Source organism: Neoarius graeffei, chromosome 10, assembly GCF_027579695.1.
Source record: "Neoarius graeffei isolate fNeoGra1 chromosome 10, fNeoGra1.pri, whole genome shotgun sequence".
NCBI classification, from domain to species: Eukaryota; Metazoa; Chordata; class Actinopteri; order Siluriformes; family Ariidae; genus Neoarius; species Neoarius graeffei.
The window spans coordinates 7,544,603-7,688,781 of NC_083578.1; the positions used below are offsets into that span (position 1 = coordinate 7,544,603).

The 144,179-nt window shown below is 41.7% G+C and overlaps 4 protein-coding genes across 7 annotated transcripts; 2 read left to right on the top strand and 2 right to left on the bottom strand.

The window, feature by feature from the left end:
- Positions 1 to 2,039: 2,039 nt before the first annotated feature.
- Positions 2,040 to 69,308, bottom strand: olfml2a (olfactomedin-like 2A). The gene is made up of 8 exons (XM_060931183.1): positions 69,071 to 69,308; positions 15,172 to 15,435; positions 13,836 to 13,943; positions 11,375 to 11,551; positions 9,967 to 10,237; positions 6,146 to 6,436; positions 5,290 to 5,481; positions 2,040 to 3,731 (listed from the first exon to the last, which is right to left on the bottom strand). The coding sequence occupies exons 1-8, from the start codon at positions 69,134 to 69,136 to the stop codon at positions 3,127 to 3,129; spliced, it is 1,974 nt and encodes a 657-aa protein (XP_060787166.1). The 5' UTR covers positions 69,137 to 69,308; the 3' UTR covers positions 2,040 to 3,126.
- Positions 69,309 to 75,270: 5,962 nt separating this feature from the next.
- pop5 (POP5 homolog, ribonuclease P/MRP subunit) lies at positions 75,271 to 85,563 on the top strand. 2 transcript variants are annotated; one of them, XM_060930662.1, is made up of 6 exons: positions 75,298 to 75,347; positions 76,378 to 76,521; positions 77,305 to 77,447; positions 79,393 to 79,542; positions 82,707 to 82,790; positions 84,990 to 85,563. In XM_060930662.1, exons 3-6 carry the CDS (start codon positions 77,387 to 77,389, stop codon positions 85,133 to 85,135), a joined length of 441 nt encoding a protein of 146 aa, XP_060786645.1. In that variant the 5' UTR covers positions 75,298 to 75,347; positions 76,378 to 76,521; positions 77,305 to 77,386; the 3' UTR covers positions 85,136 to 85,563. The 2 variants fall into 2 exon arrangements, with proteins under 2 accessions (XP_060786644.1, XP_060786645.1); XM_060930661.1 differs by lacking the exon at positions 76,378 to 76,521 and having other exon boundaries at positions 75,271 to 75,347.
- Positions 85,564 to 88,986: 3,423 nt separating this feature from the next.
- Positions 88,987 to 113,841, top strand: rnf10 (ring finger protein 10). The gene is made up of 18 exons (XM_060931184.1): positions 88,987 to 89,515; positions 98,613 to 98,803; positions 98,885 to 99,090; positions 100,710 to 100,800; positions 103,058 to 103,242; positions 103,458 to 103,594; positions 103,726 to 103,883; positions 106,349 to 106,483; positions 106,577 to 106,775; positions 106,893 to 107,026; positions 108,906 to 109,023; positions 109,123 to 109,224; positions 109,432 to 109,569; positions 109,723 to 109,814; positions 109,894 to 109,951; positions 110,034 to 110,198; positions 112,981 to 113,050; positions 113,418 to 113,841. Exons 1-18 carry the CDS (start codon positions 89,365 to 89,367, stop codon positions 113,425 to 113,427), a joined length of 2,340 nt encoding a protein of 779 aa, XP_060787167.1. The 5' UTR covers positions 88,987 to 89,364; the 3' UTR covers positions 113,428 to 113,841.
- A 7,847-nt stretch (positions 113,842 to 121,688) lies between these two features.
- On the bottom strand, positions 121,689 to 129,890 carry polr3d (polymerase (RNA) III (DNA directed) polypeptide D). Of its 3 annotated transcripts, none has more exons than XM_060931188.1 (9): positions 129,840 to 129,890; positions 126,708 to 126,855; positions 126,123 to 126,166; positions 124,580 to 124,734; positions 124,225 to 124,349; positions 123,675 to 123,858; positions 123,354 to 123,604; positions 123,013 to 123,168; positions 121,689 to 121,925 (listed from the first exon to the last, which is right to left on the bottom strand). In XM_060931188.1, the coding sequence occupies exons 2-9, from the start codon at positions 126,846 to 126,848 to the stop codon at positions 121,809 to 121,811; spliced, it is 1,173 nt and encodes a 390-aa protein (XP_060787171.1). In that variant the 5' UTR covers positions 126,849 to 126,855; positions 129,840 to 129,890; the 3' UTR covers positions 121,689 to 121,808. The 3 variants fall into 3 exon arrangements, with proteins under 3 accessions (XP_060787171.1, XP_060787169.1, XP_060787170.1); XM_060931186.1 differs by having other exon boundaries at positions 123,013 to 123,171; XM_060931187.1 differs by having other exon boundaries at positions 123,013 to 123,171; positions 129,772 to 129,860.
- Positions 129,891 to 144,179: the final 14,289 nt, after the last annotated feature.

Consider the following 144,179-nt stretch of genomic DNA (forward strand, 5'->3'; position numbering starts at 1 on the left):
ATATATATTAAGAGCCGTTTTGTCAACCCAGTCATTTTGTTTCCAGAGATACGAGACCAAATATTAAGAGCTGTTTTGTCAACCCAGTCATTTTGTTTCCAGAGATACGAGACTAAATATTAAGACCTGTTTTGTTAACACGGCCATTTTGTTTCCAGAGATATGAGAATAAATATTAATAGCCGTTTTGTCAATCCAGTCATTTTGTTTCCAGAGATACGAGACTAAATATTAAGAGCTGTTTTGTCAACATGGCCATTTTGTTTCCAGAGATATGAGAATAAATATTAAGAGCCGTTTTGTCAACACGGCCATTTTGTTTCCAGAGATATGAGACTAAATATTAAGAGCCATTTTGTCAACCCAGTCATTTTGTTTCCAGAGATACGAGACTAAATATTAAGAGCTGTTTTGTCAACATGGCCATTTTGTTTCCAGAGATACGAGACTAAATATTAAGAGCCGGTTTGTCAACATGGCCATTTTGTTTCCAGAGATATGAGACTAAATATTAAGAGCCATTTTGTCAACCCAGTCATTTTGTTTCCAGAGATATGAGACTAAATATTAAGAGCTGTATCATCAACACGGCCGTTTTGTTTCCAGAGATATGAGACTAAATATTAAGAGCTGTTTTGTCAACATGGCCATTTTGTTTCCAGAGATATGAGAATAAATATTAAGAGCCGTTTTGTCAACACGGCCATTTTGTTTCCAGAGATATGAGACTAAATATTAAGAGCCATTTTGTCAACCCAGTCATTTTGTTTCCAGAGATACGAGACTAAATATTAAGAGCCATTTTGTCAACCCAGTCATTTTGTTTCCAGAGATACGAGACTAAATATTAAGAGCTGTTTTGTCAACATGGCCATTTTGTTTCCAGAGATACGAGACTAAATATTAAGAGCCGGTTTGTCAACATGGCCATTTTGTTTCCAGAGATATGAGACTAAATATTAAGAGCCATTTTGTCAACCCAGTCATTTTGTTTCCAGAGATACGAGACTAAATATTGAGAGCCATTTTGTCAACCCGGTCATTTTGTTTCCAGAGATATGAGACTAAATATTAAGAGCTGTTTTGTCAACATGGCCATTTTGTTTCCAGAGATACGAGACTAAATATTAAGAGCCGGTTTGTCAACATGGCCATTTTGTTTCCAGAGATATGAGACTAAATATTAAGAGCCATTTTGTCAACCCAGTCATTTTGTTTCCAGAGATATGAGACTAAATATTAAGAGCTGTATTATCAACACGGCTGTTTTGTTTCCAGAGATATGAGACTAAATATTAAGAGCTGTTTTGTCAACATGGCCATTTTGTTTCCAGAGATATGAGACTAAATATTAAGAGCCATTTTGTCAACCCAGTCATTTTGTTTCCAGAGATACGAGACTAAATATTAAGAGCTGTATTATCAACACGGCCGTTTTGTTTCCAGAGATATGAGACTAAATATTAAGAGCCATTTTGTCAACCCAGTCATTTTGTTTCCAGAGATATGAGACTAAATATTAAGAGCCATTTTGTCAACCCAGTCATTTTGTTTCCAGAGATACGAGACTAAATATTAAGAGCCGTTTTCTCAACCCAGTCATTTTGTTTCCAGAGATACGAGACTAAATATTGAGAGCTGTTTTTTCAGTAAAATTGTTGCATTCTATCATTAAACTAATGTGAAATTTTGTTTACAATTCTGGTTAGTCACATCACTCAAAGCCAATCGGTGTCTTGTTCAAAAAGTGAAGCACAGCAAGCCACAAGCCAGACTTCCAGCTGTTGCAGTATAGATTTATCATCACTATCCATGGCCAAGACTTTATGAAGTGTGCTCTCGAATATATGAGACAAAATTCTGGGATAAACCTTCACCATGTCCAGCTGGCAGCTGGATAACGGGGTGGGAATTGGTCATGACTCGATTCGGAAACAAACAAAAAAACTTGATTCTTTAAACGTAATTGGTGCATTCCAAGCAAAAATAAATAAATAAATAAATAAATACACAGTAATAAAATTCAGAACCTAATCTGCATGATTTCAAACTGTCTTTATTTTTCACCACCATCAAAACAAAACAAAAAAAAACCCCTCTGACATCCAGATTCTAGAGGCACCATGGTAATGGAGTTGAAATTTATTTTAGTTATAGTGCAGAAAACATGGAACATTTCACTCTCCATGCGTGAGTCATACAAAACAGAAAATCTAATAGAAACTCATCCAGGAGTTTAACCAATGTTTATTGAGAGACATTTAAAAAAAAAAACACACACACACACACCCTTATGGATCTAACATACAGCTCTGTCGCTAACAGTTTCTGGAAATATTTACAGTGCAAAAGTAATTTATATTTTACAAAATTACTAGCTGAGTGTAAATGAGTCATTTACATACACTGATACACCCATTTTAATACAAGTACCATAAACATCTTACATTGTGTTTTATAAGTTTATTAAAATATTATTTATTCACATAATATTTTTTTTAAATGTTAACTTTCATAATGTTGTGTAGTATCATCATTTTTTATTAAAAAAAACATTACTCTGTAAGACTAATAATTCACAATCAGGTAGCTTGGATAAAAATGTACAATTCCTGATATAAAGTGTGTCAAAGTGTAAACCTAATTTGGGGAAAACATGTCTTTAAAAAAAAAATCATATAAAAAATCCTCTTTCTAAGAACGTAGACTTTCTAGTATGAGCTGGATCAAAATTCCAACATGGAATTGAGTTTAGCGGTGACACCAGCAAGGAATTTTTCCAATGATATAAAAGTCAAATTTCCAATGAGACGTGATCGAATATATTTTTTGTGAGTGTAAATGTATGAATTTTCTTGTGGGAAACATTTCTTTAAAATTTAAATGTCAAGCAGAATACATTTTTAATGTGTCAACCCTGAATTTTTTTAATTTTCCGAATTATTTTAAAACCATTTTGGCTGCACAAACTACATGAACAACGTTTCTTTATTTTAGCATTTCTTGAATGACAAAAAGAGTTCATTTCCCTTGTACAACTATTATAATATTCTTTATATTTTATTTATTTCCCTCTTAGAAAAGTCAGATTTCCTGAATTCAAGGCGGAACGGTTTTCCGAGCCTCTCACTGGCCCACGAAGTGAATGTTATAAGTCAGCTGGTGTCCGTTATCCCAGGCATAAAGCACCTTCTCTTTAGGATTGTAGTCCACCTGGGTGACGAAGGCGTACTCGTTGGTGAACGGGAGCCGCGGTGCCGCCTCGGTGTTGGTGTGCGTGTCGTAGGCGTACACCACCTCGCCGTCTCTCTGGTTGTACACGTCGATAGCGTACAGCACACCGCACACGATGAAGCAGTTTCCGTACCTATTGCGCTTCAGGCCCGTCCTCCACATCGTCTCCTTCTTGGTGGACAGGTCGCTCGGGTCCAACTTGCTGATGACGATCACCTCCTGCTGCGAGTAGTCGTAGTCCAGTGCCGGGTAGATCACCCAGAGTCCGCTCTCGTCCACGGCAAAGTCGATGTCCGAATGGCCGCGCCACTTCCATGGCGTCGTGTCCTCGTAGACGACGTCGTGGAGGAGCGTCCACGCTGCCACGTAGCGCATCCTCAGGTCATACTTGATGATGTTCTTGGTGAAGGCTCGGTTGTAGTAGAAGGCGCCGTTGTAGACCACGTGACCTGTTCCTATCCAGTTATAAGGGAGCTTGTAGAGGTTACTCCAGCGACCTGTGACCACAGACAGGAAGTTAGGAAAAACATCTGCTTTTGGACATGAGTGAGATTTTGGATGTGGTTTATAACTTTGGAGTGGTAAGGCTCGATTAAACATCTCATCTTATCTCATTATCTGCTTTATCCTGTTCTACAGGGTCGCTGGCAAGCTGGAGCCTATCCCAGCTGACTACGGGCGAAAGGCGGGGTACACCCTGGACAAGTCGCCAGGTCATCACAGGGCTGACACATAGACACAGACAACCATTCACACTCACATTCACACCTATGGTCAATTTAGAGTCACCAGTTAACCTAACCTGCATGTCTTTGGACTGTGGGGGAAACCGGAGCACCCGGAGGAAACCCACGCGGACATGGGGAGAACATGCAAACTCCACACAGAAAGGCCCTCGCCGGCCACGGGGCTCGAACCCGGACCTTCTTGCTGTGAGGCGACAGCGCTAACCACTACACCACCGTGCCGCCCGTTTCCAGAGATATGAGACTAAATATTAAGAGCTGTTTTGTCAACACAGCCATTTTGTTTCCAGAGATACGAGACTAAATATTAAGAGCCGTTTTGTCAACCCAGTCATTTTGTTTCCAGAGATATGAGACTAAATATTAAGAGCTGTATTGTCAACATGGCCATTTTGTTTCCAGAGATATGAGACTAAATATTAAGAGCTGTATTGTCAACATGGCCATTTTGTTTCCAGAGATATGAGAATAAATATTAAGAGCTGTATTGTCAACATGGCCATTTTGTTTCCAGAGATATGAGACTAAATATTAAGAGCCGTTTTGTCAACCCAGTCATTTTGTTTCCAGAGATACGAGACTAAATATTAAGAGCCGTTTTGTCAACCCAGTCATTTTGTTTCCAGAGATATGAGACTAAATATTAAGAGCTGTTTTGTCAACCCAGTCATTTTGTTTCCAGAGATACGAGACTAAACATTAAGAGCTGTATTGTCAACACAGCCGTTTTGTTTCCAGAGATATGAGAATAAATATTAAGAGCCATTTTGTTTCCATTTTGTTTCCAGAACCCGAACCTTCTTGCTGTGAGGCAACAGCGCTAACCACTACACCACCGTGCCGCCCTCGATTAAACATTCTGGAACAAACTGTTTATATACAATGCAATACATAAGTATTCACCCCCTCACAAACCCTTTCACATTTCATTACAACCTTGAACTGAAATGGATGTGAGTGGGATTATATGTCATGAATCAACACAAGAGCCCATAATATGGAATGGGGGTGGTGAAAGTGGTCGTGGAGGAGGTTGGCCAATGTATTTTGTACATTTTTACAAATTAAAAAAATAAAATGAATAGAAATAAGAGCAAAACCCTGAGAACACTATCACCGCTGTGAAGCATGGTTGCGGTAGCATGATGTTAAGCGTTACCCTTGGCCTCTTGGTTGCGTCCCCTAATTCCCCCTTTTTACCCACTGACTTTTAGTAACCGGCCTCCTCTAGTCGCCGTATTCTTTTCATTTTTAATAACGGATTTAATGTCTCTCTGAAGGATGATCAAAGTGTTGGAGTGGTTCTGACCTTGCTTAAAGTTATCCAGGTTGCGAAACTCCACCAGGTTGTTGCCATAGTAGTAGTTGGTGACGTAGATCTTGTTGTCCTTGGCGACAGGATCCTTCAGCCAGGCGCCTTCGTTACGCCCGTAGCTGTGGTGCTTCTCCGGCATCTCCACCGAGGCGATGGTGCCCTCACACTCCAGAGGTTTAATGTACACTGAACAGAGCAAGACACACATTTATAAACATGGAATTGTCGTCATTGTTTTTTTTTTTGACAGAACAGATGAATCTGCTTGAAATAAAGTGCTAGCTATGAAATTTTTTTATACATGAATGAACAGAGGCTCGTGATTGGCTGGTGTTTCTATCACCACCTGTTAGAGACAAACTGATAAAGTCGTTGTACTCAAACTCTGGATTTTTTAAAATATAAATACAATTTCTTGAAATGAAATTGTACATTATTAAACTAATTATCAAAACACACTTGTCTTGAGAAGAAGAATTTGATCAATTTGAACCAAATCTGTATCAGCATCTGTGTCTTCGGGACTATAAAACATTTCTTCTGCACTGTGAGAGGTTCTGAAAATTAAAAATTAAAACGACACACAGTATATAGTAAATTTTCACACGGAGCACCTTTAATTCATTCATTCATTTTCATTAAGTGTTTTTATCCTGGTCAGCATTGGGAATTCTATCCTAGGAACACCGGACACAAGGCAATGATACACCCTGGATGGAATGGAGGTCATCACACATACATTCACACACTCGTACAGGCCTGGGGCAATTTTAGAGAAGCCAATTCACCTACTGGCAGCTTTCTGAGACGTAGGAGGAAACTGGAGAACCCAGAGGAACCCTACATGTACCTGGCTTGTTAGAGCCAGATCTTGTGCTCTTCAGTGATGGTGTGACGGTGATGGTGAGATTCTCCGTCTCTGAGTCTGACTTGGTGGAACTCGTGGTGAGAAGCTCATCATCGCTGGTGGATGTTTGTGTTTGTGAGGCAACTGCTGTTGGAGCAACAGTTGTTTTTGTTGTTGTTGCTGTCCTTGTTGTTTTTGGCGACACGGGAGTGGTGCCCTCGATGGCCTCCAAGACGAGTTCGGAACCTCCCTTGTCCTCGATTTGGTGGATGGCGTGGGTTTTGGCTGTGTTTTCTTTCAGAGACAAAAGAAGGAGGGAGAAAAGGATTACGGCCGAGAGTTCAATGTTTCACCCCAAAGTATTGGAGATTCCACTTCAAAAGAGATATTTATTATTTATGAGATGTTGTGCTCGTAGTAACTTCCTGAGCTGTAACCGAGTCTATCCTCACAGTGTTTGCGTTTTCAAACAGAGTCTGTCTCATGTCACGCCACAAAAAACACTTCTCCATGAAGACAATGTCAGGGAGAGAGCCTAATCTGAGCCTACTCTTCCTGCACCGAGGGGGGGCTTCGTCTGGAACATTAACCACGAGCTCAGGGCTCAGGAGAGCCAGACATAAATACAGCAAACATTATTGCGCATTCAGTCAAAGAATCCAGTTACAACATAACTCCAACAGCGCAGGACAAATGAAGAAACCCCTTCAGGGAAGAAGAAAAGCGGCTCGAAAACATCTCATACTGAAGACCACAACATGCCTTAAAGCTTCATGAAACATTACGAGATGTTTGAAGTTCCTCAGGAAATGTAGAATATTCACGGTATGAGAACTTAATACAGTATCACTGTTTTTACGATACAACAATAATAACATCTATCTGCTTTCGAATGAGCTTAATTTCAATCTTGTGACCATAATCTGCACTCCAAAGCTGGAATAATTGATGACTTCACTAAATGTCAACATTCCATTGCTCGCAGTATAAAGTGGGTGGGGCTTCTTGTGGGTTGAATATAAGAGATACAGATCGTGTATCAGAATTAGGCAAATGAATGGAACAAAATCCCTTCCCAGTTCCTTGACTAAAGCGGCCATCTTTAATCTTTCAAGTTACATTTTTCGACTTGGTAATTTTATACGTGAGTAAAAGTTGTGAAAGATCTGTGTGGAAGCTTGTTCCTGCTTTGTGTGAGAAAATATTACACAGATTTATCTCGCAGGTAATAGAGTATTATCCAGTCGCAACTTTTTATTTTACAATTGTGTTTATAACAGGCACTAAGTCGCAATTGTGTAATATTAACTCACAGTCACAAGATAAAAAGTCACAGTTATCTTGCAATTGCAAGATTAAAAATTGAAATTATGAGAAAGTAGCTTGTGATTGACATAAAGTCGCACCTGTGTGATTATCTTGCAGTTACGAGGTAAAAAGTCACAACTGTGATAATGTCTCGCAATTTTGAGACAAAATTCACAATTGTGTGATACTATCTCACAAATCTGAGATAAAAAGTCAAAACTCTGATAATGTCTCACAATTTTGAGATAAAATGTTACAAATGTGTGATACTATCTCACAATTTTGAGATAAAGAGTCAAAACTGACAATGTTTCACAATTTTGAGATAAAATGCTGAAATTGTGTGATCTCGCAGTTTTGAGATAAAAAGTCACAACTGTGTGATACTAGCTTGCAATTCTGAGATAAAATGTTACAACTGTGTGATAATATCTCACAAATTTAAGATAAAATTCACAACTGTGATGCTATCTCACAACTTTGAAATAAAATGTTACAAATGTGTGATAGTATCTTGCAATTGAGATAAAGAGTCAAAACTCTGAAAATGTCTCTCAATTTTGAGATAAAATGTTGAAACTGTGATACTATCTTGCAGTTCTGAGATAAAATGTTACAACTGTGTGATACTATCTCATAATTTTGAGATAAAAAGTCACAATTGTGTGATACTATCTCGTGATTTTGAGATAAAAAGTCACAACTGTGTGATACTATCTCGCAATTCTGAGATAAAATGTTACAACTGTGTGATACTATCTCACAATTTTGAGATAAAAAGTCACAACTGTGATCCTATCTAGCAATTTTGAGATACAAAGTCACAACTGTGTGATACTGTCTCGCAATTCTGAGATAAAATGTTACAAATGTGTGATACTATCTTGCAATTGAGATAAAGAGTCAAAACTCTGAAAATGTCTCTCAATTTTGAGATAAAATGCTGAAACTGTGATACTATCTTGCAGTTCTGAGATAAAGTGTTACAACTGTGTGATACTATCTCATAATTTTGAGATAAAAAGTCACAATTGTGTGATACTATCTCGTGATTTTGAGATAAAAAGTCACAACTGTAATCCTATCCAGCAATTTTGAGATACAAAGTCACAACTGTGTGATACTATGTCGCAATTCTGAGATAAAATGTTACAACTGTGTGATACTATCTCACAATTTTGAGATAAAAAGTCACAATTGTGTGATACTATCTTGCAATTTTGATAAAAAATTCACAACTGTGATAACGTCTCACAATTTTGAGATAAAATGTTGAAACTGTGTGATACTGTCTCACAGTTTTGAGATAAAAAGTCACAACTGTGATCCTATCTAACAATTTTGAGATACAAAGTCACAACTGTGTGATACTGTCTCACAATTCTGAGATAAAATGTTACAACTGTGTGAAGCTATCTCACAATTTTGAGATAAAATTCACAACTGTGATAATGTCTCGCAATTTTGAGATAAAATGTTGACACTGTGTGATATTAACTCACACTTTCGAGATTAAAAAGTCACAATTGCGGGATAATTTTTTCTCCTCCTTTACTGCCATAGCAGTGCTGTATCTGTATCTAATCAGTCATCTGCATGAACATCGTGTTATAAAACAAACATAACAGTGGATTAAAACAATGGTGGAAGTTCGAACAGTTAAACACGAACAGGAGTGTAGTGGCAGGATTTAACTCTGTATGTGTTTCTCGAACATTCACTGATTTTCCAGAATGATAAATAACATTGTTTAGCTTTCTATTACAGATTCAGATGAAGTGTGCGTCTCTGTGGATATGACTCAACATGAGGCGGATACGCCGTTATACCCACAACATAAAGATAAAACGATCTGATTGGACAAGTCTGAAACGACAGTTCAGTTCAGTTCTGAGGAACTTCCTGTAAATTCTGCAGAAGCTCAGAGGTGGAGCTGAGACATGGGATTATTATAGAGCTGATTCGTATTAACTGAAGGCCCTGGGTTCATTTTACTTTCACTAGCCATGAAAGTTTGCCTCTTTTGCATTAAAGACAGATTCTGAGGAAACCTTTCTTCTGCCTCGGAGCCGTTCTGCTGGTCACAATTACCTCTAACTGCTTTTATAAGGAGAAAATACAAGAGCAGAGAGATTATAGATGACTTTATAGAGATCCAGGTTGCCTATAGCAAATTTCCGAGTATTGTAAAAATCTCGTGGAGGGCACGGCCCAGCGGGGGAGGGGGGTTGTGACTTCCTGGCAGTTCTGAATAACAAGTGTATAGCAAATGGCACCAGGAGGTGTTTTGATGCTGTTCAGCCAAAACAGTAAAACTGCCCCAAAGCTAACATCCTTTAAACGAAAACAAGCTGAGTGATGGGACTCATTTAGGTAATGTTCTGTAACAATGAAAGACTTGGCACTGGTTCTTTAAACAGCATGCGAAGTCATGAATTCATCACAGAATGACTGATTCATGTGGATAAGAGTGTGTACTCTATAAACCTCCATCGCACAGATACACACACACACACCTCTGTCTCCTTTGGCTGCGCTGTCCGTCCCTGACTCATCCGTCCTGGTGGCTTTGTAGTAGGTGATGCCCCTGATGACCCCCGGCTGGTGACCCGCCAGTTTGCTCTTGGGCGTCGGCTCTGGTTTCGCAGGTTTGGGCGTCTTGGGTGGCAGAGGCTCCTTTTTGGGTTTGGCGGGTTTCTCTTTGGGAGGCTTTGGAGGAGGTTTAACCACCGGCGACTTTTTACTGGGGGGTTTTACTGCCTCTTTGCCCTTCTTGCTGTCGGTGGCCTGCAACCATACGTGAGCCAGGAATCAGTCGCAGTACTTTCAATATCGAAAAAACAACCCCGTCTCTGAAATCACTCCCTACTCACTATATAGGGCACTATATAGTGAGGACGCCATTTTGTAGTGCTGTCCGAAACCTTAGTGAGGATTATTTACACCCTATATAGTGCACTCAAAGTATCCCACAATGCATCACGAAAAGTAGTGTACAACGATGGTCACTAACCAGAGCAATATATCCCATCATGCATTGTGGTCGCACTGAAAGAAATCAAATTACGTAAAAGCCTCAAATTTGATTTAATAAAAGGCAGCGGCAAAGAAGAAATAAAGTATTCAGCCTTGATTTAAAAGAAGTGAAAGATGCAGGTACTTTGTATTGATTAATGTGGGAAATGCACTCAGTATAATATGGATCTATCACAAAAATACTGTACATGCATGTGTTTATTATTTTGAAACCCACCAGCCGACTGATCTGACACGTCTTAATTGTGCGACAGTAATGACATAAATACCGGCACGACAGACTAGTGTTTGAAAGCGTTTTTTTTATTTTACCAATGAGCTCACTGTACTGTATAGTCCTCTATACAGTAATTCCCTATATAGGGAGTAGGGAGTAGTGAACGACTGAGCGATTTTGGACATAGGGAATGTTCATTTAAGATTAAAATACTGTGAAAAGAGAACATTTACAGGTACACATAAAATGTATATTCAAATATAATCCAAGCTTGTAGTTTGTCTCTTTGGGTGTGGCTTATTTTAGTTTTTTGTTTGTTTGTTTTAGGTCTCATGTGAAAAGCTACATACAGCTTTGAAAGCTGAATAACTACTCACTAATTGGTGTGAAAACTCGTTAATTGAGTTACATGTTATATGCTCCGCTTTGTTAGCAGATTAGCAAAACAAGCTAACTGTACTAGCTACATTCTGAAATAGTGGCTCCATATTGTGCGCATACGTACAAACTGAAAACGAACGACTACCTGCCTGTTGTTGGTTGTTAGTATGAACGTGTTACTATCAATAACTAATTAATAACAATTCATCAAAAAAACCCTCTTACCTAACCTTTAAACCAACATGATATTTGCTTGTATTTTGTGTGTATTTTGCGTTTGTTCGCATTACCTGCGCCTTGTTGTTGGTTGTGTCTTTCTTCAGCAGCTGCACTCCCAAGCTGGAGATTTCTTTCTTAATGCTCACCATGATGTCCGAGTAGTTCTCGTACTTCTTCAGCTGATTGGACAGATTCACGACGCTGTCTCGAACGAAGTCGTTCTCTCGGCTCAGGTTTGTTTTGATCGTCTGCGGTGAAAAACATCAGAATGTTGTCAGATTTCCGATTTCTATTTTGTCCAATATTTCATTTAAATTAATCCGTCAATCACACAATCTGTCCACACGTCCGTCCATCTTATTTTTGTCTCATTCATTAATCCAAGGGTTCGTTCATTCATTCATCAATAAATCTCTTCATTCATTCAATCTCTCCAGCATTAATTAATTCATTTATTCTTTTAGCCAATCAGAGCAAATCCATTTACAAATCTAAATTTAAAGTCACACCCCCAAAATCGATCTGTTCTATCTGTAGGGTTTTTATACCATGCTAAAACGGCATGAGAAAAAAGAACTAAGGCGTATTTTCAAGAAAAAAACTCGTAAACTTTACAAAAGCACCTCAGGGAGTAATATAAAATAATTGAAATTGGGTAACATATGTCTCCTTTAATTTCCATTCTTATATCTGTTCCTTCATTCGGCCATATAGTCATTAATTCATTAATTTACTTGTTTATATTCTGTTCATTGACATATTATTTAATCACTGGATTCATTCATTTATTCATTCAGTTTATCATTAATTCACTTTAAAGTCACTGATTCATTATTCCCTCTGTTTGTTCACTCGTTCATTAATATATATGTTTATTTATTCTGACAATCATTCCATAGTCTGTCTACGCATTTTAGTTCGCTCATTAACTGCTTCATTCATAATCCATTCATGCACAAATTTATTAAACAATGCACTGATTTAAATAGATAAACAGACAGATAGACAGAGATTCATCCATTCATTCATTACTCACTTATTCATTAATCCACTTTCAGTTTTATATGATTTTTATTTACTTATTTATTATTTGATTTGTTTATTCACTCATTAGTTACTTCATCCTTTCATTTCATCATTCACTCATTCATCAAGCCATTGATTCATTAATCCACCTGCTCAATTACTCATTCATTAGTCCATCTATTCTATTAGTCACTTATTCATTCAGCCACCTGTTCATTCATTCATTCATTCATTCATTCATTCATTCATCAAGCCATCACTTCATTAATCCAGCTGTTCATTTATTCATGCATCCATCTGTTTGTTCAGTCACTTATTCATGAATCCATCAATTCATTCAGCCTTTCATTCATTCAGTCATTCATTCAGTCATTAATTCATCAAGACATTAATTCCTTAACCCAGCTGTTCATTTATTCATTCATTAGTCTATCTGTTCTTGCAGTCACTTATTCATTCATCCACCAGTTCATTCAACCTTTTTATCATTCATTCAAGCATTAATTAATTCACTCATTCACTAAGCCGTCAGTTCATTAATCCACTTGTTTATTTATTCATCCAACTATTCTTTCAGTCACTTATTCATTAATCCACCAGTTCATTCAGCCATTCATTCATTTATTAATTCATTCATTAAGCCATCGATTCATTAATTCACCTGTTCATTTATTTGTTTATTAGTCCATCTGTTCTTTCAGTCACTCCTTCATTCATCCACCAGTTTATTCAGCCTTTTAATCATTCATTCAGCCATTCATTCATTCGTTCATTAAGCCATCAATTCATGAATCCACCTGTTCATTTATTCATTCATTAGTACATCTGTTCATTCAGTCACTTATTCATTCATCCACCAGTTTATTCAGCCTTTTAATCATTCATTCATTCACTCATTCATCAAGCCATTGATTCATTAATCCACCTGTTCATTTATTCATTTATTAGTCCATCTGTTCTTTGTCACTTATTCATTAATCTACCATTCCATTCAACCTTTCATTCATTAAGCCATCAATTCATTAATCCATCTGTTCATGCAGCATTTTACTCACTCATTCATTCATTCATTCATTCATTCATTCATTCATTCAGCTGTCAATTCATTAACCCAGCTGTTCATTTATTCATTCGTTAGTCCATCTGTTCTTTCAGTCACTTATTCATTCATCCACCATTTCATTCAGCCTTTCATTCATTCATTCATTCATTCACTAAGCCATCAATTCAATAATCCACCTGTTCATTTACTCATTCGTTAGTCTATTTGTTCTTTCAGTCACTTGTTCATTATTCCACCAGTTCATTCAACCTTTTAGTCATTCACTCATTCACTTATTCATCCATCCATCTGTTTAATCACTCCATCATTAATCATCAATTTATTTAGCAATCCATATTTTCATTCACTCATTAACCCAGCCATGCACTCATTCAGTCATTTTCATTAACGCATTCGTTCATCCATTCAAGATTTATTAGCATCATCATTACTGAGTGTCTCACCTCCTCCAGTGTGTTCATCTGAGCCACGACTTTATTCATGTATGCATGAACCTTCATCAGATCCATACTGTACAACGTCCCCTCCAGCAAGTCCACCATGGAATGCAGCTACACACACACACACACACACACGTTAAACATGTGTCTGGATGGAGAGGCTGTTATCAATGATCAGACTTCCTTTTTCAAATCCAGCCGTTATTCTGAAATCCTTCCAAACCCCATCCTGATTCTATCGGAGGCCTCAGCAGGATGCTGCGAAGGAAACATGAGGCGAAATGTCTGTAACTCGAACCTGATGCGTCTCTCTATGAACTCGACTTTTGTCAAAAACTCGGCCGCACGTTTCCTCTTTATTAGCGGCACACGCTGACTCCTGAGGGACAAGAAGTGAGACTCGGAGTGTATCAGTGCTGCTTAATGCATTTCAGACCCCTGTGTGTGTAGTTTAATTTTTGTCTCGTTAAAGTTGCCTTGCTTCAGCACTGCTGAGCCTTGGCACTTTGTGACGTTTGAACTTTATTAAGTTAAACATGGTTTAGTGAGTTATAATTCGAGATGTCTGACTGACAGCGGTACGGAAATCTTGAGTATCAGTCAACAGCTTTTACAGAAAAATCACTTTACACTGCAAATATAAATTATAAATTATCAATTATAAAGTATAATATGGGCGGCACGGTGGTGTAGTGGTTAGCGCTGTCGCCTCACAGCAAGAAGGTCCTGGGTTCGAGCCCCGTGGCCGGCGAGGGCCTTTCTGTGCGGAGTTTGCATGTTCTCTCCGTGTCCGCGTGGGTTTCCTCCGGGTGCTCCGGTTTCCCCCACAGTCCAAAGACATGCAGGTTAGGTTAACTGGTGACTCTAAATTGAGCGTAGGTGTGAATGTGAGTGTGAATGGTTGTCTGTGTCTATGTGTCAGCCCTGTGATGACCTGGCGACTTGTCCAGGGTGTACCCCGCCTTTCGCCCGTAGTCAGCTGGGATAGGCTCCAGCTCGCCTGCGACCCTGTAGAACAGGATAAAGCGGCTACAGGTAATGAGATGAGATGAGATGAGATGAGAAAAACTCTAGTCACTGTTGATGCAACAATTTATAACACAGTGTGTCGTGTTTATACAGATTGTGATTTTTTTTTTTCAATTTTTTTTCCAAATTATTTCTTGATAAGGACTTGTGTGTAAATGTCTGTACGTCATAATACGTTTTTTAAAATGAGCTCAGAATTTTTGCATTAGGCGCCAAAACATATTCAATTTGAGCTACAGAAACATTCATGTTCCCAAATGGTGGTCAAGCAAATCAGGTTATACCACAGAGACGTTTTGTGTGTGTGTACCTTGACCAATTCAGGTGCTTGCTTCCTCAGTTTCTCCGTCCTCCACTCATTTTCACAGGGGTTCAGAGACGAGGGTGGAGCCGTGCACGAGCATTTACAGTCCGATCCTGAGCTCACCGTCTCCACCGCGTAAAAATCGTCCACTTTCAGGGTCCCGTCCCGAAGCCTCGAGCACGCCTCGATGCTCAGCGGCCGCATCACACACTTGCAACGGCAGTCCGAGCCCTCCGACGTCATCCTCACCGGCTCCACGTCCCCGAAGACCTGTACACAGAGATATGGGGTTAGGAGACACGCGACTGTAAACTATTTACATTCTTGTTTGGTATTTAGTGAATCTTCGAAGATAATTGATTGACTGTAATCTGAAATATATATCACCGTTTCTCAATATTTACCCACAAGTTGAGGAATTTTGATATACACTACCGTTCAAAAGTTTGGGGTGACTTTGAAATGTCCTTATTTTTGAAAGAAAAGCACTGTTCTTTTCAATGAAGATCACTTTAAACTAATCAGAAATCCACTCTATACATTGCTAATGTGGTAAATGACTATTCTAGCTGCAAATGTCTGGTTTTTGGTGCAATATCTCCATAGGTGTATAGAGGCCCATTTCCAGCAACTCTCACTCCAGTGTTCTAATGGTACAATGTGTTTGCTCATTGCCTCAGAAGGCTAATGGATGATTAGAAAACCCTTGTACAATCATGTTAGCACAGCTGAAAACAGTTGAGCTCTTTAGAGAAGCTATAAAACTGACCTTCCTTTGAGCAGATTGAGTTTCTGGAGCATCACATTTGTGGGGTCGATTAAATGCTCAAAATGGCCAGAAAAATGTCTTGACTATATTTTCTATTCATTTTACAACTTATGGTGGGAAATAAAAGTGTGACTTTTCATGGAAAACACAAAATTGTCTGGGTGACCCCAAACTTTTGAACGGTACTGTACTACGACATGGCATGGTAAGAATCTCACTTCAAACATTGTTAATATTATAAAAATATGATATATATACACTCGTAATTGCACACGGATGTTTCCATAATGCTTTTTTTTTTCTCAAAGCAAACTTTTATCACTGTAGATGTTTTAAAACATTTCACAAACATTACTTCTTTGAACATTACTGACTAAACTTCTCAGATCTTAATACTTCGTTTACACGTAGCCGGGTATTTATGAAAACGGGTATCTTCTCCTCCCCGTACTAGAAAATAATTCCATTTACACAATGCTCAAAAACAGCCAGGGGAGGCTGTCAAAAACATCTCATCTCATCTCATCATCTCTAGCCACTTTATCCTGTTCAACAGGGTCGCAGGCAAGCTGGAGCCTATCTCAGCTGACTACGGGCGAAAGGCGGGGTACACCCTGGACAAGTCGCCAGGTCATCACAGGGCTGACACATAGACACAGACAACCATTCACACTCACATTCACACCTACGCTCAATTTAGAGTCACCAGTTAACCTAACCTGCATGTCTTTGGACTGTGGGGGAAACCGGAGCACCCGGAGGAAACCCACGCGGACACGGGGAGAACATGCAAACTCCGCACAGAAAGGCCCTCGCCGGCCACGGGGCTCAAACCCGGACCTTCTTGCTGTGAGGCGACAGCGCTAACCACTACACCACCGTGCCACCCTGTCAAAAACATGTCAAACAAATAGAAAGCCAACCAGAGATCTGAAAGCCAAGGAGGAGGGACCGTCAGATCACAATGCTAAAACTCCGTTTTCCCCATAACACGGAGAAAACTCCGTTTTCCACTATTTACACACAGGCATGAAAACGGAGTTTTCACAAATCTCCACTTTGCCCAGAGTTTTCGAAAGCAGGCGTTTTCAGTGACTGAAACCTCCGTTTACGTGTAAATGATGGATGCAACCGCATAAATAAATATCAGTTTTTATAGATACCCGGCTACGTGTAAACAGGGTCTAAATGTGAAAGCTAAAAAAAAACCTTCTGCCATTAAAAGTAAGTGCTTAACAATGTTATTAGGAAGTCTAAGAAGGTTACATTGTCACCATTTTACTTCTTCTTAGCGCTAACATTTTAAAAATAATTTTCCGGCAACGTTTTAAAAACATCTCCAGTTATTTCTAATTACTTGTATGTTGTTAGAACGTTGCTCACCATTTAAACGTAAAAAAATTAACACTACGGAAACATTCGTGAGTTACAGAAATGTTGTGTGAGCAACGTTTTAATAACAGTGTCAAGCAAACTGTTATTAGAGCAAGTGTTTTTAAAACATTGTAGGAATGTTATCTTTAGAACGCTACACCCTGACCTTCTAAGACCTTGGCGAATGTTCTAATACGAGTTCTCAGTTAAACTGGCCCATGAATTCCCATCACATGTTCTGACTTTTACTGTAAACTCTTTCCTTCTGAACCTAAAAATCCAATCAAAACTGCACTCTCACACTCTTTCAGCAAAAACTCCAAAACAAACAAGCGGTCTGATTATCTGTCATGTCATTCTTCCATGACATGACTTCGAGCTGTGAACGCTAAGGATTTCTGGAGATTGGAATCTTGGAGCAGGAGCGTGTAAAATTCTGCTGAAAACATGACTTTCATGTTCCTTCTTCTCAAGAAACACCACCACTGAGCTTTTCACTTCAGCCATGCCAAGAATCCTGCCTGCAAATCCATTCTTAATGAACCATGAATCCATTTGCTTAGGAGAAGAATGAGAGGGGCATCAGCAGCAGATGATGGAGAGCCGGTAAATATTCGCTCCCTCTCTCTTTCTCTCCATCTGTTAGACATTATATAATCTCCATGACCGCTAACTTGAGTTTTACAGTGGCATCAGCTTTGAACTTTTCCTCGCAGGAACTTGAGATGTCCATAAATTCACCGTCGTGATGAGACTTGATGGAATTCACATTTTCACCAGTGTACTGACTTGTACACGTCAGTACATCTCCCATGCAACCATGTACTTTAACGATGCTGTAAGGCCTTAATGGGACAGGGATGAAGGTTAATAAAATCACAGATGATCAGGAGATCGAAGTGCGTATACGGTACGATGAGGTCTGTATGATGAGATCTATATGCACTTCAAAGCCGCATGCTTTACCGTTACCATGAATGTACTGACGCCGCAGTCTAAAATAAACAGCCATAAAAGTTTACGTGTGAAGTTCCAAAAGAGCACTTTATTTTGAAATTTACCATGTTTTGTGGGTAGATGGACACAAGATCTCATCTCATTATCTGTAGCCGCTTTATCCTGTTCTACAGGGTCGCAGGCAAGCTGGAGCCTATCCCAGCTGACTACGGGCGAAAGGCGGGGTACACCCTGGACAAGTCGCCAGGTCATCACAGGGCTGACACATAGACACAGACAACCATTCACACTGACATTCACACCTACGCTCAATTTAGAGTCACCAGTTAACCTAACCTGCATGTCTTTGGACTGTGGGGGAAACCGGAGCACCCGGAGGAAACCCACGCGGACACGGGGAGAACATGCAAACTCCACACAGAAAGACCCTCGCCAGCCACGGGGCTCGAACCCGGACCTTCTTGCTGTGAGGTGACAGCGCTAACCACTACACCACCGTGCCGCCTTGGACACAAGATGATTTCATCTAATCACTTGTCTCATCAATAGTAGGAACCTGTCTTTCCAAAAGATACAGAGGCCACGCCTCCTTCACTGAGACTGATGGATACAGAGGCCATGCCTCCTTCATTAAGACTGACAGATGTAGAGGTCACGCCTACTTCACTGAGACTGACAGATAGAGAAGCCATGCTTCCTTCAATGAGGCTGACAGATACAGAGGCCACACCTTCTTTACTGAGAGTGATATATACAGAGGCCACACCTTCTTCACTGATACTGACAGATACAGAGGCCACGCCTCCTTTACTGAGACTGACAAGTACAGAGGCCACACCTTCGTCACTGATACTGACAGATACAGAGGCCACGCCTCCTTTACTGAGACTGACAAGTACAGAGGCTACACCTCCTTCACTGATACTGACAGATACGGAGGCCACGCCTCCTTTACTGAGACTGACAAGTACAGAGGCCACACCTTCTTCACTGATAGTCACAGAAGCCATGTCTCCTTCGTTATGATTGACAGATACAGAGGCCACACCTCCTTCACTGATAGTCACAGAGGCCAAGTCTCCTTTATTAGGGCTGACAGTCACAGAGGTCACACCTACTTTATTATGACTGACAGATTCAGTGACCATGCCCCCATTATTAGAATTGATACACAGACAGGCCACACCTGCTTCACTGAGACTGACAGATACAGAGGCCACACCTCCTTTATTATGAGTGACAGATACAGCGGCCATGCCTCCTTTATTGGAACTGATAGATACAGAGGTCACGCCTCCTTCACTGAGACAGACAGATAAAATGGCCATGTCTCCTTTATTAGAGCAGATAGATACAGAGGCCACACCTCCTTTATTAGAGCCGATAGATACAGAGGCCACACCTCCTTTATTAGAACTGATAGATACAGAGGCCATGCCTCCTTCACTGAGACTGACAGATACAGAGGCCACACCTCCTTCACTGATACTGACAGATAAAATGGCCAAGTCTCCTTTATTAGAGCAGATAGACACAGAGGCCATGCCCCCTTTATTAGAACTGACAGATACAGAGGCCACACCTGCTTCACTCAGTACGTTTACATGCACATAGAGAAAATCGAATTTCTGCCGTTGCTCGACTGAAATCGAAGCTCTAAATGGCATGTAAACACCTTAGCTCGGCTGAAATTGAACCGAACTTGATTTCTCGTAATCGAGCTACACGACCTAGATTATGCGATTTTTGCCGAGCTACTTAGTGCATGTAAACCCTATCGAGCTACGTAGTCCAGCTACTTACTTCAGCACTGCCCCTTCCGGAAGTGACGAGTGACGAGACCACAAGCGGGAAACACAACAGCCTCAGTCGGCATGACAATGAATCATGACAACGGCATGAATCTTTTCTTTTTGTGGCATTGTTTGCACTGTTAAAATTTAGCTCAATTACTGTATCACCAAATACATCTGTACAGCTGTTGCATAGCTGTGAATTGTGTACATAAACAAGTCATTGTATTTGTGTGTGTGTATATATATGTCCAACATCTGAAGAATGTCAATAAAAACAAAACAATTGAACTTTTTGTGTGTTTATTAAGACAGAAGTTAAATTGTAAGCAAAAAAAAAAAATTATTTTTTGTAAGCAAAAAATGGACTTTAGAAAAATATACAATTGTGCAAAATAAGTTGTCTTACAAAACAGTGGTCTGTGCAGGACAGTTTGTAGCCATACAGTCTGTTAGAGCAAGCCTAACAGCTTGAACACTGCCAGTGTTGCCAGATTGGGAGGTTTTAAGTGCATTTTGGCGGATTTGAACATGTTTTGGGCTGGAAAACGTCAGCAGTATCTGGCAACACTATAGCTCTTCTTCATGACGACAACCGGAAGTGTACCAACACGATGGGGTGTGTAGCGCCACCTGTGGCTCGGGTGCACAATGCACCTTACACAATAGCTCGATTTCACAGTTGCATGTAGGATTGGATTTCTCTGGCACCCCTGCTGGGACCCTTAGCTCGATTACCGACAGTAGCTCGATTTGGATGTGCATGTAAACGTACTGACTGAGACTGACAGATACAGAGGCCACGCCTCCTTTATTATGAGTGACAGATACAGCGGCCACGCCTCCTTTATTGGAACTGATAGATACAGAAGTCACGCCTCCTTCACTGAGACAGACAGATAAAATGGCCATGTCTCCTTTATTAGAGCAGACAGATACAGAGGCCACACCTCCTTTATTAGAACTGATAGATACAGAGGCCACACCTCCTTCACTGAGACTGACAGATACAGAGGCCACACCTCCTTCACTGATACTGACAGATAAAATGGCCAAGTCTCCTTTATTAGAGCAGACAGACACAGAGGCCACACCTCCTTTATTAGAACTGACAGATACAGAGGCCACACCTGCTTCATTGAGACTGACAGATACAGAGGCCACACCTCCTTTATTAGAACTGATAGATACAGAGGCCACACCTGCTTCACTGAGACTGACAGATAAAATAGCCATGTCTCCTTTATTAGAGCAGATAGATACAGAGGCCACACCTCCTTCACTGAGACTGACAGATACAGAGGCCACACCTCCTTCACTGATACTGACAGATAAAATGGCCAAGTCTCCTTTATTAGAGCAGACAGACACAGAGGCCACACCTCCTTTATTAGAACTGACAGATACAGAGGCCACACCTGCTTCATTGAGACTGACAGATACAGAGGCCACACCTCCTTTATTAGAACTGATAGATACAGAGGCCACACCTGCTTCACTGAGACAGACAGATAAAATAGCCATGTCTCCTTTATTAGAGCAGATAGATACAGAGGCCACACCTCCTTCACTGAGACTGACAGATACAGAGGCCACACCTCCTTCACTGATACTGACAGATAAAATGGCCAAGTCTCCTTTATTAGAGCAGACAGACACAGAGGCCACACCTCCTTTATTAGAACTGACAGATACAGAGGCCACACCTGCTTCATTGAGACTGACAGATACAGAGGCCACACCTCCTTTATTAGAACTCATAGATACAGAGGCCACACCTGCTTCACTGAGACAGACAGATAAAATAGCCATGTCTCCTTTATTAGAGCAGATAGATACAGAGGCCACACCTCCTTTATTAGAGCAGATAGATACAGAGGCCACACCTCCTTCACTGAGACTGACAGATACAGAGGCCACACCTCCTTCACTGATACTGACAGATAAAATGGCCAAGTCTCCTTTATTAGAGCAGACAGACACAGAGGCCACACCTCCTTTATTAGAACTGACAGATACAGAGGCCACACTTGCTTCATTGAGACTGACAGATACAGAGGCCACACCTCCTTTATTAGAACTGATAGATACAGAGGCCACACCTGCTTCACTGAGACTGACAGATAAAATAGCCATGTCTCCTTTATTAGAGCAGATAGATACAGAGGCCACACCTCTTTTATTAGAGCAGATAGATACAGAGGCCACACCTCCTTCACTGAGACTGACAGATACAGAGGCCACACCTCCTTCACTGATACTGACAGATAAAATGGCCAAGTCTCCTTTATTAGAGCAGACAGACACAGAGGCCACGCCTCCTTTATTAGAACTGACAGATACAGAGGCCACACCTGCTTCATTGAGACTGACAGATACAGAGGCCACACCTCCTTTATTAGAGTAGATAGATACAGAGGCCACACCTGCTTCACTGAGACTGACAGATAAAATAGCCATGTCTCCTTTATTAGAGCAGATAGATACAGAGGCCACACCTCCTTTATTAGAGCAGATAGATACAGAGGCCACACCTCCTTCACTGAGACTGACAGATACAGAGGCCACACCTCCTTCACTGATACTGACAGATAAAATGGCCAAGTCTCCTTTATTAGAGCAGACAGACACAGAGGCCACGCCCCCTTTATTAGAACTGACAGATACAGAGGCCACACCTGCTTCATTGAGACTGACAGATACAGAGGCCACACCTCCTTTATTAGAACTGATAGATACAGAGGCCACACCTGCTTCACTGAGACTGACAGATAAAATAGCCATGTCTCCTTTATTAGAGCAGACAGATACAGAGGCCACACCTCCTTTATTAGAACTGATAGATACAGAGGCCACACCTCCTTCACTGAGACTGACAGATACAGAGGCCACACCTCCTTCACTGATACTGACAGATAAAATGGCCAAGTCTCCTTTATTAGAGCAGACAGACACAGAGGCCACACCTCCTTTATTAGAACTGACAGATACAGAGGCCACACCTGCTTCATTGAGACTGACAGATAGAGGCCACACCTCCTTCACATGGACTAACGGGCACATAGGCCACACCTCCTTCACTCACCTTGAGATGGACAAAAGCCACGCATCCTTTAGTGAGTCTGACAGGCACAGAAGCCACGCCTCCCTCACTGGGTCTGATATGTAAAGAGGCCACACCTCCTTTACTGAGACTGACACACACAGGGACCACACCTCCTTATTTGAGCAGGACAGACACAGAATCCATGCCTCCTTCACTGAGACTGACAGACACATAGGCCACACCTCCTTCATTAGGACTGATGGGTACAGAGGACACGCCTCCTTTACTGAGACTGAGTGACACACTGCTTTTATTTTAACCTTGGAGACATGATGAGGCTTGAGCTAATTTATGGCTGTGTTTGGTTCCTCAGGCGTGATCTCTGATTAGTCGGTTCAGAGAGCTCACGGCTGTCATCTTTCCCCTGAGATTTAGAGATCACTGCAGAGACTCAAACTGAGCCACATGTGGAACTGCTTACAGCCTGAAATCCTTCACTGGAAGCTCCTGCTGCTGAACTGATGTGCTTCAAGGCATCTGTTGGTCTGATCTCATCTTTCATGTGCCACGTTGTTGTCCGTGTGTGTGTGTGTGTGTGTGTGTTTGTGTGTGAGCGATAATAATAATAATAATAATAATAATAATAATAATAACAATGCAGCGCAGCGATCGTTTGTTTGATGTTTGGGCTCTACAGTTTGCTTCTGTATCTCTGCACTGGCTGATGTAGCTAATAAGATGCTAAGTATCTGCATCCAGCTTTTCAGTGACCTCACACAGATGTGCTGACGTCCCACAGATGTGCTCTGTGGGACTCACTGTCATATACCAACATCTCTGGGTAGCTGAATGCAGGAAGGTTACTGTGGTGGCCATCTTGACCACTTTTCAATTCCCACTTTGTAATTCTTCATGTTAAACTCTGTTCTTGGGGAGATTTAATAAATAAACGTGATCTGTAAAGTTTTCCTTCGTGTATATTTCTCACATCTTTGTAGAAATTTTGTAAATAGTTAGTTTCTGGTGCCATTACTAGAACCTCTTTCAATACAAAATTAATTAAAATCTATTATTTTCTATTCCGATAAAACTATATTTATATTCTATTCTACTCTATTCTAACAGAAATGTACTCTATTCTGTTAAAACTCTATTCTATTAAAGATACTCTATTCTGGGGGAAACCCTATATTGTATTATATTCTATTATATTCAGTTCTGATTAAATTCTATTTTACTCTCTTCTAATGTATTCTGAAATATAAATCTAATCTCTATCTAAAACTATTCTGTTCTGCTGAAGCCCTATTCTATTCTTTAAAATTTCTATTCTATTGAACCCATATTCTATTCTACTCTACTCTAAAATATTTTTTCTATTGAGCCCAGTTTCTATTCCACTCTACTTTATTCTAATCTACTTTAAAAATGCTCTATTCTATTGAACCTCTATTCTATTCTTTAAAAATCCAATTAAATTGAACTCATATTCTACTCTATTCTAAGTACTCTAAAATATTCTATTCTACTGAACCCATATTCTATTCTATACACTTAAAATATTCTATTCTATTCTACTGAACCCATATTCTATTCTATATGCTCTAAAATATTCTACTCTATTCACTCTAAAATATTCTATTCTATTGAACTCATTTTCTATTCTACTCTATTCTAATCTACTCTAAAAATGCTCTATTTTATTGAACCTCTCTTCTGTTCTTTAAAAATTCAGTTCTATGAAACCTGTATTCTATTCTATTCTTCTCTGTTCTAATCACTCTAAAATATTCTATTCTACTGAACCCATATTCTATTCTATTCTTTAAAAATTCGATTCTACTAAACCCATATTCTATTCTATACATTCTAAAAGATTCTGTTCTATTCTACTCTGTTCTAATCTACTCTAAAAATGCTCTATTTTATTGAACCTCTATTCTATTCTTTAAAAATCCAGTTCGATTGAACCCATATTCTATTCTAATCTAATCTAAAAATACTCTATTTTATCAAACCTCTATTCTGCTCTTTACAAATTCAGTTCTATTGATCCCATATTCTATTCTAATCTACTCTAAAATATCCTATTGAACCTCTACTTACTCTCCTCTATTCTGTTCAATTCTGTTCAAACTTTACAGATCTAAACATCTGTTCTATCATCACAAAGCTCTATTATTTTCAATTCTAATCAATTCTATACTATTCTATTCTGTTCCATGCTGATAAATTCGAATCTTCTAATCTACTCTGATGAAAAAAATTATTTTGTTCTATTGACCCCCTATTCTATTCTATTCTATTCTATTCTAATATGATAAACTCTGTTATATTCTAATATCATTATTCTATTCTATTCTATTCTACTAAAAATGAAACTCTTCTATTCTGATACTTTATTATTTTCTATTTTAATAAACAGTATTCTATTCTACTCTACTGTAATAAAACCTGACTGTATTCTGTTATACTCTGATAAACTCTATTCTATTCTGTCATATTCTATTCTGATGCACCTCTATTCTGTTTTAAGTGTCTTCAAAAAATCTTCCTTCTTCTTGTGGCACATTTTGATATGCAACTGATCATGACGATTCCACCAATGTGTAAATTCATCCTATCAAGACTTTCTGAACAGCAGCGTGTCCATCATGCAGTCAGGACACAGATTACTGATTCAAACTGAGGCACAGATGGGAAAGCTCTCATTAGGTGGGATTTAAAAAACACCTCGGTGTTAATCACACGCTCAGATGACAACCTCGAGCTGTCAGCGTGTTGGAAAGCCAGTGGAACAGGAAGAGATTAACACACCGTTCGTGCCGCAGTGTGAAGCCGGTACGTGAGAAGGGCAGATACATGAACGAGTTTCAGTGTGTCAGTAATTCTCCCGCGCCAGCAAACCCATAATATTCTCTTTTCAGGCAGCACAAAAGGGCCATTATTGCTTTTTTTACATGATAATTAGGTGAAAGAGCTCTAACATTCACACATCAGAGCCCACTGACTTTCAACAATGAGTCCGTTTATGAACTCGGGTGAATTCAGAGAGCCATTTTGGTCATGTGCATGAATTCCTGATGACATTTCTGATAGACTGCATTACACTTTAAATAAAAGCAATCCAAAGAAGAAGGTCTGTGTTTTTTCTTTCTGAATAAACTGCGTCCACTTTAAGGCGTGTCTTCATGCATGAGATTTGATCAGCGCTGTTGAAGTCGTGTAATCTGATTACTCAGGAGTTGTTGTTCTATAACAGCAGCTCTGCAAATCACAGGTTTATGCAGGTTTATACAGAACTCAAAAAATGAATGCGCTCAAAAAATGTGTGTAATTGCTGATTTGGTAATGTTCTCTAATTTAACCTTTATGGAAGGAGTCTCCAGTGTTAGCACTTTATCACGTTCAGTCTTCAGACATCTTCAGGACGGAGGAGTTTGTGCTGTGCAGTTTGTAACGTTCTTTGACTTGTTAAGTTCAAGAGACGGAAAAAAGACAGACTGGTGAAAGAAAGACCGTTTGTAGCTGCTATAAGATAAGTGAGAACAGGAACTAACTTGTTTCAAGGACATGATATGTAACTATAAATGGATAAATGTATCATGTTACATTTCATTCTTTAAAGCTGCAGTTTTGGAAAAATTGTTGTGAGAGGTATAAGAGGAATAAAACACTTCAGGATGTGCTGTTATAAGAAAATAAACTACCAACTTCAGTACTTGGTAACAGTAATTGCACTTCATCACACTACTGAGTATTTAAATAATACTGGCTGGTGTTGAGTGGTCTATCAGATACATTCCATTCAGCTAGCATGATACTGAACGAGTGGAAGACGAGTTGTTGAGTGGAATATATCTGATATACCATGAAAAAAATCCAGCCATTATTATTATTATTATTATACATACACACTCTCTTCATATCAGCATTCTTGAAGGCCAACGCTAGCTTACCTGTGACTTGGTGCTGTTAGCGTGGCAGTCCAGTTGCCTTCTAGTCAGCGTAGCATTCAGCAACAGTGTTAGCGAAGGCCAACGCAAGCTTACCCGCAACTCGGTGCTGTTAGCGCGGCAGTCCAGTTGCCTTCTAGCCGGCATAGTGTTAGCACAGGCTAATGCTAACACAGACTAATGATGGTGCAGGCTAATACTAGTGTAGTCAAGCCAAATATTATTATTATTATTTTCCCTGTGTAATTTACTTACTTTTAAAATCAACATCGACAGCTACACACAACGGTACGACCGCAGCCAAAATTCTTTCAAAATCTTCTGCTTTTAATGAAGCAAACCTGGTGGCCATGTTTGTTTACTCACTAGCGTGGAAGTTTTATATCTCCGACGTGTCTCTTTTCCAGTTTTTTTATGTCCGTTGGTATGTTTTTCTCTTGTAAATATACGTGAAGAATATATAATAAAGTTCTGGTAGCCTTTCAGGTGTTCAGCACGTCTTCAGTTTCCAGTTTATTTATTTAGTGCTTAAATCTAGCACTGGATTCGTCTCGTCTTCTCTCTTACCCGGCCAACAAAGAAATGATTGTGCGCATGTGCAGTAGAAAAGTTTTATCATTGGATCTTTGCATGAGTTCCGACGTGTGACGTCGTGTTGTCTTGACAACGTGCAATATTGTAACAATATTGCATGCTTATTCTCCATTGGGGAGAGCGGCGTAATACATGGAGGATAACAATATGATAACAACACTGCATGCCATCAATAAACACACTAGAAGGGAATAGAACACGTTTTTATTCCATGGAAAAAGTGGCCTGTATGTATAATAATTAAATAATATTGGCTGACGTTGAGTGGTATATACTTGTCGTCGACTCGTTCAATATCATACTAGCTGAATAGAATATATCTGATATACCTAAAAAAAGCTAGCCAATATTATTATTATTATTATTATTATTATTATTATTATTATTATTATTATTATACATACACAGTCATTCCTCTTCCAAAATTCTCTCAAAATCTTCCATATTTAATGAAGCAAACCTGGCGGTCAAGTTTATTTACAAATTGTCACAGTCGCTCGCTAGCACAGAAGGCGTAAAACTGTGCTCCAATTAGTATGACGTGGATCAGTAAGGTCCACATGGACCCCGACCTGGCAATAGTGCTGGACAAGGAGGAGGAACAAGAAGGAGAAGAAGCTCGCTAATGCGGAAGTTTTACGTGTAATACATATCTTATGGTATTTTCAATTCACTGCGACACTTTACTGCAGGCACCACCGGCGAACAAAGAAATGCTTCTGCACATGCGCAGGAGAAAACTTTCTCACTGAACATTCACCTCAGCACCAACGTGTGGCATCATGTTGTACTGACAACCATGCAATATCGTAAACCATATTCAACGCTCATTCTCCATTGGGTAGAGTGGAGTAATACACGTAGGATAAGCGATATGCTAACAATATTGCATGCTATCAAACCAAATGAACGAAGCCCGCTAGAAGGGACTAAAACACATTTTTACTCCATCAATGCCCTGTATGTATAATAATATACTATAACACCGTGACACCAAGTGTGTTATTCCTCATTTTTCAGTGTTTTCATGAAATAGCGTAGATATGAATTTCTGACTTTAAGCTTTTGTTTGCAAGTCTTTCAACTTTCTCTTAACACCTCTTACGTCCTTTAAACGGACGACAGATGAAACTGAAATAAACAGCCACCGTGTGTCCAGTGACGGCTCACTTACATAATAAAAAAGACGTTTGTTTCCTGAATCTGTTCTGTCACCTGTCACTCACACCAGTACCAAAATAGCTTCAGAGCAGACCACACAAGGACGTGAGAAGACACCAAGAACTCACGCCATTTCCCAACAGGCAAACCAAATGGTAATAATTATAGGAGCAAAATGTAATGAGTTCAAATCTCGCCGCTGAGTAATGGAGCCAGACCCCGAACCTTTGGTTCACTTCTGGGAAAAGATCTTTCACTGAACATTTTCCATTCAACCCTTTCCCATCAAGATCTAACAGTTTTAATCCCTCTAAAAGTTTTAGTCACTGATCCAGAACCTATTCAGCAAATAGGGAATATATTTCTACACTGCAATCCTGCTATAATGAACTCTTTAACTACGGACTTTCACATGTAACAAACTAAGTTTGTGTCCCCTGCTTTTAATGATAATGAGTCAGAGTTTTCAAAGAAAAACATCACTGTGTCACGTCCATGCATGTTGGTGCTCGGAGCGCGCAGCACCATTAGGACTAATTACAGTACTGTACCATGCACCTGTTCCGGATTAGAGTGCAATCACAGCACATGCTTATAAGGAATCTCTAAACACACAGACTTGGCAAAGTATACACACTGTACTGAGTGTCTCACATTACCAAGCCTTTGTATCTGTGTATACCTTTCTGGTTTTGACTTTGTTTTGTGGACGCCGCCTTTCCTCTTTGCCGCCGTCATTCTGTTTGTGCCTCACGTGACCGTTGCCCGTTTCACAACCCTGCCTTTGTCTTACGTTTTTGAACTGTTTCAAAAATTAAATAAATGCTCTTCCTGCAATTACATCATGGCACACTGATCAATGTGCTTCTTTTCCCACCAGAGACAAACGATAAGTCATCAAGTCCGCAGTCGAGTTAACGATACATGTTAACGCCATAAAACAAAAGCTTAACAAGCCTCGATTAGGTGTCGATCACTAACAATTATCGAGAACAGTGAGCAAAGGATTGATAAAAGAACAAAATGACTGTTGATGCTGCTAAACTTAACACCTAGTTAAAGTGCACCGCCAGTGTTTTTATACCCCCCACCTAGCCCCGCCCTGCGCCACAAGATAAATTACATCATGGGTGATGTGCAACACATGACTGAACTGAATGATGAAGATTAAGAAAACTGAGCGAGTCAGTGTTTGGACATTGATAACGAACGATACACCAGTAACCACCGTCATTTCCATAACAGATGGAGAAATCAATCATCGCCTCCGTTCGTGATCCTTTAACTCAGTCACTGAGCTATGATAGTGACTCGAAAGGAGAATTTCGTGATCAGGAATTTTAATGATCCTAAAATTTTGCATATAAAGTGAGTGTTTGGTGTGACAAGTGGCTCCATTTCAGTGTTACAGTAGAACTTTTCGGTATAATGAACTATTTGGACACTCTAAAGGAGTTCGTTATAGTGGGATTACAGTGTATTGATTTATTTCTGATGTGATTCTGGTGCTACTTTGTCATTTGATGTTGTATTTTCATCTCATCTCATCTCATTATCTGTAGCTGCTTTATCCTGTTCTACAGGGTCGCAGGCAAGCTGGAGCCTATCCCAGCTGACTACGGGCGAAAGGCGGGGTACACCCTGGACAAGTTGCCAGGTCATCACAGGGCTGACACATAGGTGGGGTTTACATTAGACCGTATCAGCGGATCATCAGATTAACGTTTTTAAAACGATTAGTGTGCACACAGCAACGCCAATACACGATTCACGTGCACATAGCAACGCCAATACACGGATACGATCGGCTCCGCAGGCATCCTGCGCTCCAAATCACTCCGCCCTGAACAGCGAGTGCCCTCTGGAGGGTGCGCACTCCGGCCCTGCGCAGCTCACAGAGCGCGCGAGTATAGCGCACGAGCAGTGATTTGGGACTGAGCCGCTGTGTGTGTGATCTCAGTGCATGTCGGGCATGCGCGTCACTTACCACTTGCAAGTGGAAGGATGGCAAGCCTAAAGACAATCATAACTACACAATGGGCAGTATTTGTATCAGTATTTGCAGTATTTTCATACTTTTATACTCTTTAATGAAAGGTGATACAAGGCGGAAGTCTGCGCCGTTTTTCAGCAGCCGCGTCACATGACCAACGCCAGCGAATCAGGAAGGTGGATGTCACAGTGACGTTGTCCAATGACGACGCCAGCTAGAGCTCAGCACAGCATATCCGCGTATCCTCAATGTTTACACAGCACCGGACCAGACACGATTTGGATTGAATACGTGGACCCTGGCGGATTCCCGTTTCCCGGCGTTTCCAGGCGTTTTAATGTAAACGGACAGTGCATCCGCGAAGAAAACGAGACAGATACGGTCTAATGTAAACTTGGCCATAGACACAGACAACCATTCACACCTACGCTCAATTTAGAGTCACCAGTTAACCTAACCTGCATGTCTTTGGACTGTGGGGGAAACCGGAGCACCCGGAGGAAACCCACGCGGACACGGGGAGAACATGCAAACTCCACACAGAAAGGCCCTCGCCGGCCACGGGGCTCGAACCCGGACCTTCTTGCTGTGAGGCGACAGCGCTAACCACTACACCACCATGCCGCCTTGCTATGAGTGTATGCTACCAAAGCTTTTCAAGAATCTCAAGTATTAGGGACAGAGAATATTCAGGTTTCATAAATAATAGCGTACAAGATAACTGTATTGAAATAATAATAAAAGAAACGCAAGTATGATGTTGCTTTTAAAATAAAAAATCTCAAATTATGTAAGATAATGTAGGTACTAACATCCTACTAAACATATTGATAACCATTTTAAAGACATTATGTATTATTTGTGCTTTTTTTAGTCAAATCTAATCGATGATCCTCAGAGCCTCACTGATAGAACATTTGTGTGCGCAATTTTTTTTTCTTAAATGGTCATAAGCAAAAATTCACATCTAAATCAAGCAACGAGTTATAAAACGTGAAAACGTGAGTAATAATACCAACACACGTTTCCAACCTGATGTATGACCTTCTCCCAGTACCGCGCGTGGCAGTGTGGTGCAACAATCATTTATATGCAAATTAGTTAACAATGTGTAAACAATTCCAAGACACTGATTTGTAAATTACACACAACTGAGTTGCATGGTGAATAAAGACACAACGACTTTGCTGTTGAATTGAGAAAAGCTTCAAAGGCATTATCTCAGTAGATCAGGAGAAATGCCAAAGCAGGTGAAAGAATGTAACCGTTAATGGAGTTCAGATTCATGGTTTTAAGACCCACACACACGCACACGGATCATTAGCCCGGGAGTGTGAATTATCCCCAGACTAGTTTCACGAGGACTCGTTGATTTTGGTTGTACACCACTACATTCTTGCTCAAACTGTTTTATGTCTCTGTCTGTGCTCATATACAAGTGGATGCAGGGATCACAAAAAAGATACGACATCAGGATGCAATAAAATACAATAAAATGTCTATTCCAGTATTCGGGACAGTATTCATACAAAGCACACTAGTAGCTGCTGAAAAATGTTGTGTTTAGACCAAAAACATTTAAGAAAATAATAATAAAGAGACCGTCAGCTCACTCCGGCCTCGTCTAGTCCAGAATGAACGATCTAAAGTGGGCCACCTTGCACAATAAATGTTGCAAGCTTTGCAAGCTTTATATATATATATATATATATATATATATATATATATATATATATATATATATATATCAGTGGCGGCTGGTAGTGTTTCAAACAGGGGAGGCTGGTCGGTTACGATATTTCCAGATTTTAAAAGAAAAAACACATCAGTTTTGCCCATACTCTTGCCTCTGATCTGGCTGATTGTTGGCAGCGTCACAAACTGTGAAATAACAGGTTCTTTTGGCCCATTAGCCTACTGTCCAATATACATGATGGTGGTGTTGGGGGGGGGATATTTTAACATTTTATATTTTAAAATTGCGGCATGTTGTTTAAAAATTGACCTCGGCTGTGTTTTTGTTTAAAAATGTTTTCCAAATTGTAGCTGTGTTTAATTCATATCCAGAAAAACATATATTCCAATATAATATACTCAGCATAAACATTTTAAATAGATTCTATATTTTTGGTCCATCCATGACATATTACTAAAGTAGCCTATTTACTGTTGTTGATGTGGGTCACTTGCTGTTAGCCAATTCACTTTCTCGTACCAGGAGAGCTGAAAGGAACGAGTATTATTCCCGACCTTTTTCACCAAGTCAATTTGAGGCGTTGGTCTACCCTGCTCTTTAATTTTTTCCTCGAAAGGAAGACTGGCAAATGGCTTCACCAAAATTAAATCAGCAATGCTTGGCATCCGTGCGCAGCTTTCTTGCTAGCTGACTAGCCCCCTCAAGTTCAAGTTCAGTCACTCAAATAAACAAAATTTCTGGAACTAAGATAGCAAACTTGACAACACTATATTTACACTTTATTTACAATGAAAATATATACAAACTAAAAAAGCTGGTAGAAACCGTATGTAATGAATGAAATCGAAATGTAAGCTGATCTCTTACAATACACCACACCACTTGCGAATCCGCATGGGACTGAACTGATGTTGCCAGATACTGCTGACGTTATCCAGCCCAAAATATGTTCAAAACCCACCAAAATGCACTTAAAACCGCTCAATTGGGCGGGAAACCCCCCAATCTGGCAACACTGTACCGCTGCCTGTCTATAGTTGAAACGAGCTGTCAGTCAAAGAAAATATCCGGCCGCTTTCACCAATCACCAGTCTCCTCACGGAAACTGCCATGTCCCTCCCATGTGAGGCTCAGAGTCCGTGGGCGGGCATTTTCGCAGTATTTGTCCAATAATCGTCTTGCATTTTGAGATTGACAAGCACATAGCTCCCAATCCACTGAGGCTGGGCTGCATCGCATTGTCACGAGGGGGAAAAACTCACGCACACATGAGGCGAACTGGGGAAAGTTATAACGGAATGATTTCGCACTGTAGTTGGGTTGAGCACATATATTTCTATGATTCTGGATCTGAAATAGCAATGTTATAAGGTCGGCTATAACATAAGCCTAGCGCAATTCATCCTACACGATGTTCGTCATTTTTAGAGGAGGCTGAGCCTCCCTCGTTGTCTTAGAGCAATTGCTAGTGATATATATATAGAGCGGCACGGTGGTGTAGTGGTTAGCGCTGTCGCCTCACAGCAAGAAGGTCCAGGTTCGAGCCCAGCTGCCGGCAAGGGCCTTTCTGTGCGGAGTTTGCATGTTCTCCCCGTGTCCGCGTGGGTTTCCTCCGGGTGCTCCGGTTTCCCCCACAGTCCAAAGACATGCAGGTTAGGTTAACTGGTGACTCTAAATTGAGCGTAGGTGTGAATGTGAGTGTGAATGGTTGTCTGTGTCTATGTGTCAGCCCTGTGATGACCTGGCGACTTGTCCGGAGTGTACCCCGCCTTTCGCCCGTAGTCAGCTGGGATAGGCTCCAGCTTGCCTGTGACCCTGTAGAACAGGATAAAGCGGCTACAGATAATGATATATATATATATATATATACACAGTTGTTGTCAAAAGTTTACATACAGTGAAATGAATGTCATCTTGGATATGAACGTCATGGCAATATTTGGGCTTTCAGTAATTTCTTTCAACTGTTCTTTTTCTGTGCCAGAATGATTGTACAGCATACAGCTTTAATTTAAAAAAAAAAAACACTAGAATTTGGTGCACAAGTTTTAATTTTCTTTGGGATTTCTGAAATCAACACAGGGTCAAAAATTTCCATATGCTCATTTAGATCATTATTTCAGAGGTGCTGAAACTTCCAAAATGTCTCTTATCTTGCCAAGGCCGAGGTCTCTTAACTTCCTGTTAGTGATCATGATTGACTACAGCTGGTAGCTTCTCTGTGTCTTCATAAAAAGGGTTTGTTTACAGAACACAGTTAAAATGGGAAAGTCCAAGGAGCTCAGTGCGGATCTGAGAAAGATGATCGCAGATATCCACAACTCTGGAATGTCTCTTGGAGCCATTTCTAAACAACTGCAAATTCCAAGATCAGTTCAAACAATTGTATCCACGTTATTGTGACGTGTAGTCACTTTGCCAAGCCACTTTTCTTCAAAAAAAAAACCAAACTGTCACCCTCAGCTGAAAGGAAATTGGTTTGGATGGTCAGGAACAACCTGGGAACCACCATGGCACAGCCCTGCCATGAACTGGAAGCTGATGGATCACTGTCTACAGTTCAGATCACCATGGACTAAGAGGCTGCTATCCAAGAAATAACCCCCTGCTCCAAAACTGACACCTTCAAGCTTAACTAAAGTTTGAAGCTGACCACATGGACAAAGAAAAAGCCTTCTGGAGGAAAGCTGTATGGTCAGATGAGACAAAGTTGAGTTGTTTGGCCACAATGACCACCATGTACAGAGGGACACTGTACCAGCTGATGGTGGTGGTAGGATCGTCATGCTCTGGGGCTGTTTTGCTGCCAGTGGAACTTGCAAAGAGACATTTTACCCAAATATTAGGTGTGCTGTATATATATTTTTGACCCTGTATGTATAATTTTGACCCTATGTTGATTTCAGAAAACCCAAAGAAAATTAAAACTTATGCACCAAATTCTAGTGTTTTTTTTAATTAAAGATGTATACTGTACAATCATTCTGCCACAGAAAAAGAACAGTTCAAAGAAATGACTGAAAGCCCAAATATTGCCATGACATTCATATCCAAGATGACATTCATGTCACTGTATGTAAACTTCTAACCACAACTGTATATAAAGAAGCAATATTCACCCTAGGAATAACGATCTATTTGCCAGAAAGAGTCCAAAACAGCGAGGAATTGACTGCGATTTTTGTTGAACTGCTTATTAAGGCTTAATTAATCCATAACTTCATTAATAATTGTAATGAAGCAAATCTGGGTAGAAGTTCTATGCACCCTAGGTTCCCCTACCTTCATGCCAGAAAGAATCAAAACTGGTGAATAATTGAAGGAGAAAAAGCGATTTGTGTGGAAACTGCTTGTTAAGGTTTGATTGATTACTCCATATCTTCATTATTAATTGCAATTATGCAAATTTGGGTAGAAGCTATATGCACCCCAGGCAGACCTATGTTCCTGCCAAAAAGAATAAAAATCAGTGAAGAACTAAGAGAGAAGAAGCAATTTTTGTGAAATGCAGGCGACGCTGCACAGACGACGGATGACACACGATAGCATAAACTCATCACACGTTGGCTGGATGAGCTAATAATAATAAAGAATGGGACGGAAATAAGAGGTAACAGGATTATCTGATTCTGCATATTCATCTTTGAAATAAACAAAAAAAAACCAACAACCCCTGATTAAATTAATAATCGCCAAACATCAAACACACGCTCAACGATTGTTAAAAAGCAGAAAACAGGATATCGGGTTCTGTATCGTATGTTTACTGTGTATATATTTTCATATCGCTGCTTGTTGAGATAATTCATACACATCTCTGCATTTAGAAGCTGGTTTACACTGTATTGCTGTTTTCAGCCCCATTTTACTGTCGCAGATAAAAAGCGCAAAATTCTTTAGTCTTGATTCGAGATCGGGAGGTTTGGGACCCGTAACATGACGTGTCCAAATTAGTGCCATTGTGACCAAAGATGGCTGACAACCATGGTAGTTCTGGTAGTGTGAGAAATTTCTGGTGAATTTATTTAATTGGGAAGGTATTTTATTCATAAGGAAATAATAATAATTATAATAATAACTAGAATAAGAATAATAAGAGGAAGTTAAATTTCTATAGTGCCTTTCACAATCCCAAGGCCGCTTTAGAGAAGGGATGAAAAAAAGACTAAGCAGTAAGAAAGGAAGAGAAATGTTTGTGGAAGAGAGAAGTCTTCAGTTGAGATTTGACAGTAGAGAAAGAAGAGCAGAAACGGAGAGTTTGAGAAAGAGAATTCCAGAGTTTAGGGGCAATGGGACTAAGACTACGTTCAGACTGCACCCTGAAACGACCCATATCCGATTTTTTTGTCCATATGCGACCTGTATCCGATTTGTTATTGACAATCTGAACGACACAGATCCGATTTTTTCACATGCGACCCAGGCCGCTTGGATATGTGGTCCTAATTCCGATGCATATCCGTTATTTTCACATGCGACTGCAGTCTGACCGGACAGGTCGCATTCATGCGACCTACACGTCATCAACAAGAGACAAACGTCACTATTCTGCGTTGGCTAATCCCGCCTCTTTGGTGGAAAACAACAACATTTGTACAGTTTTCAGAATTTAAATAGACTTTTATAGAATTGATCAAGCTAATAGTGGATTTGGTAGGGACCTGGATGTTAAACCATCCTGTATTACAAGATTATAAGATTGTTCTGGAAATTTCCAGTAATTTGACACCTTCGGTCTCATTAGTCTGCTGCCCACATTAATCGGATTATTGTGTGAGTTCCGCCGCCGCCGCCACAAAAACCACATCGCCAGGTCTCACCTCATCTCCATGCTTTACTTGCAAACTGGAAGAGTGCGCTTTTTTTTTGTTTACGTATTACGTAGATGTGCTTATTACGTGTCAATTTGCGCATGCGAGACACTTTTGGGTCGTTTTCCGTTCATATTGGAGATCGCATACAAGTTTCATATAATTGGTAATGTGAACGGCCTAACAAAAAAATCGGATTTCACAACAAATCGGATATGGGTCGTTTCAGGTTGCAGTCTGAACGTAGTGTAAAAGACCTGCCCCCTGTGGTAGAAAGTCTGGCGCACAGGACAGCAAGTAGGTTGTTGCTAGAAGACCTTGGGGAAGCCATGACCTAATGGTTAGAGAAGCAGCTTTAGGACCAAAAGGTTGCCGGTTCGATTCCCTGGACCAACAGGAATGGCTGAAGTCCAACAGCCTTGCGCAAGACACCTAACCCCCAACTGCTCCGGGTATGTTGTATGTCGCTCTGGATATAAGAGCGTCTGCTAAATGTCTGTAATGTAAAACCTAAGCATGCTCGCTGGGATACCACCACCAAAAATTCGACGTGAAACCATCGAGAAATACAAGCAAGCAAAAGACCCAAGACACCCTCTCTATGGTCATCAGAAAGTGAAACAGCGAATAAGATCACGCAGAAGCTTTATGACAGTTGAGGGCCTGTGAATAAGATCACGCAGAAGCTGTATGATGGTTGAGGGCCTGGATAAAGAACAGGCAGTGGCTTACAGATTGGACAGGTGGGGACAGACTGACCACCACCCCACAACAAAGCCCTACCAAGTCCAAGTGAAATGCTACCTAGTGGGTCGGTCCTCAGGAGAAAGGAGTGGGTGACCTTAAATAGGGCACGAGCAGGAGTGGGGAAGACTGGAGATTCCGTCCACAGATGGGGTTTCTCCACAGATGCTGGGTGCCCTCAGACCATGCATCACATTCTCCATGATTGCCCCCAAGGACCTACATGTTCAGGAGAGGACCTTAAATCTTGCAACAGTGCTGCCATCGCATGGATTAGACATTGGTGTGACAAGATATGATGATGACCTAAGAATGGCGTACAGTAATCTAAACGAGAAGCAGAGTTTGTGCATCATTACGAGTCAGAAGGAGACGGACATGAGCAACGTTACAGAGGTGAAAGAATGCAAGTTTGGTAAACTGGTCAGTAATCAAACCCTCATTTAACATTTTTAATTCTGTTTTAAGAACAATTGAATATAGTATAAAAAGCAAAACGCTATCTTCAACAATCATAGTCTTCTGTAACACCCCTGTCGTTTATTTTCTTCATGAAGATAAATACTCTTGTTCTTGTACTTATTATGGTTAAAATCTCTGAGCTCTGCTACGACGCTCGTCCAAAATCCACCAACAGGAGGGCGGCATGGGAGAACCCCGAACTCACCGGACAGCTACAAACACGTCGCAGTGATGGTAGAACGTAAACGAAATGCACTAACGGACAGAAAAAATCCTTATTTTCGCTCAAACTCATTCGGAAGAATTTTTACATTTACGCAAGACAGTTTTCCGCCCTTCATCAGGCTGATTGATGATGTAAACAGAATGCAGTAATTTTCATTCAAGGACCTGATATGTTAGATTATAATCTGACATGGAGAACACGCACTGTCAAACAGCCTGTTATAAAATACGGCTTAAAATTAACTCTGAGTTTTACGTTATTTCCCACTAACCTCATGTCTGTTTGTATTTTGGACCTGTGTGCTGCTGAGGTTCTTCATGTTTTTGGTGATGAACGAGAACAAAGTGAAATGTATAAAATAAAACCAGGTTAAAACCTGCTCCAGCTCACACCGTCATCCTGTCATTTATGCAATTTATTTCAACGGGACTCACGCACCAGATTTAATGAACTGAATCAATCCAGGGCGTTCTTCAAACCATCGGGCTCTGATCACAGTTCGGCTCTTTGTCTATTCATCCGAAACACAGCATTCAAGTGTGTTTTGTTTCATTGCCAACAATTCCTCGCTACTGTTTATGATTTCAAACCGCAGTCTTATCATCTTCATTAAATTTTTGTTTATACTAATCTTTCCCTTGGCTCCTGATGTAGTTCCTGCAGCTCAAGTATAAACTCTGGTCTTCTCCAGAAGCTTTGAAAGACCAGGATCTGGAATGATCTTCAAGATCCATGACTTTAACAGTAAACAGAATTAGAGATAAAAACAAGTCATACTCTGAGAAAGTTGCTGGGGGTTAAAATTCACCCAGCATCCAGTGGATGACCATGGCAGGCCAAAATGGTGCTTTAAATTTTTTTTTTAAAAAGTCATGTTCGATAAGTATGCAGCACAAGAAAGCGTAAAATTAGCGATATTTGGCTAGAATGTGGATTCGGTCTGTAGGTTAAACAATTGTTAGCTGATCATGTATCCAGCTATTCACACAATGAGTGAAACAGTGCAAAGTTACAACTATTTAAAGTGGGGAAAAAAAGTATTTAGTCAGTCACCAATTGTGCAAGTTCTCCCACTTAAAAAGATGAGAGAGGCCTGTAATTTTCATCATAGGTATACCTCAACTATGAGAGACAGAATGGGGGGAAAGAATCCAGGAAATCACATTGTAGGATTTTTAATGAATTAATTGGTAAATTCCTCGGTAAAATAAGTATTTGGTCACCTACAAACAAGCAAGATTTCTGGCTCTCACAGACCTGTAACTTCTTCTTTAAGAGGCTCCTCTGTCCTCCACTCGTTACCTGTATTAATGGCACCTGTTTGAACTCGTTATCAGTATAAAAGACACCTGTCCACAACCTCAAACAGTCACACTCCAAACTCCACTATGGCCAAGACCAAAGAGCTGTCAAAGGACACCAGAAACAAAATTGTAAACCTGCACCAGGCTGGGAAGACTGAATCTGCAATAGGTAAGCAGCTTGGTGTGAAGAAATCAACTGTGGGAGCAATTATTAGAAAATGGAAGACATACAAGACCACTGATAATCTCCCTCGATCTGGGGCTCCACGCAAGATCTCACCCCGTGGGGTCAAAATGATTACAAGAACAGTGAGCAAAAATCCCAGAACCACATGGGGGAACCTAGTGAATGACCTGCAGAGAGCTGGGACCAAAGTAACAAAGGCTACCATCAGTAACACACTACGCCGCCAGGGACTCAAATCCTGCAGTGCCAGACGTGTCCCCCTGCTTAAGCCAGTACATGTCCAGGCCTATCTGAAGTTTGCTAGAGAGCATTTGGATGATCCAGAAGAGGATTGGGAGAATGTCATATGGTCAGATGAAACCAAAATAGAACTTTTTGGTAAAAACTCAACTTGTCATGTTTGGAGGAGAAAGAATGCTGAGTTGCATCCAAAGAACACCATACCTACTGTGAAGCATGGGGGTGGAAACATCATGCTTTGGGGCTGTTTTTCTGTAATGGGACCAGGACGACTGATCCGTGTAAAGGAAAGAAGGAATGGGGCCATGTATCTTGAGATTTTGAGTGAAAACCTCCTTCCATCAGCAAGGGCATTGAAGATGAAACATGGCTAGGTCTTTCAGCATGACAATGATCCCAAATACACCACCTGGGCAACGAAGGAGTGGCTTTGTAAGAAGCATTTCAAGGTCCTGGAGTGGCCTAGCCAGTCTCCAGATCTCAACCCCATAGAAAATCTTTGGAGGGAGTTGAAAGTCCGTGTTGCCCAGCGACAGCCCCAAAACATCACTGCTCTAGAGGAGATCTGCATGGAGGAATGGGCCAAAATACCAGCAACAGTGTGTGAAAACCTTGTGAAGACTTACAGAAAACGTTTGACCTCTGTCATTGCCAACAAAGGGTATATAACAAAGTATTGAGATGAATTTTTGTTATTGACCAAATACTTATTTTCCACCATAATTTTCAAATAAATTCTTTACAAATCAGACAATGTGATTTTCTGGATTTTTTTTCTCATTTTGTCTCTCATAGTTGAGGTATACCTATGATGAAAATTACAGGCCTTTCTCATCTTTTTAAGTGGGAGAACTTGCACAATTGGTGACACTAAATACTTTTTTGCCTCACTGTATGTTATTTTTGAGTGATAAACAGAAGTTACGGTGATCACAGTTTGATTGATATTTTATTGATATCTTTTTCTTGGATGTTAATATACTCATATATTTGGTATAATGCATTCCTCTGATATCTCAAACTCAACAGGTGTTTCTGGAAAAGATACCTGAGCATCTCTCATATGGCAAGGCAAGTTTATTTATATAGCGCATTTCATACACAGTGGCAGTTCAATGTGCTTTACAGAGGTAAAGGCAAAACAGTAAACAATAAAAAATAAAATTACATAAAATAAAGGGGGAAGAAGAGAGAAAAATAAAAATAATATGAGAATTAAGCAATAGTAGAAATAAAGTAATAAAATGAAGTAAAAGTTCAGTAAAAAACAGCAGAATAAAATGGAATAAAAGTTAAGTAAAGTTTAAAACATGTAAAGATGATGATATTTATCAGTTAGCAGAAAGCATCTGAGAACAGCTTGGTCTTTAGTCTAGATTTGAAGCTGCCAACAGCAGGAGCATTTTTAATGTCCTCTGGCAGTTGGTTCCATAGCTGCACTGCATAGTAGCTAAAAGCTGCTTCACCACACTTTGTTTTAACAACAGGTTTTACCAGTAAATTTTTCTGTTTTGATCTGGTAGATCTGATTGGGTTAGGCCGATGCAACATATCAGAGAGGTAATTTGGCCCTGTACCATTTTAGAGATTTGTATACCAGCAGCAATGCTTTAAAGTCAATTCTGTAGCTTACTGGAAGCCAGTGAAGGGACCTTAGAATTGGAGTAATGTGCTCTGTTCTTTTTGTTCGTGTGAGAACCCTAGCCGCTGCATTTTGAACCAGCTGAAGTCGTTTGATGGTCTTTTTTGGCAGGCCTGTGAAAAGGCCATTGCAGTAATCAACCCTACTAGAGATGAAGGCATGGATAAGTTTTTCCAGATCATTTTTTGACATAAGTCCTCTTAGTTTGGAAATGTTTTTTAGGTGATAAAATGCTGATTTAGTGATTGCTTTCATATGTCAAAGTTTAGCTCGCTGTCAATGAAAACACCAAGATTTTTAACCATATCTTTTGTTTTAATCCCCTTTGTGTCAAGAATAGGGGTAATCCTGAGTCTTTCATCTTTTTTCCCCAAATAGAATTACTTCTGTTTTATCTGTGTTCAGCTGAAGAAAATTTTGTAACGTCCGGTTGTTGATTTGGTCGATACACTGGTAGAGACATTCAAGGGGGGCATAATCATTAGGTGATGGAGCAAAGTAAATTTGGGTGTCATCTGCATAGCAGTGATACAAAATTGAGTTGTTCTTGATAATTTGTCCAAGTGGGAGCATATAAAGGTTGAATAGTAATGGTCCAAGGATCGACCCCTGGGGGACACCACAGGTCAAGGACTTTGATGTTGAGGTACAATTTCCTATGGTAACAAAGAAGCTTCTATCTTTTAAGTATGATTTTAACCAATTGATAACTTTACCAGTCAACCCAACCCAGTATTCAAGTCGATATAGCAGTATGTTGTGATCAACAGTATCAAAAGCTGCACTGAGGTCCAGTAACACCAGGACCGATGTTTTGCCTGCATCAGTATTAAGACGTATGTCATTTATAACTTTAATCAGCGCTGTTTCAGTGCTGTGATTGGCACGAAATCCTGACTGAAAGTTATCAAAGCAGCAGTTTGATATCAAGAAGGCAGTTAATTGATTGAAGACAATTTTTTCAAGGATTTTCCCAATGAATGGTAGATTTGATATTGGCCTGTAGTTGTTCAGTACTGAAGCATCCAGATTATTCTTTTTAAGTAGGGGCTTTACAACGGCTTTTTTCAGGCACACAGGAAAAATGCCAGTCTCTAGGGATGTAGTTATGATCTGAAGCACATCTGTAATTATGAGGTGAAGAACAGACTGGTGGGCAGAATGTCCAATTCAGATGTTGAGGAACTGAGATTTTGTACAGTTTTTTCAAGAGTCTCGTAATCAATCAAACAAAATTCTGACATTGTGTTGAAATTGTCTGTCTGTGTCACTGGTGATTGCAGCTTTTCAGTTATTTGCAACTGAGATATATTATGAGCAATATTCTGCCGTATTTTATCAATTTTACCTTTGAAGAAGGATGCAAACTCATTGCATTTATTAACTGAGAGAAGTTCAGGTGCTAATTGTGGTGGGGGATTAGTTAGCTTCTCTACTGTTGAAAATAGCACACGGGCATTGCTCATATTCCTGTTGATGATGTTGGAGAAGAAAGACTGTCTTGCTTTACCAATTTCATAATTATATTTACAAAGCATATATGAAGTGCATCATCATACTCGCCAATGTCCAGAGAATTAAAAGTGGTAGATCAGACTGTGTGATGCAGTTGCACCCTTCTAGGGAGGTCCAGGGGCATGTCCCAATCCCCCCTTGGAAAATTTTGACAAAAAAGATGTAAAGTGGTGCATTCTCCTGCATCTATCCATTACCCGTAACCGCTTATCCTGTGCAGGGTTGCGGGCAAACTGGAGCCTATCCCAGCTGACTATGGGCAAGAGGCAGGGCACACCCTGGACAAGTTACCACATCATTGCAGGGCTGAAACATAGAGACAAACAACCATCCACACTCACATTCACACCTATGGTGTGAATTTAGAGCCACTAATTATCCTAACCTGCATGCCTTTGTGTTAGGACTAGGACTGTTTTGGCCTCTAGAGGCCGCTGTTATTTCCTTTTCATGTCGTGTTTATTTTGGCCTCTAGAGGCCGCCACTGTTCCTGTGTTTTGTGTTTGTGTTAATTGCCTAATTATCTTCACCTGTGTCCTTAATTAGTTTGTCTATTTATACCCCTGAGTTCAGTCCTCTTGTCACGGAGTCTTTGTGCTGTTATGTTTATCTCCAGTTTCCTTTGTACTGTGTTTTTTGATCTTCCTAGCTTTTGTATTTTTGCACTTTGCTTTTCTTTTGGATTATACTCTTTGGTTTTTTTGTTGTCTTTTGTTTTGCCCTGTATATAGTGTATATAGTTTAAATAAACCTTTTGATTCTTTTTCTACTTCCGCCTCACGCCTCTGCATTTGAGTCATCCCCCTGGTGGCCTAGTGGGGGTTTGCTGGATTATCACACCAACGAACCAGGTTCGAATCCCAGCAAAACCCTAACAGAAAGACTCCGTCATGACCGACTCAGCAGAGGCTGCTTCAACTGTCTACCCGGCCAACCTTCAGGGAATTATGGCAGCTTTGACACGCTTCGGAGCGACCATGGACGCTCATGGACGTACGCTCACCAGCCAACGTGAGGCCCTCGCTCGCCACGAGGAACTGCTTCAGCAAATTGGGAAAACCCTGGCACAGCTGACATCTCTGCCTGCATCTCCTGCTCCTGATCCAGTTCCTGCTCCTGATCCAGCTCCCACTCCTGCTCCAGTGCCTCCTGCAATGCTGCCTTCTTCACCTCGCGAACCCAGCCTTCCTGCACCACAGAGGTATGACGGCAAGCACAGTGAGTGCCGAGAGTTCCTTACCCAGTGTCAACTCACCTTTGAGCTTCAGCCTACCACCTACACTACGGATCGCCGCAAGATTGCCTTTGTGATCACCTTATTAGCTGGTAAGGCGCGAGCCTGGGCTACTGCTATCTGGCAAAGACAGGGACCTGAGTGCTTTGATTTCCAGCTGTTTTCTGAAGAGATGCTTCGGGTCTTCGATCAGGCAGACATCAGTACCGACGCAGCCCGAAAGCTCATGTCCATCCGGCAAGGAGGAAGCGTCGCAGATTACGCCATCTCGTTCCGAACACTCGCAGCAGTAAGTGGATGGAACGAGACTGCCCTGGTGTCAGCCTTCCACCATGGTCTGTCTGACCCCATCAAGGACGGTCTGGCCTCTATTGGATGCCCAAGTGACCTCGAAACCCTCATCTCACATGCTATTCGTCTGGACAACAGGATGAGAGAACGCCACCAAGCCTTGAGCCCCCCCAGCCTCCCTACCTCTACCTGGAGACCGTCTACCTCCTTCAGTGACTGTCCAGAACCCATGCAAGTGGGTCGTACTCGCCTCTCCGCATCTGAGAGGGAGCGCAGAAGGAGGGACAAGTGCTGCATCTACTGTGGCAAGCCTGGTCACTTCCGAGCATCATGTCCCGAACTCTTGGGAAAAGGACCGCCCCGTCCAGCCGAGGGAGGGTTGTGACGGGGCCTACCCTCTCTCCCGGACTCCCTGGCCAAGGAATCTACATCCCGGTCTCCATCTCCTGGGGTGAGTCTGTCCACTCTTGTCAAGCTTTGATAGACTCAGGGGCGGCTGGGAACTTTATGGATATTCACTTCGCCCAAAGCATCAATATTCCGACTGCACCTCTTGAAGTCCCACTGTCTGTGTCTGCCCTCGATGGCCAAGCGTTAGGTGATGGAAGAGTCACCCAAGTTACTTCTCCTGTTTTCCTCCAGTCTCAAGGTCACAAGGAAGAAATATCCCTGCACCTGATTCCTTCACCTGAGTTCCCAGTTATTCTAGGCCTTCCTTGGCTTACTCGCCACAACCCTCGCATAGACTGGGTAACAAGCCAGGTTGTGGAATGGGGCCCTGCATGCCATGCCTCTTGTCTGCTCTCTAGCTCTCCTGTGTCTCCTGCCGAGCCCCCTGATCTCACCGAGTTATCTCAAGTTCCCACAGAGTACTGGGATCTCAAGGAGGTATTCAGCAAGAGCAGGGCCGCCGTTCTTCCTCCGCACCGGGCCTACGACTGTGCCATCGACTTGCTCCCTGGGACTACCCCTCCTCGTGGCAAACTGTTTTCACTCTCTCAGCCAGAACGCAAGGCCATGGAGGAATACCTCAAAGATGCCCTGGTCTCTGGGTTTATTCGACCCTCCACTTCACCTGCTGGAGCCGGCTTCTTCTTTGTCGGCAAGAAGGATGGGGGGCTCCGACCATGTATTGATTACAGGGGCCTGAATAAGATCACTGTGCGCAACCGATATCCCCTTCCGCTGATGTCCACAGCTTTCGACCTGCTCCAAGGCGCCACCGTCTTCACCAAGTTGGACCTACGGAACGCATACCACCTCATCCGTATCCGACAGGGAGACGAGTGGAAGACTGCCTTTAACACCCCGTCTGGGCACTACGAATACCAGGTGATGCCCTTCGGACTCACCAACGCACCAGCTGTTTTTCAGGCCCTAATCAACGACGTCTTAAGGGACATGATTAACCTATACGTTTTTGTCTACCTCGACGACATCCTTATCTTTTCCAAGACCGTGCAGGAGCACCGCCACCATGTCCGCCAGGTTCTCCAGAGGCTGCTACAGAACAATCTGTTCGCCAAGGCCCAGAAATGCGAATTTCATGTTCCCGAGGTCTCCTTTCTGGGATTTATTGTACGGACAGGCCAACTCCAAATGGACCCTGCCAAGACCCTGGCCGTCCGGGATTGGCCTACTCCCAAGTCCGTTAAGGAGGTTCAGCGGTTCTTAGGATTCGCTAACTTCTACCGCAAGTTCATCAGGAACTTCAGTTCTGTGGCAGCACCCATGTCTGACCTCACCAAAGGGACAGGTGGATCTTATGGCTGGTCTCCTCAGGCAGAAAAGGCGTTCAAAGACCTCAAGGACCGCTTCTGCACGGCACCCATTCTGGTTCTCCCGGACACCTCCCAACCATTCATCGTGGAGGTGGACGCCTCGGACAGTGGTGTCGGCGCGGTGCTCTCTCAACGTTCGGAAGGAAAGCTGCACCCCTGCGCTTACTTCTCCCACCGCCTGAGTCCTGCTGAGTCCCGGTACGATGTGGGGGATCGAGAACTGCTAGCGGTCAAACTGGCCCTTGAGGAGTGGAGGCACTGGCTGGAGGGAGCACAACATCCATTCCTGGTTTGGACTGACCACAAGAACCTGGAGTACCTCCAGCAAGCCAAGAGACTGAACCCTCGACAGGCTAGGTGGGCCCTGTTTTTCAGTCGGTTTGACTTCACCCTCTCATACCGCCCCGGCTCCAAGAACACCAAACCTGACGCACTGTCCAGACTGTTCTCTGCCACTAACAGGGAGAATGAAGTCGGGCCTATTATCCCTGTGTCCCGGATTGTGGCCCCTGTCCGCTGGGGTATTGAGGAGGCTGTCCGACGAGCCCAACGCCAGGACCCCGGTCCTGGGACGGGGCCACCAGGCCTCTTGTACGTCCCACATCAAGCCCGGGCCAAGGTTCTCCAGTGGGGTCACTCTTCCCCTCTCACCGCCCACCCGGGAGCTCGGAGGACCCTGGACTTCCTGAAAAGACGCTTCTGGTGGCCTAACATGGAGAAGGAAGTAAGGTCATTTGTCCTGTCCTGTGAGGTTTGCACCAGAACCAAGAACCCACGACAGCGTCCCCAGGGTCTCCTGCATCCTCTGACCATTCCCCGGCGTCCCTGGTCCCACGTGGCAGTCGACTTTATCACGGGTCTCCCTGAGTCACAAGGTAACACGGTCATTTTGGTCTTAGTTGACAGATTCTCCAAGGCCTGCCGCTTCATACCACTGTGCAAACTCCCCTCTGCTCTTGAAACTGCGAAACTTTTGTTTAATCATGTCTTCCGAGTCTTTGGTCTTCCACAGGACATCGTCTCAGACCGAGGGCCCCAGTTCTCCTCCCGAGTGTGGCACGGGTTCTGCAAGGTCATCGGAGCCACTGCCAGCCTCTCCTCTGGGTTTCACCCACAGTCCAATGGTCAGACGGAGAGGCTCAACCAGGACCTGGAAACCACCCTGCGAGGCCTGGCTATGGATAACCCGACATCGTGGAGCACCTGGCTGCCATGGGCGGAGTACGCCCACAACACCCTGCAGTCATCGGCCACCAAGCTGTCGCCATTCCAGTGCCAATTCGGGTTCCAGCCACCTCTGTTCCCGGACCAGGAGGAGGACGCGGGGGTGCCCTCGGTCAACCAATATGTGAGACGGTGTCGCAAGACCTGGAGCAAGGTCAGGAAGACCCTCATACAGACCTCCAGAACCAACCAGACTCAGGCCAACCGCCATAGAAGACCTGCACACGCTTTCCGCCCTGGGCAGCGTGTTTGGCTGTCCACTAAGGACCTTCCACTGCGGGTGGAGAACCGCAAGCTTGCTCCTCGCTACATTGGCCCCTTCAAGGTGGTGCGCAGGGTGAACCCTGTCTCCTACCGGCTCCAGTTGCCCCGGACTCTGAGGATCAACCCCACTTTCCATGTTTCCCTGTTACGGCCCGTACTGACATCTACGTATGCCCCTGCCCCTAGGAACCCCCCACCCCCCCGCATCTTCCAGGGGCAGACTGTGTTCACTGTGAATCGCCTGCTTGACTCCCGCCGGGTCCGCGGCGGGTTGCAATATCTGGTGGACTGGGAGGGCTATGGTCCTGAGGAGCGCTGCTGGGTTCCTGCTCGGGATGTCCTTGATAAAGAACTATGTCGGGACTTCCATTCGGCCCATCCGGATCGCCCTGGGAACGTCAGGAGACGCTCCTAGAGGGGGGGGTCCTGTTAGGACTAGGACTGTTTTGGCCTCTAGAGGCCGCTGTTATTTCCTTTTCATGTCGTGTTTATTTTGGCCTCTAGAGGCCGCCACTGTTCCTGTGTTTTGTGTTTGTGTTAATTGCCTAATTATCTTCACCTGTGTCCTTAATTAGTTTGTCTATTTATACCCCTGAGTTCAGTCCTCTTGTCACGGAGTCTTTGTGCTGTTATGTTTATCTCCAGTTTCCTTTGTACTGTGTTTTTTGATCTTCCTAGCTTTTGTATTTTTGCACTTTGCTTTTCTTTTGGATTATACTCTTTGGTTTTTTTGTTGTCTTTTGTTTTGCCCTGTATATAGTGTATATAGTTTAAATAAACCTTTTGATTCTTTTTCTACTTCCGCCTCACGCCTCTGCATTTGAGTCATCCCCCTGGTGGCCTAGTGGGGGTTTGCTGGATTATCACACCAACGAACCAGGTTCGAATCCCAGCAAAACCCTAACACTTTGGACTGTGGGGGAAACCAGAGCACCCGGAGGAAACCCACACAGACACGGGGAGAACATGCAAACTCCGCACAGAAAGGCCTCTGGTGGCTACTGGGCTCGAACCCAGAACCTTAATAATATAACAAAGTTGATATTTTGTGTGAGACGAAATTTCCTTTGCTTTTAAAAAAATAATAGTAGTCTCAGGTCCAGTGAGTGCAGTTTTATGCGGAAGTGAGCTGTAGGTTTTATTGAGCATCTTACAGAACCAGCCACGGTTCTTCTGGACACTTTGACTGTCACACTCACTTCTTCATTTCGCCCCAAAACCCAGTCGCCTTCATTATGTTTTCTTCTTTTAAAAAGTGAAAAGTGCTCTCTTATGGAATATGCTGCTCAGATACAACCTTTTTTTTCTCTATCATTTAATTTTGTGCTGGAAAAAATGAACATTTGGAACTCTAAAATGTTTTTGTAATGTTTTGGCTCAATAATGTAGAAGTCATAAAATAGAAATTTATAACAAAGTTTGTATGAAAAAAAAATAGGGTGCCGAAGACTTTTGCGTCGTACAGTACTTCACAGAACGCTGTTTCTCACCTCGCTTCGATGCTTTGATGCTTATGATCTAACGACCAAGTCAACTTGATTGAACTTGTTGTTCTAGTGAATCTTTTTTTTTTCTTCGGAGTATTCATTCTTCGTGAACGCCAGAGTGTTTGGTTTGTACAAATAAATACTGGCATGATTTGTTATAGTTGTAACATGTGACCTCATTGCCAAGAACCAGTGGAATGGTGCGATACAATAGAGCGATACAATTTAGATTCATTATCTCATCTCATCTCATTATCTGTAGCCGCTTTATCCTTCTACAGGGTCGCAGGCAAGCTGGAGCCTATCCCAGCTGACTACGGGCGAAAGGCGGGGTACACCCTGGACAAGTCGCCAGGTCATCACAGGGCTGACACATAGACACAGACAACCATTCACACTCACACCTACGGTCAATTTAGAGTCACCAGTTAACCTAACCTGCATGTCTTTGGACTGTGGGGGAAACCGGAGCACCCAGAGGAAACCCACGCGGACACGGGGAGAACATGCAAACTCCACACAGAAAGGCCCTCGCCGGCCACGGGGCTTGAACCCGGACCTTCTTGCTGTGAAGCGACAGCGCTAACCACTACACCACCGTGCCGCCCATATATATATATATATATATATATATATATATATATACTTTCTGAAGAAATTGTAAATTATTCCATGAAGAAAATACACAGTCAGCAGGAAGTGTATTAGACAGTTTAATTACTATTGGTATCATTTTTGTTTTCTTTTTTGTTGCACAGTTAGCAACCTTGGTAACTTGTAGCTTTGAAATGAAAGGCAGAATATCAATAAAACTTTCAAGTTACTATTTAGAAAAATTAAGCACATGATCAAAATTATATGTACACCCTCTTAGATGAGTAATTCTTCACTGCCTAAAGTTCCAAATTTGTCTTTTAACTTGCCAAGGCCTCTTAACTTCCTGTTAGTGATGATGATTGACTACAGCTGATAGCTTCTCTGTGTACAACAATAAAAAGGGTTTGTTTGAGACTCAGTTGTTGGATTGACCAACACACAACATGTCAAGTTTTGACTGAGATGGTATTTCATAAAAAGATTTAACCATAAATTATAATATAAAACAATAAACAGGAAATAAAAACCCCAAAACAAAACATAACATTAGCTCTGTTTAGCATCCCCATCTTTTAGCGTGCGCTAATCACTGCTTATCTGCAGACATTTAGACATAAGCAAGCAAAAATAATACTGAAATGTGGCTACTGATAATATATTAAAGTTAAGTCACTGCAAATTATGAAGATATTTCTTTGCTACTCTCCTTTATAGCTATGTTTAGCATCCTTGTGCCTGTGTCAGGCTCTGTTAGCTGATGTGGTTTGTTTGTTTTTTACTTATGCTAACCAGTAATTAGCCAATAAGCTAGCAGGTTATTCATAGCTATTCAATCATATATTATCATACTTTTTATACTGTTTTTCCCTTACTTCAAAAAGTTAGCATCACGGTGCGGTTTCAGCTAAGTGTGTCGGTTTGTGTCGTGCTTTTCTGTAGCCTACGCTAACCACTAATCAGCTAGCACGCTATTTGTGTCATCTCTTCTTTTAAAGTTAAGTAAAACTAAAGAATAAATTTAGTGTCCTTGTGTGGATTTATGTAGCTGCATGTGACATGTGTGGACAGATTTATGGCTCTTGTAGTAAACGTAATCAGAGATTAAAAAAAAAAAAGAACAGCTGCAGACGGTCAAATTTCTCAAACATCCAGTGACCGTCAACTTCTCCAGCAATCCGCAGGCTAAAATAACGCTGGACGTTTATCAGAAGCCAACTGTAGGCCACTATCTTGCATTCGCCACATAGCCGACACGTTTCCTGCTCATTTAGCGCTAAAGAGTCGCCACACGCACTCAAAAGTGTCTATGTTAGCGTTCTGAGGTTTGGTGGCCTTTTTTTCCACTGATATATGAGTCCTTCAGTGGTCTGGACGTTACATGCGGTGGTCACTGTGGTCACTAGTAAGAAAAGAGGTCACATGTGTTTATGTTTAGTTTCTGATCCGGTCCCTGAGGAATTCTGGTAGCATTGGATTTTATTTTAACTTCAGTTTCAGCTCCTCATATCGTATGATTACAGCTTTATACTACATATTAATGGTAAGGTTATAATAATTTTTTTGCTTGGTATATACTACTGTATTATGCTAAAATGGTTCACAATACATAATGCCAAAAAAACCCAAAAAACTGATGAGAATAACCAATCAGGGACAGTTTCTGACCTTGTCACCACGGTTACAGAGCATATTGTACCAAACCGTTAATTTTATATGCCGAGGAAGTTTTTTTTTCTTGCTGTTCGCTGTGTATATTTTATTTATTTAATGATGTTTTAACAGGATGCTTCTTCACCACGGGCGATTGCTCTAAGACAACGAGGGAGGCTCAGCCTCCTCTAAAAATGACGAACATCGTGTAGGATGAATTGCGCTAGGCTTATGTTATAGCCGACCTTATAACATTGCTATTTCAGATCCAGAATCATAGAAATATATGTGTTCAACCCAACTACAGTGCGAAATCATTCTGTTATAACTTTCCCCAGTTCGCCTCATGTGTGCGTGAGTTTTTCCCCCTCTTGACAGCGCGATGCAGCCCAGCCTCAGTGGATTGGGAGCTATGCGCTTGTCATTCTCAAAATGCAAGACGGTTATTGGACAAATACTGCGAAAACGCCCGCCCACAGAGTCTCACGGACTCCCAGCCTCAGTGGACTTCAACGGCATTTGGAAGCTATGCGCTTGTCAATCTCAAAATGCAAGACGGTTATTGGACAAATACTGCGAAAACGCCCGCCCACGGACTCCCAGCCTCACAGTGGGAGGGACATGGCAGTTTCCGTGAGGAGACTGGTGATTGGTGAAAGCGGCCGGATATTTTCTTTGATTGACAGCTTGTTTCAAATATAGACAGGCAGCGGTGAATCTCAGTTCAGTCCCATGCGGATTCGCAAGTGCTGTGGTGTATTGTAAGAGATCAGCTTACATTTCGATTTCATTCATTACATACGGTTTCTACCAGCTTTTTTAGTTTGTATATATTTTCATTGTAAATAAAGTGTAAATATAGTGTTGTCAAGTTTGCTATCTTAGTTCCAGAAATTTCGTTTATTTGAGTGACTGAACTTGAACTTGAGGGGGCTAGTCAGCTAGCAAGAAAGCTGCGCACAGATGCCAAGCATTGCTGATTTAATTTTGGCGAAGCCATTTGCTAGTCTTCCTTTTGAGGAAAAAATTAAAATTAAAGAGCAGGGTAGACCAACGCCTCAAATTGACTTGGTGAAAAAGGTAGGGAATAATACTCGTTCCTTTCAGCTCTCCTGGTACGAGAAAGTAAATTGGCTAACAGCAAGTAACCCACATCAACAACAGTAAATAGGCTACTTTAGTAATATGTCATGGATGGACCAAAAATATAGAATCTATTTAAAATGTTTATGCTGAGTATATTATATTGGAATATATATTTCTCTGGATATGAATTAAACACAGCTACAATTTGGAAAACATTTTTAAACAAAAACACAGCTGAGAACATTTCACACTACAGACCTGGATTAAAAGTGAAGGGTTATCAAAATTGTCAATAAAACATTTCTCAGTCAAAATAAGTAAAATATAGGGAAAGTGTCATTGAATGAAATGTGTGGCACCCAGCTCTATGTTTCGCTCCCCAAGGTCAGTGCTTGTGCCTATTCCAGAACACTCTGCTGTTACTGCTGAGGTTCCTGACAAAGAGCTGCTTTCAATAATGATCAATTTTTAAACAACATGCCACAATTTTAAAATATAAAATGTTAAAATATCCCCCCCCCCCCAACACCACCATCATGTATATTGGACAGTAGGCTAATGGGCCAAAAGAACCTGTTATTTCACAGTTTGTGACCCTGCCAACAATCAGCCAGATCAGAGGCAAGAGTATGGGCAAAATTGATGTGTTTTTTCTTTTTTCTTTTAAAATCAGGAAATATCGTAACCAACCAGCCTCCCCTGTTTGAAAGACTACCAGCCGCCACTGTTCTTCACCTAAGTGATTTTCAAGAAGGTCCTGTAAAAACAAGACTTACAAGATTGAGAAAGTTTAAAAACAACATATTTAAACTAATTGAAACAAACTGATAAAAAAATGAACATTATAATAATGTAAGAATGTAAAAATTTGAATCGTATGCATTGAAAGACTTTAAAAGACAGTGTAGATGCTCAAAGAACGTTTTGCTAACATTAGAATCAGCTTCAGCAGCGTAGCTCAATTTCAGTTGAGTGCAGTTGACAAGAAAACAATGTTTTGTTTTGATGTTTTAAAAAAAAGCCTACAGAGGTGATTATAGAAGATCATGTGCTCTGATTGGTCAAGAAATTTGGACTATTTCCCGATAATCACCTTGAGAGACTCGGCAGAATGGCGGCCAATCGCTTCGTCACTGTAAATAAGGAAGAATTACAAATGATGAAAGAAAATACTGTTTCTAAAAGCACTAAAGCTGCTACGAAGTTTGGTCTAAAACTATTCAAATGTAAGGTGGGATTAGGATTTATTTTATCGATTTCAAAACAAGGGGTGGCACGGTGGTGTAGCGGTTAGCGCTGTCGCCTCACAGCAAGAAGGTCCGGGTTCGAGCCCTGTGGCCGGCGAGGGCCTTTCTGTGTGGAGTTTGCATGTTCTCCCCGTGTCCGCGTGGGTTTCCTCCGGGTGCTCCGGTTTCCCCCACAGTCCAAAGACATGCAGGTTAGGTTAACTGGTGACTCTAAATTGAGCGTAGGTGTGAATGTGAGTGTGAATGGTTGTCTGTGTCTATGTGTCAGCCCTGTGATGACCTGGCGACTTGTCCAGGGTGTACCCCGCCTTTCACCCGTAGTCAGCTGGGATAGGCTCCAGCTTGCCTGCAACCCTGTAGAACAGGATAAGCAGCTACAGATAATGGCTGGCTGGCTGGATTTCAAAACAAAGTGTTTTATGTGACTCGATGTAGATAAGTGACACAAGTCTGCACTGCAAAGTTATTACATTTGCATGAAGCCTTTGAAATTTGAAATAATTTTTTAAAATACCATTTTTATTTTTTAAAATAAAATAATTTATGTAATTTTTTTATTACATTTGCATGAAGTTTTTGAAGCTTGAAATCATTTTTTTAAAATACCATTTTTATTTTTTTAAATAATCACCTGTGTATTTATACGAAAACAATTATCCGCCTCAGGCTCAGTGAATATTGGTGAATAATAACCTCCACTTCGTCTCGGAAATTATTCACCGATATTCACTTCACCTTTGGCGAATAATTGTTAAAGGAGAACTGAAGTCATTTTTAAACTTGCTTTATTTCTTAATTAACGTGTTATTCAATTACGTTTTCGGTTTTAGTAACCTTATATCGTGACTCGTATTGGCAACTAATTGCAATTAAATATTATACTTATCGGCCTGTTCGGTTTTTAGCCGTGTTGAATTTAGTTCGTTTGGTCCACGGCAGGCGTCGCTTATCCATGCGATCTTCACGAGACTTGTGCAAGACTTCGAAACGTGAAGTGTCAGCCAGGTGTCAGTGCCACCATTTCGAAAACTGTTTTCCAGACGAAATCTTGCACAAAAACGAGTTTAAATGACGATTACTGCCTACTTTTTTCAAACTTTCCTGATTGCTATCAAAACAAACAAAACTTCCGGCTTGATTACATCAGCATTCGAAAGACGGCGCGCGCGCGTCTTTTTTTGCGGTCGAGCTGAAAGAAATCAAATTAAAAGTCTCAAATGTGATTTAATAAAAGGCAGCAGCAAAGAAGAAAGTATTCAGCCTTGATTTAAAAGAAGTGAAAGCTGCAGGGACTTTGTGTTGATTAATGTTGGAAATGCGCTCAGTATAATATGGATTTATCACAAAAACACATGCATGCATTTATTATTTTGAAACCCACCAGCCAACTGAACTGTTTTAATTGTGCGACAGTAATGACGTAAATACCAGCGTGACAGACTAGTGTCTGAAAGTGTTTTTTCATTTTACCAATGAGCTCACTGTATAGTCCTCTATATAGTAATTCCCTATAGAGGGAGTAGGGAGTAGTGAACGAGTGAGCGATTTCGGACATGGGGAACGTTGGCAGATGTTGGTCACTTTGATTTCCACTGTACGTTTTACTTCCGTCCTACGATGTTTCGCACAGGTCTCAACGAATCTCGTTTACGCCCATTGCTTTGACATATGGACTGATATATTACAGAGCATATTTCAAACACTCATAACTTGCTGTAGCAGCGACAAAATAGCGATCAAAAATGCATTCCGATATTTAATAAAACGAGATAAATATACTAAGTAACTTTAAAAACGCACAATGGAATTCAACACGATATCACTTTAGATCCATGCATATATTTGAAATTTATGATATTGTATGTAATGCACACACATCTTGAAACATCGATAAAGGACATTTATTGTCAAACTCAAGAATTAATTCACAATAAAAAAATTCAAAGTGACAGTTGGTCCATGTTCGGACCGTCATGCTGGAGATTCTGGGTCTGTGTCGTCCAGGGGTCTCAGCAGCAGTGACTGAGGGTGTCAGGAATCTGTCACGGAGGTGAGCTAGCCTGATGTGCTGATCCTGAACTGGCGTCGTGACTCGAGGCTGACCAGGGCGTGGACGATCCCTGGTGCTCCCTGTCTGTCTGTAACGCTGACTCAAACGGGAAATGGTCGAATGATGAACACCGAAGTGCCGGGCGACCTCTGTCTGTGTACTTCCGGCACGCAACATCCCGATGGCCTGTTCACGTTGATTTTGGCTTAGGCATGGCATCTTCAATAATGACAATTTTCCCATCATTTCCCCCGGGTATTTATAGGCAAGATTGTGTGTGTACAGTGTATGCAAAATTTGTTTGAAAATTAAAGCCTGTCCATGTCATTGACTACCCGAGTCACATTGTACGTTATTGAGTACAACTCCCTTAAATTCTGATTTGAGCACAGATTTGGAACTTATTCGGGCGGAACGAAGTTATTTTTCCATTGTGATATATTTCTTTTCTTCTTGAGATAAACTCAGCACGAATTCAGCAAGTTTTATCAATGTGCGTTTTTAAAGTTACTTAGTGTAGAATTTTGATAATAAAAAATTTGCCTTCAGTTCTCCTTTAATTACATCACTGAGTTGTGACGGTCGGTGGTGTAGTGGTTAGCGCTGTCGCCTCACAGCAAGAAGGTCCGGGTTCGAGCCCCGTGGCCGGCGAGGGTCTTTCTGTGCGGAGTTTGCATGTTCTCCCCGTGTCCGCGTGGGTTTCCTCCGGGTGCTCCGGTTTCCCCCACAGTCCAAAGACATGCAGGTTAGGTTAACTGGTGACTCTAAATTGAGCGTAGGTGTGAATGTGAGTGTGAATGGTTGTCTGTGTCTATGTGTCAGCCCTGTGATGACCTGGCGACTTGTCCAGGGTGTACCCCGCCTTTCGCCCGTAGTCAGCTGGGATAGGCTCCAGCTTGCCTGCGACCCTGTAGAAGGATAAAGCGGCTAGAGATGATGAGATGAGATGAGTTGTGACGGTGATGAAACAAAGTCATCCTGAATCAGCTGTCACTTCCAAACTCATCAGAACCAAGAACTGATTCTTGTGCAGCGAAAAAACACAAACACAAAAATGGTTCTAGAGCACCTGACGAACAGAAGAACAGAAGAACGTTCTGTTCTTTTTAGCTTCTTCGACTGTTTCTTGTTTCATTGTTCTTCTGGAAAAACAAAAGTTCCCTCATTCCTCCACTCTTCCCTCCATCATTTCTAAATCTGTTACTCTTTTCACTAGGGCTGCATACCTAAACGTAACATCAGGTACAGGTACAGGTACCGGTACAGAGGTTTAGGTACAGGTCCGGACCTGTACCCATACCTGAACAATTTGACAAATTCTTCTGAACTTCAATAATGACAGAAACATTAATAAACTGTTGACAACTTGTCAGTATCTTTATTCAAAGAAAACCGAACATAACTAGGTTTCCTACCTCACTTCTCAGTCACCCTCTCAGTCTCACACTTAGTTAACTTGGGACAAAAAGTCATAAGTTGTCTCACAGCGAGAAGTGACTACACTAGAGTATTACAGACTACGCGCAGTCCGCGACCTTTAACTTACGTGGCAAAATTACACAAAGCAACAAAGGCCGCCAATGCCAGCAAAGGAAAAATGGCTGACCTGCTTTTGAGTCTTTTTGACCAATCAGAATGCTGGATCAGCCAAGCTCTCGCAATGTCTCGTGAGACTGTGGCGAGAGGATCTCAAATCAAAGATGGCTCTGATTTCAAGTTTCAGCGCGGCATTTTACGTCTTTTCCAGTGCTAAATTTTCGTCTTTGTGGTAGGATTTACGCATCTTCAGTCACAAAATAAGCATATACTTGGTGTAAATTTATATCGGTACAGTACCGGTACTTCATGATCCGGTATTTTGGACCTGTACCGAATCGATTTTCACGGTACAGTACCGGTACGCAGTACCGGTACACAGCCCTACTTTTCACTATTTTAGCTTACTGGACACAGGCTGTGTCACTAATGGACACGCTCACTGGGGTGGAAAGAGTTAACTCCTTGACCCTCTTAAACACAAGCTAATGATTCATCAATGTCTCTCTGATTGACAAGGGATGAACTAATGAGGTCGTTTTCTTCATCCGTTTATTATTATGCTTCGATTATATTGAGCATCTGATGTACAAGTTGCTGCGAATGATCTGTTACTATAGAAACAATGATGTGCCAGAATGAGTGTTAATATAAAGCTGTGACCTGACTTACTGATGGTACAGAAGATTATACTATAGTATACGTGTTAGAAAAAAATTGGCGACCTGCCCAGGGTGAACCCCAGCTCATGAGCTGCCAACGTGACCCTGACAGATGAACGCAATACTCTCACCAGCCTCTTTAATAGGAACTTGTTCTTGATTCTAAAATCCCTGTTCTTGGCTGCAGGACTGGAACCCAGTGTGTTCTTCTTTCTGCTGTTGCTTTTCTGTTGCTGAGATGCTTTTCTGCTCACCACAGTTGTAAAGAGTGATTATATGAGTTACTATATCCTTCCTGGCCAAAAAGCTCGAACCACCTTGAATCTGTCCATTTTCCTCTGAGTTCTCTTATCAACAAGGCGTTTGTTTTTTCCACCCACAGAACTGTCACTCACTCACTCACTCACTCACTCACTCACTCACTCACTCACTCGATGTTTTTTGTTTTTCGCACCATTCTGTCTGTGTAAACTCTAGAAACTGTTGTGTGTGAAAACCCCAGGAGGAGATCAGCAGTTTCTCACTCAAACCTCATACTCATTTGGCTCGACCCAACACCCATACCACAGTGAAAGAAAGTCACATTTCACTTTTAGGTCACAATTTTTCCCATACTGATGTTTGAACATTGTGAACATTAACTGAAGCTCTTGATTTGTATCCGTGTTATTTGATGCATCGTGCTGCTGTCAGGGCGGCACGGTGGTGTAGTGGTTAGCGCTGTCGCCTCACAGCAAGAAGGTCCGGGTTCGAGCCACGTGGCCAGCGAGGGCCTTTCTGTGCGGAGTTTGCATGTTCTCCCCGTGTCTGCGTGGGTTTCCTCCGGGTGCTCCGGTTTCCCCCACAGTCCAAAGACATGCAGGTTAGGTTAACTGGTGACTCTAAATTGAGCGTAGGTGTGAATGTGAGTGTGAATGGTTGTCTGTGTCTATGTGTCGGCCATGTGATGACCTGGCGACTTGTCCAGGGTGTACCCCGCCTTTCGCCCGTAGTCAGCTGGGATAGGCTCCAGCTCGCCTGCGACCCTGTAGAACAGGATAAAGCGGCTACAGATAATGAGGTAAGATGAGATGAGGTGCTGCTGTCAAGGGATCGGCTGATTACAGAACTGCAGAAAACAGCAGGTGGATGTAGGGGTGTTCCTAATAAAGTGGCAGGTGAGTGTAGCTGATGGATGGATGGATATTATAGAAAAAAAACACCTTCAGATTTGTGTGCTGTGTAAAGAAAATAAATAATCGATAATAAATAATAAACCACAGGAGTGGGATATTTAAAAAAAAACAGTCTTATACAAACAGATAAAAAAGGAAAAAAAAACAATTAAATATAATCAGTAATATATTAAAAAATTATAGACTGTATATAACTGTGATACATTTTCTCATTCTTAAAAAAATTAATAAAAATGTTATTATAATAATATAAAATTATTTTAACTGAATTAAAATAAAATAAAATAAAATAAATAGTTCTCACTGTCTGAACAGGCTTCAAATGTGGCAACTAATGAATAAAAATAAATCAGCTGTGTGGAAACACGGCCCAGGAGACGAGACTGGAGATGTTTTTTTTTTTTTTTCCATCTTGGCCAAAACACACTTGTGAGCCCTTTGGCCTTCATTGTTGTTGAGATCTTAGCCGACTGATCGGGTTTTACAAAGCTGCACAGAGGAGTTTTCTGTAATCACAAAGCAGCAATCGTGCAATTAGTTAGGGCACGGAGAGCGTGACTATCAGATGGAATGAGGGTTAAAGGGCAGTCTGACTCCTCCACAGAGTCAGTGTGTGTGTGTGTGTGTGTGTGTGTGTGAGGGCAGGGTGTGTTGGTGTGGTGCGTGGTGTAGGAGAGGCAGTGGCACTCCAAAGAGCCACAGCTGTGTAAGCACAACTACATTGTTTTTAACCCCAGTGGAGTCGCTCCATCTCCTCCTATTACAGTCCTGGGCTCGGTGCCCACACACACACACACACACACACACACACACACACACAATCTCATCACGCTTCCACTTCTACAAAGTGTATTTGCTCAGAAACATCTGTCTCAAAACCATTAGCTCTGCATTTATTTATATCACCTGACCCTTGTTTTACTCAGTCAGGAAGAAACGTTGCATCAACGTTGTTCTGACGTTCTCTAGCCCTTCAAGCTTCATCATTTATTTTGCCTGAGATCAAGGTCTTGCGTTTCACATGATCTTGAGAAAACAAGTCGAGATATTGAACAGAACCAGATTTCGATTTCCTGAAACCTTTCACAAGGAGCTGAAAAACGCGATAAAAGGATTAAAGTGCACCTGACCGCAAAAAACATGTTAATTTGTTAATTTCAGCCATATTGAGTTGAATAAAATGACATATTTACTTCACACATCGCGCGACAGAATAGTAACAAACATCGTTTTGAATGGCCCGCCACGCAGATAAATCGATCATGGCGAGCCAAGCCACGGCCGAGGAAGAAGGCGGATATGACGTCACATGCAGAACCGCTGACAGACATTTTCTCAACTTCTCGTTGTTCACCAGTGCTTTGCAAGTGAATATTTTTGCGTCTGAGTCGTTTATTTTGGTGAATATGCCTGCTCGTTGTGTGGCTGGATTTTGCTCCAACACCAGGGAAGCTGGGTATAGTCTGTATACCTTTCCCAAGGATCCCATCAGACGTGAAGAGTGGGCGAAACAAGTGCGCCGGACACGGGAACTGTTTGTGTAAGTATCAATATTTATAACAACAAAATGATATTTTCATTTGAAAACAGACCGTATCTTGGGAGGAAATGATGTCAGGATAGCTTTGTGTATAAAATCAGTCTATCATCTAAAATTTCCAATCACCGACGATATTAGCGTAAAGTAGGAATTTCGTGAACATGACCAGATTGAATGAAGTATGAGGTTTTATTTACATGCAGTACACAGAGCCTTTGGTCATGAAAATATAATGAAAGATACTCCCAAATTATTATATGCAGTAATCCTGTTATATCATCACAAATTACAGATTGAATGAAGTCTGAGGTATTATTCACATGTACATAATATTATAGTATACAGAGTTCAGTAAAGTTGGAAAGATATTGGCAGATTCGAACTTCCGGGATCAATAACTCTTAAGTGAAACGTTGTTAAAACACGCATATTTTCAACCGTAGTAAGATAGACAACGAGCTACAACCTCATCTCATCTCATTATCTCTAGCCGCTTTATCCTGTTCTACAGGGTCGCAGGCAAGCTGGAGCCTATCCCAGCTGACTACGGGCGAAAGGCGGGGTACACCCTGGACAAGTCGCCAGGTCATCACAGGGCTGACACATAGACACAGACAACCATTCACACTCACATTCACACCTACGCTCAATTTAGAGTCACCAGTTAACCTAACCTGCATGTCTTTGGACTGTGGGGGAAACTGGAGCACCCGGAGGAAACCCACGCGGACACGGGGAGAACATACAAACTCCGCACAGAAAGGCCCTCGCCAGCCACGGGGCTCGAACCCGGACCTTCTTGCTGTGAGGCGACAGCGCTAACCACTACACCACCGTGCCGCCCCGAGCTACAACCTAACTTTCATCAAAACAAGCCATCCTCGGAGCCACACCAACAACATTAGTGTTTACGTGCAGCCGGCTGTGAGAGCAGCGCGCAACACCGAAAAGAGACATTACAAAAAATATTCAATAACTTCACTATGATACAGTGTAGTGTCACCAAACTCACTACACACTTCATTGATCCCCTACAGATTACACTACAACACTTGTATCATAGTGAAGTTATTGATTAATATTCCTATTAAAAATTCCCAGAAATTATGAAAAATACCTTTCTTTCAAACCAAGTGTTGTAGTGTAATCTGTAGGAGACCAATGAAGTGTGTAGTGAGTTTGGTGACACTACACTGCATCATAGTGAAGTTATTGAATATTTTTTGTAATGTCTCTTTTCGGTGTTGCACGCTGCTCTCACAGCCGGCTGCACGTAAACACTAATGTTGTTGGTGTGGCTCCGAGGATGGCTCGATTTGATGAAAGTTAGGTAGTAGCTCGTTGTCTATCTTACTACGGTTGCAAATATGCGTGTTTTGTGTTTTAACAACGTTTCACTTAAAGCCTCGGTCACAACCGGCCGTACGTGTTCCTGCGGCCGGTCTACGTGCAAAAAACGCAAGAAACGCACGGAGGGCGCGCATGAAACGCACGGAGGGCGCGTGTGTGACGTGCTGGTTTTCGAGCGTAGACTGGCCACAGACTGGCCGCAGAGGTTCTTTGTCATGTCAAACAAACTCTACGGGTGCTTACGTTTTTTTCAGGTTGCAAGACAAACTTACGGTCAACGTGCGTCTTTCTCCATGAACAAAAAAAACTCAGCGATTTGGGAAACGCCAAAAATCGCACGGCCAAAAAATCATACGTCCGGTTGTGACCTAGGCTTAAGAGTTATTGATCCAGGAAGTTCGAATCTGCCAATATCTTTCCAACTTTACTGAACTGTATACAGAGCCTTTGGTCACGAAAATATAATGAAAGATACTCCAAAATATTTATTATATGTAGTAATCCTGTTATATTGTCACAAATTACAGATTGAATGAAGTCTGAGGTATTATTCACATGTATTCTGTGTCCGAGTCGGAAATCTCGCCTTCTGCAGGCAAATCGTCCAGATACGGCTCAAAACGATAAGGCAAAATGCCACCCACTGCTTCGTCTTCATGTAATCCGACATGTCCAGTGTCAACCTCAAAAAGGGCCTCAGTTTCTGAAGACTGGTCAGAAAATCGCTCTGTTTCGTCGGCCATAGCTGCCTTGAAGGCCGAGCAGTCGTTCTGCATGTGACGTCACGGCAAATATGGCGGCCACTGACAGCGGCTTGGTGCTTGGCCAGATTGACGCAACTGCACACAAAGAGTTTCGTTCTGTTGGTGGTTAGTTCTATCATGAAAGTGATCAATGGTGTTTGTAGTTTTATTACAGAAACCTATTGTAGAGCATAATTTTGCTGTCACACGCCCTTTAAATAAAACTTTATTTGTGAACATTCTGCGGTGCTTAACGACTAAAGATCGCTTTTCATCTGATAAGGGGATAAAAGAAAGAGAGAAAGAAAGGAGGAATAAAGGAAAAGGAGAAGATTAATGATTAAAGAAGAGGTCTAAGTTCCTTCCATACAGTACAGTACGTTACTCATTGAGTGTGATGCTAGATGGTTGGAAGTTAGCGGCTAATTTAATGCTAAGCTCGTTTTCAGTGTAATTTTAGTCTTACGGAGTCTTTTCTAACGGATTTACCAACACATCTGAGGTAAATGTTGACGTTCTCAATATGTTTGTCTCTTTTCCAGAGCCATTCTAGTTTACCGAATGTAATTTTACCTCATTTTTAATGTTTTTAGTGAATATTTACAGATGTATCATGGATCAATGGAAACTATGCTAGCTAGCTAACAAAAACTCTACAGCTATAGCGTCAGATCGGACCTTTGCTTTTTGAAGCACAATGAAATACAAGCTACATTAAGAAATTAGCAAGACAGAAATCAGACATGACCGCTAGCTAGTATTTAGCCATTTTGATAACTGAAGAAATTTGAGTTATATCTTCACCAATTCAACTCTAAACTAAGTATCTAAAGCACAATCCTTCATTTTACATTCAATTAAGTTTTAATATAAGTACACTTCAGGCTAGTTAGCATGTTATAGACAGCTAATGCTGCTAAAGTGCTTAGCGTGTTTGATGTAAACAGGTCATTTTTTTCCAGACGCTGGTCTGGACTCGACTGGTTAAACCCACACTACATGTAGCGCTCAGACTCAGGACCAAACATGACTTTCAACTTTCTCTGCCTGATATGGAGTGATCAGGACATGTGGTAATGTGAGCAGTGAGACAGTTCAGTGCGTGCAGACAGACGGGTGCCAGAGACACTCTCTCTGTGAGGAATGTGGGAGAAAAGCCATTTCTGTACTGCAGCTTCGTTCAGCCACGTCCTCAATTAAACCATCATCAGAGCATCTGCACTCTCTGTCTGTCTCTCAACCTGTCTGTCTATCTATCCCTGTCTCACTCTATCAGTCTCTCTTTGTCTCTGTCTCTTTCTTTCTCTTAACCTGTCTCTCTTTCTCATTCTGTCAATCTTTCTTTCCCACACTCACTGTCACTCTGTCTATCTCTCAATCTGTCTTTCTGTCTCACTCTATCAGTCTCTCTTTAACACTGTCTTTTTCTTTCTCTCAGTCTCTTTTCCACACTCACTTCCATGCTGTCTTTCTCTCAACCTGTCTGTCTTTCTCGGCCTCACTCTATCAGCCCCCTATCTCTCTCTTTCTCACATTCGCTGTCATTCTGTCTTTCTCTCAACCTGTCTCCCAATCTCTTGTTTTATCGGTCTCTCAACCTGTCTCTCCTTCTCTTCCTCTCTCCCACCTTCACAATCTCTCTGTACATTTTTCAACCTCTCTCTCTCTCTCTCTCTCATCACCGTCTCTCTATCTGTCTCTCAATCCATTTCTCTTTCTGTTAAACTCTATCAGTGTCTCTCTTCCACCCTTACAATCATGTCTTTCTCTCAGCCTGTCTCTCTCTCCCACCCTCCCTGTCTATTTCTGTCTCATTCTCAGCCTCTCTCATCCATCCTCACTGTCTCTGTTTCTCAATCTCTCTATTTGTCTCCATATCTCTGTCTCAACCGGTCTCTTTTTCTCTCTATCGCTTTCTTCTTGTCTCTCTTTCAGCATCTCAATCTGTCCATCTCTATTTTGCCTCTGTCTTTTCACGTTTCTCTCTGTCTGTCTCTCTGTACATATGTCTCTGTCTTTTTTCCTCAATCAGTCTGTCTGTGTCTCTCTTTTCTCTTGTTTTCTGGTGGTTTATCTTTCTCCTGCTTTACTTTTCTCTTTCTTTTAATATCTTTCTCCCTTTCTCTCTCTCTCTCTGTATTTTACTCTTTCAATCTGTCTCGATTTCTTTTTGAGTCTCTATATCCATCTAGATCTCAATCTATCAGTCTCTTACTTTCTGTCTGTCTGTCTGTCTGTCTGTCTGTCTCTGTCCCTGTATCTCTCTCTCTGTCTCTCCTTTTGTCTATCTGTCTATTTGGGGTTTTTTGTCTCGATATGCTGTATTAAATGTGTTTATGAACACAGAGACTGAATATAACATTTCCTCCATATATTTATTAATGAAGTGTGTTATTTTACTAAATTAAAACATGTTCATTAGAGCAGGTGTCGCTCAGAAGTTGGTGTTTCTGCACTGATGACCAGTTCGAGAAGTTATGGGATTGAATTCCAGCATGATCCTTAAACTCCTGACGCTCCCTCTCTGTGCTTGGACTGGATCCTGGCTCTCTTTTAAGTCATTCCAAATGAATAAACGTGCTTTTACGCATGAATAATTCAGTGCTCACATTCTTCATCAGCGAGATAAAGTTGATCTCTCTGAGTTACACACGTCCACAGAGAGGCTTTAAACGCCAACAATTCTCCTAGGAGCGTGATTTCAAACCTGCGCTCGTTTCCTCCCATAATGAGCTTCGTGAAAACGTTTCATAACCAGGCTGAACACTCCACATTCTCTCCAATTACTTGTACTAAAGAAATTAGCCATCATGGTTCAAACGGCACTGCGGGAGTGACTTAATGACCCAGAGGATCTCAGAGGAGCTCGGCTCGTGTCGGGGCGAGTCAGCGAGCCGTGAGGTTTGAGGACTTTCCTCCTCTACATCACCTGATCAACAGGACGAGGTGAAGCGTGTTAGAGCAGAAAAACACAGCAAGAGGAACTGAACAGCAATCAGAATAATATTAATGACATCACTGTTGGTTGCTCTCTCTCTCCCTCTCTCTCTGCCTCTCTTTCACTATCTATCTCTCACTCTCTCTGTCTGTCTCTCGCTCGCTCGCTCGCTGTCCCTCTCTCTGTCCCTGTCTGTCTCTCTCTTTCTCCATCTCTTTCTCTCTCTCTCCCTGTCTGTCTCTCACTGTCTCTCTCTCTCACTTACTGTCCCTCTCTGTCTCTTTCTCTCTCTTGCTCACTGTCTCTCTCTGTCTGTCTCTCTCTGTCTCTTTCCATCTCTCTCTCCTTCTCTGTCTCTCACTGTCTCTCTTGCTCACTCTGTCTGTCTCTCTCTGTCTGTCTCTCTCACACTGTCTGTCTCTCTGTCTCTTTCTCTCACTCCCTGTCTCTGTCTCTCTCTCTCTCACTGTATGTTTCATTCACTCTCTGTCTCTCTCTCTCACACTCACTCTCTCTCTCTGTCTGTCTCTTGCTCACTGTCTGTTTTTCTTTGTATCTTTCTCTCACTCCCTGTCTCTATCTCTCTCACTGTCTCTGTCTGTCTCTGTCTCTCACTCCCTGTCTCTGTCTCTCTCTCACTGTCTGTCTCACTCACTGTCTCTCTCTTTCTCTCTCGCTCACTGTCTGTCTCTCTTTGTCTGTCTTTCACTGTCTGTCTCACACTCTATGTCTCTCTCTGATTCTTGCTCCCTGTCTGTCTCTCTTTGTCTCTTGCTCAGTCTCTCTCTGTCTGTCTCTCTCTATCTTTGTATCTGTCTGTCTCTCTCTCTCTGTCTGTCTCTCGCTCACTGTCTCTCTCTCTGTCTATTGCTCAGTCTCTCTCTTTATCTGTCTCTCTCTCCATACCTCACCACTGTCTCTTTGTCTGTCTCTCACTGTCTCTCACTCTCTCTCTGTTGCTCACTGTCTCTCTCTCTGTCTGTCTCTCACTGTCTGTCTCACTCTCTCTCTCTGTTGCTCACTCTCTCTCTGTCTCTCTCTATCTCTCTCTTTATCTGTCTCTCTCTCCATTTCTCTCTCTGTCTGTCTCTCTCACACTGTCTGTCTCTGTCTCTTTCTCTCACTCCCTGTCTGTCTCACTCACTGTCTCTCTCTGTCTCTCTCTTTGTCTATCTCTCACTGTCTGTCTGTCTCTCTCTCTCTCGTCTTCTACATTTATCCAGTATTTGATTTTAAAAACTCAATCCTAAAGCACTCATACACTCTGTGAAAAAAAAAATTACTGAACTAAAAACTGTACCATTCTTTATTAGACAACTTTTGTACTTTTATTGTCTTTTACCTGGAGAGGAGCCCTTCAAAAGATCCAAAGGTTCTCATTCTGCTTTTCTCCATGTCATTACTTCTCCCAAATTTCCCCTCAGTGATCAATAAAGTACATCTATCTATCTATCTATCTCTCTATCTCTCTATCTATCTATCTATCTATCTATCTCCTTGTTTGTGTCTCTTTGAGTCCCTCTATCTCTCTGTCAGTTGCCTCACATTTACACAAACCTGGTATTTGCGAAGTGAATAAATAAGAACGTAAATATATCTGTTCATGTTCTTTGCTGTTGCTTTATCCAGGAGTGAACAGAGGCAGGGAGGCTTCAGAGAAAGGAACCATTTACACACTCAGATCTCTGGAAATCCCTCTGGAATCAATGTGATGCCTGAAACATTTTTTTTTTTTTGTGATGTGATGTGATGATGTATTTATAGTTCTATTTATCTCTCCCCCCCCCACCCCCCTTTTTTATTATAGGGCACACTGTTATTGGAGCCTAGCTCTGCTGTGTGACCCCCACCACACAACATTTTTTAAAAATGTGTTTATTTATTGTATCTGAAGTGGAAGCTTAATAAAATAAAAATAAAAATAAAAACATCTTAGAAGTGTTTATTATTATTATTATCTCATCTCATCTCTCTAGCCGCTTTATCCTGTTCTACAGGGTCGCAGGCAAGCTGGAGCCTATCCCAGCTGACTACGGGGGAAAGGCGGGGTACACCCTGGACAAGTCGCCAGGTCATCACAGGGCTGACACATAGACACAGACAACCATTCACACTCACATTCACACCTACGGTCAATTTAGAGTCACCAGTTAACCTAACCTGCATGTCTTTGGACTGTGGGGGAAACTGGAGCACCCGGAGGAAACCCACGCGGACACGGGGAGAACATGCAAACTCCGCACAGAAGGGCCCTCGCCGGCCCCGGGGCTCGAACCCAGGACCTTCTTGCTGTGAGGCGACAGCGCTAACCACTACACCACCGTGCCGCCCCTATTATTATTATTATTTCACCTCCTACAGCTCGAGCAGCAAGCAGTGTCTGTTTATGGTTTGTAAGAATAAGTTAAAGATGTGAATGAGTTTGAAATGCTGTGCATGGAGCGGAGATCTCGTTGAACAAGAAAAGACACGGGGTGCCAATATTTATGCGTGCAGTATATAGCGGTCCTCCTTGCACGAATGTACTCTATTACAGGGTGTCAATACTTACGGCCCTGGCACACTGTTCTTGCACCTTACCTTACTGAGCGCGCTGATGTGCTGACTCAGGACGAGCACCGTGACCGCGCACCGGAGAATCCGCATTGTCAAAAAAAAAAAAAGAAAGAAAAATTAAATAAAAAGCATGAAATATGAAATGATCCGCTGCAGAGTCTGCTGTTGTTGTTGTTGTTTAGAGGACGCGGTGTGAGCGCGAGCACCTGCAGCCTCTCACGAGTCTCCGTCACCCGCCGCTTCAGCGCTCCATGGCTCAGCGCGCGCGCTTCACACACACCAGATGTTGCGATGTTCAAAGGGGGGGGGGGGACGTCAATCATTTCACTTCCGACCAATCAGAACACAGGAGGGGCGTGGTCACAACAAAAAGACAACAAACCCAGAGAAATCTGTTTTCCTTTTCTGTTTTATTAATGATGATTGATGATCAACAAATAAATAAATAAATAACATTCTTTAAATTATACTTTTATTAGTATTTATATAAAATGCATAAAAATGTATCATAAATGCATCCAGGACATGTTTGATGTCTGGTGTTTTTTGTTTGTTTGTTTGCTTTAATTCCTGCTGAAGCTATAAGGCTTATTTTGTTAACAAGTCATGGATGTTTATAGCTACCAGTTTAGCTCTGTGCAATCTGTGGATCACACACACAGATTTATAATTCCGTTAATTAAGACTATTTATACTGCAAAATAATTAATTAATTAATTAATTAGGAAAATATTGATAGTGTTGAAACACCAAACATGTCTGGGCTGAACACAGAATAAAATATTTACACAATACATTTTCATTTGATTTATTATTATTATTATTATTATCTCATCTCATCTCATTATCTCTAGCCGCCTTATCCTGTTCTACAGGGTCGCAGGCAAGCTGGAGCCTATCCCAGCTGACTACGGGCGAAAGGCGGGGTACACCCTGGACAAGTCGCCAGGTCATCACAGGGCTGACACATAGACACAGACAACCATTCACACCTACGGTCAATTTAGAGTCACCAGTTAACCTAACCTGCATGTCTTTGGACTGTGGGGGAAACCGGAGCACCCGGAGGAAACCCACGCGGACACGGGGAGAACATGCAAACTCCACACAGAAAGGCCCTCGCCAGCCCCAGGGCTCGAACCCAGACCTTCTTGCTGTGAGGCGACAGCGCTAACCACTACACCACCGTGCTGCCCTATTATTATTATTATTAGTAGTAGTAGTAGTAGTAGTATGTTAGAATACACTGTCAGAAATAAGGGTACAGTAGGAGTCCATTTCTGTCGCCCAAGGTCCAAGCTACACTAATGTACCCCCAAGAGCTCATTATTGGACCTCAAAGTAACTATTGGCCCTTTTCCACTACCCTTTTTCAGCTCACTTCAGCCCGACACGGCTCGCGTTTCGACTACCTCAGAGCGGCGCGACTCAGCTCGCTTCAGCCCTACTCAGCACCCAAAACTCGCACGGTTCTGGAGTGGGGCTGAAGCGAGCCAAACCGAGCCGAGTGAGGCTAGGGGCGTGAGCAGACACTCCCCTGTGCACTGATTGGTGAGGAGGAGTGTCCTCACATGCCCACACACGCCCCGCGAGCACGCTGGGATCTGTAAACACCGTAAACCCGGAAGAATAATAATTATGAATTACGAGAATTTCTGAAGCCTTATGCGCCTCGCCTCATCTATACGCTCTTGCCAGTATGTGTTGGCGTTGTCGGTAACAACAAGCCACAGCACCAAGACCAGCAACACTAACGACTCCATGTCCTCCATGTTTATTGTTTACTATCCTGGTCGTGAGACTACCGCTTAAAAGGTCACTGATGTCACTGTTTGCTCCGCCTAACGACATCACGTGACGTCCACCCACTTTCGCTAACTCCACCCAATGTGTCCACCCACTTCCAGCCAGCACGGTTCAGCGCGGTTGTAGTCGAAATGCAACTCCAACAGCCCCGCTCAGCTCGACTCAGCCCAACTCAGCACGGCACGGCTCAGCCCAACTCAGCCACGTTGGTAGTGGAAAAGCGGCATAAGTGTACCTTTTTAGGGCCAAAAAGGTCCATATATGTTCCCAATCAATCTATAAAGGGTACAAATAAGTACCTTAGAGGGAACTGATCCAGTGACAAGCCGTTGTACCTGTAAAGGTACAGTAATGTACCAGAGTGATAGTAATAATATAGTAGTATAGTAGAAGTAGTATGGTAGAATAGTAGTAGTTATAGTGGTAGTAGAAAGAAAGAAAGAAAGAAAGAAAGAAAGAAAGAAAGAAAGAAAGAAAGAAAGAAAGAAAGAAAGAAAGCACAACTTTATTCATCACACACTTGTGAAATTATAGTAGTAGGATTTAATAGTCTGTATGATAGTATATTGTAAAGACATAAAAGTATTTATACTGATATAAAATGAGAAGTGGCTTTAATTGTGGCCACAAACCTGCAATCATATTAATTTCTGAATAAATCTCATGGTAAATATTTGGGACATAAATACAACATTAAAGAGGGAAAAACATCTCTCGTGTTCTCTATATGTTGGTTTTATACTTTTAACAAAATGCCTCATTCCTACAGATAAACTGAATCTCAAATGACTTCCTGACTCCATATTTTAGCACGATTGTATGTCCTGGATGGACTTTTATGCATCCTTTAGTGACATCCAGCCTACACTATGTGGCCATAAGTATGTGCACCCCTGACCATCACAAGCTCTTGTCGTTGTATGTTGTAGTTTACAGTTTCCCTTCACTGGAACTAAGAAGCTCAAACCCTGTTCCAGCATGATGATATCCCTGAGCACAAAGTGAGATCCATGAAGACTTGGTGTGTGAAGTTTGGAGTGAAGAACTCGAGTGTCCTGCACAGAGCCCTGACTGAACTCAACTCCACTGAACACCTTTTGGATGAACTGGAACTCACCCAATATCAGTGCCTGATCTCTCTAATGCTCTTGTAGCTGAATGAACACAAATCCCCACAGTCACGTCCCAAAATCCAGTAGAAAACCTTCACAGACCTCAGAATGGAGCTCATTATCACAGCAAAGGGGAATAGACCATATATATATATATATATATATATATATATATATATATATATATATATATATATATATATATATATATATATATATAGCTTATCTTCTATTTTTATAGTTAAATAATTATATGAATAAAAAGCTACGTGTTATGTTTATATTATTTTGGTTATCTTGCAGAAATACATGCAGTATTTAAATAACTATTTCATGATTTAAAATAGGTTAACTGGTGACTCTAAATTGACCGTAGGTGTGAATGTGAGTGTGAATGGTTGTCTGTGTCTATGTGTCAGACCCTGCGACCCTGTAGAACAGGATAAAGCGGCTAGAGATAATGAGATGAGATGATTTAAAATGCCAGTTATTCATTTTTCTTCTGTTCCTATAGCTCCATCTGTCGGATAACATGAGGAATGCATTTGTTGCAGCCAACTAACTAACTAACTAACTAACTAACTAACTAACTCAGGGCTTTTCAAAGTGTGGGGCGCGCCTCCAGCCCTCATCTCTAGCCGCTTTATCCTTCTACAGCAGGGGTCACCAAACTACGGCCCGCGGGCCAGATCCGGCCCGCCACCCCCCTTTGACCGGCCCCCCAGCCCCTCTGCCCCCCATCACTTGAACCGGCCCTATGAGGCAATCCCCAAAAGTGGTCATGGCCTATTTTTTTAAATTGCTTTTTGGCAAATAATAACATGTCTGCATCTTGTATTTTGTTGATTTTATCAATTAAAATTGATATTTAGTTATAAAATGAACTATTCATATTTTCCGAATTTTCATCATATGCTCGCGATCAAGCAGTGACAGGCAGCGCAAGCGCAGAGAACTGTCAGTGTTCAGGACAGCAAAATGGCGAGCGGTCAGCGAAAAGCTGACAGAGAGTGCAGAGTTTTTAAAGAACAGTGGAACACCGATTATTTTTTTCATTCAGTGTAAGGACCGTGCAGTTTGTCTTGTATGTAAAGAAAGTGTGCCGGTTTTCAAAGAATATAATCTGTGTCGTCACTATGAAACCCGCCACAAAGAGTATGCTAGTTTGCGAGGGCAAACAAGAGAAGACAGGATTCGAGTTTTTTGCTTTGGCCATGGATGACAGCAATGACGTGCAGAACACAGCACAACTGCTGTGATCTATTGATCTATTGCTCATATTATTATCAGGGATGCAAACAGCGCGCCTTTTGGCGGATGGCGCCTTTTTCACGGCTGAATCGCGCAGATCTGAATTTTTTTTTTAGGGGGGGGGGCGTTGGAGTGTCTGATTATAATTTCAAAGTAAATTCTGTATTAAAATTACTAAATAAGCAAATCCGTTACAGTCCATGAAACAGGAAGTATAAGGATGAGGAAAAAACAGTTTAAATCGGGAAGCTGCGCACATTTGTGCAGCCTGAGCGGCAGGACTGCGCAAATGTGCGCAGCTTCCCGATTTAAACTGTTTTTTCCTCATCCTTATACTTCCTGTTTCATGGACTGTAACGGATTTGCTTATTTAGTAATTTTAATACAGAATTTACTTTGAAATTATAATCAGACACTCCAACGCCCCCCCCCCCCTAAAAAAAAAATTCAGATCTGCACGATTCAGCCGTGAAAAAGGCGCCATCCGCCAAAAGGCGCACTGTTTGCATCCCTGTATTATAATTTCACTGTTTTTTAAAATGTATTTATTTTATAGGCCTATTTATTTGACCTTTATTAAGTGCTGCATACAATTATTATTTATATTATTAATAATATCAACAGGCCTACCTACAATTTATAATTTTCCACTCACCTTTGCCAGTGTCAATCACCTCAAATAGGCAGATGTTTCTTACCTTGACAGCTTTGCTATTATTTTTATTAGAAAATAAATAAATGGAATATCAGTGGTATTTCAAATTAAAACAAAGTGTGAAGACTTGATTACTACTTTTGCAAACCACTAGTAAAGATAAACAGATATGTGCCAGGAATCAAGTGTTGATATAGTAGTGGGGATACAGTAGTGGGGATGGCTGTGCCAGGCTAGTAATCTCTACTACACAATGAGGCCTGCTGGTGGTCATATTTGTCTGGGTCATACAATTCTATGTGATATAGCTGACCCGACCCCGGCCCCCATCACAGTCAGGAACGACAATGTGGCCCCCAGAGAAAAAAGTTTGGTGACCCCTGTTCTACAGGGTCGCAGGCAAGCTGGAGCCTATCCCAGCTGACTACGGGCGAAAGGCGGGGTACACCCTGGACAAGTCGCCAGGTCATCACAGTGCTGACACATAGGCACAGACAACCATTCACACTCACGGTCAATTTAGAGTCATCAGTTAACCTAACCTGCATGTCTTTAGACTGTGGGGGAAACCGGAGCACCCGGAGGAAACCCACGCGGACAACATGCAAACTCCGCACAGAAAGGCCCTCGCCGGCCACGGGGCTCGAACCCAGGACCTTCTTGCTGTGAGGCGACAGCGCTAACCACTACACCACCGTGCCGCCCGTGTACAACAACCATTTTTTTTAAAATACGAATGGAACATTAAGTATAGCAACAACAAAAATTGTAAGGGGGGGGGGGCTGTTGTTTATTTGCTCTCTGAGGCGGGGCTGACTCTCCCACACTTTGAAAACCCCTGAACTAACTAACTTGGATAAGCAACCAAATAATAAAATCTTGTGGTCAGATTTAATTTTTTTTCTCAACAAAAAGATTTACCGTAAAGATGTGATTTATTTATTAATTTACCTTTTTAAAAGTATTTATATACCTCTTCTTTTCTTTCATTTGATTTTTAGATGGCATTAAAATGGGTTCTAATGTATTTAAATTTAATATTTAAATATAATAAAAATTAAATTCCACATAATAATAATATAATAATAAATTTATAATAATAATTATTATTATTATTAATAACTTATTTGACATTTATTTATAACATTCTTTTAGCGCCATCTATCGGATAATGTCAAGAAGGACACAACAGTAAAATGCCCTTTTTAATTTATTTCATTTTTTATGATAAGAAATAATTTAAAATTAAAATTATTATTATTATTATTATTATTATTACATATTTAAATCTTGATCAAGGTGTATCGATAAAGTCCGGCAATCAATTCATTACGTTCACACACGCGCGGTGACGTAAGGCCTGTTGTGCTTTCTGATTGGTCCACAGTTAAAAAAAAACCCGGAAGAGAAGTGAGTGAAATGTTTTGAGCTGTGTAGCACGCGCGCGGTGAGAGAGAATGGTGCGGATAAAAAACAGGTAAACAACATTATAGTGAGTGTATACTGTACATTCTTTCATTATAGTGAGTGTATACTGTACATTCTTTCATTATAGTGAGTGTATACTGTACACTTTCATTATAGTGAGTGTATACTGTACACTTTCATTATAGTGAGTGTATACTGTACACTTTCATTATAGTGAGTGTATACTGTACATTCTTTCATTATAGTGAGTGTATACTGTACACTTTCATTATAGTGAGTGTATACTGTACACTTTCATTATAGTGAGTGTATACTGTACACTTTCATTATAGTGAGTGTATACTGTACATTCTTTCATTATAGTGAGTGTATACTGTACACTTTCATTATAGTGAGTGTATACTGTACACTTTCATTATAGTGAGTGTATACTGTACACTTTCATTATAGTGAGTGTATACTGTACATTCTTTCATTATAGTGAGTGTATACTGTACATTCTTTCATTATAGTGAGTGTATACTGTACACTTTCATTATAGTGAGTGTATACTGTACATTTTCATTATAGTGAGTGTATACTGTACATTCTTTCATTATAGTGAGTGTATACTGTACATTCTTTCATTATAGTGAGTGTATACTGTGCATTCTTTCACTTGTTTGTGTGTGTGTGTATATATATATATATATTCTTTCATGTGTGTGTGTATATACACATGCCATATTCTTTCACTTGGTTTTTTTTGTGTATATATATATATATATATATATATATATATATATATATATATATATATATACAAAAAAAAACAAGTGAAAGAATATGGCATGTGTATATACACACATACACATGAAAGTGTATATATATATATATATATATATATATATATATATATATATATATACTAGTGCTGTCAAGCGATTAAAATATTTAATCGTGATTAATGTCGTGACTAACTCGCGATTAATCGCAATTTAATCGCACATTTTTGTCACATGAAAAACCATTGTAATTCTCTTACCAGCATAAAAAAGTGAATTGGCTTGTTTTGTACCAATGTTTTTTTTATTGCAAAGCATAACACGTCTTGACACAGCCACGGCAAAGTGAAACCTAAGCTGAGCACCGTGGCTCTTCGCCCCGAGGCTAGCAAGAGAACCATGAGTGAAGTGATCTACTGCTTGATTAATCTAATCAGAGAGACAGGTTACACAGTGACGGTAGGCTTGACATGCTTGATTATAATATAAAGTACACTATTATATTAACTTTACGTTGTTCGTTGATAAATATTGCATTGAATCTGATCTTTACTATTTCAGCTCACTTAACACATTTTGTACTTTTACACTTTCTGCCTGTTGATGCGTCGCGCTGTCCAATCAGAGGCGGCCAAATTTGCATATTACAGGAAGGATTTCTGGGATAGCATTGAGTTTACAGTTCAGAGGGATCTGGCTTCTTTAGACACTGTCTTCTTAAAACTGAATAAATATTTAAAAAGAGCCAAATGAGCCAGTCTTTTGAACGGCTCTTTTCAAAGAACGGATCACAAAGATGCGGATCCCATCAAAGAGCCATAAATCCCATCTCTACTAGCGCGCCCTGCCCGCGCTGGTTCTTTGGGGGAGGGTAGAGGACTCTGGCTGTGCGGGGCGTGGCATTACAGTCTAGCTGCTATCGTTTTTCTAAGCAAAGTCTCTGTTCCAAGTTCCTGGCAGTTTCAAAAGCTTATGAAAAACCTACATCATGTCACAGAGCGTTAATCTCGCGATAAAAAAATTATCGCCATTAAAATTGAGTCAAGTTAACGCATTAATAACGCGACATTTTTGACAGCACTAATATATACATACGCACACACACAAAAAAACAAAAACAAATGAAAGAATATGGCTATACACACACACACACACATATGTATGTGTATATGTATGTATGTGTATATATAATGTATGTGTATACACATGCCATATTCTTTCACGTGTGTGTGTGTGTTTCAGGTACCTGCTGTGTGAGGTGTGTGTTTCAGACTCCAGCAATTTGCATTTGTTGGTGGAAAAAGCCATTTATCAGGCGGTGAAAATGGCAGTGATTAAAGCTCATGGAGAGTATGGCGCTGCACTCTTCAGCATCGGAACTTCAGGTCTGACTTTACTCTCAAACACTGTGTGTGGGGAACATGATGCATTTTAATGCGTTTTTTTTTCTTCTTCAATTCAACATTCAAGAACAATAAATGCAACTGTTTATGGATAAAATCTGCAACGTAGTGTTCTTTAAGTGGGGGAGAATAATTGGCGTATTATTGTGGTGTAAGAAGAATAAGCTCCTTGTGGAGGTGCTGTTATCGGAAAATAATCAACCTCAAAGTGATAACTAACTTCATTATACTGAGTCATAGTTGATTAAATTCCTGTAAAAGCACAACATGCAAAGTTTTATTCCTTAATTATGTGAGCAAGAATATGTCTTTGTTCAAAAGTCAATTATTGAGAAACCATTATTAATTCAGTAATATACTCTCACTGGCCACTTTAATAGGAACTTGTTGATTCTCAGCTCCCTGTTCTTGGCTGCAGGACTGGAACCCGATGTGTTCTTCTCTTTCTGTTGCACGCTGAGATGCTTTTCTGCTCACCACGGTTGTAAAGAGTGATTATATGAGTTACTATGGTGGTGTTTACATTAGACCGTCTCGTTTTCGTCGCGGATGCACTGTCCGTGCACATTAAAACGCCGGGAAACGACTCCACAGGCGGAACAACTTGAATCCGCCAGGGCCCACGTATTCAACCCAGTTCGTATCTGATCCGGTGCTGTGTAAACATTGAGGAATGAGGAAACGCTGTGCTGAGCTCTAACTGACGTCGTCATTGGACAACGTCACTGTGACATCCACCTTCCTGATTCGCTGGAGTAAAGAGTATAAAAGTATGAATTAAAAAAGTATAAAAAAAAAGTATATTAAAGAGTATAAAAGTATGAATATAATGCTTTGCTTTGTCATTCTTAATGTTGTTCATGGTAAGATGCAAACACTGCCCATTGTGTAGTTATGATTGTCTTTAGGCTTGCCATCCTTCCACTTGCAAGTGGTGAGTGACTTGCGCATGCCCGATATGCACTGGGATCTCACACACAGCGGCTCAGTCCCGAATCACTGCTCGTGCGCTTCACTCGCGCGCTCTGTGAGCTGCGCAGGACCGGAGTGCGCACCCTCCAGAGGGCACTCGCTGTTCAGGGCGGAGTGATTTGGAGCGCAGGATGCCTGCGGAGCCGAGCCGCTGAGGAGGAATTTACACATTACACATTTACACATTTCAACTTACGTGCCGTCTAATTAGTCATGTGATTAGCGTATCCGTGTATTGGCATTGCTGTGTGCACGCGAATCGTTTTAAAAACGTTAATCTGATGATCCGCTGATACGGTCTAATGTAAACACCACCTATATTCTTCCTGGCCAAAAAGCTTGAGCCACCTTGAATCTGTCCATTTCCCTCTGAGCTTTCTTATCAACAAGGCGTTTGTTTTTTCCACCCACAGATCTGTCGCTCACTCACTCACTCAATGTTTCTCGCACCATTCTGTCTGTGTAAACTCTAGAGACTGTTGTGTGTGAAAACCCCAGGAGGAGATCAGCAGTTTCTGAAATACTCAAACCAAAAATACTCATCTGGCTCAAACCAACACCCATACTGCCACAGTGAAAGAAAGTCACACTGTGAGATCAGTTTTTCCCATTCTGATGTTTGAACATTGCGAACATTAACCGAAGCTCTTGATTTGTATCTGCGTGATTTGATGCATCGTGCTGCTGTCAAGGGATCGGCTGATTACAGAACTGCATAAAACTGCAGGTGGAGGTATGGGTGTTCTTAATAAAGTGACCAGTGAGTGTATATTCGAGTGCAGTAGGTAAGAAAACAAACAGCGTATGGATCAGTACAGGTAACGCAGACTTCACATTGAAGACGTTGGTGTAAATGAACAGTGGGTTTGGATTTCTTTTACAGATTTAATACAACAACAAAAGGGATGTTAATAATATTAAAGCGTGTACTTTTGTGTGTGTGTGTTTGTTTCAGTGACGTACTTGAACGCCTACACCAGAGTGGTGATGCTACGGTTACGGAAAGCTCACTATCAGCTCCTCTGGTCTGCTCTGCCCTTCATCACCAGTATATGGAGCAACAATCGGAAAATACAGTGCTTCTTCAACTGTATACACGTCGGAGGTAAGAGGATATCGAACGTTCTGTGGAGTCATAGAGAACACACCTGCAGGATATCCACAGAACTTTCCAGACTCTTTATATCCTCTAGTTTTTTCAGTCGTTCTCCATTGCATATATGTACAGTGGTGCTTGAAAGTTTGTGAATCCTTTAGAATTTTCTAGATGTCTGCATAAATATGACCTAAAACATCATCAGATTGTCACACAAGTCCTAAAAGTAGATAAAGAGAACCCAGTTAAACAAATGAGACAAAAATATTATACTTAGTCATTTATTTATTGAGGAAAATGATCCAATATTACATATCTGTGAGTGGCAAAAGTATGTGAACCTCTAAGATTAGCAGTTAATTTGAAGGTGAGATTAGAGTCAGGTGTTTTCAATCAATGGGATGACAATCAGGTGTGAGTGGGCACCCTGTTTTATTTAAAGAACAGGGATCTATCAAAGTCTGATCTTCACAACACATCTTTGTGGAAGTGTATCCTGGCATGAACAAAGGAGATTTCTGAGGACCTCAGAAAAAGCGTTGTTGATGCTCATCAGGCTGGAAAAGGTTACAAAACCATCTCTAAAGAGTTTGGACTCCACCAATCCACAGTCAGACAGATTGTGTACAAATGGGGGAAATTCAAGACCATTGTTACCCTCCCCAGGAGTGGTCGATCAACAAAGATCACTCCAAGAGCAAGGTGTGTAATATGGCCCTTTTCCACTACCCTTTTTCAGCTCACTTCAGCCCGACACAGCTCGCGTTTCGACTACCTCAGAGCGGCGCGACTCCGCTCGCTTCAGCCCTGCTTAGCACCCAAAACTCGCACGGTTTTGGAGTAGGGCTGAAGCGAACCAAACCGAGCCGAGTGGGGCTAGGGGCGTGAGGAGACACTCCCCTGTGCACTGATTGGTGAGGAGGAGTGTCCTCACATGCCCACACACGCCCCGCGAGCACGCTGGGATCTGTAAACACCGTAAACCCGGAAGAAGAATAATTACGAATTATGAGAATTTCTGAAGCCTTATGCGCCTCGCCTCATCTATATGCTCTTGCCAGTATCTGTTGGCGTTGTCGGTGACAACAAGCCACAGCACCAAGACCAGCAACACTAACGACTCCATGTCCTCCATGTTTATTGTTTACTCTCCGGGTCGTGAGACTACCGCTTAAAAGCTCACTGATGTCACTGTTTGCGCCGCCTAATGACATCACGTGACGTCCACCCACTTTCGCTGTCCACCCACTTCCAGCCAGCGCGGTTGTAGTCGAAATGCAACTCCAACAGCCCCGCTCAGCTCGACTCAGCCCAACTCAGCACCGCACGGCTCAGCCCAACTCAGCCGCGTTGGTAGTGGAAAAGCAGCTTTAGTTGGTGAGGTCACAAAGGACCCCAGGGTAACTTCTAAGCAACTGAAGCTTCTCTCACATTGGCTAATGTTAATGTTCATGAGTCCACCATCAGGAGAACACTGAACAACAATGGTGTGCATGGCAGGGCTGCAAGGAGAAAGTCCTGACCTTAATCCAATGGAAATGTTGTGGAAGGACCTGAAGCGAGCAGTTCATGTGAGGAAACCCACCAACATCCCAGAGTTGAAGCTGTTCTGTACGGAGGAACGGGCTAAGGCCAAGTTTACATTAGACCGTATCTGTCTCGTTTTCTTCGCGGATGCACTGTCCGTTTACATTTAACCGCCTGGAAACGCCGGGAAACGGGAATCTGCCAGGGTCCACGTATTCAATCTAGATCGTGTCTGGTCCGGTGCTGTGTAAACATTGAGAATACGCGGATACGCTGTGCTGAGCTCTAGCTGGCATCGTCATTGGACAACGTCACTGTGACATCCACCTTCCTGATTCGCTGGTGTTGGTCATGTGACGCGACTGCTGAAAAACGGCGCGGACTTCCGCCTTGTATCACCTTTCATTAAAGAGTATAAAAGTATGAAAATACTGCAAATACTGATGCAAATACTGCCCATTGTGTAGTTATGATTGTCTTTAGGCTTGCCATCCTTCCACTTGCAAGTGGGAAGTGACGCGTATGCACTGAGATCACACACACAGTGGCTCAGTCCCAAATCACTGCTCGTGCACTCCACTCGCGCGCTCTGTGAGCTGCGCAGGGCCGGAGTGCGCACCCTCCAGAGGGCACTCGCTGTTCAGGGCGGAGTGATTTGGAGCGCAGGATGCCTGCGGAGCCGAGCGTATCCGTGTATTGGCGTTGCTGTATGCACGCAAATCGTGTATTGGCGTTGCTGTGTGCACACTAATCGTTTTAAAAACGTTAATCTGATGATCCGCTGATACGGTCTAATGTAAACCCCACCTAAAATTCCTCCAAGCCGGTGTGCAGGACTGATCAACAGTTACCGCAAACGTTTAGTTGCAGTTATTGCTGCACAAGGGGGTCACACCAGATACTGAAAGCAAAGGTTCCCATACTTTTGCCACTCACAGATATGTAATATTGGATCATTTTCCTCAATAAATAAATGACCAAGTATAATATTTTTGTCTCATTTGTTTAACTGGGTTCTCTTTATCTACTCTTAGGACTTGTGTGAAAATCTGATGATGTTTTAGGTCATATTTATGCAGAAATCTAGAAAACTCTAAAGGGTTCACAAACTTTCAAGCACCACTTTTATAGTTTTAGATAAACAAATGAGCATATTAAATTCAAAGTGTTTGTGACCCGTGGGCTAATCCAGTAAATACAGGAACACAAGTAGCAGTTATCATTCTCAGGTTCGTGTAAGTTTGCATTATTGTAGCAGCAGTGATGGAGACAAACAAAAAGGTAGTTACGGATGTGGAGTGAAGTGTTTTTGTTTTTAAAAATTACAGCTCAGGAATCGGTAACAAGAAAGCAAAAACTAAACTAGACTAAAAGTAGATGGGACTCAGTGAGGAGAATTTAAGAGTAAATCCAAATTAAAAGCATATTTAAGCGTTGCAGTCGATTCAGAGAAAATGATTGGAAGTCGATCCAGTCAAGGTTTACCATTAGATGAATAGATTAGTCTTCACTCAGGAGCATGAGTAGGATATGAAATTTTTTTTAAAAGAATTTACAGGATTTTTATGAACAACAGATTTCTTATACGAAAAATTCGCAAGTAATTCCACAGCTAGATTGATGCTCACTGTCTCTCTCACCCACAGGCACCATCAGAACGTGTCAGAAGTTTCTTGTGCGATACGGGAGGCAGCAGCTGTGCCGAATGCTGCCGCACTGTAAGACTGAGGGTAAGTGCTGCTCCGATCTCAGCTCCAACAGATTTTCCTCCCAGCGTTTTATCCTGCTCCTCTCAATGTTTCTCAGAATAAACCCTAAGGCAGATTTATGAGGTGTCGGCTGTGTAAAGCAATTTGCGACTGCAGTCACTGTGGCATTGAAAGCATTGACCCAGCTTGATTTTTGTTAAAGTTGGTCATGTAAAGAGAATGCGGTATACGTGGCACTAAAGATGTGATCGAAATTTAATTATTAGAATTGCTGTTTCGTGCACGGGCGATTGCTCTAAGACAGCGAGGGAGGCTCAGCCTCCTCTAAAAATGACGAACATCGTGTAGGATGAATTGCGCTAGGCTTTTGTTATAGCCGACCTTATAACATTGCTATTTCAGATCCAGAATCATAGAAATATATGTGCTCAACCCAACTACAGTGCGAAATCATTCCCTTATAACTTTCCCCAGTTCGCCTAATGTGTGCGTGAGTTTTTCCCCCTCGTGACAGCGCGATGCAGCCCAGCCTCAGTGGATTGGGAGCTATGTGCTTGTCAGTCTCAAAATGCAAGACAATTATTGGACAAATACTGCGAAAATGCCCGCCCACGGAGTCTCACGGACTCCCAGCCTCAATGGACTTCAACGGCATTTGGGAGCTCTACGCTTTTCAATCTCAAAATGCAAGACGGTTATTGGACAAATACTGCGAAAACGCCCGCCCACGGACTCCCAGCCTCACATGGGAGGGACATGGCAGTTTCTGCGAGGAGACTGGTGATTGGTGAAAGCGGCCGGATATTTTCTTTGATTGACAGCTCGTTTCAACTACAGACAGGCAGCGGTACAGTGTTGCCAGATTGGGGGGTTTCCCGCCCAATTGGGCGGTTTTAAGTGCATTTTGGCGGGTTTTGAACATATTTTGGGCTGGATAACGTCAGCAGTATCTGGCAACATCAGTTCAGTCCCATGCGGATTCGCAAGTGCTGTGGTGTATTGTAAGAGATCGGCTTACATTTCGATTTCATTCATTACATACGGTTTCTACCAGCTTTTTTAGTTTGTATATATTTTCATTGTAAATAAAGTGTAAATATAGTGTCAAGTTTGCTATCTTAGTTCCAGAAATTTTCGTTTATTTGAGTGACTGAACTTGAGGGGGCTAGTCAGCTAGCAAGAAAGCTGCGCACGGATGCCAAGCATTGCTGATTTAATTTTGGCGAAGCCATTTGCCAGTCTTCCTTTCGAGGAAAAAATTAAAATTAAAGAGCAGGGTAGACCAACGCCTCAAATTGACTTGGTGAAAAAGGTAGGGAATAATACTCGTTCCTTTCAGCTCTCCTGGTACGAGAAAGTGAATTGGCTAACAGCAAGTGACCCACATCAACAACAGTAAATAGGCTACTTTAGTAATATGTCATGGATGGACCAAAAATATAGAATCTATTTAAAATGTTTATGCTGAGTATATTATATTGGAATATATATTTTTCTGGATATGAATTAAACACAGCTACAATTTGGAAAACATTTTTAAACAAAAACACAGCCGAGAACATTTCACACTACAGACCTGGATTAAAAGTGAAGGGTTATCAAAATTGTCAATAAAACATTTCTCAGTCACAATAAGTAAAATATAGGGAAAGTGTCATTGAATGAAATGTGTGGCACCCAGCTCTATGTTTGGCTCCCCAAGGTCAGTGCTTGTGCCTATTCCAGAACACTCTGCTGTTACTGCTGAGGTTCCTGACAAAGAGCTGCTTTCAGTAATGATCAATTTTTAAACAACATGCCACAATTTTAAAATATAAAATGTTAAAATATACCCCCCCAACACCACCATCATGTATATTGGACAGTAGGCTAATGGGCCAAAAGAACCTGTTATTTCACAGTTTGTGACCCTGCCAACAATCAGCCAGATCAGAGGCAAGAGTATGGGCAAAATTGATGTTTTTTCTTTTAAAATCTGGAAATATCGTAACTGACCAGCCTCCCCTGTTTGAAAGACTACCACTGGTTTCATGAGAAATTATCGGAAATGATGATTTCTGGGATCATTGCTATAGAGAAAAGAACTAAAAGTACTAAAAGAGCCTCAAAGTGTTGCGGCAAAAGTTATAAATCTTTTTAGAATTGTTTAAGTATAAGAGGAAACCCCTGATTGATTGGCTTTGAAACATAGCTGTGTTTCTTTTTTTTCCCTTACACCAGCTGAAAAACAGGAAGTGAGGAGAGCAGTGTTGAGCTGCTCATTGCAAAAAAAAATCAGAGATGATGACGACGACGACGATGATGACGACGATGATGATGAAGGTGGCAATGATCGTGATGATGATGATGATGATGAAGAGGAATAAACCTAACTCTGAATCACACCACAGACCTGCAGAGACGCACTATTCAAATTAATTATGATGTTATCTGTATTATATTCAGGGGTGGCATTTTATTTTATTCTTTTTTTTTTTTTGGGCCTTCAAACCGGTTAATACCCAAGCCTGGTTGAGTTTCAGTTCCTCGTTTAGCCTCAATGTTTACACAGGACCCTTGGAATCATCCCGGCGTCTGTGACGTACCTGATTTTACTTTTTGTTTTCTATGCCTTATGCATGCTGTAAACAAGGCAGACGGTTACTGTAAAGATGGAATATCTTATTCTACACTTAATGTAAAATTACCTTTTTGCATTTTATGCTTAAAAGCGTCATGCTATTGTAATAATCTGCCTCAAGACTGACTGAAGTTTTTTTTTTGTTGTAAATGCCATTGCACAATGAAAAATAAATTGATAACAAAATGTCTTATTGTTTTATGCTGTTTTGTATAAAAGTTATAAAACATTATAAATAATATTACTTGTCACGTTGCAAAGTTTGCATGTTATGTAATACAAAATCTCATCTCATCTCTAGCCGCTTTATCCTTCTACAGGGTCGCAGGCAAGCTGGAGCCTATCCCAGCTGACTACGGGCGAAAGGCGGGGTACACCCTGGACAAGTCGCCAGGTCATCACAGGGCTGACACATAGACACAGACAACCATTCACACTCACGGTCAATTTAGAGTCACCAGTTAACCTAACCTGCATGTCTTTGGACTGTGGGGGAAACCGGAGCACCCGGAGGAAACCCACGCGGACACGGGGAGAACATGCAAACTCCACACAGAAGGGCCCTCGCCGGCCCCGGGGCTCGAACCCAGGACCTTCTTGCTGTGAGGCGACAGTGCTAACCACTACACCACCGTGCCACCCTAATACAAAATCACACTACATATTATAAAGCTAGTACAATAACAGCTGGACATCAAGGAAGTGGAGCAAGGAGGCTGTGGAGGACCTTCAGGCGTGTCTGGACTCAACAGACTGGGACGTTTTCAGGATTGCCACAAACAGTTTAGATGAGTACACAGAGACGGTGACTTCATAAATCAGCTTCTGTGAGGACAACTGTATACCAGCTCGCACCAGGGTGAGTTATAACAACAATAAGCCCTGGTTCACAGCTTGACTTGGACAGATGAGATGGCAGAAGGAGGAGGCGTTCAAGAGTGGGGACATGGACAGGTTTAAAGAGTCCAAAAACAGGTTTAGCAAGGCGGTGAGAGATGCTAAATGGCTGTATGCTGAGAAACTACAACACCAGTTCTCGACTAACGACTGTATCTATCTGGAGAAACCCAAACCCCCTCACTCTGTCAACAACCTTTGCCTTGCAAACGACCTTAACACCTTCTGCTGCCATTTTGAAAAACAATGGGACCTCCCCCCTCTCTTCAGGAGTCTGCTCCTCCTCCATCTCTGTCAACATCAAAGGCCCCTTCCACCTCCTCCACCACTGCACCTCTCACCATTCAGAAGAGGGATATCAAGAGACAGAACCCCCATAAATCAGCTGGACCTGACTGTCTCTCCATCCACCTTGAGAAACTGTGCTGACCAGTTGTCTCCAGTGTTCAGACATTTTCAACACCTCACTGGAGACATGCCACGTGCCAGCCTGTTTCAAGTCCTCCACCATCATACCCATCCCCCCAAAAAATCAAGAACCACAGGACTAAATGACTACAGACACATTGCCCTCACCTCCGTGGTGATGAAATCCTTTGAGTGCCTTGTTCTCTCCCACCTCAAAGCCATCACAGACCCCCTGCAATTCGCCTACAGAGCCAACAGGTCCATGGACGACACTGTCAACACGGCCCTCCACTTTATTCCCCAGGAATCTACACCAGGATCCTGTGTGTGGACTTAAGCTCTGCATTGAAGAATACCATCATTCCAGCTCTGCTACAGGACAAACTATCCCAGCTAAATGCGCCTGACCCCCCCCCCCCGTAGGTGGATCACTGACTTCCTGACTGACAGGAAGCAGCAAGTGAGGTTGAGGAAGCATGTCTCCAACACTCAATCAGCACCAGATCCCCCCAAGGCTGTGTTCTGTCTCCCTGTATACAAACAGCTGCACCTCCACCCACCAGTCCATCAAGCTCCTGAAGTTCATGGATGACACCACCCTCATTGGACTCATCTCTGGTGAGGAAGAGTCCACTTACAGGTGGGAGATCAACCATCTGGTAACCTGGTGCAGCCAAAACAACCTGGAGCTAAATGCTGCAAAAACAGTGGAAATGATTGTGGACTTCAGGAAGAACCCAGCCCTTCCTCTCCCCATCACCCTGCATGGCTCACCAGTGGACACTGGAGTCCTTCTGCTTTCTGGGCACCATAATCACCCAGGACCTGAAGTGGGAACTGAACATCAGCTCCCTCATCTCAAAAGCACAGCAGAGGATATACTTCCTGCAGCAGTTAAAGTAGTTCAGCCTGCCAAAGACAATGATGGTGCACTTCTACACAGCCATCACTGAGTCCATCCTCCATCACCACCTGGTACGCTGCTGCATCTGTCAGGGACAAGGGTAGACTGCAGGGTATCATTTGCTCAGCAGAGAAGGTGGTCGGTTGCAGCCTACCTTCATTTGAGGACCTGTTTGCCTCCAGGACACTGAGGTGGGCAGGAAAGATTATGGCTGATCCCTCCCACCCTGGCCATAAACTCTTTGAGACACTCCCCTCCGGCAGGAGGCCGTGGCCCATCAAAACCAAAACCTCATGCCACAGAAACAGTTTCTTTCCTACTGCTGCTGGCTTCATAAACATGACCAGTGACCCCTGCTTACTCTGCCCTCCTCCTTACCAGTACCATACCTCAGACCCACTCTGCCCTCCAATAAACAAGACCAGTGACCCCTGCTTACTCTGCCCTCCTCCCTACCAGTACCATACCTCAGACCCACTCTGCCCTCCAATAAACAAGACCAGTGACCCCTGCTTACTCTGCCCTCCTCCCTACCAGTACCATACCTCAGACCCACTCTGCCCCCCAATAAACAAGACCAGTGATCCCTGCTTACTCTGCCCTCCTCACTACCAGTACCATACCTCAGACCCACTCTGCCCCCCAATAAACATGACCAGTGACCCTGCTTACTCTGCCCTCCTCCCTACCAGTACCATACCTCAGACCCACTCTGCCCTCCAATAAACAAGACCAGTGACCCCTGCTTACTCTGCCCTCCTCCCTACCAGTACCATACCTCAGACCCACTCTGCCCCCCAATAAACAAGACCAGTGATCCCCGCTTACTCTGCCCTCCTCCCTACCAGTACCATACCTCAGACCCACTCTACCCCCCCCCAATAAACATGACCAGTGACCCTATTTACTCTGCCCCCCCAAGTTGTTTAACTAATTTGCACATTTGTTTACCTGCACAGTTATTTTCTTTTTTTAAATTTAGTTCTTATTTATCTTAGAATAGACTCTTTATTTAGCATTTATTTATTTATTTATTTATTTATTTAGGTACTTATTAATCCTTATAGTAGCTAACTTCCTTGTAGTTGCAACAACTACTTGTCAATAAAGCTTTTTCTCATTCTGATTCTGATTCTGTTTTATTACGTTGTGTGTACAAACGTAACCGTTTCAGGCCCCATTGACGTTATTCTTAATCCCATCCGTTTTCTGACAACGCTCTAGGATTGGCCAAATATTGCGCTGTGATTGGCTAGCAGTTCATACAGACAGGCAAACCAGCCAAATTCGATCCAGGAGGCAGGATTTACAGAATACATTTCCACCAATCAGGAACGCTGAAGTCTCTGTCAGGCGAATAAAAGCATCATCCGGGTACTTAGGGTTCCTGTTTGGCGACCCGTCGCCACAAGAGAGCTCTGCGTTTAGAGTTATCGGAAATTTGGGCCTAAACGGCCATTAATTTATCCGTTTTCCCGCAGCTGGGGAGCGGAAAACGCTCTGCGGGGCGAGGAAGTTCCCACAACAAGGGGAAGAGCACCTTTTCCGGGGTTAATCCCCCGCTTTTTTTGCGCGCCACTTTTCTTAATCTTCTTTGGGAGACATTTTGGATTTGGTGTCTCTTGTAATTTTTTTTCTCGGTTTGTTTAGTGGTCAAGATGTCGCCGTAATGGAGTCTCCGGGTTTGACAGACATGAGCAAGGGCCTTCGTCGCCTGACCCGCACCTCTTATAACAACCCGCTTTTTTCGTTTCTTGTCCCGTTTAATGCTAGAGAGCTCGGCTGCTCTCTCCCTGGAGCTCGGCCTCAGTCCTCCTTCACCCAGAGACATGGAGAAAAACCCCAGCGCCAGCACCAAGGCCCCGCCCCGTTCCAGCTCCACAGGCCCAGCGCCAACCGACTCTAAAACTAAAACAGGTCCGAAATAAAACTCTCTTTGCTTTGTGTTTAAACTATTTCTCACCTTTTTTTTTTTTGGTATGCTCAAATTTTAAATATCCCAGCTGTAAACGCGATTGTTTTTCTCTTGTTTATCTGATATGACGTTCATAGGCCCTGGGTCACGTGGTGTCCCAAATGGAGGATTAGTGCACTTTGTAGGACCAAGCCGCCGCTATTCTTGTACACTCTATAGGACGCTTATGTAGGGAGCAGGGATGCGTTTGGAATTGAACCTTAACAGGGAAAAACAGTTCTGTGTTGTGTAAAATCTGTTGTACTCCTTTTTTGGTTTAAAATGTGTTTTTAAGCTCCAAAACGGTTCTAAGTATCATTGAGTTCACTTTGGGAAGTGTATATTATGTTAAACTTCAATTTCTATACCGACATGGGTCTGGTTTTAAGGTCAACCGAACTTTATTTGTAGTTTTATTAAGGCACTGGCTTGTTTACACGCATGCACACAGAGTAAATAAAACGTGCTGACGTGTTTTTCATTTTTACCACCGTTACATTCAGTAAAGAACAGCACGTCGCAATTTTTATCCTCTTCTAGTTACCTTTAAGACTTCACCAAGCAGGTTGTTGGGTCTGTCACTACTTGTCTCTCGAAATTAACAAATAGATTTGATTAGAAAGCCCTGATGTTTAAATCTAAATAAAAAGCTTCACCACATCAGTGATCGCACAGAGGTTTTGTTTGTGAAGCATCTGTTGAGCTCTGGTTTCTGATTGGTCAGCCAGCAAATTGTAGGCTGATTAGATTAGATAGAACTTTATTGATCCCTTTGGGAGGGTTCCCTCAGGGGAAATTAAGATTCCAGCAGCATCATTACAAGATAAATGGAGAAAACTTCTAGATAAAGTAAGTATTTACATATACAAATATAAAAAAGAATAAGATATTGGGGGGAGTCCAGTAGGAGAGATATTGCACATTGTCCAGTATTGCTTTTTGTCAGGCTAGGCTGCTGCTCCTTCCCGTCCCGTCCTTCCCCCAGAGAGTTGTACAGTCTGATGGCGTGAAGGACAAAGGAGTTTGTAATACCCTGTCCACACTAGGGATTTTGTACCGATACGAAGCTACTTTTGTACCGCAACACCTGTCCACACTAGCAACTATACCGGCAGGGGCTTCAAAGTTTGGGAGAATAGCAGGGTACAAATAATTTACAGCAGGGTGCAAGATGGCAGACATAATGCATGCAAAGCGTGCAGATAGATAGATATGCAAGTACGAATTTTTCATGGGGCGGGATGGTTTGGAACAGGCCATCTAAAATGGGATAACATTTACCCGGGACGGGTATTTGAGGCGGGTCGTCTAGCTTAAGCTTGATTAGCGTTGTTACGCATGCCAGTGTTTCCCACAGAAATTTTGGAGATTATGGGGGCAAGCCATGGGGGAGGCGCGGGGGTTGTTTAAAATTGAGTGATATGTTAAATATTAAGTTATTACTGAAAAACTATTGATTAAAAAAAACAGACACTGAGAAATGGTCCTATAAACAACTTTACCAATATAAAAGATTACCAGGACTACAAAAATGCAGAATAGGCTTTACTTATCCAAATACACCTGTTGGTTCAAAAGTTAAAGTGCAGAGAACCTCACAGCACAACATGAAGTTACCTTCAAATATAATATAAATGCCTCAGCTTCCATGTAAGAAAAAAAAAACTATTAATACTAGTACTGTGTGCAGGCAGTCTCTCCTGAAGATTAAATTAAACAATAATTATAAACTAATAAAATAAATGGCTCAGGCTTTATAGAAGGAAAAAAAACAATTTGAACAGAATCTCAGTATGATGCTGAAGCTGCCTAAACAATGGAAAATAAAATACCATTTTGGCAAAAACGTTGGCATCCATTAATTTCTTGTATTAAGTAAAAAAAAAAAAATGTTGCCAGATACTGCTAACGTTTTACAGCCCAAAATATTTTCAAAACCCGCCGAAATGCACTTAAAACCGCCCAAATTGGGCGGGAAACCGCGCAGTCTGGCAACACGGGCGGCAGTAATGGCTGCACTCGTGTCGAGGATGTAAACACCCTTGACACGGCAACAGACATGCATGACATAGTGGATGTAATTTATGTTCACAACTTTTTTTTTTTTTTGCTGTCAGAAATATTTAATATTAAATTGTGACTCGACTGACAATAGCCGGTGGCATAACAAGCCATAGCCGGTGATTTGCCGCCGGTGACCAGCTACTTTTGAGACCGCTGTACCGGTACTGTAGCGGTATAACTGTATCGGTACTAAACCCACAAATGTATGGGTTTCGTATCAGTGCTGTAGTGTGGACAGATGAAGTGGTTCTGTATCGATACAAATATAATGCGCAAGCGCAGTGAACCATTCCTACGTCTTCCAGGTTATTCATACAATACGCACGTGCTTTCCAGCTGCAAATAAAACATCAAAATGGCTCAAAACGACTGTGGGGAGCTACATGGAGCAAAGAAAGGGGGAAGGGGGAGAAAGGGAGATTCGTTTTCTGTTTCTTTCTCAACTGCCTCGCGCGTTTTATACGATTCGACTGAATAAATGACCACCAGAAATACAGACTGTACATTGACAGCAAAAAGCGCACACGTGGTGTTTCATCCGCCATATTCTCGGAAGGAAGTTACTCGATAACCACGGAAACATTTCGCGCACGTGCATTTCAACTTCCGTGAAAGAAAACCGCAAACATTTCTCGCTAGTGTGGACAGATGCACTAAACTGTACCGGTATACTTTGTATCGATACAGTTATACCACTATCGTCCCGGTGTAAGTGTGCTGTTCGTCCTGCACTTAGGAAGGAGCATTCGGTCACTGAACAGGCTCCTGTGGCTGCTGATGACGGTGTGCAGACGGTGACTGGCATCGTCCATGATGTTCAGTAGTTTGAATAGTATATCAGTCTGCTTCTCATTTCTATACTATGCGTGTCATAGTACGGTACTACTTTTTTAGTTTAATGTATGTTTTTAAGCTCCAGAACAGTTCAGTGCGTGGCGCATGCAGCACCAACCTTAATAAAACTACAAAAAAAAAAAGTTTGGTTGACCTTAAAACTAGAACCATGTTGGTATGGAAATTGAAGTTTTTTAGCATATACACTTCCCAGAGTGACTGCAATGATACTTGGAACTGTTTTGGAGCTTGAAAATATACATTTTAAACCAAAAAAGTAGTACCGTACTATGACGCGCATAGTATAGAAATGAGAAGCGGATTGATATAAACCTGCAATTTGCCTTTGAGCCGGAACTACTTTCAGAGCTGATGTTGGCTGACCAATCAGAAACCAGAGCTCATCTTTGCTGCAGATGTATATATCTAAAATTTACCTCAAGTCAAACTGGTTAGGTTTTTTTTTTTTTTTTTTTTAAGGGTGTATTCACACCTACGTTGTTTGGTCCGGACCAAACGAACCAAATTTCCCTTGGTCCGGACCTTTTGGGTTGGTCTGAATACAAACCACCGAACTCTGGTCCGGACCAAACAAGCAGACCGAGACCGAGCTGCAAGGTCGGACTCGGTCCAGACCAAAGGAACCCTGGTGCGGACCTTTTGGAGGTGTGAAAGCAGACCGGACCTAATCCGACAGTTTTGCTTTTTTGTACCTCGGGAGCTTCCGTCGTTTGTCGAGCATTATGGGAAACAGAGTCTTGACACTCCACCGCAAAGTGCAAACACTGTTTTGGTTGTCAAGGGAACCTTACAACAGTCGTTCAGTCATTCAGACCAGTGGTAGGCTAGACTACAGAGTACAAAAAATGAGTAGGGTTAAACGTGGGCCGAGGAAGAAACGCGTACCCTTGTGGATATATGGGCAGATGTCCACATATCTGAGCTTTTGGAGAGAACACACAAAAATGGCGACGTGTTTGCTGTATTCAGTGAGAAAATGAAGGAGAAGGGGTTCACGCGCTCCCCAGAACAATGTCGGCTAAAAGTGAAGAAACTCCGTCAGACCTACATTAAAATCAGGGACATTCTTTCAAAAAGTGGCGGTACTAGCGACTTGCGTGAAGAGCCAGAACTGTCACAACATGTGTGCTCATCAGCGCTATCCTCCGTGACTACTTTTGAACTTAACGCTTTGTGCGCGTGTCGTCTCTGACCAATAGCTGAACGACCTCAGGGCGCATGGCTTTGTTGACAGATTTTGGTCCGCTTACTAAAATGTAGTGTGAAAGCGAACTGCACCAAAATGAAAAAATAAAAAAAACATTTGGTTCGGACCAAAGCAAGTGAACTATCGAACTATCCTGGTCTGAATACACCCCAAGTCATGAAGAAATGTTTAATATTGTCTGAAAGAACAAGCAGTGTTTTTATAAAGGGTCGGCATGTGGCCTGGAGATGTCCTTGTGACTATTAACTGCTGCTCAGAGGCTATTCTTGTTCTGCCACATGACGACTCAAATCCTCACCGCTCCCAGAGAGACTCGCATCTTCTGGAGAGGATTTGACTTTATTGACTACACACAGAGCTGCAAGAAATGTGCACGTGCCAGGCTTGACGTTAACTTTTAAACCTACTTGCCTTGGGGGGCAAGTGAGGGGTAAATCACATTCCTCCCCCCCTTATTTTGAGTTTGTGCCTTCTTTCAGAAAACCATAGAATAGTTGAGTTGCGACTTAAATGATCACGCATCGAGTTGAAGTTTGGTTATCTGTTACTTGTAACTGACACTAACAATTTTATCCAAAACAGTTTTTCCTGCCTTGGTCAGTTTATTTCGGTTTCACATGCATGCAGCTGTTGTAAAGTTCAGTGTGTTTGTGTGTAGAACTCTCTCTGACTATAGAGATCTTGCAGTCACGTGACCCGAAAGTACACAACCGCCATCTTGTCGGTCAAAAACACAGCTGAATACTGCTGCACTCGTGTACAGAATGGATCAATTTCAATCGACGGACTACACGGCTCATTTTTCTAATGAACAGAGAACTAGATATGTCTAAAATAAACGATCTACAGATTTGTGACCCTTATGGCTTTCCGGACGGAGTTTTCACGACCGGATTTTGAACTGCCAGCAGAATACCCAGACGTGTACGATTACCTCATTAACTTTCCCTCGCTGTTCAGTGGTGAAGCACTGCGTGCCTATAAATCTCTGGACAGTTATCTTTACAGAAATTCAGGATTTGTCAGCGACTCAGATGTGGCATCTTGTAAACAAGAATCCTCATTGGACGGGTAAGTCACTTAAGTATTGAGTATAGCACTGACCAGCCGATTATAGAATAAGGTAATTCCAAATCGTCCGTCATGTTTACATGGATCTGGCATTGGAGAGGTAGAGGCTTAGCAGTGGAGATTCGAGTAGCTGTTTTCTGAGCTTAGTCAACAGGCCGGCTCTGCAGCCCCGCTTTTGCTTCCGCTCCCGGCGCCGCCTCCTTCGCTTTGCTTCCAATAACAATCCACAGAGACCCCGCTGGTCTCGCTGTCTCGTCCGGAATGTTTTTTTTTTTCCTCTTGTCCGGAATGTTGTGCATGCGATGGACATCGCTACAAACCGTCATTTTCTGCTGGAAACCAATGTCCAGTAAGTCCATACGGTTGTAGTGGATATTGAAGTCCGGTACAGACGAACAACACGCAAAAATACACAAAAAACATAAACGTGCACAGGTAGGGAGAGCTTGTAGCCACAGCCGTTGTAGTAGAATTGTGTATATAGTAGGGTTTTCCAGAAGAAAAGGTAGAAGTAGAAGGCGGAATATGGCGTTTGACTGACAAGATGGCGTCTGTCACAATCTGGATCGGCTGTGACGTCACATGCAAGTGCTCCATAGGTTCATTACTCAGTAACGTAGAAATCTATAAAACAGTTTGTATGAAGAAAACAATAGGGTGCCAAGACTTTTGAACAGTATGGTGTTTGAGAATGTATAAAAAAAAAATGTATAAGGCATATTTCACAAAAATTTGACACCAAGGACTGATTCTGTAACAGGCTAATGAAAAGATAATGCATAGGCCATGGCATTTTTTTGTTTCTAGTTTCAACCTATTGTGCCATCTAAAAACCTGTTCCTGCATAAAGGCACCAGTGTGGATAGAAATTCACCTGATGTGTCCCGTACGTAACCTGTTTTCCCTCAATTTGCGTCAACCTGAGATGATGTATCTATTTTTACAAATGCCCATTCCAATTCGAAGCTGTTCCACTAAAGAATCCTTAATGTTAAGTCACAAGGAATTCTTGAAATATTGTGGAAACCAGATAGAATTTATTTGAAACAAAAAAAAATTATTATATGTAATTACATAATTTTTGCTTGGCGTTACAAAAATTTCTTTTTAAACTAATAGTTTTGCTAATAAGAGTGCCTAACTAAAGTAACTGTTAATATCTGGTCATTTTATGATAATGACATTATTTCTATCATCCCTCACAAGGAAAGAACTTCAATGTGATTATGTGACTTCCTGACTGCCTATGCAGAATTGGAATTGAAATTGTCCTGTACGTAACCAGATTTTTTCAGTCTTCAGAATTTTTGTAAAATTATGGATTTCATAGACCAGATGCCAGAGGGATAAACTGAATAATGTTGTCGATAATTCGGAGAGGTTATGATTGGATCAATAAACAATTCTTCATTCCACATGGGCTTAGAATGGAAAATGAGAGGTTTGTCCCATACGTAACTTAATGATTTTGTATAGTAACTTAGGGGGATTAGAAATAGTCCTTAGAGGCATCAGAAAGTTTTTTGGTTACTTTATTTTATTAGAAAAAGTATCAATTTTCATGTCTAAGCCTAGTGAGCGACCTCGCTTGGATAAAAAGTTCTGTAATGTGAGAGCAATCATAGGGCTGACATTTTTGAATTTTTCATCAAATGTCCTGTACGTAACTGAAATTGTAGCTCTAACTATTTGTCAGGTAAGCCAAACTATGGTTTTGATAGAATGTCTTAGCCATATTAAGACCATTTCATCAGACAATCTGAAATATAAATGGTTGACCATGGTATAGGCATTTAAAAAATGTATTCATATTGTCTGGGTGCGGTAAGGGCCTTGGTCCCGTACGTAACTGTTGCTGACTTAGCATGTTCATTGGTCAAAAAAGTACCGAAACATTGGTTTTTTTTTTTTCTTAGATTTTTGGCATTCTTATCAGCTGGATATTACTCTCAATGAAAACATACTTTAATTCAAAATTTGGGAAAGTCAATTTTTTCAACCCTCTGGTTGACAGCAGTGTCAAATAATTATGAAACATGCCATAAATATCATGCACCTCTAGGTTAAAAAATTAACCTGTGCTGCCTCATGACACAGGATAATGTTTGAGTTTTAAAATTTACTGTGTAGGTTGTGGGTGTTTTTTATACAGACCTGGCAACCTGTAACTGAATCAGTGCAGCTGGTCTGTCATGATGCAGCACAGGTTTTTATTTTATTTTTTTAATAAACCAAGAGGTAGATGATTTAAAAAAAGAATATTTTGCACAGGACTGTGTTCCTGTAACAGAAACAAAGCTCCAGCTCTCTCTGCTCTTAATCTGTTCTGTTCTTTCAGGATTTATCACGCATGTCACTCTTTGTTGAGGTTTTTTTATGCCAGAATTGTTTGAAACCAATCTGGGTTTTCTGTCAAATAAGGAAGTGGCTTCACCTGTAAGAAAATCAAACACTTTTTTTCATGCAGAAACTAACTCTTTTTAATGTGAGCAGAAAAAAAAGATTCTTAAGCAAACTCTTCCATCCTCATTTCCGACTTTCTGGTTTTGTAAAATACATATTAAATACAATCATGAATTTCTCTAGAGTTTTCAGGCTGAGCTCCTCTCCTCGTATTCTTTAACCACTCATTTCCTCACTTGTTCTTGAAGCATTTGCTTCTATTTAACGTTTTTCTTGATCTTTTTATCCATTTGTTTGTTTGAGCAAGTAAAAACGGTGTAAAAATGAACCATATTGAAGACCGATTAAGCCTTGCTTGCATGAAAGACGGTGTCTGTCTGACCCCAGCTGTAATTTATCACGTGATGTGACATCCTGTACAAAGGGTCTATAAACGGTATGCCTACCATACAACAGCAGCGGGGGTATATAAAATTTAATGCTTTGCAAGTTATGAAACGGACTAAGAAAACAGCCAAGACATAATGGCGGATATGTAGTGAGGGACGCTTTTAGGAACTGAAATAAAAGATCAAAAAGCTTAAGTTTTATAGTGCTAGTTTGTAATATATGCTCATTGCAATTTGCCCGGTCAGGCAAACATGTCCCACTTGCCCTGGGCAGTCGGGCAGTCCTTAATGTCAAGCCCTGAAGTAGTTTGGTTGTAATGTTGTTTTGGTCCTAAAGTGCCCTGTCAGCTGCTCTGCGTTTCACTGATAAGTTGCGTCAACACCCTGTTCACTCTTATGTAAACTGCGAGGTATTAAAGTAAAGTAAGTGGTGTGGTGTTTTCTAGTGTACAACTGGATCAACAGGACATTTTCATCCAGCTAGTGACTGAACTGTGTTTAGTTGGTTAGGAAACTCATGATCTGTTCTGATCTACAGATCAAACTTTTGTAACCACAGTTGATTTTTGGTATGTTGGGTATAATTCTCCCTAAATTATGGATTGTCCTGTTACTTTTACCCAAAAACAAATTGTGCGTGCTGTGCTATATGCCGTCAATTTTCCACTTCCCAGAGTTCTGACATCAGCCCTATTTGGATCGGATTAGTTAGCAGGATGTCTGGCTACGTTTGTCTCCTCAGTGATGAAGCTCATGTATCTGGACAGTGTTTGATATCTGATGGAGGGCAGTAAAGTGTGCTGTGAATGTGGCAAGTCAAACGTTGTTGTTGCAATGTGATGCAATTAGCTGTCAAATCAGTTTTGAGCATCTTGCAGTAGCTTTCTCGGTGACGGATGGACAGTCTGTGCTTGGTGATAATCACAGAGGTGTGTGTGTGTGTGGGGGGGGGTAGGAAGTTACCCGGACCTTGTGTATATTTAATCCCATCCTTTCTGATCAGATTTGAAGAGCATTTTTACACTGCAAGTTCTAACACTTTTTTCCATGTTTTTCTGTCTTCCTTTTAAGATGCAAAGAATAATGGCAGCTCCAAGCGCTACAACCGTAAGCGGGAACCTGCCTTCCCCAAAACAGAAAGCTTTCCCGGCCCCCGTCGCACCCACCCACAGAAAAGCAAGAATTTCGACAAGAGACCCCCCCAGAGAGGTGGAGGAGGAGGTAGACAGGGTGGGCTCATGGGCGGTGGGAGAAGAGAAGAGGTAAGATGTTCACAACGCTGAGAGCTGGATATGTGACGGCTTGTTTTGATGGTGCTGATTGTTCCGTCTGTCCTCCCACAGGTAGCCGAGACGCACCGGGCCGAGTTCAGCCCGGCTCAGTTTTCTGGACCTAAAAAGATCAGTTTGAACCACTTGCTCAATTTTACCTTTGAGCCGCGTGGAGGCCATGTCGGCTCCGGAGGCGATGGGCATTCGTGCTGGGGTCGCCGCAACAAATGGGGTCACAAACACAAGCCCTTCAACAAGGAGCTGTTTCTGCAGGCCAAGTGAGTTAGAGCTCGGGGAGAAAGCATGCCGTGTTGTAGGGCTGTGCCGATAGACGATGCCATCGTCCATCGACGATGGTGGTCATCCATCACGATGGAGAGCCACCATCGTGATACCACGCCCCCTCCTGTCATAAACATGCATATATGGTATCATCTGGGCCTATTTAACCTAAAAAGTTAGTTTTTTGTTAGTTTAGTTATTTAGTTTTGTTTAATATATAAATATATTATGTAACATAATTATATATAAATACATAATTATATAAATCATTATAAAGTAATATCCTATTACCGCTTGTTCACGTAGGCTATGGTGCAGGGACGTGCTAGTGAGCATATGTGGTTACACAAATACAGTATCCTACTAATAAATTTTGACTTCATTTTTTAGCCTACACTATACTTTTAATGTAAAATTTGTCATGTTTAAACAAATAGCCACTATTAACGACTTCAGTTGGGAAATATTGCACCTTATCAAGCGGCAGTGAAGCGCAGACTTCGGCAGAAGTCAAATAACTTTAATCTGGTAAATAGGCCTACTTTCAGACACAGAATGGTCCACTCTAAGCCATAATGTCAAACCAAATGGAAGAATGAAGGTGATTCTGACATGTAAAGACAGTGTAAAAAAAAAAAAAAATCATGATTTTAAAAGCTGGTGCAATAATTCAGACCCTAATAAATTGGAAAAATTAGCGCGTTCAAGTGCGCACTAAAGGCCGAAACGCTTCTTCAATTGATATGGTGTAAATAAACAATGAGTAATAGCTTAAGTGTAGTTTCTTCTCATAGTTTGAATACTAGTCTTTCATTGTTAGAGCTGATTAATATCTTGCCGTGATCAGTGAGTGCTCGGGGAGGTTCATTTCCACCTGCACTTTGCGCAGCTCATTTCTCCGAAGCCAGCTGCGCGCAAACGCAGTGTTGACTGCTCGGCAAACTCCAAACGCTCGGTCTGTACTGGCCCTCTGTTGCGCAAGCGAGTTGGTTATGGCCAGGTTCAAATTGTGCCAAAAACAACTTAACCACGGCCATTTCAATTGCCTGATGGCTGCGACAATATTCGCCCCGTTGTTATACAGGCGATCTTTTTCTATTTTCCATTCGGCAAATGTCTCGCACAATGCGTTTTCTAAATTGTCCGCTGAATGTGTCTCTGGCATGAAACTCGTCTGCAGGCATTTGGACTGCATTGCCCACTCTCGATCCACATAATGTACAGTAGCTGACATGTAGGGCATCATGTTGCAGCTGGACCACATATCCGTTATCAAGGCCAAATATTCCACATCCCCTAGCGCTTATTTTTTATTTTTTTCTTAACGTGCCAAAGCCTCGGATGAGTATCTAATACTTTTTAATAAATTTAATAATGTGGTATTAAAATCCCCCCGCCCACGATATGATCATCCATCACGATGTTTGCACTGTAAACATCGTCGATGCCAATTAAGGGGACATCGCACAGCCCTACCGTGTTGTACCGCTACAGGAAAATGATCAGCCACAGGGTGGTGTTGGTTACCAGCTTGATGGGTTTTATTCCTCTTGCGCCACTGTAGTTTGTAAACGATGATCCTGTTTAATTTGACGCTCCTTGTTTGACTCTGTAGCTGCCAGTTTGTGGTGATTGATGACCAGGATTATCAAGCTCACTTCACTGATCCTGACACTCTGGTCAGCTGGGACTGTGTGCAGCAGGTGGTGAGTGATCCCATTCATATAAAAATGAAGAATTGATCAAATCCGGTGTGTTGGGGCAGAGAGAACCGCAGTGTGTTTACAGGAATAGAGCAGCTTGAGAAGCTGTTGGAGATTAACCTGACTAGCTGTTACTCAACGGCTCAAAGCGCATGATGCGGTTTTTAGGGAGCCAAGCACAGAGCTTAGTTTTTATTTATCTATCCATCTCCCCCTTGGGGTTTCTAATGCCCCTTTTCTACCAAAGCAGTTCCAGGGCTGGTTCGGGGCCAGTGCTTAGTTTGGAACCGGGTTTTCTGTTTCCACTGACAAAGAGCTGGCTCTGGGGCCAGAAAAACCGGTTCCAGGCTAGCACCAACTCTCTGCTGGGCCAGAGGAAAGAACCGCTTGCGTCAACGGGGGGGGGCGGAGTTGTTAAGACTAACAACAATAAGACCATGAAAGATCGCCATTTTTAAGCGACGAGAAGCAGCAGCTGTACAAACACGAAGTCATTAGGATGCAGTGCTGCAGCACAGCAACCTATGGGCTCCCCTAGGGGGGCCCATAGGTTGCAGTGCAACCTATGTTCTACGTGTTTCTTCTTATATTTATTATTCCTACGCAATTTTTGATTTCGAATAACTCAATAACCGTACGTAGCACACAGACAAACAATACATCAAAACGTGCGGCTCGATCGGACTCGCTATGCTATTACTTTTCTCTACAGAATACGATTTTTTCGCGACGTAGTCGCGAAAAAATCATCGAAAAAACCCCCATTCATTTCTATGGAATTAATTGAAAAAAAAGCAGTTTTTCAACGTTTTTCAAACGTCCGCTGCTCTGGCATGCTTTAAACTAGAGACGTGATTCAAACTCTAAAACGTAGGAAAACTTCTCCTCTGTGGATCTGGCATTCAACTTTTCTGCTAGGTTCTACACTTTCGGATCAGTCCCGGCTCAAACGCCATGTGGGTTCTGGGAGAAAATCCGGCTTTTGAATGGGTGTCTATTGCGTTACACACCAGTGAAGCTCGTTAACTTGGAGTGGAGAGAGGTTGAAAATAAAGCTCAAACTTTCTCGCTTAAACTGTGTTTTCAGCCACAAATTTCACTCTACAGACATGATTTTCACAAAAGTAGTAGTAAAACTTGTCCTGATTCACACAATGTGTCTACCTCAATGATAGGATTTACAGTTTTTGAATGACAAGTGTCAAACTGAGGACAGGGCAGCTGACAGGCCTCATTGACACCCATTATAAACGTGAGAAAAGTCACTCGTTTTTAAATCGCTCTAGTGTCGTTATTTTTAACACTATAGACAAAAAATACATTTTATTCAGGAGACCCTTCTAGCGCTCACTGTGAAAGAATTTTGTGAATAGCTGCTTCCGTTGTCGAGTTATTTGTCATTGTTCGAGGTCTGGTCCATAGTAAAACACAGCACAAAATTCAAGACCTTGTGTGTCTTAGCTCATTGACACCCATTATAAAAGTGACAGAAAAGTCTCTAGTTTTTAACACTACAGACAAAAAATAACATCAGTCTATTCAGGAGACCCTTCTAGCGCTCACTGTGAAAGAATTTTGTGAATTTCTTTTTATTGTAAAAAAAAAAAACAGCCTCGGTCGGCATGACACTTCACCTTAGCCGCCCACTTTATTAGGAACACTTCTGTTCGTACATACAAACACTCTTCTTAGAGTTTAGAGTTTATTTTATTTTTAAAAGGGACAGTGCACAAATTAAACATTATCCTTGTGGTAAGGACAGATGTCTGTCCCAGGTTATAGCAGTACATGCTAATTTCCGCCTGTAGTCACTTTGTTTATACTCTTGAATAGCTCTTCTTCATGATGGCTGCTGTCTCAAGCACACACATAATCATTGCATTGAAACATCATTGCAGGTCACACATTCACGGCCAGCGAACATGCGTGACCGAATTGCTTTGCGCACTGCATCCGCTCACAATTTCCCCCAGGGAATTGTCCGGTCTAGTTATTGTTGCTGCTGCTTCTGTGTTTTTTGCTTCGATATTCGCGCCAAGGTTTATGCAAACGTAGCGACGTAATGACGTGGCTCCGCTTAGCACCGCAAGCTATGGAAAAGCAAACTGGTTCTCGGCTGGCTCACAAGTTGAACGAGTTGAGCACCAGCACCGGCCCCGAACCAGCCCTGGAACTGATGTGGTGGAAAAGGGGCAAAAGTGTCCAAGCACTGAAGGCACTGGAACCTTAACCCTTTTTTTTTTTTTCTCCTCCTAAACAGCGCATCTACAGCCACGAGGTGCCGTCGTGCCCGATCTGCCTGTACCCTCCAGTGGCAGCGCACATCACTCGCTGTGGCCACATCTACTGCTGGCCCTGCATGCTGCACTACCTGTCTCTGAGCGAGAAAACCTGGTCCAAGTGTCCGATCTGCTACGAGGCCGTGCACAGCGCAGACCTCAAGAGGTACAAAAGAGAAATGCTGAAACTGTTTAAGTTGCTTCTCTGGATTGTAGACTTTTGGTTTCTGATGAATTTAAACAGTGTCGGGCGGTTTTAACCAGGCAAAACAATTTGGGAAGTTCAGTTTAATTTGGTGGATTTTAGTTGTCTACAAGGTGTACAGAGACGTGTGCATCCCAAGAACCTTCCGGTTTTAACTCCTTGTATCTCGCCTTCAGTGTTGTTGCTATGGAAACGCGTCAGTACATGCCTGGTGATGTCATCACCATGCGCCTGATGCGGCGGGAGAAAGGCGTGTTGGTGGCTCTGCCCAGCTCCCAGTGGGTTAAAGTAGAGGAACCCATTCGCTTTGGAGGTGAGAGGCTGTGTGCTAGAGGGAGCTCAGCTGAACACCTCACAGAACATGGAAATAAAGTCTGTCTTTAGTACTACAGAAGTTAAAACTCTATACTTTGAGTAATGATGAGTATGGTGTTTGTGTTGCAGATGTGCGTCTGAGCTCGTATTCCAAGCTGCTGCTGGCGTCTCAGGATCAGGTTCTGGGTCTGTTGGAGGAGGAGAGGGCAGCACTTAAGGCTCAGCTGAAGCAGGAACAGGATGACCCACAAGCCTGCTTCATACAGAGCGCCTTGCTGCAACTGCAGGTCATGCGTGCACACCTTTTATAACCTTCAGATACCTTTTTAATTCAGGATCAATGATAAGCCTCAGACCACACAGTGCACCAACTTTCTTATTCAGAGAAACTGACAAGGTTTTAGGTTTTTTTTTTTTTTTTTCCTTCCTCCATGTTGGTCGAATAAACACTTTACTCAGACGCGAGTTTAAATCTCTCACGTCTTTTAATGTAGATTTATAATGGTGTGGAATTAAACACCAAATTTAAGTGTAACTTATTTAGTTTGACTTTCACATTTCTATCAGTGTCGCACACGGTCTCAAATGCTTTGGACTTGTGTAATGGTTTAAAACTAGCTTTCAAAACTTTCCTTTTTCACCACACTATCACGCAAGACTCATGGGTGGTGTCAGTTCTCTTCATCCCCCCAGGGCTCTACGTTAACTTTTGAAACCACTTGTCCTGTCGGGCAAGTTGAAAGGAAATTTACTTGTCCGAAGAAATATGAGAGAAAAAAAAAACACAAACTCTTTGTAACCCAACAATCTTTATTGCATTTGTTTCCGAATTCACAACATGTGCATAATATGTATGAATCAAAAGTAATCAATACTTCATATACTGAGGCAAAAGTTCAAAAATGTAGTAAAACAGACTGCTTGATACCATAATTCACCAATTATGAAGTTCAGAAGCAATATATTCCAATAGAGTAGAAGTTATGAACAAAATTTTTTAAGAACAAAACTACTATGAGAGCCAGAAACACTAACCATTTTATTTTTTTCTATCTATCGATTCTTCAAGGTCAAAACTCGTGTTTTACCAAAAGACCATCATAAAAATGGTACCTGCTTCCATCTGGCAAGGCACGCTGCAATACAGATGGGAGTGGGGAGTCAAACTCTCGCAGTTACCAGAGAACACGCGCGCGCGCGCGCGCCGCCCCCCCCCCCCCCCCCTGTAACCCTAGCTATGTAATAGGCGAGAGGCCAAGGGCTATGGGAATGGAGATTGGCGCTGCCTTATGCGCCACATGGCGTGGGAAGGGACTTTTTTTTTTTTTTTTTTGAAACTCTTGTTTTAATTGTTTGATTAAAATAGTGTAGATTTGTGTTGCTCTTGTGCCTTTTTTTTTTTTTTTTTCCTCTCCCCTGAATTTGGAAGTTTTTTTGAAGTCTACTCAATAAATGACCCTTTTATATATTCCTATATGCGAATATTGGGATTTTTATTACATTAATCACTGAGTTCACTCATGCTCATTAACAGTAATTTTATTGCCCAAGAGCCCTCCCTCTCGACTTTTTTTTTTTTTTTTTGAGCATGCTTGTTTTTCTCTTTCATCAGAAAGGTACGGTACATGTTTTGCTCATCACTGAGCAGTGATAGACCTCTTGATTGCCCCAGCTGTTTGCTAGAAGTCTTCAAGCTTTTCCTCAGGGATGTGATTTTTCCGCGAATTCGCGGAATTCCGCTTTTTTCACCTCAAAACTTGAAGAAAAAAATGTTTCCGATTTTTCCCTCAAATCCACATTCGTATCCTATTCGTTCCGACTTTTTGTTTGAAAGATGGCAGCCTCAGATTTGCATCTTTACGCCACGATCACGGAGGCTGCCATCTTTCAACTCTGTTTGAAGCGAGCGCATTCATTGGTTGTTAGAGCGATGGGCCAATCATGTACCTCGTTTCATCTCATTGACGCAATTACGTCATTGAGATGAAACGAGGTACGTGATTGGCCCATCGCTCTGTAACAACTAATGAACGCGCTTGTTAGATAGCTGTACGTAAGCTCGCTTCAGACAGAGTTGAAAGATGGCAGCCTCCGTGATCGAGCGTAAAGATGCAAATCGAGTTAAAGAAATCGACAGAATAGTGAAAAACAAGTTCCGCTGGGAATGGTTGGAGAAAGAGGTTGCTACAGATGTTGGACATGAGACTGTGAGACATCTGTTCAGCGATTTCGTTCTTTGGGGAGAGGGCAGAGGTCTCTGGCTGTCAAGTTTGGGGATACTGGGACCTCCCCTGCCCGAGCTACGAGCGTCCAAAGTCGGGTTGGAGCCCGGGATAGAAATGAAACCTAAGCGGAGCGCCGTGGCTCGCCTCGGGGCGAATTGCGTCCCAAGGCGCGGGGCTAGCGGGCCCTGCTGCGCTGGTTCTTTGGGGGGGTGAGTGAGTGAGGGTGTGCGCAAGTGAGGGAGTGTGTGTGCGCGAGAGAGTGAGTGAGTGTGTCAGAGTTGCATGTTGACCATTAAATTGGCTTGAATTTGTTAATCATGACAAGTTTTTTCTTGTGTTTGCTTGCCATTTTAGTACAATTTTTAAGTCAGAAAACCCAGGAGCTTCGGGGGGCTTCCCCCCTTGTCCCCCAACCAGGGTGCTGCCCTGGACCAGCTGGGGGCCTGCGGCCCCCAGACCCCCGGCTAAAATTTTCAGATAATTTCACCAGCCCCAAATCACATCCCTGTTTTCCTGTATGTGTGTAGGAGCGAGAGAACAGCCTGCTGAAGCGGAATGTTCCGGATAAAGGCAGTGTGGAGGGCGTAGATATGAGGAAGCTCTCTCTGACTGATTCAGCTGTCACTGAGGTGGTGGAGGTCAACAAGCTCGCCAGCTCCAAGGTGAACAGCCAGTTCAGTCAGAGGCTGTAAAATGATCAAATCTGTCGCTCTCGTCTCTTCAAATGGACTAACGCTGTATGTTCCTCTCTCTAGCCAGTTCTGCTGTACGCCTCAGCATTTGATGATGAGATTCAGGAAACCACTGATGAACTTCCTGAAGCTGTGCAGGAAGCTGAACAGGAAGTGACCGAGGTGGCTGACCAGGTGTCTGGTCCAGGAGAGGAAACCCTGACTAATGAGGCTGGGCCACAGCAGAACTCTCAGCCTGGTCCATACTACTACTTCTACCAAGGTGTGAGGAAGCAGTGACTTTTTTTTTTTTTTTTAATTCTTAGAGATGCTCTGCTCCTGTAGGCAGGTGGCTTTGTGGAACCATCATGTTTAATGCAAGGTCTTCTCTCTGGTGTAGCGGAGGACGGGCAGCAGATGTTCCTGCACCCGGTGAACGTGCGCTGCTTGCTGAGGGAGTACGGCAGCCTGGAGAACAGTCCTCAGTCCATCAGCGCGACTGTAGCAGAGATCGAAGGCCACACGGTTAACGAGGTACGGCTTCAGATCTAGCCACGATCACACTCCAAGCAGTTCAGTATCCACAGCGGTGCTTGAAAGTTTGAACCCTTTAGAATTTTCTATATTGCTGCATAAATATGACCTAAAACATCAGATTTTCACACAAGTCCTAAAAGTAGATAAAGAGAACCCAGTTAAACAAATGAGACAAAGATATTATACTTGGTCATTTATTTATTGAGGAAAATGATCCAATATTACATATCTGTGAGTGGCAAAAGTATGTGAACCTCTAGGATTAGCAGTTAATTTGAAGGTGAAATTAGTCAGGTGTCTTCAATCAGTGGGATGACGATCAGGGGTGAGTGGGCACCCTGTTTTATTTAAAGAACGGATCTATCAAAGTCTGATCTTTACAACACGTTTGTGGAAGTGTATCGTGGCACGAACAAAGATTTCTGAGGATCTCAGAAAAAGCGTTGATGCTCATCAGGCTGGAAAAGGTTACGAAACCATCTCTCTTTTTTATTTTTATTTTATTTTTTTTTTTTTTGGGGCTTTTTGCACCTTTATTGGATAGGACAGTGTAGAGACAGGAAATGAGCGGGGGAGAGAGAGAGAGAGAGAGAGAGAGAGAGACGGGAAGGGATCGGGAAATGACCTCGGGCCGGAATCGAACCCGGGTCGCCCGCATTCATGGTATGGCGCCTTAACCACCTGAGCCACGACGCCCCCTACAAAACCATCTCTAAAGAGTTTGGACTCCACCAATCCACAGTCACAGATTGTGTACAAATGGAGGAAATTCAAGACCATTGTTACCCTCCCCAGGAGTGGTCAACCAACAAAGATCACTCCAAGAGCAAGGCATGTAATAGTTGGTGAGGTCACAAAGGACCCCAGGCTAACTTCTAAGCAACTGAAGGTCTCTCTCACATTGGCTAATGTTCATGAGTCCACCATCAGGAGAACACTGAACAGCAATGGTGTGCATGGCAGGGTTGCAAGGAGAAAGCCACTGCTCTCCAAAAGAACATTGCTGTTCATCTGCGGTTTGCTAAAGATCACGTGGACAAGCCAGAAGGCTATTGGAAAAATGTTCTGTGGACGGATGAGACCAAAATAGAACTTTTTTTTTTTAATTAAATGAGAAGTGTTATGTTTGGAGAAAGGAAAACACTGCATTCCAGCATAAGAACCTTATCCCATCTGTGAAACATGGTGGTGGTAGCGTCATGGTTTGGGCCTGTTTTGCTGCATCTGGGCCAGGACGGCTTGCCATCATTGATGGAACAATGAATTCTGAATTATACCAGCGAATTCTAAAGGAAAATGTCAGGGCATCTGTCCATGAACTGAATCTCAAGAGAAGGTGGGTCATGCAGCAAGACAACGACCCTAAGCACACAAGTCGTTCTAGCAAAGAATGGTTAAAGAAGAATAAAGTTAATGTTTTGGAATGGCCAAGTCAAAGTCCTGACCTTAATCCAATGGAAATGTTGTGGAAGGACCTGAAGCGAGCAGTTCATGTGCGGAAACCCACCAACATCCCAGAGTTGAAGCTGTTCTGTACGGAGGAACGGGCTGAAATTCCTCCAAACCGGTGTGCAGGACTGATCAACAGTTACCGCAAACGTTTAGTTGCAGTTATTGCTGCACAAGGGGGTCACACCAGATACTGAAAGCAAAGGGTCACATACTTTTGCCACTCACAGATATGATATTGGATCATTTTCCTCAAATAAATGACCAAGTCTAATATTTTTCTCATTTGTTTAACTGGCTTCTCTTTATCTACTTTTAGGACTTGTGTGAAAGTCTGATGTTTGAAGTCATTTATGCAGAAATATAGAAAATTCTAAAGGGTTCACAAGCACCACTGTAAACCTGTGTGTGGGGTTTGTTTTTGAAGGACGTTCGTCGTCGACACCGTTACCTATCTCACCTGCCACTCACTTGTGAGTTCAGCATCTGTGAGCTCAACCTCCAGCCCCCTGTCGTCTCCAAGGAGACGCTGGACAGCTTCTCAGGTACACGCCTGCACCTTTTTTTTTTTTTTTTTGTTTTGTTCGTTTAAAAAATAGAATAAAATAAAATCATTGATCAAAAACTTGGTTCCTTTCTGACAGATGATCTGGAGCGCAGGAGGCGTATGAGGCAGAAAAAAGCGAGGGATGAGAAGAGGAGGGAGAAAAGGATTGAGATGGAAGAGAACAGGAAGCAGGGGAAATGTGAGCATTAAAAAGTGTACAACAGTTTAGAATGCTAACGTCAGTTTATTTGCAAACAGTGTCGTGTGATGTTGTAGTGCCTTCACTGTTAGCTTGTATTTCCCATGACTAGATGTAACCGCAGTCTTGCAGGCGTGTAATTAATCAGAAGGTATAAATCAGCCTTTAGGCGTTGAGCATTGCCGACAGCAGCATATTTGTTTGTAGATCCAGAGGTGCACATCGGGCTGGAGAACCTGCAGCAGTTCCCAGCGTTTGGTTCTCCTCCTCAGCACAGCCCACCAGGACAGAATGCGGAGTTCCTGCTTGGACCTCTGTCTCCTCTGAGCAGCAGTCCTGTCTCGGGTAACGGCAGTTCCTTCCTTTTTTTTTTTTTTTTTTCCAGTGCATTCAAATGTAACAGTCATACAAGACTACACTTCAGTTGTCTGTTATTCAAGACACCAAATGGACTGGCGTTAAACACCATTAACGAGTTGTCTCCTTGTCATGTTTCAGACGTTGTGATGTTCCCTAGGCTAAACGGGACTGGGCCGTCCTTCAGCGTAGGCAGTGTGGAGGAAGACTTGCCCTGCATGTCCTTTGCACAGGTTAACCCTGCCTTCTTTCCAAAAACACTCCTCCTTTTCCTGGGAATGCTTTTTAAATCTCTGCTTTTAATCCATGTAGATGCTGAGAGACGGGAAAGCACGAGCAGATGTCTGGCCCAAACTTCCCCCGAAGAAAGGTTTGAGATTTAGAACACTGATCTGGTCTAGTGAGTGTGAGGGTTGGATCTGCTTGCTTAAAAAAAAAAAAACCCTGTGCAGATGTGTTCCTGGCTCCTCCGGTGGCTGATAGCGATGGGGAGAGTGACGGATCGGACCGTGTGCCGGTGCCAAGTTTCCAGAACTCCTTCAGTCAGGCGGTTGAAGCAGCACTGCTGCAACTGGACCACAAACCACCAGCCAAGACTGAAGCTCCGCCCACCACTGGTCAGTCCTCTGTGTATTTTGGTAACAAGGGGGGGAAATAAAATTAAGTGATCTGTATAATTAGTGGCAAAGTATGCAGATCTCATTTGGATTAACCCCCCCCCCCAAAAAAAAGCTTATAGCTACCAGTTGAGCTTTGTGCAAACTTTGTCAAGTGTTAGCGTGAACATCTTCAAACTGAAAATAGACATCTTTGTTCCTCTTTTATACAAACACCAGAGCTGCTGTGGCTTTAAACTGCTAATTGATTGATTAATTTGGGCTGGGGGGAGTGTCTGTGCGTGACTGAGATTAATCAGGGATGAGAATTTTCTGCAGAATTCTGAGTTTTTCCTGCTGAAAATGTCATTTTTGTGAAACGTGTAAATCCGTTGAGAATTTCGGGGGAGGGGGGTTGGCACGCGGCGAGGCTTGTGGTGGCACAAGTAGGCAGGTCCGACCGCCCGCCCACCTGCCAGCATCTTTCGGCAACACTCATCGCAAAATTGGTTGCAGCTGTGATAACGGAAATCGTCATTGCTTTCTTCAATATTTATGCTAACGACAACTCGCGACGATTTCCGGCAACGTTTTGGCGCTAGTTTCATCTCACTTCTACAATTCATGGAGAAACAAGCTATACGTACACGGTTTTGATCACTTAAGTGATCAAACATGAGGAACTCTGCTGCTGAATACAAGAAAGAGCTAGAGAAAAAAGACGAGCAAGAGAGTTCAGACAAAATAAGTTAATGTTAAAAAAATCAGTTCTGACCAAGGCACAGGCCAATAGAAATGTATCAGCAAAAGCTCTTAAAGCCCTACAAAAACATAAACTATCTAGAAAGAGAAAATACACAAGTGAGAATCGGATGTCAAATCTACAACTGCTCAAGAAATCTGCCAAGTCACCTGCTGTCACAAATGAACCTGTTGAGCAGTCAACCTCTTCCTCTATTCAGCCATCATCTCGCTCAAAACCAAGTTCTACTAATCCTGCAGCCACATCTACAACTGCATTACCATCTACCAAACCCTCTGCAACATCTCTTGTTCCTTTTCTTGGTAAAAAGAGAAGAGAAATTAAATATTCTGGAAGAGATGGTTAGAAAGAAGGTGAAAAAAACAAACTAACCATCTATTTCTATTAAAGGTGGAGTATGAGATTTTTTTCAGGAGTTTTTTTTTTTTTTACCATATTGCTTGAAAAGCTCCACACACCCATGTTGCAAGCAGTACAATAGAAGGTTTGACCCAAAAACGAAATATTTTAATCCAGTCTACAGTGTAAAATAAAGGAAAAACGCCATCCAATCATATCGAGGTACCACCTCAAAATGATTGGATACTGACACGTCAATCACACTGAAGCCTGCGAGCAGCCGTGTGTGTGTGTGTGTGTGTGTGTGTGTGTGTGTGTGTGTGTGTGTGTTTTGTGAGAGAGCAAGCAGTGTCACAGCGTGCAGGATTTTCTCAGTGTGCTCCCTCCAAACAACGGGGATTTACACGAAAACGGAAGGAGATATTCACAAAATTTTCAGTGAGTGCCACAAGGATCTCCTGAACACATTGATGTAATTTTTTTTTTTTTTTTTTTTTGTCTGTAGTGTAAAAAATGAGGTCACTAGCACGAGTTAAACGAGTGACTTTTCTGCCAAGTTTATAATGGCAGTCTATGGGGCTGCGCTCTCTTCACTTTGAGGCTTCTCATTCAAAAACTGCAAGTCCTATCGTGTAGGTAGACACGTGTGTGTGTGTGTGTGTGTGTGTGTGTGAATCAGGACAAGTGTGGCTACTACTTTTGAGAATTGTGTGTGGAGTGAAAATTGGGGCTGAAAACACAGTTTAAATGAGAAAGTTTGAGCTATTTTTCCAAGCTCTCTACACTCTGCTGCACTGGTGTGTAATGCAATAGACACCCATTATAAAGGCTGATTTTCTCAGGCTTTATAAGGGGGAGGAGGGGTGGAGACGCGGGGTGGGGGGGGAGCATGGCGAGGGCGGGCATGTTTCTTTTCAAAATGTGGCTTGCGGGAACCGTTATTCCAAAATCTCGTACTCCACCTTTAATTGAAATTTTCAAATTTGTCTGTGGTGCTGACATTTTATGTGACATTTGGTGTTAATACTGTGCTTCAAAACATTTTTCAATCTCTATAGATTGTAAATATATGGTGAGGTTTTTTCTTATTTATCTTTCAAATTCCTATGTGAAAGCACTTTTTAAAGCACCAAAATAAAGGATTTTTATTTGAAATAAAATGTTATATAATGTTTTAGAAAATTTACATATAACCATTGAGATTATCTACATATGTTTTAGAAAATGTATACACCAATTACTTATTATTTCTTGAATTTGACTCAAGTTCAATAGTCTATTTGATATTTATTTCACACAATACAATTGTTTGCAAATATTTCAGAAGTTTGGGAAAATGATTAAGATATTGTTGGATATTTCAAGCTTTCAAAGGTAATGATTTCCCTTTTATTTTCAATGTTAGAAGTCATCAGAGGTCACATTTCTTAGTGCATTTTATAAAGATTTTCCATGCTCCTAGGGGGGCACACCCCCCTTTGAAACACCCCCCCCCCCCCCCCCCCCCCCCCCCCCCCATGCGTGCATTGTCTGCCCTTGGCAGACATTTCAGTGTGTTTTTTTTTTTTTTTTTTAAAAAGTGTCCCATTCTCATCCCTGATTAATGCATCAGTGTGTCATTATTTACTTCCTGTGTTTAGTAATGGCAGAAGCATCTGTTTGATATGATGTAACGGTTTCTTCACCGTTTCCTTTTCCCAGATGAGAAAGGAGGGAAGAAAAAGAAGAAAAAGCAGAAGCTTCTCTTTAGCACCTCGATGGTTCACACAAAGTAAACCTGACCGCAGATCACACTTTCACCCCCCCCCACCCATTTTTTTTTTTTTCCCTCTTTACTCCAATTTTATGTTCCTCAAGTGTCCGCTTAGTCAAGTCATTAATAAACTATGATCTAACTCCTCACTATAGGCTAGAGACTTTGGTACCAAATTAAAGTGACTGCATTTAGCATTCAAACAATTTAAAATAAAACTGGGTGATCAGGCAGTAAAAATCAGTGATTAGATTCATTGGGCTTTTGCTCAAAGTAGCACACAAACTTAATTTCAAGTGTACGATAGATGACCTCAGAGCGAGGTGTTGATACAGACTCACCCAGCTCTGTTGGCACTTCCTTGATTTTCACAAATGTATTTCAGGGTTCAGTGATGACCTTCAAGAGTTTAACGGACAGCAGTCAGCCAGCTGCTGAATATCACCCTTCATGTCATCACTGAAGGCCTGATGCTTTGAGTGAAGATGTTCTTGGGGGTTTTTTTTGATCCACTTCAAAGTTCACTGCAATTGCTGCTCATTTCCTTCCTGCCCCCTTCTCACCACAGCTCACAATAATGTATTTTCTGCACAGTTCTTATTTTACTAACCTGTATTAAAGCCAGAGTTTGGTCTTGAATGTTTAACTGCTGAAATTGAGCAGGAGTCTGATGCTTCATCGAGGTGCAGCCTCCTTTTTTTTTTTTCCCTTTAAATGCATTTATTTTCTCTTTTTTTTTTGATTCCGTACTGAGAATCTGCTTTATAAATCTGCATATTGATTTAAGGAATAAAGATTTATGCACCGCCTCTTGTCTGCTCACTGATCTGGAAATGAGTAATTCTAACTCGTACAGGCAGATTCTACCATAACAGAGGCCAGTTAAAGGAGTACGCCACCCTCAGGTGAAATTGAGGCAGTCCCTGCAGTCCCTAGAGTTGGATGAGTGAGCCAAAGCGTTTTGTAGCCGACCCAGCCATGGCCCTGATCTAGAAACGCCCCGGTTAGCTTAGCGTAGTCGCTGTAATCCGGCGTGTCCAGCTAGCATGTCGTTGCAAAAGTGAATCAAATAAGATTTTTTATAATTATTTCTCATGACCTGTACATTCACATCGAGTACACATCAGTGCAAATTAACACGAAGGGATTTACTAGACCAATTTATATCTGGAACTATTTTCGGCCACAGCACAGGCAAAGCACCGCTGCAGGCGCAAAGACACCACGCAGCACCTGAAAACCCTCAACTTCCGTCAATACACCAGCGTGACTACTAAATTCTCTGCTACTAGCAGTGTTGCCAGATACTGCTGATGTTTTCCAGCCCAAAATATGTTCAAAATGCACTTGAAACTGGACGGGAAACCGCCCAATCTGGCAACACTGGCTACTAGGCTGACACTGACAGGTGCTGCGTGGTGTCTTTGCGCCTGCAGCGGTGCTTTGCCTGTGCTGTGGCTGAAAATAGTTCCAGATATAAATTGGTCTAGTAAATCCCTTCATGTTAATTTGCATTGATGTGTACTCGATGTGAATGTACAGGTCATGAGAAATAATTATAAAATATGGAGTTATTTGATTCACTTTTGCAACGACATGCTTGCTGGACACGCCGGATTACAGCGACTACGCTAAACGGGGTGTTTCTAGATCAGGGCAATGGCTGGGTCGGCTACAAAACGCTTTGGCTCACTCATCCAACTCTAGGGACTGACTCAATTTCACCTGGGGGTGGCGTACTCCTTAAGTCCCATCTCCTTAAATTGCTGAATTGATTATTTTGATCATTCTAAGTTTTTCTAGTAACATTTGGGCTCTTGGACATTCACAAATTTTAGGACAGTAGTCCTGGTAACTAATTAATTAATAAAAGCCTGACATGTCATTTAGCATGTCTGTCAATAGAAACACATTAGTTTCTATCATCAAAATCTGACCGACAAACTAACGTCTACCATCATATTCTGACAGACACTCTAGATGCAATAGCAACAAAACTGTTTTTTACATTAACCTGACAAATTTAGTAATAATACTAAATACCTCATCACTAGAACCAAATAATAAAATATTGAAATAAAAATTTATTTTCAAAATTGAAATAAAATAATTGTCAGAACAGTGACGATAGACACGACTGTCATTTTCGCGGGGAAATAACATTGAAATGGCCTGTCGGCTGAAAGGGTCGCAAGTGGCTCTGACTTATCTCAACTTGCGGTAGTTTTCCTCCAGAAAAATGTAAATATGAATGCACAAATATATTCTCAATGTTTCTATTGTCAAAAATGTCTATCGTCAGGATAGCTGACTGAAAATCTTACCTTGATTTATTTGATGAAATCTAGCTGTCGGAACTCCAAGTCTTGCCCGGAAGTAAATGTCTGCTGTCGCAAAAATCATGCGCAGTAGAATTTCCTCTTTGCGTCAGTCAACATGTGCGTGGTGAGGGCTTGAATTTTGCTATCGTCAGGTGCATTTGACTGACAGACTGACGATAGCATTTTTTTAAAATAACTGTGGGCTTCTCTTTTGAACAAAATTAGTTTTTTCGCTGTTAATCTATTTCAACTCTATCTGTTGACACCCAAAAATGATAAAGCCTGCTTCCACACGATAACTACCAAAGATCCATAATGGCCGAGTCTATCGTCAGGTCATCTGACAGAAATTCACTGACGATAGCAACAGGGATAATGAAAGTGGTTTTTAAAATGGGAGTTATGTCTGTCTGATATGTCAAAGAAATAGAACTTTATTCTTTAAAAATCTTTTATTGATATACTCTGTGTATTTTTAAATGTCGTGCTGTTTTAGAAGACCAAATACCATATTTTCAATCTTGAAAATATTACCTCACTGAAAAAAGGACAAGAAAAATTTCTTATTTTGTGGGCAAGTGGTTAATGGATCCAGTCACGGTAGAATCTGCCGACACAGGTTTTGTTTGTTTCATGTAACTTGATCTACCCCAGCTCCATGAAAATTGAATTCTGGACAAGTCTCCGTGTTGGAAAAATACCTTGAGCTTTTGATGTAGGAAATGTAGTGAAGATGGACAACATTTTGAGAATGCTGAAAGTTCCTCTTTGTACATGGAAGTTGAGCAGTTCTCCTCTGAAGGCATCTCCAATCACCTTCACTTTGCTGCTGGGTGGGGTTTGCTTACATATCTCCCTCACCTACAACTACCTGCACAGTTCTTCAGTCTACTCAGCAGAACCTGAACATGTCCGTCTTGGCTTGTACATCTCTGACTTCAGTCTGTGGGTAAATTCTTTTCAAAGTCTCTATTGAAATTAAAAGCCGAGATGGTTTGCTGCACAACTGTTTGGGTCTGAAGGTTTTAGAAGAAATCTTTGTCACGTGTACACACCAGCGCAGTGAAACTCCTCTGTATCTAACCTAGCTGAAGCAGCGTCTACAACCCTAGCAGTGGGGGGTTTAGGGCCTTAAGGGCACTTCAGACATCATACAGAGGGAAGGGAAAGTATTCTTCCCTCACAACTCAAGAATCAAACTGGTGCTCCTTCGGGCCCAAGGCTGCCCAGGGAAATGAGCATTACAGATCTTACTCAACATGTCTGGTTTTTCAAGTTTAGACATCCTATCCAAGTCAACAGAAACTTGTTTAATGTTCCTGTTATACCGTCTGTATTTTCGCAGTGGCTTCAGTTTCCCCCAAATACAGGGTTAGTCAAAATTACTTTTTTTAAATGGTAGAAACCAACACTACGGTCACACTGCAAAGCTTAATGCTCAATTCCGATTTTTTTGTGAAATCCGATTTTTTTGTGAGGTCGTTCACATTAACAAATATATGCGACTTGTATGTGATCCTCAGTATGAATGAAAAGCGACCTAAAAGTGTTCCGCATGCGCATTGCAGGATACGACGACGTCACACGCAGTGAGCATGGCCAGTGTTTACGGAAGTAACCTAAAGTTTCCTGTGTATGACAGTAGCCAGCATGGAGTACCTGGCGATGATGCAGTTGTTGTTGCGACAGAGCCAGAACATGCACAATAGCCTGATGTTAAGGAGGAGGTTGAGAAGGAAGAGGGCAAGGGTTTTGGCTCAGGCGTTCTGCGGGGTAGTGACTGCAACCTCCGTTCAAAGGAACATCAACGCCATGTTGTTGTAACTTTTTTTGAGAGACCCGCCGCCTACTTCAGAGCAGAATAGTGACGTTTGTGGCTTGTTGATGACGTGTAAGTCGGATGAATGCGACCTGGCGGTTCAGACTGAAGTCGCATATGAAAGGATAGGAATCGGAATTAGGACCACATATCCAAACGGCCTGGGTCGGATTTGAAAAAATCGGATCTGTGTCGTTCATATTGTCAATAAAAGATCGGATACAGGTCACATATGGGCGAAAAAATTGAATTTGAGTCACTTCAGCCTGCAGTGTGAACGTAGTGCAATTGGCTCTGTAGTGGCAGGTCATCAATGGCATACTGCTGCACCACCTGTAAGCAGATGTCTGACATCACTGGTGGGATGTCAAAGTAGGGCCCATTATGCCAGCAGTGGTCATGGTGCACCATGCATTCAGGAGAAAAATAATGTAGACTAACCCTGTAGAATTATTTAGATTTATCCTGTGCTTACAGTACACAGGCTGTAGAAATGTACATTAAAATCTGATACTCTTGTAGGACCACCTGAACTTTGAGTCTGTTATTCTGCAGTTTTGTTTTATTTTCTGATGCAGTGGTGGAAGTCACTGAACAGGTTTAATATAAGCACAGCTAAAGGCTCATGCTCGTTATAATGAAAGTGTTCTATGAGTGGCCCATAGCTTTAAGCTGAAAGTTTGAGGAGTTTTATAAAATAATTATTCCACAAAATCAACATGAGCTGATGGCCAATGAGGCACATCGCACTAAGTTGGCTACAAGCCATGCACAACAAGTTTGAGTGGAATAACTAGATATGTGAGAGAGCATTATTTTTTGCAAACTGGAAAAACGATAGTAGCAATTTGTGAAAAATGCTATAATTCATGGAGAAAAAAAAAAGGTCTTATGCTGAAATGCTTTAATGTGGAACAGGAAATGTATTCTTTTAGTCATTTCTGTTTCTTTTAAATACTTGATAAAGTGATATCAGACTTGATGCACTCCACCATTTTGTCTTTCTCAAGGTAGTTAGGTCCATAAATATTTGGACAGACATTTTTCTAATTACCACAATGAATTTTGAACAAAACAATTCAGATGCAGTTGAAGTTCAGACTTTCAGCTTTAATTCAGTGGGCTGAACAAAATGACTGCATAAAAATGTGAGGAACTAAAGCATTTTTTAAACACAATCCCTTCATTTCAGGGGCTCAAAAGTAATTGGACAAATTAAATAATTGTAAATAAAATGTTCATTTCTAATACTTGGTTGAAAACCCTTTGTTGGCAATGACTGCCTGAAGTCTTGAACATCACCAGATGCTGTGTTTCCTCCTTTTTAATGCTCTGCCAGGCCTTTACTGCAGCGGTTTTCAGTTGCTGTTTGTTTGTGGGCCTTTCTGTCTGAAGTTTAGTCTTTAACAAGTGAAATGCTGCTCAATTGGGTTGAGATCAGGTGACTGACTTGGCCATTAAAGAATATTCCATTTCTTTGCTTTAATAAACTCCTGGGTTGCTTTGGCTTTATGTTTTGGGTCATTGTCCATCTGTATTATGAAACGCCGACCAATCAATCAGTTCGGCTGGATTTGAGCACACAGTACGTCTCTGAATACCTCAGAATTCATCCAGCTGCTTCTGTCCTGTGTCACATCAATAAACACTAGTGACCCAGTGCCACTGGCAGCCATGCATGCCCAAGCCATCACACTGCCTCCGCCGTGTTTTACAGATGATGTGGTATGCTTTGGATCATGAGCTGTACCACACCTTCACCATACTTTTTTCTTTCCATCATTCTGGTAGAGGTTGATCTTGGTTTCATCTGTCCAAAGAATGTTCTTCCAGAACTGTGCTGGCTTTTTTAGATGTTTTTTTAGCAAAGTCCAATCTAGCCTTTTTATTCTTGAGGCTTATGAGTGGCTTGCACCATGCAGTGAACCCTCTGTATTTACTTTCATGCAGTCTTCTCTTTATGGTAGATTTGGATATTGATACCGTACGCCTACCTCCTGGAGAGTGTTGTTCACTTGGTTGGCTGTTGTGAAGGGGTTTCTCTTCACCAGGGAAATTATTCTGCGATCATCCACTACTATTGTCTTCTGTTGGTGTCCAGGGGCCTCATGTACAAAGACCTGCGTGGATTTCCCACTAAATATGTGCGCACGTCAAAATCGGGAAATTTGCGTACGACCAAAAAAATCCGGATGTATCAATCAGTGCGTACGAAGGTTTCCACGCACTCTCCTGTTGTACATCACAATCAACGTGGAATTCAGCGCACATGCACGAGCCCTGTTCCCCGCCCCGTCTCCTCCCTCAATTATTCCACACTGAATATGTTAATTAGTATAAATAGACCTGCAGTAAGGCCCGCATTAGGTAAAAGACATGGCAACTTTTACTAACGCGTTAAGTGATGTTCAAAGTGTACCGGTATGCTATGAGACATGCAACGGTCACTGATTGCATGCCACTGAATGTGAATGTAGCCTATACCAAGATAACGGTATGATTCGCATCGTCCGCAGTGCCTGCGCCACAATGAGTGTCTATTTGAGTTACATGGGTTTTGAAAAAAAAACACCTTGAGTGCTCTAATGTGTACATTTTTTCAGGGACACCCTGTATTTGAGGAAATGTCTTCCTCTCTTAGTAGGCCCAATATTCCTAGCCACATGTAACCAGAAATAAAACGTGCACATATTTTCCACAATAGGATTTTAATGACAAATGTATTCTAGCAGGGTGCCAGGGAACAACAGGAGGCCCCCAGTCCATCCCACCCGAGCAGGAAGAGGACCCCCAGCCGAGCGGATCCAGCGTCACTGTCACCTGCCCCCCTTCTCCACCGCCTGCCCCTGTCGCCAGGTCCACAGGCCGGGTGCTGACGCGCGCAGTCCTTGAGTCGCAGGGGGAAATTTTAAAGGGGATAGAGGCGATTAACGACAACCTCGAGGGAATCCGCGAGGAATTGAAGGAACTGAATAACACATTAAAAGAATATCTTAAAAAATGAACGGTGTCCCGTCTGTCCTTACCTTTTCACATTGTGGCTATTAAGCGCTGCCGGGTTTGTATGCCATGTCGCTGTGGCACCTCGTTGTGAGGCCCAGGGTCTGGGTCCTCCGGCAGGTCTCGCTCCATTATTGGCACGCCGTGCCGCTGCGCCACATTGTGTAACACGCCACACACCGCGGCTGTGTCTGATTTGTACGCACTTGGAAATCGTTTCATATATTGATCTTGGTAATTATGTGATAAGGCTACCCCACGCAACATCAACTAATAATATTTCAGTCGGACACCTCGCGGCAAATGCGTGAGGAAGATCTCTTAAGCTAGCTGCAATGCATGGTCCTGCATGTGCACTCTAATTTAATTAATTAACCAATAGTCAATGGGAATAATATGGAAATGATATTGCTGGGGTTTCTCATTTCCCGTAATCACAATATGGAAGGGATGGTTGATGGATCTGTTGGCATTTACCCAACAGTCTCGCATTATGTGTCTCGACAATGTCGTATGACTGACATACATTTCAATTCACGCAGCCTGATGTTCCGATGCATTTTTGGATGCCTCTTATCGCCATGTCATGACTCTTGACCGAGTAGGCCTAAATGTAGTTGCGTTGCTCTGCCTCCAAGTGTCGCCAAGTACCAAGATGCACCAGAAATGCGCGTACGCCAGCCATGAGGTTTGCGTAGAGTACCGCACTTTTCCACGCCAAGTCAATCTTTGTACATACGAATGTTTGTGCAGAAAGTGACGTACGTAGCTTTTTTGTGCGTACGCAAGCTTTGTACACGAGGCCCCAGGTCTTTGTGCATTGATGAGTTCACCAGTGCTTTCTTTCTTTCTCAGGATGTACCAAACTGTAGATTTTGCCACTCCTAATATTGTAGCAATTTCTCGGATGGGTTTCTGTTTTCGCAGCTTAAGGATGGCTTGTTTCACCTGCATGGAGAGTTCCTTTGACCGCATGTTTTCTTCACAGCAAAATCTTCCAAATGCAAGCGCCACACCTCAAATCAACTCCAGGCCTTTTATCTGCTTAATTGAGAATGACATAACGAAGGAATTGCCCACACCTGCCCATGAAATAGCCTTTGAGTCAACTGTCCAATTACTTTTGACCCCTTTAAAAACAGGGTGGCACATGTTAAGGAGCTGAAACTCCTAAACCCTTCATCCAATTTTAATGTGGATACCCTCAAATGAAAGCTGAACTGAAAGTCTGGACTTTGTCCATGTCCATTATATAACTATAACTTTAATATGTTTCAGTAAACAGGTAAAAAAAAAAACAATTTGTCAGTGTCCAAATATATATGGACCTAACTGTATATGAGCTGATTGGCTACTCTACTACTAGGCTATCAGAGCACACGATTGCTCATATCCAGTGAACGTGGAGAAAATTTATTCACATACATTCAGCTTTAATAGGTCAAGACTTATGACCCTATGCATGAAATCAAAACACATTCAGAATAACAAGTCACGGTACAGAATTTCAACCATGTTTTCTATTTAAATTATTTTATGTACAGTATATATAGATTATACAGGTAGTTTCAAAATCCTACCAGTTGTGTACAAGTTTGTAAACTGAAGGAGAGATGATGCAGATAGACAAACACACTCAAGCTCTGTTCTGAAGGAGAGCATCGAAGTCGGGCGAACAGACGAGTTTGTGCTTAACGTGGCCGAGTACAGTCATGTCTCCTCTCCTGCCCTCCGTATTCACCGACACCAACTCCTACACGCGCGTGCACACAGCATATTTAATAAATAAAGCACAGATTTGTAGTTGTGTGTGTATAGAGATCTTGCATGTGACGTCACAGCCGATCCAGATTGTGACAGACGCAATCGTGTCGGTCAAACGCCATATTCCGCCTTCTACTTCTGCTTTTACTTCTACCTTTTCTTCTGGAAAACCCTACTATATACAATTCTACTACAACGGCTGCGGCTACAAGCTCTCCCTACCTGTGCACGTTTATGTTTTTTGTGTGCATTTTTGCGTGTTGTTCGTCTGTACCGGACTTCAATATCCACTACAACCGTATGGACTTACTGGACATTGGTTTCCAGCAGAAAATGACGGTTTGTAGCGATTTCCATCGCATGCACAACATTCCGGACGAGAAAAAAAAAACATTCCGGACGAGACCAGATTGCGAGAGCAGCTGGGTCTCCGTGGATTGTTATCGGAAGCAAAGCGAAGGAGGCAGCGCCGGGAGCCGAAGCAAAAGGGAGGCTGCAGGCAGAGCCGGCCTGTTGACAAAGCTCAGAAAACAGCTACTCAAGCCTCTACCTCTCCAACGCCAGATCCATGTAAACACGGACGATTTGGAATTACTTTATTCTATAATCGGCTGGTCAGTGCTATACTCAATACTTAAGTGACTTACCCATCCAGTGAGGATCATTTTCTTGTTTACAAGATGCCACATCTGAGTAGCTGACAAATCCTGAATTTCTGTAAAGATAACTGTCCAGAGATTTATAAGCACGCAGTGCTTCACCACTGAACAGCGAGGGAAAGTTAATGAGGTAATCATACACGTCCGGGTATTCCGCTGGCAGTTCAAAATCCGGTCGTGAAAACTCCGTCCGGAAAGCCATAAGGGTCACAAATCTGTAGATCGTTTATTTTAGACATATATCTAGTTATCTGTTCATTAGAAAAATGAGCCGTGTAGTCCGTCGGTTGAAATTGATCCATTCTGTACACGAGTGCAGCAGTATTCAGCGGTGTTTTTGACCGACACGATGGCGGTTGTGTACTTTCCGGTCACGTGACTGCAAGATCTCTATATAAGGCATGGAGAGTGACAGACCTGGAGGAAGGAGCAGGACGTCCCCAGAGCCATGTCCAGTATGATGTTCCCCAACACGAGCTGCACTCGTCCTGACTTCCTCACCAATAAGCGGCCCACCAGACCCTCCTGTAGATCCTTCAAATGACAGCTGTTCTCCTCGTCAGCCTCCTCCTGCTGCTACCACACACACACACACACACACAAGCCTAATTAACATAATAATGTATTATAGAGTTTAATCGCACAGCTCAGTTTATAGCTGCTATAATGCAAGTGAGAACAGAAACAAACCTACATTACACGCAACTATAAATGGATTTTTAAAAAAAAAAAAAGAAAGGACACACACACACACACACCTGTCCTTCAGCCTTCTGGAGTACATTCTGTCCGTCCTCAGACTGCACGGTGGATTTAGTGGGCCGGGTGTCACTCGTTGGCGGTTGTCCCGGCAGCGAATCAGGGAGCTGCATGAACAGAAGCTCCTCCTCTTTGCAGTGACTCCATGCCTGGAGCAGGTCAGGTAGAGAGTCTGGTACAGGAAGGGGTGGCGGTTTAAACATAGGCTCCATCTTTTTCATCACAGGGATATCAGGAGGCTCCTGTTTGACTGGACAGAAAAAAAAAGTTGAGAAGACAAAAGAGTAAAGCTGGTGTGCGCATGTGTCTCGCTCTCTCACCCGAGACAGCAGTGTCTGAGCTCTCCATGTTCATCTTTTCATCCTCTGCACACTTCTCGACTTTGACTCCTCTGATTTTAGTGTCTTCCTCAAACTCTTCTTTAAACACCCAGCCGGACACGGCCAGAGGAAGCTGCACGGGACAGCAGCGCGCTTCGTTCATCAGCTGTGGGTCGTCCACAAACTGCCGTATACACGCAAAGGGTCATGGGCATCATCGAATCAAATACAAAGATATTCATAACTTAGAAATGTGAGGGGGTTTTGTTTTTTTTTATCTTGTAATAAATCAAGGGGACTGGGTTCCCCCCCTTTTCATGAATGGATTACCAAGTTAGCTGGTTTGGGTTATCAATTTGACAATCCGGGACTTCAACGGATCACTATTAGCAAATCTTTGAATTGTAACGCGATATGCTAGGAACAGGACCCAGGACTACTTTCTTAAGCAGAACCATGTTGAAAAGTGCACCATGGAAATGTTTTTCCTTCTTTAGCATCATTAAAGCAGCTCTGCTTGCTAGTGAGATCCTTAATCCCTCACACTCACATCGTCTCTGTCCAGCTTGCGCAGGATCTCTTTGGTCTCCTCATCGGTCTCTCTCTTCTCCTTCTTAATGTTGATGATGGGGCAGGGGGCGCTGTTGGGCGTGTCCCGTGCGTCATCATACACACCTGGCAAACACAAAGTAAATCGCTCACCTAGAGCTGAGGGTGCCAAAACTTTAATCCAAAAGGGTGCAAACGTGACGCAACAAAAATACAAAAGATGTTTGTGGTTAAAAGTCAGAAAAGTAAGATACACACCATCAAGACGATTGTCTGATTAAGATGTTTGTCCAATCCAGGTCAACAGATGTTAGGTCCGCCCACATCTACTACAGAAGACTAAAGCACCTCCTCACCTTTCCTCTTGGCCATCATCTCTGCAGGTCCCTGCTCAAAGATGGAGTGGGATTGGATGACTTCTGGCCGGCCCCGCCCCCTGCCCCGCCCGTCTCGCTGTCGCCCACGTTCCGCATCCTTCCTCTCTCTCCTGGGTCCCTCGTTCATCTTCAGTCTGAAGGAAAACAGCAGCAGAGTGTAAGCTGCTTATTAAGAAAGCTGGTTAATCAACTCTCCAGTTATAAAACATTTAAGTTCCTTTAAATTTTACACTACAGCGTTTGCATTCTCTTCCTAACAAGCTACTTTTTTTCGCATCTTATTATCGTCAAGAAAAGGTGAAGGAACAAGTATTTATATTTATAGCTGCTAGAACATAAGTAATAACCATTTTGTAGATTAAACGCAACTATAAAATGGATCAAAATGTACGACACTTTGAACAGTAACACTTCACTGATTATTTTCCAAAAACAGTACCACACCCTGACTGAAAATTCGGCAAATACTGTATTTGTCACCTTGTAAGAATTTCCCACAGCCAATCAAGGACTTTATTCAATCATAAAACATGACATCGTCCATAGCTACCCATATAGCAAGCCCCGCCCATTCCTATCAAAATAGAGATCCTTATAATTCCTGAGGAAAAAAAAAAAAAATCAAGAAGAAACTCCAAGCAAACTTGTAGTCAGGGCTTTGAACCAGAATTTTTTTCCTATTGGAAATTTTAACGTTTCCGGTTTTGGGTTCCACCATTAAATAGACGTTCCCGAACCAGTTAGAACAAAAAAAAAAAAAATTCGTTCCCGGAACGGTTAATTACGTTCCCTGTCAGCTGTTTAACAAATGGCTATAAAATTATGTCTCTGTCTCATCCAGCTTAAGCCAAATGTAGGCTAATTCTATTACAACCTTCATTAAATAAGACAAGAAATAATTCAAAACTATTTCAAAATGTTGGCGATTTGGATTCTCAGTATGTCTTCCCATCTACACAAACAGAAAAAGTGCCAAAAAAGAAAGATAATTCGTTTAGTGTGTTACCAAAGGCTAGTCAGGCCCTATGCATTGATAGGCTAACAGAGGTTAACGTCATTTAATGTTCGCGAGCCTCTCATTAACGTGGATATTGATATCGTGTTTGAAATTGACGTTTTTGAATAACGATAGACTGCAATATTTACCTCTTATTTAAGATGTGGAGACGTGATAGTAGTCCACCCTCCCGCTCTCTCCATTCAGTCAGCGAACGTCACACAGGAAGTGAACCCCAGCGGGTCATAGAAACTTGCGCAGGAGAAGAATGACTATTTGTAGGCTACGGAAACTTTGAGGAACGAAATAAAAACCGGTATTAACCGGTTACCATTATTTTTAATAAGCGTTTCTGTTCCGGAACATAAAAAATAATAAAGTTTCTGGTTTCGTTTCTGTTCCATGTGAAATAGAAAAAGTTCCCGGTTTTCGTTTTCGTTCCTTGAACCGGTTCAAAGCCCTGCTTGTAGTACCACAAAACAATCAAATCGTACATCACAACCTCAGGTCTTAAACGCCACTTACTCTTCTTTACTCTTTCGTCCGATGATGTTCGGCGTGAAAGTTTTCTGTGAGGGAAAAGATGACAAGAATTATTTATAACGAAGTAATTTTACAGATTTTTTTTTTTTAATTACGTATAACACAATCACCAGGGATGCATCTGGTTTGTCAGACCCTTATGTCAAATTATAATTTTTCAAAAGACCGAGTTTATGAAATGAGCCAATAACAAAAGGAAAAATTAAAGGAATACTCCAGTGTTCTTTCAACTTTGCATCTAATCATAACATCTGTAATGTACATATCATGATCATGAAGCAGACTAAACAAATTTCCCTATTCTGAGAAGAGGGGAAAAACAAACAAAAAAAAACCTGAAAATATCTTTACATTTATTTAAAAAAAAATAATCTATTAATGGAAGTCTAAGGGCAGCTGCTGAATTCTGTTTCCAGCTGAAGCAACAACTCTGAACAGTATCTGGAAAAGCAGGTTTGGCTGTAAAAGACTCGGGTTAGTCACGATTTTTATAAGTGTTAAATAACCCGTTTTAGGAGCATACGTTTGAATGAAATGGGATTTGTAAGGACTAGATCTCAGGCGTACCTTCTTCACGCCTCCCAGCGTGAGGTCTCTGGAGCGCATGACGGGCAGACGGCCGGGCGCCCTGAGGTTCACCATCGCTCCCCGACCTCCAGCCGCAGGCCTCGGGTTCGAAGACGAGTCACCGGAGCCTGGGGTCGCCATCCTCGCTCTGCAATCACACCATGAGAGTCAGAGTCATCAAGAAATATCAGGGTTCACATCCCATCACTGACAGTATAAACCAAAGTTAGACATTATAACTAACAATCACTACAGTGGTGCTTGAAAGTTTGTGAACCCTTTAGAATTGTCTATATTTCTGCATAAATATGACCTAAAACATCATCAGATTTTCACACAAGTCCTAAAAGTAGTTAAAGAGAACCCAGTTAAACAAATGAGACAAAAATATTAGACTTGGTCATTTATTTATTGAGGAAAATGATCCAATATTACACATCTGTGAGTGGCAAAAATATGTGAACCTCTAGGATTAGCAGTTAATTTGAAGTTGAAATTAGAGTCAGGTGTTTTCAATCAATGGGATGACGATCAGGTGTGAGTGGGCACCCTGTTTTATTTAAAGAACAGGGATCTATCAAAGTCTGATCTTCACAACACGTTTGTGGAAGTGTATCATGGCACGAACAAAGATTTCTGTGGACCTCAGAAAAAGCGTTGTTGATGCTCATCAGGCTGGAAAAGGTTACAAAACCATCTCTAAAGAGTTTGGACTCCACCAATCCACAGTCAGACAGATTGTGTACAAATGGAGGAAATTCAAGACCATTGTTACCCTCCCCAGGAGTGGTCGACCAACAAAGATCACTCCAAGAGCAAGGCATGTAATAGTCGGCAAGGTCACAAAGGATCCCAGGGTAACTTCTAAGCAACTGAAGGCCTCTCTCACATTAGCTAACATTAAATGTTCATGAGTCCACCATCAGGAGAACACTGGGAATAGTGTGCATGGCAGGGTTGCAAGGAGAAAGCCACTGCTCTCCAAAAAGAACATTGCTGCTCGTCTGCAGTTTGCTAAAGATCACATGGACGAATCAAAAGGCTATTGGAAAAATGTTCTGTGGACGGATGAGACCAAAATAGAACTTTTTGGTTTAAAATGAGAAGCGTTATGTTTGGAGAAAGGAAAACACTGCATTCCAGCATAAGAACCTTATCCCATCTGTGAAACATGGTGGTGGTAGTATCATGGTTTGGGCCTGTTTTGCTGCATCTGGGCCAGGACGGCTTGCCATCATTGATGGAACAATGAATTCTGAATTATACCAGTGAATTCTAAAGGAAAATGTCAGGACATCTGTCCATGAACTAAATCTCAAGAGAAGGTGGGTCATGCAGCAAGACACCAACCCTAAGCACACAAGTCGTTCTACCAAAGAATGGTTAAAGAAGAATAAAGTTAATGTTTTGGAATGGCCAAGTCAAAGTCCTGACCTTAATCCAATGGAAATGTTGTGGAAGGACCTGAAGTGAGCAGTTCATGTGAGGAAACCCACCAACATCCCAGAGTTGAAGCTGTTCTGTATGGAGGAACGGGCTAAAATTCCTCCAAGCCGGTGTGCAGGACTGATCAACAGTTACCGCAAACGTTTAGTTGCAGTTATTGCTGCACAAGGGGGTCACACCAGATACTGAAAGCAAAGGTTCATATACTTTTGCCACTCACAGATATGTAATATTGGATCATTTTCCTCAATAAATAAATGACCAAGTATAATATTTTTGTCTCATTTGTTTAACTGGCTTCTCTTTATCTACTTTTAGGACTTGTGTGAAAATCTGATGTTTTAGGTCATATTTATGCAGAAATATAGAAAATTCTAAAGGGTTCACAAACTTTCAAGCACCACTATAACATGACAAAGATCTAAATGGTGCCATCATGTTGAAGGTTTCAACTTTCAAAAGTTCAACAAAACCTTCAAGTTAGACTTGAATCAAACTGAATTTGGAATATAAAAGATTTTATCCAAGGAATTTTTTTTTTTTTTTTAATAGGACTTAATAGCAGGGTCTTATGAAGGAGTAAAGACAGGGTTATAGCTGCTGGAGTTTACACTTTATTACTGTTTACAGTTAAATATCTACTCAAGTCCTTAATATTTTATAGTTCCATAATATTAGTTTGCAAATTTGTGATTAGCTTCGTTGTAGTTTAACTTTAGTAAACAGAAATACGGTTTTAGCCAAGTTTAGCTTGAGGCCAAATCCTGTCAGGTTAGCATTAGCAAAAACATTTGGTTACTAATACAGACTGTATAAACTTAGTTTTAGGGGTATTTTTACAAGCTTGTTAATACACCGTAATAAATTAATCATTATGATTTAATATAATTCTTAATTGACTTGTTTCTTTCTAAAAATGTATATTTATAATTTGTTGTTTTGAAATCTTCAGTTTGTTATAAAAGTCCCCTGGATTGCACATCCTGCTGCTTCCCTGCTGACATTTTCCAATAATTATGCTCAATAAAAACATCACCACAAATATATACACATTTTAGTTCAGAAATTTTATCGCCCATGTAAACAAGAAATTGTGTAAATCAGTTTAACATAAAGCGAGTTTAGATCAGGTTAAACGTCGTTATGAGTCATCTTGGACCTTTCCAATATGGCGGCTGCTTTGCCGTATGGCTTAGCTAGCACTCCAAGGCTAACACGGTATTTAATGCTTTCTTTTATAAAAAGCACTGATTTAACTCAGACAAACAGTTTCATGCGCAAAAGCGTCACAACTCCCGGGCACATAGTGCGTTATGTAAACTGTATCGGACTCGTTTCATGCACTATATAGTGCACTTGTTATAGGAAGTAGGGGCAAATTCAGGATTCAGCCGCACTCATAACTTTTTTTAAATACACAATTCATACACACATAACTCCATGTTTAGACTTTAGATGCCAGACGTCGTTGTACTGTGTAATAACCAGTGATGGAACAGTTCTCTAAGTTCTCATGTCATTAGAAACACATGGCAGAGACACATGGCTGTTCAACCGGCTGCTAAATAATTAACTCAGCTTTATAACTGCTAAAGAAAATATTTAAGTATATATTTACCCGCTTTCTTCCCCTGTTCACTGAAACCAAACGTCTCCAAATCAAACTAATACAGTTATAACACTCACCGCTCCCTGATGAAATTTATAGCCAATGGTTAATGGGCGGGGTTTTACAACCTTTCACCTCTGTGACGTCATTGGACAACTCAGCGATTTTTAATAAAATATTATTTGATTAATGAGTAGCTTTTTAAAATAAGCTGCAATAAAAAAATTATCTTTGAGCTGCCCAAGTTTCACAAAACAACTCTATCTATCTATCTATCTATCTATCTATCTATCTATCTATCTATCTATCTATCTATCTATCTATCTATCTATCTATCTATCATTTGACTGTAATGCCAAATATTAGAATATTATTGTTGTTAATCAACCTTAGAGGCTGAGTTACTGACATACAATGTTATTCATAAGAAAACTGGAGTTTATTAGTATAGTATAGTATAGTATAGTATAGTATAGTATAGTATAGTATAGTATAGTATAGTATAGTATAGTGCAATATATTATTTTAGCACAGTATAATACAGTATAGTCTAGTATGCTATAGTACATTATATTCTAGCACAGTATAGTACAGTATAGTATAATGCACTATAGTACAGGACAGTATACTGTACTGGAATATTTCTTCTAAAAAAAAAAAAAGGGCGGCACGGTGGCGTAGTGGTTAGCACAGTCGTCTCACAGCAAGAAGGTTCCAGGTTCAAACTCAGTGGCCGGCGAGGGCACGGCGAGTTTGCATGTTCTCCCCGTGTCTGCGTGGGTTTCCTCCGGGTGTTCCGGTTTCCCCCACAGTCCAAAGACATGCAGTTAGGTTAACGTGGGGCGGCCTTAGGCTGAAGTGCCCTTGAGCAAAGTACCGAACCCCTGACTGCTCTCCGGGCGCTCTGGTGTGGCTGCCCACTGCTCTGGGTGTGTGCGTGTGTTCACTGCTTCAGATGGGTTAAATGCAGAGGATGAATTTCACTGTGCTTGAAGTGTGCATGTGACAAATAAAGGTTTCTTCTTCTTCTTCTTCTTCTTCTTCTTCTTCTTCTTCTTCTATAATACAGTATAGTATAGTATGCTATAGTACATTATATTCTAGCACAGTATAGTACAGTATAGTATAGTGCACTATAGTACAGTATAGTACAGTATAATACAGTATTGTATAGTATGCTATAGTACATTATATTCAAGCACAGTGTAGTACAGTATACTATAGTGCACTATAATACACTGTAGTATAGTATGCTATAGTGCATTTTATTCTAGCACAGTATAGTACAGTACAGTACAGTGTAATACAGTATAGTATAGTATGCTATAGTACATTATATTCAAGCACAGTATAGCACAGTATAGTATAGTGCACTATAATACAGTATAGTTTAGTACAGTGTAATTCAGTATAGTATAGTATGCTATAGTACATTATATTCTAGCACAGTGTATTACAGTATAGTATAGTGCACTATAGTACAGTATAGTACAGTACAGTATAATACAGTGTAGTATAGTATGCTATAGTACATTATATTCTCGCACAGCATAGTATAGTGCACTACAGTACAGTATATAGTATAGTATTGTGCGCTACAGTGCATTATAATATTGCACAGTATAGTATTGTGCGTTATGGTACATTTTAGTATTGTACAGTGTAGTATAGTACAGTACAGTGGCATGCAAAAGTTTGGGCACCCTTACTGAAAATGACTGTTTCTGTGAATAGTTAAGTGAGCAGAAGATGAACTGATCACCAAAAGGCATAAAGGTAAAGACGAGACATTTCTTTTTAGCGTTTTCTACAAGATTTGTATATTATTTTTGTTTTGTACAATTGGAGAGTGAAAAAAGAAAAGGAACACCAGGCGAAAGTTTAGGCACCCCAATACATTTGAGTTCTCAGGTAACTTTTACCAAGGTTCCAGACCTTAATTAGCTTATTGAGCTGTGGCTTGTTCAAATTCTTCATTAGGAAAGGTCAGATGATGCAGATTTCAAAGCTGTATAAATTCTCTGACTCCTCAAACTTGTCCCTAAAATCAACAGCCATGGGCTCCTCTAAGCAACTCCCTCGCGTTCTGAATAATAAAATAATTGATGCTCACAAAGCAGGAGAAGGCTACAAGACCGTAGCAAAGTGTTTTCAGGTAGCTGTTTCCTCAGATTGTAATGTTATTAAGAAATGGCAGTTAACAGAAACAGTGGAAATCAAGGTGAGGTCTGGAAGATGAAGAAAACTTTCTGAAAGAACTGCTCGTTGGATTGCTAGAAAGGCAAATAAAAACCCCTGTTTGACTGCAAAAGACCTTCAGAAAGATTTAGCAGACCCTGGAGTGGTGGTGCACTGTTCTACTATGCAGCAACACCTGAACAAATATGACCTTCATGGGAGAGTCATCAGAAGAAAAACGCTCCTGCGTCCTAGCCACAAAATTCAGCGTCTGAAGTTTGCAAATGAACATCTAAAAAAGCCTGATGCATTTTGGAAACAAGTCCCTGTGGACTGATGAAATCAAAACAGAACTTTTTGGCCACAGTGTGCAAAGGTATGTTTGGAGAAAAAAGGGTGCCACATTCCAGGAAAAGAACACCTCTCCAACTCTGAAGGATAGGTGTGGATCGATCATGCTTTGGGGTCGTGTTGCAGTCAGTGGCACAGGGCACATTTTACTGGTCGAGGAAAGCATGGATTCAAATAAATACCAGCAAATTCTGGAAGCAAACATCACACCATCTGTAAAAAAGTTGAAGTTAAAAAGAGGATGGGTCCTACAATAAGACGATGATCCAAAACACACCTCAAAATCTACAACGGAATACCTCAAGAGGCACAAGCTGAAGGTTTTGCCCTGGCTCTTACAGTCTCCTGACCTAAACACCATTGAAAATCTGTGGATAGATCTCACAAGAGCAGTGCATGCAAGACAGCCCAATAAACTTGTAGAACTGGAAGCCTTTTGCAAGGATGAATGTGCGAAAATCCCCCAGGTAAGAACTGAAAGATTATTAGCTGGCTACAAAAAGTGTTTACAAGCTGTGATACTTGCCAAAGGGGGGGTTACTAGGTACTAACCATGCAGGGTGCCCAAACTTTTGCTTCAGGCCTTTTTTCTTTTTTTGTCATTTTGAAAATGTCCCATCCCATTATCTGTAGCCGCTTTATCCTGTTCTACAGGGTCGCAGGCAAGCTGGAGCCTATCCCAGTTGACTACGGGTGAAAGGCGGGGTACACCCTGGACAAGTCGCCAGGTCATCACAGGGCCGACACATAGACACAGACAACCATTCACACTCACATTCACACCTACGCTCAATTTAGAGTCACCAGTTAACCTAACCTGCATGTCTTTGGACTGTGGGGGAAACCGGAGCACCCGGAGGAAACCCACGCGGACACGGGGAGAACATGCAAACTCTGCACAGAAAGGCCCTCGCCGGCCACGGGGCTCGAACCCGGACCTTCTTGCTGTGAGGCGACAGCGCTAACCACTACACCACCGTATAAGAGAGTACCATACAATATAGAACAGTATAGTATAGGATAGCACAGTTTATACAGTACAGCAAGGTACAGTAATGTAGTTTTCCACAGAATATTACAATTAATACCATACTGTAAAGTACAGTAAAGTACAGTGTAGGGCTGTATAATATGCTACAGTCGAGTACAGTGCAGGATAGTAAAGTACAGTTTAGTACATTGAAGTAAATCACAGTACTGTACAGTATAGTAAAGTACAGTCTAGTATAGCATAGCAGGAGAGTAATGTATAGTTTAGGAGAGTATATCATGGTTCAGTAAAGTGAAGTAAACCACTGTACAGTACAGTAGAGTAAAGTACCATTTCCTATAGTATGGTACAATTCAGTACAGTGAAGTAAAGTCTAGTTAAATACAGTATAGTAGAGTATAGTCCAATGCATTTATACAGTACAGTATAGTAGAGTATAGTCTAGTACAGTACAGTATTAATACTAGGCAACCTGAGTAATACTACAGAGACAATAAACACAAAACACAGCTCACCCAGTTAAACCATATTATTATTAATGATATTATCCAAAATTATAATTTTAAAAACCTGGTCTGTTCAAATGATTGTTGAACTCAGTCCAGAATATGTGTGTGTGTGTGTGTGTGTGTGTGTGTGTGTGTGTGTGTGTGTGTGTGTGTGTGTGTGTGTGTGTACATACTGGATTCACTGTACACCTGAGTCACACATTCTGCATAAATGTGGCTTTTCTTTAAACATTATATTAAAAACCCTGAAGTTCCATGTATGAACAGCAGAGGGAGGGATTACAGCAGCCTGTATTTATATTGCAAATATTAAAGGATAAAGTCAAAATTAATGCACATTTCAGAATATATAGAAGTTTCTAAAATAGTTTTTCATCTAAAAAAAGATGACGAGTCTGTCACCATTATATAAACATTTCTCTTATACTTAATAAACACTCAGACCTACAATCTAATCTAATCTAATCTAATCTAATCTAATCTAATCTAATCTAATCTAATCTAATCTAATATAATATAATATAATCCAATCTAATCTAATCTAATCCAATCCAATCCAATACCTGACAGAACACTGACATGGTGTTTTTATTTAGTTATTAATTTAGAAAAGATGTTTAAATTTAGTTATATCCTCTGGGTCTCTGGGTCGTGTCCTTGTGGTGCTGTCCGGTGGCATTATGGCTTTTGGCTTTTGCCTGGAACATTCCAGATTAAATAAATAAAAAATCTATTACAAACTTTATAAATTGCAATAATTCTGATGTCAGCTTGTGAAAAGAAATCCCACCAGGACCATCCTTGTGAGCTGGTCCAGTAATCAGTTTAGTAGCCAAAGATACTGTGGTTTGGGGTGGTTTTTTTTTGTTTGTTTGTTTTTTAAATTCCAAATGTCAGAGCTGACCACATGTAAGAATCCCCTCTCTATTGAAGAAAACCCCCAGAAAATCTGCTTATTCCAAATTTATTACATGCCTATTACAAGTCTAAGGGGAATTGCTGAATTGTGTCAATAATCACATAAATATGTGACTATATGAATATAAATAACACCAATTCAAACCCCCAGCTGTTAAATTTTAACAAAACAAAGGTGTGAGGATAAAACAGACATGATGGAAATTTTGAAATAAGTTGTTTTTATTAAAAAAAAAAGTTTTACCTAATTTTTAAATACAGGAGCAATATTGTAAAAAAAGTAGCTCCAGTTAATTTACAATAAATAAATAAATAAATAAATAGTTCTAGGCCTGAAAGTGTGAATTAATCAGATTTAGAGCTTAATTTAGAAATACATTTGAAGGAATAATTTATGATTTTTTTAAATGTTTGTTATAAATGTTTATGAACCAGTGTAATTGAGTTTGGTGGAAAATACAGTTGCTCTAGTTCTGGTCATTTTAAGCTAAAAAAAAATACAAAGTAAAAAAATTAAAAACTCTGAATTTGAGCTCGATTTAGAAATATATTTGGTCCAATAATTTGTTGAAATGAAATTGTTTGTTTTACTAGAGAGTACAATTGGCTGTGATCTATCTGCATGGGAGGGGCATTCTCTCTCTCTCTCTCTCTCTCTCTCTCTCTCTCTCTCTCTCTCCTATCAATCACAGCAACACTAACCAATCATGTGCGCCTGTGAGCTCATGTATGCAGAAGAGGGCAGACAGCACTTCCCTCTGAGTGATGCAACCTGAGCAGCAGTTCAAAAAGATGCTGTTTGTTGGCTTCACATGTCTCAGAGTAAGCATGTCTCAGCCAATCAAAACTGGGGAGAAAAATGGACGACAATACATTTTTAAACATGTTTCTTATAAACCAGTGGCGGCTGCTGGTTTTTAAAACAGGGGAAGCCCATTTTACGCATTCATCGTAAAACCTGTAGGCCGGATATCAAAGCATAGAAAGGTGTGCCCCATTAGCATAGTGAACTAGACAACCCTACCTAGTGGCAGAAAGTATTTTTGCTTGTACATTTCATGTTATAGTCTGGCTTGCCAGGCTAGTGCCTCATATCCTTAATCAAAAATATCAAACACCCAAAAATCACTGGCTATTCAACGAAGAGCCTTGAACATCATACCCTGATATGCAACACAGAGTCTTTAACACAACACCCAGCTGTGCAACACATCCTTGAACATCTTCTGCAACACAGTCTGGAAATTCACAACCAGGTAGGCTATGCAACACACAGAACCTTGAATATTATACCCAGGTATAACCTATAACACAGAGCCCACCATTCTCTTAACATTACTGAACAATATACACACTTCACATTCATGAACATGAACACTATTTATACACAAATTCTGCCCTCCGCTACTTTTCCAGAAAATGGTCTGTGACCCTGTCATACCAGCTGGTTGTGCTTTCCAGAGACTTCACCAATTTCTGTTAGCAGCTAGCACTGCAGATCCCAATAAGGCTCAAGCTAGCCTACAACCAGATTGAACTACAAATGAAATAAACGAGTGAATTCACAAATGATCAAACTGATAGAATGGATGAAAGTTAACGGAGCACAACGAGTAATATTTACATTTATTTACAGAGTAATGTACAGAGACATCAATGAGAAGAAACGTTTATATGAAAAGAAATTCGGACAGCACTTTGGCACACAACTACACTTTCTCGACATCCGCTAGGGACTGACTGATCATACTTCCGTGTTCCTCGCCGAAGTACCGCCCTCCTCATGTCTTTCAAACACTACCTCCAATAATCCTTTATCAGCCCGGCTTCTTGTCCCTCCCACTGTCTCGTTTAGTCCCAGAGAAGCCCGGCTTCCCTGGAAGTGACGATTTTGTTGATTTTAACCAATAACAACTAGCCGAAATTGGCTGTTCAGAGCCGTCTCGTAGACTGCAATGGATACCCGGCTGCCAGTCAGTGTTGCCAGATACTGCTGACGTTTTCCATCCCAAAATATGTTCAAAACCCGCCAAAATGCACTTAAAACCGCCCAATCTGGCAACACTGCTGCCAGTCCATAGAGCCCATTGAAATAAGAAAGGTTACAGTCTGGCAGCAAAGGTGATTCTCGTAGCGAACTGCAAGTTCGTCAGACATCACTCAAATAAGTTACAGGATAGTTATGAACATAAATACAATCTTGGGCATATATTATGTTATGCAAGTTATTGTTTTAATGAGAATTCAACGTCGTAGATGCCGCAGTTTGGGGAGAGAATTTTAGGGGAAGCTCGGCTTCCCTTGTTGTCTCTGAGAAATCGCCCCTGTTATAAACAATATATATAGATGTGAATGATACAGATGTGGTATATAGGCAAGAAAACAGCTGGAATATCCCTAATGTTTGGTGCACTGCTGGAAAAGGAAACATGCATGAGGAAAACACACATGATCCTGAGTGTTTATGGACTAGTTTTATACTGTCAGGGCTGGAATAATTACTGAGGATTTATGCTGAAAGGCAGGGTAGGTCATTTTGGATAAATCAAAACTCTCATCCCTTCAGTTCAGCTCTTCCTTTAAAGCCACGCCTCCAAAACACATGAACGTGCACTGCCTGACTACTGCTAGAGGCCGAGTCTATGAGAGAGAGTGCTGGGGGAGGAGCATAGCACGTTGTTATTGTTATTATATCCAACTAATTCATGTATCATTCACATGTAAGAAAACATCTCAGATTATCATAATGAATGTAAATAAGGAACATGGATATTGTTAGTATTCACAGCTGTCGAATCACTTGCTAGCTTTAGCAGCATGTCTGTCATATGTCTGTCTAGCCTTGTGGAAAACTCCAGTCACGCAAAATAAGTGCGCAGGTAGGCAGGTACAGTGATGCTTGAAATTTTGTGAACCCTTTAGAATTTTCTATATTTCTGCATAAATATGACCTAAAACATCATCAGATTTTCACACAAGTCCTAAAAGTAGATAAAGAGAACCCAGTTAAACAAATGAGACAAAAATATTATACTCGGTCATTTATTTATTGAGGAAAATGATCCAATATTACATATCTGTGAGTGGCAAAAGTACGTGAACCTTTGCTTTCAGTATCTGGTGTGAGCCCCGTGTGCAGCAATAACTGCAACTAAACGTTTGCGGTAACTGTTGATCAGTCCTGCACACCGGCTTGGAGGAATTTTAGCCCGTTCCTCCGTACAGAACAGCTTCAACTCTGGGATGTTGGTGGGTTTCCTCACACGAACTGCTCGCTTCAAGTCCTTCCACAACATTTCGATTGGATTAAGGTCAGGACTTTGACTTGGCCATTCCAAAACATTAACTTTATTCTTCTTTAACCATTCTTTGGTAGAACGACTTGTGTGCTTAGGGTTGTTGTCTTGCTGCATGACCCACCTTCTCTTGAGATTCAGTTCATGGACAGATGTCCTGACATTTTCCTTTAGAATTCACTGGTATAATTCAGAATTCATTATTCCATCAATGATGGCAAGCTGTCCTGGCCCAGATGCAGCAAAACAGGCCCAAACCATGATACTACCACCACCATGTTTCACAGATGGGATAAGGTTCTTATGCTGGAATGCAGTGTTTTCCTTTCTCCAAACATAACGTTTCTCATTTCAACCAAAAAGTTCTATTTTGGTCTCATCCGTCCACAAAACATTTTTCCAATAGCCTTCTGGCTTGTCCACGTGATCTTTAGCAAACTGCAGATGAGCAGCAATGTTCTTTTCGGAGAGCAGTGGCTTTCTCCTTGCAACCCTGCCATGCACACCATTGTTGTTCAGTGTTCTCCTGATGGTGGACTCATGAACATTAATGTTAGCTAATGTGAGAGAGGCCTTCAGTTGCTTCGAAGTTACCCTGGGGTCCTTTGTGACCTCGCCAACTATTACACGCCTTGCTCTTGGAGTGATCTTTGTTGGTCGACCACTCCTGGGGAGGGTAACAATGGTCTTGAATTTCCTCCATTTGTACACAATCTGTCTGACTGTGGATTGGTGGAGTCCAAACTCTTTACTCTGTTTTCATTAACAGCGAGCTAAACTTTGACAGTCACATGAAAGCAATCACTAAAATGGCATTTTATCACCTAAAAAACATTTCCAAACTAAGAGGACTTATGTCAAAAAATGATCTGGAAAAACTAATACATGCCTTCATCTCTAGTAGGGTTGATTACTGCAATGGCCTTTTCACAGGCCTGCCAAAAAAGACCATCAAACGACTTCAGCTGGTTCAAAATGCAGCGGCGAGGGTTCTCACACGAACAAAAAGAACAGAGCACATTACTCCAATTCTAAGGTCCCTTCACTGGCTTCCAGTAAGCTACAGAATTGACTTTAAAGCATTGCTGCTGGTGTACAAATCTCTAAATGGTACAGGGCCCTATGTCAAGAGGACTTATGTCAAAAAATGATCTGGAAAAACTAATACATGCCTTCATCTCTAGTAGGGTTGATTACTGCAATGGCCTTTTCACAGGCCTACCTCTCTGATATGTTGCAGCGGCCTAACCCAATCAGATCTACCAGATCAAAACAGAAAAATTTACTATTAAAACCAGTTGTTAAAACAAAGTATGGTGAAGCAGCTTTTAGCTACTATGCAGTGCAGCTATGGAACCAACTGCCAGAGGACATTAAAAATGCTCCTGCTGTTGGCAGCTTCAAATCTAGGTTAAAGACCAAGCTGTTCTCAGATGCTTTCTGTTAAATAATTAATATTGTCTTTACATTTTTTATAATCTTTACTTTCTCTGCATGTTTTAAATTTACTTTAATTTTAACTTTATTCTATTTTATTCTTTATTCTATTCTGCTGGTTTCTTTTTTTCTTCTCCTATTTGAACTTCTACTTCATTTTATTATTTTATTTCTACTATTGTTTAATTCTTATTATTTTCTTTTAATTCTTTTAATTAATTGTTTTAGAATAAAAATAAAATTATTTTTTGTAATTTTATTTCTCTATTGTTTACTGTTTTTGTTTTTACTTCTGTAAAGCACATTGAACTGCCATTGTGTATGAAATGTGCTATATAAATAAACTTGCCTTGCCTTGCCTTTAGAGATGGTTTTGTAACCTTTTCCAGCCTGATGAGCATCAACAACGCTTTTTCTGAGGTCCTCAGAAATCTCCTTTGTTCGTGCCATGATACACTTCCACAAACATGTGTTGTGTAGATCAGACTTTGATAGATCCCTGTTCTTTAAATAAAACAGGGTGCCCACTCACCTGATTGTCATCCCATTGATTGAAAACACCGGACTCTAATCTCACCTTCAAATTAACTGCTAATCCTAGAGGTTCACATACTTTTGCCACTCACAGATATGTAATATTGGATCATTTTCCTCAATAAATAAATGACCAAGTATAATATTTTTGTCTCATTTGTTTAACTGGGTTCTCTTTATCTACTTTTAGGGCTTGTGTGAAAATCTGATGATGTTTTAGGTCAGGGGTCATCAAACTCCGGCCCGCGGGCCAACTCCGGCCCGCCACCCCCCTTTGGCCGGCCCCCCAGCCCCTCTGCCCCCCCACCACTTGAACCGGCCCTGTGAGGCAATCCCCAAAAGTGGTCATGGCCTATTTTTTTAAATTGCTTTTTGGCAAAAAAAAACATGTCTGCATCTTGTATTTTGTTGATTTTATCAATTAAAATTGATATTTAGTTATAAAATGAACTATTCATATTTTCCGAATTTTCGTCATATGCTCGCGCTCAAGCAGTGACAGGCAGCGCACGCGCAGAGAACTGTCAGTGTTCAGGACAGCAAAATGGCTAGCGGTCAGCAAAAAGCTGACAGAGAGTGCAGAGTTTTTAAAGAACAGTGGACCACCGATTATTTTTTCGTTCAGTGTAAGGACCGTGCAGTTTGTCTTGTATGTAAAGAAAGTGTGTCGGTTTTCAAAGAATATAATCTGCGTCGTCACTACGAAACCTGCCACAAAGAGTATGCTAGTTTGCGAGGGCAAACAAGAGAAGACAGGATTCGGAGGATGAAATGCGGACTGGCTGCACAACAGAATGTATTCCTTCGCCAAACCCAGATCAACCAGGCTGCTGTCTGAGCTAGCTATAAGGTAGCTCACCTACTAGCTACCCATGGAAAGCCGTTTACTGATGGGTACTTTGTTAAAGTATGCATGCTTGCTGTGGCCGAGGAGGTGTGTCCCGACAAGAAGGATGTGCTCAATGCGGTGAGTCTCTCTGCACCTACTATGACCAGGCGAACCGAAGATTTGGGGGACAACGTGTATGACCAGCTGAATGAGAAAGCGTCAGAATTCGAGTTTTTTGCTTTGGCCATGGATGAGAGCAATGACATGCAGGACACAGCACAACTGCTGTGATCTATTGATCTATTGCTCATATTATTATAATTTCACTGTTTTTTTAAATGTATTTATTTTATAGGCCTATTTATTTGACCTTTATTAAGTGCTGCACACAATTATTATTAATATTATTAATAATATCAACTGGCCTACCTACAATTTATAATTTTCCACTCACCTTTGCAAAGTGTCAATCACCTCGACTAGGCAGATGTTTCTTACCTTGACAGCTTTGATGTTATTTTTATTAGAAAATAAATAAATGGAATATCTGTGGTATTTCAAATTAAAACAAAGTGTGAAGACTCGATTACTACTTTTGCAAACCACTAGTAAAGATAAACAAATATGTGCCAGGAATCAAGTGTGGATATAATAGTGTGAATATAGTAGTGGGGATATAGTAGTGGGGGATATAGTAGTGGGGATATAGTAGTGGGGATATAGTAGTGTGGATATAGTAGTGTGGATATAGTAGTGTGGATATAGTAGTGGGGGATATAGTAGTGGGGGATATAGTAGTGGGGGATATAGTAGTGGGGGATATAGTAGTGGGGATATAGTAGTGGGGATATAGTAGTGGGGATATAGTAGTGTGGATATAGTAGTGGGGATATAGTAGTGGGGATATAGTAGTGGGGATATAGTAGTGGGGATATAGTAGTGGGGATATAGTAGTGGGGATATAGTAGTGTGGATATAGTAGTGGGGGATATAGTAGTGGGGATATAGTAGTGGGGATATAGTAGTGGGGATATAGTAGTGGGGATATAGTAGTGGGGGATATAGTAGTGGGGATATAGTAGTGTGGATATAGTAGTGGGGATATAGTAGTGGGGATATAGTAGTGGGGGATATAGTAGTGTGGATATAGTAGTGTGGATATAGTAGTGGGGATATAGTAGTGGGGATATAGTAGTGTGGATATAGTAGTGGGGGATATAGTAGTGTTGATATAGTAGTGGGGATATAGTAGTGTTGATATAGTAGTGTGGATATAGTAGTGGGGGATATAGTAGTGTTGATATAGTAGTGGGGATATAGTAGTGGGGATATAGTACTGGGGATATAGTAGTGTGGATATAGTAGTGGGGATATAGTAGTGGGGGATATAGTAGTGTGGATATAGTAGTGGGGATATAGTAGTGGGGATATAGTAGTGGGGGATATAGTAGTGGGGATATAGTAGTGTGGATATAGTAGTGGGGGATATAGTAGTGGGGGATATAGTAGTGGGGATATAGTAGTGGGGGATATAGTAGTGGGGGATATAGTAGTGTGGATATAGTAGTGGGGATATAGTAGTGGGGATATAGTAGTGGGGATATAGTAGTGGGGGATATAGTAGTGGAGATATAGTAGTGGGGGATATAGTAGTGGGGATATAGTAGTGGGGGATATAGTAGTGTGGCTATAGTAGTGGGGATATAGTAGTGGGGGATATAGTAGTGTGGATATAGTAGTGGGGATATAGTAGTGGGGATATAGTAGTGGAGATATAGTAGTGGGGATATAGTAGTGTGGATATAGTAGTGGGGGATATAGTAGTGTGGCTATAGTAGTGGGGATATAGTAGTGGGGGATATAGTAGTGTGGATATAGTAGTGGGGATATAGTAGTGGGGATATAGTAGTGTGGATATGGTAGTGGGGATATGGTAGTGGGGATATGGTAGTGGGGATATAGTAGTGGGGATATAGTAGTGGGGATATAGTAGTGTGGATATGGTAGTGGGGATATGGTAGTGGGGATATGGTAGTGGGGGATATAGTAGTGGGGATATAGTAGTGTGGATATAGTAGTGGGGATATAGTAGTGGGGGATATAGTAGTGGGGGATATAGTAGTGGGGATATAGTAGTGGGGATATAGTAGTGGGGATATAGTAGTGGGGATATAGTAGTGGGGATGGCTGTGCCAGGCTAGTAATCTCTACGACACAATGAGGCCTGCTGGTGGTCATATTTGTCTGGGTCATACAATTCTATGTTATATAGCTGACCCGACCCCGGCCCCCACCACAGTCTGGAACGATAATGTGGCCCCCAGAGAAAAAAGTTTGGTGACCCCTGTTTTAGGTCATATTTATGCAGAAATATAGAAAATTCTAAAGGGTTCACAAACTTTCAAGCATCACTGTATGTAGGCAGGTCAGCCATCCAATCAGTCACTCAGACCGAATGGAATGATTGGAAGGGCTTTTTACAGCTGTGCGACTCATACAGCTGATGGATTTTTTCTTTTTATTGTCAGAGCTTTTGATCTATTCATTGTGACAAGAATTTCAAGAATTGTCACAAAAAATATACTTCTAAAAAATTACCTACCGTGGCTTTAAGTGAAAGTGTAGATAATGTTTCCAGACAAATACACTATGCTACTGTACTTTCTTCTCTACATGTTTCTTGTGTGTACCATGAGCAGGTTCCTGATGTATAGCGTTCAGTCACTGGTTGGATGAAGAACCGAAGAGAAGTCCGACTACACTGAAGATCAAAATAAAAAAATATATATATATGTATACTAAGTCCAGTCGGATGAATCCTGGGACTGAAAGCCTGGCTCTCCACGGCTCCTCCACAATGTGTGCTGGGTTTAATGCTGTGTACTGATCAGTGGAGTGTAAAAGTGGATGTGTGTTTACTTATAGTCCAGCGCTGCCTGTGGTATTGGACCATATGGGACCATCTGGCTCCTTTCACTTACACACCTCCAGCTCTGGATAAACCCTTTTCCCCTGGAAACGAAGAAGACGAGGAAGTAATTAGGATGTACTCATGAGCTGCTGTAATATTTACCTGACCAGAGAATGAATGACAAATTGAACATTTGTTTTGTGTATGATAAACTATACACTGTCAGAAATAGGGGTACAGTAGGAGCCCATTTCCGTCCCCTGAGGCACAATCTACAGTAATGTTCCCCCCCAGGGCTCATTATTGGACCTCAAGGTAGCTATCTGTTACTTTTTAGAGTCAAAATGGTACATATAGGTTCCCAAGAAGTATATAAAGGGTAAAAATAAGTATCTTAGAAGGTCCTGATGCAGTAACAAGCCATTGGACCTGTAAAGGTACAATAATGTTCTTCATTTTCTGA

Coding starts and splice junctions, on each gene's coding strand:
- olfml2a (XM_060931183.1), bottom strand. CDS start 69,136: ATGCGGATTCTCCGGTGCGCGGTCACGGTGCTCGTCCTGAGTCAGCAC. Junction 10,238..11,374: donor CAACCAACAACAAGGCGCAG/GTAATGCGAACA, acceptor GTATGGTTGCAG/GCCACCGACAGCAAGAAGGG. Junction 6,437..9,966: donor CGCAGCCAAAGGAGACAGAG/GTGTGTGTGTGT, acceptor TGTCTCTGAAAG/AAAACACAGCCAAAACCCAC.
- pop5 (XM_060930661.1), top strand. CDS start 75,328: ATGGTGCGGATAAAAAACAG. Junction 75,348..77,304: donor ATGGTGCGGATAAAAAACAG/GTAAACAACATT, acceptor TGTGTGTTTCAG/GTACCTGCTGTGTGAGGTGT. Junction 82,791..84,989: donor GCCGCACTGTAAGACTGAGG/GTAAGTGCTGCT, acceptor CCCTTACACCAG/CTGAAAAACAGGAAGTGAGG.
- rnf10 (XM_060931184.1), top strand. CDS start 89,365: ATGCTAGAGAGCTCGGCTGCTCTCTCCCTGGAGCTCGGCCTCAGTCCT. Junction 98,804..98,884: donor GCGGTGGGAGAAGAGAAGAG/GTAAGATGTTCA, acceptor GTCCTCCCACAG/GTAGCCGAGACGCACCGGGC. Junction 103,243..103,457: donor CACAGCGCAGACCTCAAGAG/GTACAAAAGAGA, acceptor TCTCGCCTTCAG/TGTTGTTGCTATGGAAACGC.
- polr3d (XM_060931186.1), bottom strand. CDS start 126,848: ATGGCGACCCCAGGCTCCGGTGACTCGTCTTCGAACCCGAGGCCTGCG. Junction 124,350..124,579: donor GATGATGGCCAAGAGGAAAG/GTGAGGAGGTGC, acceptor TGTGTTTGCCAG/GTGTGTATGATGACGCACGG. Junction 123,859..124,224: donor GCAAGCTGGACAGAGACGAT/GTGAGTGTGAGG, acceptor TGTATACGGCAG/TTTGTGGACGACCCACAGCT.